Here is a 137,178-nt window from a genome sequence, read left to right as displayed (position 1 = left end):
AGAACAGGGCTGTTAACTCCATTTCTTCCACAGGTATGCTGACTATTACTGATTTCATCAACATACTCCACTGCTATTACAAGTCACCTCTGGTGAGCATGAATATACGGCAACTTTGAATAACTTTTAGTCAGTTTTACTTTTTAATTGATGATTGCTATTTTACATTATTGCATATTGTAAGGACGGATGCAGAGAGTGAAACGGAGAAAGCGTCACTTATTTGTTCTTGTTTCCTCCCAAAGGTCCAAATGTATGGACTGGAGAGCCATAAGATTGAAACGTGGAGAGGTGATTCCCTTCAAAGTAAATAACAACCACTAACAATAACATTATCTTGAAGCTAAAGTCTTGCTGAATATCAAATTCAGCTCTCCCTGTTTTTCAATCCAGACGTGTACTTAAAGTCTCCAACTCAGTTCCTCATCAGTATTTCTCCACAGGCCAGGTGAAAACAAAACAAAAAAAAAAAACTCAGAGTAAATTTTCACTGACTTTTCCAGCAGAGCCTCAATTTCCTCTCTTGCGTCCCCTTTTTCCTGCCCAGCCTCTTCGATGCCATCTATTCCTTACTCAGATACAAGATCCACAGGCTGCCAGTCATCGACCCGGAGTCGGGAAACGTTCTCCACATCCTGACTCACAAGCGAATCCTCAAGTTCCTGCATATATTTGTGAGTTGTGTTATTGCTGCTGTTTTCTGAAATAAAATGACAAAAACCAGAAGGGATTTGTGTGGGACAAAAACGTTTTTTTTTTTCATAGCACTGAACTTTACAGTTTCCGGATTTATTTTCAGGGGAAAAATTTGCCCAAGCCTGCATTTCTGAAGAGGCCGGTCCAGGAGCTGGGCATAGGGACGTTCAGGAACATCGCTACAGTCCACCAAGCATCACCGCTTTATGAAGCCCTGTCCATATTTGTGGAGCGGCGAGTGTCAGCACTTCCTGTGGTGGATGGACAAAGTATGCTTTTCAAAGCCAACATTTTGCATCTCCTTGATATTATTTGGCCTTTAGACGGTTTCAGCATTCAGATGCTTGTTTTCACAGGCAAAGTGGTGGCACTCTACTCGAGATTTGATGTCATCGTGAGTACAGCAGAAAAGATTTGACCTAAATCTCTGATTTCGGCCTTTCTGTTGTTTGCTGATTTCTTTTTTTTTAACAGAATCTGGCAGCCCAGAAGACCTACAACAACCTGGACATAACGATGGAGGAAGCCATTCGCAGACGCACGTGTTGCGTTGAGGGTGTGATGAAGTGCTATCCAGATGAGTCTTTAGAAGCGGTTATAGATCGGATAGTTAAAGCAGAGGTTTGTGTTATTTAGGCTGGTATTTTGCCATGAAGTCAAGAGGTCAGGTGTTAAAAAAAACTAACTTTTTCTTCTTCTTCCAGGTCCACCGGCTGGTTCTGGTGGACAGGCTGGATGTTGTGAAGGGTATTATCTCTCTGTCTGACCTCCTGCAGGCTTTGGTCCTCACACCTGCAGGGATCGATGCTCTTCTGTCTTAGGAGGAAATAGAAGAAGTTCCTCTTTTCTGCTTTTCTGCCTTTGCGGGCTTGACGTCTGGCAACGTGCAAAAGCAGGTACACTCTGAAGTTTCTCCACTCTTAGCAACAACCGTCCACCATCTTATTTAGCTCCCATAACCATGGTGTTTGTTTTCATTCATTTCTAAGATGAAAAATATGAAAGATCATGTTTGGGAAGCACCAGATGTAGGTAGTTTGAAAGGAGAGAAGATGGCCAGGCTGTAAGATGATGAGTGTCTCCAATCCCATCTCTCACCAGGCTCCTCACACTGACTCAGTTTGCACAACGCAATCAATGTTTACTCTCTGTAATCCTGTTTATATTCAGTACATGTGAACAGATCCAGATGTTTTTTTTTTGTGTGTGTGTGTGTGTACTGTCACAAACAGCCAGCAGGAACCCACTCTAGTTTTCTTTAACCCACTCTCTTCCCCCACTTTACACGGTAAACAAGAAGCACGTGACCTTTCTCCTTATCTGTGACGACGCTGATGACGCCGCCGCCCATCTGCGCTCCTCCCGTTGAGGGCGTCAAGCTGAAACGATGAGAAGCGACAGCGGAAGTAGATGTTTTTGAGCAAACGTGAATCAAAAGGCGATGTCAACGATTCGACATATATTTGAGTGTTTGTTTATTCGTTATTTTCAGTGCAATTTAACAATTAATCCCAAATGGGAATTTGATAAAAAATAAATGAATTAATTAATAACCTTCTGGTACCATTGTTGCTTTGTAGTAAGTAATGAGGTGTAATAATAATAATGATACTACTACTAATAATAATAATAGTGTTTTGTGATTATTTAATATAATTTCAATTAAATACATGGCATTAATATCAGCAAGTTATTTGTAATGCATATTTATTTTACCAATTAAAATAATTTAAAAAAAATTCAATTGATGAAAAACTTTTTTTTTTCATAAATTGTTTTGGAATTTATGAAGAAGGAAAAAAAAACATGTTTTAAAATTAATAAGGAAATAAACGCTTCATAAATTGTTTTGGAATTTATGAAGAAGAAAAAAAACATGTTTTAAAATTAATAAGGAAATAAACGCTGTTTCATTAATGGAAGAAATAATTTGTTTCAGTGTCCCTAATGCTCTTCCGTAGATTTACTTTTGAATTTGTGTACGTTTAAAGCATCTCGCCAGTCTTCTAATCTTTGATTGCTTCTGAACTTTTTAAGTTTAGATTCAGTGTCTTTTATTTTGAAGGGAGTCATCCGGAAACTGTAGCTTTCATTGAGCGTGTCGTCTTGACAGACCGTTCCATATACCCCGTGATCTCCAAAACAACACAACAAAAGTGGGGAAAAAACATGGCGAGCGGAGAGGAGGCCACAAAACGCCCCTTGGTAACCTCCTCTTCGGTCGGCCTGGAGGATCTGTTCCCCGCCGGGACCTCGGAGCAGGCGTGCGGGGACGGGAACCCGGAGCTCGATCGCTTGCGGGAGCGTCTCCAAGCCTGGCTGTCGCCGTACGAGCCCCTGCTGCTGTGGGTGCAGAGGCTGCTGGTCTGGGAGAGGCCGCTGTATAGCGTCTCAGCCGCCCTGACTCTTAACACTTTATTCTGGTAACGAACGAGCCTGCGTTTATCCGCGTTTTAGCAATGAAACGGCTTTTAATCGCATTTTAAGCTGATGTCAGCGAAGGTAGCACGAATAAATGTCAAGTGAAGTTAGCTAATCCCACGTCTTTAGCCTAATGCTAACTTAGCTTGTAATTTAAATACAGTCAGCACAGGAAGCTTTATCTGTGTCTGTTGAGTAAATAAATGAGTTGTTTCCCATTGAAACACCTGCTGCTGCTCTAACAGTCGTTTCTTGTCCGGCTGCGTGTCGGAGCTGCGGACCAGCTGTCAGTGTCAGACTCGCTTGGCCCCGACGCCGTGAACGCATCAGCGACTTCTAAAGGTCTGTGTTTGGCTCCACAGGCTCCTGTCCTCCACTTCCCTGCGGCCCCTGTTCCTGCTGAGCGTGTCCCTGCTGGGCCTCATGCTGCTGGAGAGATGGAAGCCCAAGTTACCCATCATTACAAGTGAGCTCAGGTCTAACTGCTGTTATTACTGGGTTGTTTTGGACCTGGTTCTGGGCTGTTTCACTGTCTCCACACTCCACAAGGCAATAATATATCTGGGTAATGGCTTGGAACCTCAGGCAGATGTCAGGGGTCCAGATTTTTCACATTGAGGGAAATTTGTGGTGATGGAGTTTGTTTTTTTAACTTTGGAGAGGCTAAGTAGCTGTAAAGAAAACTATATTTTGTTGCCATGGTTACACATCAGAACTGTCATAAAGTAAATAGTGCAAATGCAAAGACTTGATGGGATCATTGCACAAACTAATTAAAGGGGACTTGTTTTTAAGTTGTTTCCCTTTTCGGTCGTTAGTGCTTGTAATCCACTGTAGTTACGTAATTCCCATATCTAAAAGTGAGAAGTATGTAGCAAATCTCCAGCTTTAATTTGAGTTCTTAAAGTCTCGATAATTGCGATCAGGAAGAAGTTGAGGGTGAAGGGGGGGAATAAATGTGAAAGCTTAGAGACCTAACAAACCGGCACCCTACGGCTGGATTTAAACAGATCCTTTGAAGAGCACTGTGAGTCCACCACTGTGACATTTGTCCTGCATGCTTCAGTGTCATTGTATTTAAGAAGTTTGTTTGTTAAAATAAATTATTTATCTAACAACGAATCACATAAACTGCACCAGATTAAGGTAGCGTTTTACTGAGATAAGAGAATAATTCTTGATTTCTGATTTGAAAATAAGAAATCTGGATGAAACTAACGTCGAAGGCACCGATCTGAAAAATTAAGACATTTTTTATGTTTCTTCTTTATCCCTGCAGTTCAACATGCTGAGGCTGAACCTGCACAAAGGTCTGCTTAAAATCACATTTTCTGTGTGTTTTCAGTTTTTCTTTTAAGAAAACAATTTGTCGTTTTTATCGTCCACTTCTGTATCCGTCAGTGCATGAGGACGATAGCTTAGCACGTTCATATTTCAGGCTGCAGGTTAAGGCAGATTTATTTTCTGCAGAGGTGTTAATTTTCTCTTTCTCTGCACGCCTTCTTTTCTTTTCAATTCAAGCCCAACTTTGAGTTCGGAGCATCATCTGCTCAGCGTCCCGGAGCTCAGCCACCACCTCGCCGAGAGCTACGTGACCTGCTGCCTGTATCTGCAGGAGATGCTGCAGTACAAACACAGAAACCATGGAAGGGTGCGCTCAGACACAAAATCCATTTTAACCAAGGGAATTTGTGCAAATATTTCTAAAACGTTGGTTATAAAATCATTTCTCTGGTTCCCAGTTCTGCGCGATGATGTGCAGCGGCTGCTTTGTTCTCGCTCTGGTTGGTCATTATGTGCCAGGAATCATGATTTCATATATCATAGGTGAGTCATTTTGTGTCTAATTGTCATGCAGAAACACAGTCGAGCTGTCTGGTTGTCGTGATGAACTGCCTGCAGGATAATGAGTAAATGCAGTGTTGATAACAATCCTGTTAGTAGGGAGAAAAAAACAAGTGTACAATGCAGCTTTTAAACTGCTGGTTTCCTTGTAGATCACTTATTATTCATTTCTGTCGACATTTATTTTCATATAGTTATATATGTGACAGAGGTCCTATTTCGTATCTCCTCAAAATGGAAAAACAAGCAAACATGCCTTCAAACTAAAACATACATGTGTCAGTTTTCATAAGCTTTGTGAAAATAGCCACTTGCCTTAATTGCACAGTCAGATCAATAAGAGGCTGCTGACTTGGCTTTATCAGGGGTTGTTATTAATTCCGAAGGCACTGTTGGCTTTTCCCTCCCTTCTCTGCAGCATCTTGCTTTATTAAATGTGTACAGAAAGTCCTTTAAATGAATAAATCTGTGGATGTTTTTTCTTCATGTGTGCATATTCTCAGCCCTAAGCGTGCTGCTGTGGCCCCTGGTGGTGTATCATGAGCTGATCCAGAGGATGTACACCGGCTTGGAGCCGATTCTGATGAAACTGGACTACAGCATGAAGGGCGACACTGAGCACCGGAAGCACGACAAGAGGAGTGAGTGTTTGTTTTGCTCTTTTCTAATAGAGTGTCATGTATTATTTATTGCATTGATGTGTGTAAATACTTTCCACAGAGGTAAAAAAGGAGCTGGAGGAGGGGGATGAGCCCAGAGCAGAAACAGAAAGTGAGAGCGAGGAAGAGGAGGAAGAACTGTCCTGTTTTGCTCCAACGGTATGGACTCGTACTACACAGAAGCTACATATATATGGAAATGTTAAAGGAAGCAGGAGAAAAGTGGAGCTTGGATATATTTTACGCTGAAATCAACTCAGTTGTGAAATCGAGGGGTATAGTCAGTGTCTTCTATTCTGGTGTTTCAAGTCCGACTACATTCCTGCACCTGGAAGGTGTGTGAGGGTGTACTTAGTTTCAGGATTGTTCCTGGATCGAAGTCAGAGTGCTTAGCAGTTACTTAAGCTCCTGGATTAATTTACTTTAAGTCTCACTGATGTTGCAACCCGGCATCACCACAGAAGAAGTATTTTCTTTTTTTTCCGTCAAAAGTTGAAGGCAAAGGCGAGATTCACCTTTAAACTTTCTTTGTTCATTTGCTTGTGTTATTGCAAGGTGGATGTGAAAACGACAGCTCTGGCAATGGCCATCACAGACTCTGAACTGTCAGATGAAGAAGCGTCCATATTGGAGAGCGGAGGCTTCCCCGTCTCTAGGGCCACCACGCCTCAACTGACTGATTTCTCTGAAGGTAAGTCTGACTCTTTCAGTCAGTTCTGCAATTATTTTAGAAATTAATTAATACATCAATTATTCTGACAATGAACGATGAGATGTTTGCTTCGAAGAAGGAACTAAAAATCAGGTTGGTAGAATTCTTCAAGTAGTGAGAGATTTGTGTCACTTCTCTGATCCAGACCTGGACCAGCAGAGTTTCCACAGTGACCCAGAGGAGGCCTTCCTGCGGGATCTTCCTGAGTTCCCCTCCGTTGATGAGTTCCCCTCCATAGAGCACAGTCTGCTTCACTTCCCCCCGCGAGTTCAGGCCGATGGCGGCCAGTCGGAGAAGGAACCGCTGAGTCCCGCCACGCTCCTCATCCAGCATCTGGCGTCGCCTCTGCACTTCGTGAACACGCATTTCAACGGACACGGGCGGCCACCAGGGGGCGAGGAGGGTGCCCTGCCAGCAGCTGGGGTAAGAGAAGAGGTGGAGGAGAAGGCGGCGGTGAGTCAAGGCACGCAGCGCTCCTTGGAGGCTCTGAGCGAGGAGATAGTGAGCACGGCCATCTCCACCGTCGTGCAGAACACTCTGTCTGCGCTGCTGCGCTCCGGCGAGGATCCCTCCCTGGCCGACTTCCTCCCGACCGAAACCCTACCGGGCGCTCTGGAGTCACCCAGCCAGTCCGCCGACACTACAGTGGGAGTCCCGGATCCGGACAGAGACCCAGAGGACGGGGCTACGACGACAGAAAGGGCTGCTGGCGAAGAATACCCGGATGACACTCTAGTAGCAACTGAGGAAGAGGACTTTGAGCTTTTGGACCAAAGCGAACTGGAGCAGGAGGACGAGGGTCTGGACAGACAGGTGGGCGGGGCAGATCCAGGTCCAGACGCACCTCAGCAACAACAGTCATAGCCCCACTGGTCCCCCTTCCATCTGCTTTTGCTTTGATTTGTACATCATATCCATAAAATCCCCAAATGTATAAATATATATGTCTTTCTCTCTGTTTAATAGTGATACTCCATTCAGTGAAACAAAACTCTACTGTACCTTTTAAAGGGGACGTATTATAGGATATTTTATTGAAGAGCTGCCCATTCTAATGCGTTTACAGTCGAACTTCTTCCATTTTCTTTACAAAATTAAAAGCTGGTTCTGATTAACCAGCAGCCAGCACTTTGTAGAAAAGTTCAAATTTCTAACATGTTACGGAAAAATTCCTAAATTATCCTGTTGACATGCAGGGCAAGTCAGAGGTTTACTCATCATGGGAAAGAGTTCTGTCAGTCTTTTTCTTTTTGTTAAGTTAGAATAACAATACTGCTTTTTTTTTCTTTCTTAAAGAGAACAGGAAGAACTTTAAATTTTTAAAAGATTTTCTCTAATCCATGTTTATATTTTTTTAAAGAGATTGTCATGGAGGGAAACAAAATTAAAAGATGCTTCTGCGTAGCCAGTTTCTCAACTGCTGCAGTAAATGAGACACTGTTACGCCAATATCCATGCTGTTACATAAACATAGACGTTACTTTGTTTAGAAACGTATTTAAATTTGCCTTATAGTTGATTCCAGAAGCATTTTCCAATGCAGAACAACTGTCCTGTTGCATGGACACCACTGGATGTTTGTTACTTTTCATTAGTCCTGTCTTCATTCTTTTTGTCCACCAACTCTAGTGGCAATGAGACCACACCATGATGCTGCCACCACCGTGCTTGACCTATGGAACCATGGAGTTTAACGAAACTGCTTCCCATGATGAGTGTGTCTGAACCATAAATGTGTCCCCTGGTTGCGACGGTACAGTAGAGGTTTGTGTCGTTTTCCTCCTGAATGTCTGAGGCAGAACCTGAGTGAAGGATTATCGGTTACGGGTTGTGTTCGCCTGGCAACCAGAATCTGGCTCCTGATGACAGTAGCTAATTCCCTGAGTCCGTCCCCGAGCATAAGTTTGTCAGAAGGTAAAAATGATGGATTTAGATTTATAACTATTAATATATGCTATAAATTATTTAAATTAACAGCCAGCTAGTATAGAAAGACTGAACGTTTATTTTTATCCTTTTGGCTACCATATTAATTGTATATAGGTGTTTTAATGGCACGGTGTACATGCAGATGTAAATTGTAGGAAAATTACATGAATCCTTTACTGAACCTCTGCATTTTCGTTAAAAAAAAAAAAAAAAAGAAAATTTTTTTTAGTGACTCGTTGCCTGAAAATTGCAGCTTTGTCATTATTGGATGTTATGAATATAGAAATGGCACACAAGTGACTTTTATGCGTGGTGAAACAGAAGAAGGATGCAATTTTTTTTTCTATTGTCATCTGTACATAATTGGTCCATTTGTGACTGAAAAAAAAAGTAATATAGGCCCTACATGTGTATAGCTGTCACTGTTTGTTACTGTTCATGCATGCGGTGTATTTCGCATGTAGGATAATTTTATTTTCAGGGGACTTAGCCTAATTTTTTTTGGGTTTTTTCTTCCTTTTCTTGTAACGGCTCGGTAATTATTACAACAATTTGCTCAGAAGTGATCGAGTCCGTACGGAGGGGCCTTCTCTGCTTTCATAAACGACTCAGCATCCGACTCAGGTTGTACAAAAGCGAACAAGACGCAGTGGAATATGTCTCCGTTTCCTGACCGGTCGTAGTGCATCGTATTTCTACTAATCTCTGATCTGTTTTCTCCCAGTTGCTAATAGTGTAGAAATGCAAAAAAAAAAAAAAAAAAAGATGGGAAGTGTATTTTCTGCATGTAAAAACAGCACTCTGTTCAAGTTTTCCTTGTCTTCAGACAAAGTACTGCACAACTTGTGATGGGGAAAAAACCCCCGAAAAAAACAAACAAACCATTGAATGCTTCAGGTGAAAAGAGGTTCAGTTTGATATTTTGTTACTAATGATGGAAATAAAAGTTTAATGTTTAAAGACTTCTATACATGGAGATGGGCTGATAAAGTCATTTTATGTTTAGCGACTATAAAAAGTGACATTCAACAATTATAAGGAAGAAAAAAAAAATATTTTTTTTTTATCTTTCCTTTATCCAAAGTTCTCTGTTTAATCTTTTATGTCTAAATGAACAAATCTGTTGCAGATCGTCTTTGCAAAGCAGAACCGATTTGACGTTGAACGTGGCAAAAGGAAAACTTTAACCTTCACTTTTGTGACGGTAGAAGAAGACAAGGACAAACTGAAACCGAACGAGAAGGAATTGACCAAACATTTTATTTGTTTTCGCATCTTTCATTCAGGATCTTCAAATTGCATTTCCTTTTCCTGGAAAACAGAAAGAAAACACTGTTAAGTTGGGACTGTATGTAAAAACATGTTTCAGATCGTCAAAAAAAACAACATAAAAGAGAGCCTCAATGCAGTTTTAAACAATATTGAGTCAACAGTAGGTCAATTTTTTTTGTGTTTGCCAAACCTTCAGCAGTTCATCTGCACAGAGCTGGAGTTCCTCCAACATCTTTTCATTAATATTCACATCCTCCAGAAGAGACCATTTGCCGTTCGTACATGTAGCTGGAGCTGAGATGATGATGCCTTCTGGGAGATCGTAGAAGTCTAAGTACAGAAAGTTGCAACGGTATTCATATCAACGCACGTTTCACTTTCCTCCTGCTGCGTAAATCTGTGCGCCCGAGTCCTAACCTGAGGAAGCTATACCGAGTGAAAAAAACGCATCTGGACCAGACACTCCGTGCCAAGTCTGCAGCACTTCCAGGATCCCGTTAGTGGCTGATATTGCGGCTCCCCGGCTGGTGTTTGAAAACAAGGCCTCCCGCTGCTGATGGACCAGTGGCTTAAATTCTTTTTCTATCCATTTTCTGGAACAAAAGGAGGCTTTTAGTTATTGTTTTGCTTCGTTGCACATTATGCATGCGATCATTTCGGCCATATTGTAAGGCAGGCGGATTGTGCTGACATTGTTTGCACAGGCTGATTTTCAGCCGATAGCTGGCAGATGCACACTCTTAATGGGGTGGAATCAAAGAAATGTTAATTCATTTCTCTATGATTTCTTATAATTTAGATAATTATTCAGTACAGCTAATACAGGCCTTATTCACTTTTTTCCCAATGGCACATTTGATGGCCAATCAAGGTCAATAAAGCAGCCACTGCACTTTTTCCTTCCACTCAACTTTTCTTTTACACTGTATTTAATGATCCTACATTAAAAAGAAAACGGATTGTTGCAAAACTCGCTGGAATCTTGTCAAACCTGTCGAATAAAACCCCGAGGACTGGCTGGGAAAAGTTTGGCGGTACCCTGACCGCCCCTGGATAGTTGAAAACTTCCGCCCACCGCAGGTCGATGATGAAATTGCCGCTGATGTTCCCCCACACAATGACATCCGCGATATCTAAAGCAGAGGAAGATCAAATTAAGATAATTTGTTTCTTGTTACTTTTCTTTTTTATGCAGAAGAAGTAGAGTCGACACCTGAAGGCATCACGCACAACTTCTTTGCGAGCACGACTCTGACTTCATTCACCAGCTGGGTTGCGATGGCAATAAACTGGTGGCTGTTGATGGAAGGAGCGTTCTCCATGAGCAGCGAGCATCTCATGTTGATGAAAGACACCCCGGCCACCATCACCTTCACCTCTTTGTTGGCGCGTTCGTCAATGAGGCGCCCGTACTCTCTGTAGCGCTCAGATACGTCTTTAACTTTCTGCTTCCTGGCCTTGTCGCTCTGTTCCTCTGAATCTGAATCAACACTGAAATCATTGAAATCGTCCAGCAGGATGATGACGTGTGCTTCATGGAAAGCCTGTCCCAGATCTGTGTGCACCGTCACCTGTGAAGTCACTGTGTCGGATTACATTTTTAAATCTGCGCGACAAAATTGCGTCGAGGCGACGTACCCGGTAGAGCAGACGGAGTGCCAAATCCTCGATGTCCATCTTGAGCATCTGCATTTCTTCCTCGTCTCCGCTCAGGTGCAGCAGATGGATAGCGACCGTTTGAGCGTCCGGGAACGTCTCATTGGACAGAAGGAAGGGGATCAAGATTTGGGATGTTAAGCAGAGAGCGCTGCAAGAAAACAAGACAGAAGAAATATTAAGGCAAACAGATTGAAGGGGTATTTCCATTTGAAACATTCATCCTGACTCACCCTGTGATCCACACGTTACAGGGACGAATTAGACTCAGGCGATGCTGTTCTTCAGCAAGAAGGCTAAGTTGTGTTTCAAGGTTCTCTGCTACAATTCTCTCCAGCTCATCTTCGGGTATTTTTGACGTGACGCCGTAGTAGACCTAAGCAACAACAATCAACAATTGATTTAATCCGAAGATTAATTCTTAACATATCCACGGAGTTTGAAACGACCCTTTAAAACACAGGTGTCAAACTCAAGGCCCAAGGGGTCAAGTCTCGGAAGGAGATTTAATATAGTTAATAAAATAGTAACAGTAGTAGAAAAGTTAATAGGTGATTTGTATGTTTCACCAGAGAACATGTCCGTTTCTACCTTGCAATGGTCCACAAAGTCATTGTAACCACCCAACAGCATCCCTTTGCCCCCTTGTTCCACCAGCTCCCTCCAAATGATGGGACTTTCCTCGTGTTTCCAGCCATTTTTATTGCATGTGATTTCAAGCCATTTCTGTGAGAAGAGTAACAGCGGAAGTGTAGAGACAAATAGGGAAGGATGAGCAAGAGTAAATAAAACACAAGAATGGTGGATTAGATTAGAAATAACATTATTGTCTCTGGAAATCTGGAAATTGACAGTCAAACCGAAGCAGATTCACACCGAGATGAAAGTATAAAAACATAACTGAGATTATGATTACAAATATTTGGCAGAATATGAATGTATATTAAGACTACTTTTAAGAAATGGTGTGGGGGTGGGGGAACAGTATAAATAATAGTTGGGACTGTTTTTGAGTTTTTTGGGGAACAAATCTCCAAAAGTCAAATATGTGCTCCAGAAAATGTCGCCTGTAGGCTTCCGTAATGGATAGCATAGTTCTCTCTTTTCATTTATTACAAGAAAGGCGCTACAGATCACATTAAAACCTTGTAAAATGGTAGAGGCATAACCACCTCCCACTCTGATGGCAGGACGGGGATCTTATGGACCCTGAATCTCGGAAGGGTTCGCTGGAGAGTGTCTGCTAACCGCTCCGCTTCGGCATACAGAGGACAGTCCGCCTTACCTGTAGCAGTTGAACATTTTTGATACGTCCTTCATGTAACTATTATCATGAAAAATGCATTGTAAAACGTAAAATAAAATGAGATGAAGGATTACCAGCGAGCACAAATTTCGCCATTTCACAACGTACTGTCACATCTTAACCATTGAAAACAGAAGGCGTCCGTTGCTCGGCAACCGAGATGAGTTGTTGCGTATATTTGAATCCGTGTAGAAACATTTCTCCTAAATTCTTAAAATATATTTGTAAAAAAGAGTTTCAGATTTCAACACGTGAAAGTAGACATAGTTTCTAATATCAGCATATATTGTTTTTTAGGATTTATTATTTCACGTACTAGATTGACGTACAGAGAAGATTTTTCGTTTTTTTAAAAAGAATTTCAGAAGAAGAAGAAGCGAGGTCGACGTTGCTAGGGGGACACAATACTGCAGCGCACGCGACTTCAACCTACACATGGGAATGAACGCTAACACGAGTTAGGCAATATTTATCTCATTTTGTAGCGTTATTCACCGTCACTAAATGAATATTTCTTTTCGACTCTTTATGGAGTGACACGTGCAACGCCGACAGAACATTGTTTGCTTTGTATGCGGTTGTGTTCCGTTGAAAAGGGGGGAAGCTAACGAGGGCTAGCTTGTCATTTCATAACTGGAGGGAAGCATTTTGACCTTGTTTCCCGAATACTTTGGTCTTTCCTACTAACAGATCATTTCTTGTGCCTGGTTTCTATTTTAGAGTGTTACTGACTAACATAGGAAAATTGTGACGTGTTGCCTCTTTACGTGTCAGCATATCAACCTGTATATTATTTCAAACGAGAAACAAAAAAACTGTCTTATTTAGATGTTTAGGTAATTAAACTCAGTCTAATTACACAATATGACTATATGGGTGACAAGTGACATCATCAAATGGTCACTGCGCCTTTGCTGCCACAGGTTTCCATGGAAACGGTCTAGTTTCCCAGTGCTGGCATCAATTAAAGATTCCTCTTTATCTAGAAATGGATTTACAGGTTTCTGGGGCGGAAGGATGAACCAAAGCCGCCTTTCTGGGAGTCTTAGTACCACGAGGTTCTATTCCTGTGGCGAGAAGGACAGTGAAGATCTAAAAGGCAGCAACAGTATCACTACAGAGAATTCACTTTCGACTGATGAACTCCACAAGACCTCCTCAGAGCAGAGATGGAGGATTTCCCCTTTCCAAGAACTCCTGAATCGCTGCAACTCCCCGTCAGACGTGTTAGACCTCACATCCAAGTACGCGCCCACAAATCGACAAGTCAGCGACTGCCTCAGCCGCATGTGGTTCTCCACAAAGAAGCTGTCGGACGAACAGCGGCGCTACGAGTTGCAGCTGATGTTTGAGCATCCTGAATTTGAAAATCTTCTGCAAAGGGCGACGAGGTCTGCCCAGTACATGAGTAACAAGGACGTTGCCTACTCCCTTTTGAGTATGGTCAACTTGGGGGTGGCTCAGCGCAGCCACGTAATCCAGACCTTCCTTCGAACTTGCCAGGTGAGCAGTTGGAGATTGTCTTCTTCGATTTAAAGACCCTCTTTTGATTCCATGTTGACCCTAATTTGTTTTATTCACAAACAGGAGAGACTGAATGACTTTGACGAGAAAACGCTGTCCATGTTGGCCTCTGTTCTGGAGCGAATGAAGGCTTGTCAGAATGTGGATGCTTTAAAGGAAGGCATGAGGTGACACTTGATATTTTAATTCAAGTATTAGGTAAAGTCAGTTGATTTTTAAGCTTATTTTACAGAGTTTTGTTGTACTTCAGGCTGGTTGTTGAGGCCCGTCTTCCTGAGATTCAAAATGTTTTGGCTCTCCAGACCATGATGCGACTCCTGGGAAGAGATGCTCCAATAGAGCTCAAACAGAAACTAGAGGTAAGTTTGAGTCTTCACCACTTTAGGTTTTATGATTTTTTTCTTAATTCTCTTAATTGTTTATTGAATTGATAAATAAATGAATGTACAGCACCATGCAAATCTATTCTTTCTTGTTGAAATTTTGTTTTTACATTTATCCACTTTACAGCATATTATATTAATTCCAGCATATTAATTTAGATAAATCATCAGTGATTTTCACAGACTGAATTTACAATAGTGATATTAAGTGAATATGTTTGCAGCTTTAATTTCACTATCGTTTTCCAGGCAAAATGTTGAAAAATTTCAAAACCGACTGTTTTGTGAAGCACTGTATGTGTTATTTTCTGCCTGGTCAGATTTTCTGTACCTCATGTGTTTCAGAGAAAGGCTTTGTCAATGACTGACCAGTTCAGCCTCCCCAATGCCCAACACATGATCTTCACCATGGACATTATGGGGTTCCACTCCAAACCACTGCTGAAATTTTGTAGTGATAAAATCAAAGGTGACACCTTAACCACAAGGAAAGACTTGTGAATCACTTGAACTGTTGACAAACTGAAAAGATATGTAGGAGATATATTCACTGATACTTAATGTGTATTTTCTTTCTATTTTTGTGTTTTCTGATAGACAACCTTCATAATATTCCTTTCAACATACTGTACAACATACTGCAGTCCTATAAGGACCTTCTCTACAGAGACACAGACCTGTTTACTAGCATTTCCGATTATGTTGCCTCCACATTTGACATGTGGACCAATAAACAGGTGCTGGAAGAGACATTTACATTCTAATCTTTATTTGTTGACATTTGTGGAAAATATATATATATATATTGCCAATCATATTCAGTTGCATAATAATATACCCTCTTTTTTTCAGCTGGTCTTCTTCCTGTCTGTATTTAAGGACCGTCACTTCTGTCCTGCCTCCTTAATGGAGCTTTACACTGAAAAAGTTATTGCCAACCCTGAAGCGCTCAACCTGAAAGACCTCCTGTCTGTCATAAAGGTTTACTCCTCGCTTAACTACGATCTGCGGCATCAAAGACAGGCGTAAGTCACCAACCGTTCCTTAGCAATGCGAATTGTCTGAGTTTTAAGTTCAGGTGTAGACTAATTACCAGTTTAATGTTCAGAGAGAAGTCCAAGATGTGATGAATTAGGAGAAGGTGCAGATTTGTTCCTCTGGTGTCTTGTACCTGGATCACTACCTGGCCACTACAGTTATTCTGGAAACAAAACCAGGGTTTTAAGAAGTATATTTTAATAGTTTTATTGTTTTGGACATTAACTTCTGTTCATATTGTCAAAACAAAAAAATCCTTGAGGTTAAAATGTCTATAAATGTAATGTACACACTCACAGCAGTCACCAAGCTCTTACCATTGAGGAAAAAGGCTATGCGGCTCTGCATGTTGTAATTAGAATTTTCTCCAATATAATAATTAATATTTTATTAAATTGTGCATGTAGAGCACAGTTCAATAATCCCAGGATGAGCTGCACCCAGTTCAAGCTGCTCTGGCAAAACAGTCGCATAAATTACCTATTTTGTTCCGTTTAGTTTTTCATAAAATGAAGATGGTTGCTGTTTTTCATATCTTTAGGTTTCTTGATAGTCTCAGCCATGCTCTCATCTCCTATCTGCCCAAAATGTCTGGCCTGGAGTTGCTAAAGAGTGCCTACTACCTGTGTGGGATGAATCACTTCCCATCTGCTCTCCTGGAGCAGCTCCTGAGTAGCAGCACGCTGGAGCAGCTAGCATGTAAGGACAATCAACCCATTGTCTGATAAGTGAGGCTGTATTTCATTTGCGTGTTTGATTTTGCATTTCCAAATTAAACTATTTTCTTCTCAGCTTCAAGTTTCACAAAGAGCAAGGAGAAAATGTTTCAGAGAGTGGACATATGTCTCCGTCTGGACTGTCCTCCTCTTCCTCAGCCCTTGATTGTCCCCCTGTCCGTCCTGGGGAATCCCACTCCCTACCAGTTGGTTAACCCGCTCCTCTCAAAGAGCCTGCAGCGTGTGGTGGCAGATCAGGCGAATGCATCTCTGCAGGAAATGTTGGTGGTAGAGAACTTCTACATCATAGGTAAAGATCTGGTCTTGGCGGAAAGACGTTGGTGTGCACGAACTGGTTCAACACACGCGTTTTTATGTTTGCGCTTTCAGATGGTGTTGTAACCAAACCTCTTCCAAGCCAGCCGCGTGTGTCGGAAACGAGTAGCATTTCCCCAGCAGAGAGCAGTCAAAGGTAAGGAAATGGCAGCAGTAGACTGGTTGGTCTCACAATAAGCCCAGCTTTTTTGCAAATCTGCAGTCTGTGATAGGTTTTTCCTTTTTTTTGGTAAATGCTTATGTCATATTTGGTAAGGTTTGCTATGAAAGCAGGTAATGAGGATGTTTCCAGGTAATGATATTCGCTGTGATTTCTCACGCGCAACTGCTGCTCTCATAACGGTTTACGGCAACAAAGTCCAAACATGTGAAGTTAGACGCCTTAGACAATTAAATGTCCAAATAGATTTCCATTTTATGGCAATATGTTGCATATTTCCATAAATACTTGGGTAAACACAGTAGAAGATACAAATGTAGTTTTTTGTCGGATCATATTGGTATGAATATTTGGGTCATAAAGCTTTTTTAGCACTTGTGAACATGAGTTTATTTCAAGCCTTATTTATAATTTAACTTTATATAAGAATACAAGCATTAATAAAATCAACAATAAAATCTCAGGAAAGACTTTCAGATGACTGCTGAAATGTTTTCTGATTCATTAAAAAGCAAAAACTTCAACAAATTAAAAATCCTGCTTGGAACAAGCAAAACTAGACATAAAACTCTAACCAAAATAAAAGAAAAAGGGAATAATCAAAGGAAACACACTAATAGGATTAATCTAGGGAAACTACTTAGAAAGGGTTTTAAAACACCCAAGAATTGTTGCATAAAGATCATGCAAAATGTAAGTAATTGTGCTGAAGAAGTTTCTTGATTTTTTGTTTTCTCCCTCCAAGATAGCCAGACCTCGGTATCCAAATGTAATTATTTTGTTTTTGTTAAAGCTGACATGTCTTTTTGTCATGTTCTAGACTTGCTGTTATATATACTCCAAACTCAAGTTTTTGCTTTGGTACGTTACACCCCCGTGGACCCCTCGCTGTCCAGATCCGTCATCTGAAGATTTTGGGATACACTCCTGTCTTGGTGAGACTTTTGTCTTATTTTACCCATAAATCTTCCCCGGTGTCTCTCAGTAACAGTTTGGTTACTTAATTTCTTTTATACGCAGCCATGCTTTAACAATTTATTAGATGTACTGAATGAACATTGCTTTCAGTATGATGTAAATTCGTACGGTTTAAAAATCTATAGGCAACATCTGTTAACGTCATCCTGGAATGATAACATGCGATCAGGTTGATGTATGTTGAAACAGCGGCTGTTATTAGACGAAGCAAAACTTAAATTTGTGTTCTTCATCTGAAGGTAACAGAGCAACTTCTACAATCTTTATCCGAGGAGGAGATGATAGATGAGATGCGACGACTCATTTTTCCAGAACACGCATCAGAAATACAACCACGAGTAGGACATGCAGAATCCTAAACACACGAAACAGGACTCTCTACATTATTGTACAAATTAATTGTTTATCAAAATTGTTTGTGTATAAATAATATTAATAAAGATTTTAAAAATGAAGGGCTTTGAATGTATTTTCTGTTCTGGTCGGTACGAAAGGACTGAGCTATTCCTTTGAAATGCAGTTTTTGTTATAATAAAAAGCTATTCTATTTTTAAGATTTCAAACAGCTTCATAAGCAAATACCTGAGATGATCTTTGCTTCTGAGAGTTGCTTATTCAGTCATTCTGGAAAAAAAATGGCCAATAATTGGCAAATGACAAATAATGTATGTGTTTTTAGTCATCTTCTTACCTCCCCATTCAGTTTGAAGGCTTCACAGAAACATTATGCTAATTCCGTCAGTTCTTGCGGTGACTGTGAAAAGAAGCTTGCTACTAAGTGAAACCAATAAAACCAGCGTGAGTGCTTGCACAGAAACTGCAAGGTGAGCACGGTAAAGGTGGCGCGCCTTTGAAGCTCCGACGTCTGCAGAAAGTACCAACAACCAAAGAGAAAAAAAAAAAAAAAAACGTAAATGTAGGGAGACAGGAAATGGTGCAGCTTGTTATTTTCAATCTGCAGCTCCTTGTGTTTAAGCGAGTCATCGACCTCAGTTCGGTCTTTGTGTTGATTCTCAGAAAATGAACGAGAGCGTGTTTGCAGAAGAGGCGTTGCAGCTTGTCAAACTGTATTTATTTAAGTTGTGGTCAGTGTTGATCCACAAGGTGTTGCACTGATTTACAAACTCGAGAGAACTCTTTAAATGTGGTTGAGTACCCTCACTGAGGCACCACCTTCTGTTTCGACCACAAAGATAGGGGTTCCCAAGAACGTATCTGTCTTTTACAGTGAGCGAAACAGGAAGTGAGCAAAACCTGACACTGTCTTTAATATACGCATCATTGTTTCAGACGCCCTCATAAAGGAAGTGCTGCTTTTGCCAGAGATGAACACACAGAAAAATTAAACAAAAGAAACTGATTACAGTTATGTTATATTCATTGTAAGTCCTATAGATAAGAAGTATATTAAGGAGTGGTGAGGAAAATGATCCAGAATCATCAGAAGTGTTTCGGTATAGGATGGTGGAGTCCTCTTTTCTTCCTGCGTTTGGCAGGAGGTCTGGGTTTGGTGTTTATGTAGTCGCTCTGGGAATCTGCATCCTTCATCTTGTGCTGCAAGACATTTAAAGCAACAGACTCAGTGAACTTGAAGTTGTAAATCTAGACATAGAGAAGAAGTAGCAGGTATAATCAAGGTTTGAAGTCAAGTTGTGGCATTTTGCGGTTTCAGAAATGTGTAAATCAGTTTTAATCCTTTTTGGTTGGCAGACTTCTAAAACGCAGGAGAACATGAACAAACATTTCCAAACTCTTATTGTCAATGTGACATTCGTCCTGTGCAATTCAGTCGAGAAACATACAAGACCTCATTCGGGGAAAGATTTTTTTTCAGGTGAAGCCATTCTTTTTTCGTTACTGACTGACATCTGGAACAATTCACAGTTTTATTTAACTTGACCCAGTTTTATCTGAGGAAAATAAACCCTTTATATACCTGTCACCATGTTTCACTCTGAGTATGTTTGCCATGAGTGCAAAGCAAAAATACATCTACATTCGTCTGTTTGTAGATCATATTGCTCTTGCGACTTTCACACATATTATTCCATCTTTCCCTAATGTCTTGTAGCCCTATTCAGACAGGATTTATTTATTTTTTAATTTTAGCTTGGCTTTCAGATTATTCCAGCCAGGCCTGAATGCTTTCTTTCATGAAAAATGCTTCTGCTATCACATTTTTATATCACAAATATCTGGCAATTTGACAAATATCTGAGATCCTTGTTTCATAAACCTTTTGTGTTGTTGACACTGTTTTTGGTTACAGCTTTAGAGCTGAGCATCTTAACTTTCAAATATGGTAATGCTACATGATAAAGCCTTTCATTTGTATTTTATTCTCGCAGCCATAAGCACCAGAAATGTGGTTTCATAATAAAATACTCATAAGCACATAAATACCAAGGATTTATGTTCCTCTAAGTTAAATAAATGTCAAGTTTTACAAATTTACCACCAATCAGATAATTCATTAAATAACCAGTGGCATATTTCTTAAGTATTTCTATAACATGGTTTTTAAAAATTATAAATAATTTAAAGTTGCAATTACTTATTTTTAGTCGTCTGTTTCTAAGTAGGATTCTGTTTATAGTGTATTGAGTTGTCATCACTTATTTTCTACCGTCTTTGTGCACAGCCTATTTAGATCCATGCAGTATAGATCTGACATGCTGCTCATCATTTGGTTCAGTCACACAAAAGCCGCTGCCAGCCTCACGTTTTGCAGAAGACAGACGCTGACGTCAAATATTGAAGAAATTATTTTGCCTGAACTCTGGGCTTGTACAGCTTTCACATGTGCAAAAACCAAAGCAGAAACACCTTTATGCTTAGCAGCATTAATTTTAGATGACTGATGTAAGAAAAGAAAAAAAAAACTGCAGTTTAGCATGCCGCCGTCTGGGTGTGAAAATGTCACTCAGTGGGATGTTCAAATTTGGATTCTGGCTGCAAGTTACATTCGCAAACCTCCAGTTTGCCCCAAACATTTCCAACTGTGAATATTCACTTCAGCAACTTTTAAAATCTTCTAAAAGAAGTGAAGAGAAAGCTGAATGTTTTACAGCCGACCAGGAAATCAAATATTCTCTTGATTCTGTCAGTGATCAGTTTTTTGTTGTCACAATCTGTACACTGCAACCAGCATGCTTAAATTACATTTAAAAATGCTTCATTTGTAGGCTTAATGTTTCTAAATTCCTTTTTAATATTTGCTTAAGAAACATTTGATAATGTTAGTTACATAATGCTGAATTACAATAAGTTTATCTAACATTAATATCCAATTAACATTTAGAATGGGTTAGGTAATAATTAATGTATGATTACCATTTACTAACAAATGCATATTTAAGCTGTTCAAAAGATTTGTAATGGATTGTTAGTTGTGGAGAAACTATTTTTTACTTTGTTCTATAGAAAAAGAAAAAAAAAAGAAATATTTTGACTTTGCACTGACAAAAAAAAAAAAATCAAAAATCGATCATTGATTGAGTTTTCTTCTTGGGACGGTGACATTGAGGAATTACTTACCCAGATAATGAAGGCAGTGATAGTAGCTGCTAGGCTGTAGGTGCTAAGAAGTACAACAACCACAATCCAGATCCAGACAGACATGCCTGTTTTTGGCTCTTCTGGTTTGTCTGTTTTACATTCTGGTGTTTTGCGCGGGCATCCTTGTCCTGAAAGAACCATATGTTAAAGTAATTTTTTTCTTTTTGGTTTATTCTACAACATGCACACTTAATCCTGAAATGAGTTTTGATGTCATCTCTGACATATTCACCTTCCTCAAGGATCACGACTGTACTGTTGATGCTGATGATAGGAGGAGGGTAAGTAACTGTACCCTCACATCTGTAGATCGCTTGGTTCAGGTTTGCTTTTTTCGTAAGCCTGAAACCAGTAAGTGTCCCGATCTCGTCTTTTTCTCGGTGGATGTCTGGATCGGTTCGGTTGCACGGTTTTTCTTTTTTGGGGCACACTTGAATCAGGTTTTCGTTCTTGTAGAGCTTATATGCCACCTCAGTGTCATTGGCTTTGGTGTGTCCGACAGTCATGTTTGGGCAAGGCACAAACAATTCGGAGCTTTCTGTTGTGCATTGCACGTCCAACTGTTGCTCTGAAGAGAAAAATGTGAAAGAGATCAAGCGTCGATTCAGTTTCTAGCAGTGGTCGTACATTTCATTCATGCTTGATTGCTAAATGTACATTTGTTATTTTCAAAACATCCTATAAACAAATCAGAAGAGCTTCAGAGACCCATCCCTCTTGATATTTTAGCTTGAATTTTGTCTCACCATGGAAATGGTTGTTTCACAGCAGCCAAACGCCCACAGTGGAATCTGCTTGATATCAGCCGTTCTAGGCACTTTTACCTCTCAGACATGATGAAAATACAAGTTTGCAAAGCGAGTGGCACAGTTGAGTCACCCAGTGTTGCTGCGTCTTTGCCATCGCAAAGTTGTGTGTCAAGTTCAGTTTTCTCCAACATAACTCTGTGTTTGCAGAGACTGCTTTAACTTTGCTGCTTAATAATATTTTGCCGCTTTTCTTGAATTTTCCACTTTGTTGAACACTTCATATAAATATATTAAATAACAATAATTCAAGACATGAAACAAGACTTGTACTTGTACCACACAATATTGCGTTCTTTGGGATAATTGAACTAAAGTTGATAACTGTTCCTATAGTCATTCTAACTCCTACAATGACTTGCAGACTCTTATGTTGTGTTTTTAACTTACCGTTGCATCTGCCAGATGATGTGCAGCTCAGCAGGATTATTAGCAACCAGCAAACTCCCGGCATGGTCCCGACTTCTGCACGGACAGCGACGACTTGCTTCCAGCAGAAGGATCTCCCCTCATCACCGACCAGCTCTAAGCTCCTGCAACGAGCTGCATGAAGCCGTGTGCTTGTAGAGGAATCTGATCTGTCGCTCCAATACAGTCAACCCCGCTTCCACGCACGTGTTCTTGTCATGTAAAACATCATATCCTCACTTTACACCCCAAGTGAAGCTCACCCACAGAGCTGCAGTGACTTAAGCTCAGGCGCCCTCTCGAGAGAAAACATCCTGTGGCAGAAAACGCCTCCTCTTATGAAGTTTCCGCTCTCTCCTGGGGTTTGTGACCTCCTGTGACTTACAGCTCGTGATCTTGAATCATGAATTAAACAAAGAAATCATAAGATATTTGCTTCCCCACAACCCGCCCTGCTTTCTTTTGTGTGTGCTGTTTAACGTCTGAGATTTATTGTCAGGGAGTACATATTGGAGAAATGAGAAAGTCACAGAGGTCACACAAAACACACTGATACGTGTTGTTTTTATTTCCTCTGTGCACCTCAGATGACCCTTATTTATTAGAAATAGAACATATTTGCTGGAAAATGAAGCCATAAGGTCGTATAAGTGTGATTCCTTTAAAATTAACACTAAAATAACATGCGGCACAGATGGGTATGTAAAGAATTTACATACCCAAAATGATGTGAGGTTTTATGTTATTTGATTGAAAGCACACATCCAACAAAAATTATTGCAAAGTCCTGAAGTTGTTTCTGTTTGTCAAAACGTTTCCTTTTGCAGCGCAGATGTTGGATAGCATCTCTAGTTTCCCGTAAATGGTGCAGCATTTGTAAGGAAACTTGCAGACTGATCTGCTTCTGACTCTTGCTGGGTGTTGTTTAGTGAATTTGGATGTTTGAAGTCAGCCTGACACCGTCACGTCATGCTGGCATCATCAGGATGGCATCATTATTCTTCAGCCAGCAGTTTAAGTTCCTAAGAGTGGAAGTAAGGGATTACTAGTTGCTGGAGAATCTCGTTGCTTCGAGATCGCCTCCATTTAAAACGGTCCCTCTACCAAAATTCGTTTGGCAGTGGCAGAGAAAGACTAGCAAATGTTTTTATGAGTGTGGCTGAAGTTGACCAGTGCTGTCACTTCTAAAAGTTCAAATTATGACCCTTCAGCATCCACTTCTCCCTTTTAGTTGGCTTTTCTCTTAATGTAACATTGTGCATTACAGTCCGCTTTGGGCTCGACTGTGAAGTATCTTTCTGCGATTGCACAACTAAATAAAAAAGGGCAGTGACCCAAACCAGGTGGAGTGTTTACCGAACCCTCTGGCTGACAGCAGCAAACTCTCCACTGACATTTATGTGCCTGACATTGTGTGATTTCAGGAAATGCTGACAGGCAGAGAAAGACGTGTTTATGAGAAGTGATTAAGAAACACAAAGTATTATGAGTCATTATCTAAGGAGCATGTACAAGAAAAGCATGTTCAGACCAGGTGAAGGAGACAACTTGTCTGAAACTTGTCAGCATAAAGGTCTTGGTTAAAAAGAGAGAAGTGATCAGAAATATTCACGTAGATCCACTAGATGGCAACAAAGCTCTTTATAATCATTCTGCTGGAGGTTCTCACTCAGGGATGGGCAACTCCAGGCCTGAGGGCCTGTCTCCTGCAACTTTTAGATGTCTCTACTTCAACACACCTGAGTCAATTAATGAGGTCATTAGCAAGAACTTGACTGCACTTATGAAGTGATTCAGCGATTTGATTGAGCTGTGTTGCACCAGGGAGATGTCTCAGTTACAGGACGGCCCTGGATGTTCTAACTCATCCTGTTGGCTTCATTATTGGTACCCGACAAGGTTTACCTCCTTTTAATAGGTAAAAATAAAAACAATACTGCTCACGTTTCCATTTGCATCAGTTTACTTGCATTAATAGGTGTTAGAGACCTGAATTAGTAAGAAAATCTCTATTTTGTTTGTAGGATTGTGAAGCATTGAAATCAGGAAAGAAGGACAGAGATCGATATGGATGGCAATAATCTTTTAATCTGCAACACCAACCTCAGACCTGAGGATGCGTCTTCACGCAACCTGAACTTCAGTGTATTTCACTGGGATTTTATGTAGTGTATGGAAAATTATACAATGTTTACCTCTTACTTTTTTGCAGCTGTGAATATGAATTGTTTTTGTGATTCTTGACTTTAGATCTAGACTTTGACTGGGCTGTTTAATCTTTTAGGAGTTAATTTGTATTTAGTACTCGAATAACTTTTTGCAAGACGCATGCCCCTGTCCAAACGCAATTTCCGACGGTCCCTGAAGGCAGCGTCCCTGTCCGTTCCTGGGCTGGACAGGAAACGACGGAGACGCGCAGCGTGTCTTCCCAGCAGCTGCGGGAGAGAAGAATGGGAATGGGAACAGATTTGTAGCCTGCAGTTCGAGGGAACGCGTGGAAACATGAGGACAGTTTAAAATAGACTCGTATTTTGAAATTGTTAATTAGCCACACCGTAGCAGGAGTTTTTGTTTCCTCCCGTTGAGGACAAGGATATTCATTTATTATCTTGGGCAGCACTGAGGGGGAAACGGGAAGCCTCTTTGTGAATCGCATTTCACAGTAAGTAGATTTAATTCTCAATTCTGAAACATCGGGGACTTTAGTCGCTTTTATTCCGTCTTATTAAAGCTATTTTTACAGATAAAATCCCTTTAATGCTGCACATTGTTAGCCCATCCCAAACTGACCTCGGGGAAAACAAAACAAGAAGTCGCTTTCCGACTTTAAAGACACAAACAAAAACAAAAAAACATATGCTTCCACACCAGCCTGTGTGTGTGTGTTGGCTGTTTTTTTTCCCCCTGCGTTAGGATGTTTGAATGAGGAGAGTCTGATCCTCATCTGCGGCCATTGAACAAGCCTTTCTCAGGGAGAGGGGCTGTGCGGCGTTTGGGTCGGCTGGGAAAAGAGCCGCCGCTCTCCAGGGAGGGACGATTCAACATGAGCTCATTGTTTGGGAGCGTTTTGACTGTTTTCTTTCTTTTCTTTTTTTTTTATTGGCAATGCCCAAAGCTTTGCTGCCCGGGAGTATAATCCAGGGTGAATTGAGTTTCTTCCCGTTGCCTCCATCATCCAGCTGAACAAAAAGAGATGCAGCCTCCACCCTGTCACCGGGAGGAGGCTGGCTCAGCCTCTGGTAATGGCCGAGGAGGATGTCGAGCCAATGTTTGGGCTTTCTCTGCTGAATTTGAGGAATACAGCATGACGGAAATGCTGCAAAATAACCGGGTTGTGTGTGTTATGGTGATGATCAGCCGGCGATGAACCATCTCTCCTCTGCAGCTCATCACCACCAGTTTAATCCTCTTTGTTGGGTGACGCTGGCAGCAGCAGATTGGATAACATTCAGCCAGTTTGACCAATTGTTCTCCTCATTATGTGCTCAGCTCTCATTGGAGCCTGGAGTGTCCGTAAAATGATTCTTTATGACTTTAAAATTCTCTTCCACTGTTTTCCAATGAAGTGTTTGAACAACAAGAAGGTGGTGACCCTGGGGTGACCTTAGTGAGTCATATTTCCAGCTGGCTGCAGGAGTTGTCATGGGTGATACGGCTCTCCATTCAGGGTGCCATGGCGTAAGGGGCGCCACAAGGCAGAGGAAAAGTTTGTTTCACAAAGCACTGCAATGTGGGATTTATGTGGCATTTCAGTTGCCTCTGAAATCATGGCGTCGCCTGTCGTCATTGTTTGTAGTACCTCTTGCAAACATAGTTTTAAGCTTCAGTCTTCAGTCAGAAGCCTCTTCAGATTAGCTGCAAAACTGACAGCTACAGGAATGCCGTGCTGCATCAGTCGGTGCCCTGAATACAGTGTTTCAAGTACAAGTGATATTTTCTCAGATTTTCTTAAATGGTCAATGCAAATGATGGTCAGTGTAATTTTCAAGTCATGAACGATTACAGTATAAATCAAATTTTACTGAACAAAGCTCTGCATGAGAAAAGCATTTTTTAAAAAAGTAAAAAACTCAAAATGCACTGTTCCAAATTATTATGCACAGCAGATTTTCTAAGCATTTTATGGATCATAAAGAACTGCAAACGGTCATTGTTTGAATGTGCAGCATTAAGTGGTACTAAAATTGAAAAGCTATTTCAATCAAAAGCATCTCAGCAAACAGAGTTACATGTCAACGTAGGACCTTCTTTGATATCATCTGCACAATTCTTGAATTCATTGAACTTGTGAGTTTGTGGAAAGTTTCTGCTTGAATTTCTTTGCAGGATGTCAGAAAACCTTCCCAGAGCTGCTGCTTTGATATGAACTGCATGCCACCCTCAGACCTTCTGCTTGAGGAAACTCCAAAGGTTCTCAATAGGGTTGAGGTCAGAGGAGGATGGTGACACACCATGAGTTTCTCCCCTTTCATGCCCGTAGCAGCCAGTAACACAGTGGTATTTCTTGCAGCATGAGTCGGTGCATTGTCATGCATGAAGGTAGGGACTTTGGGCTTGGATATTTTTATCAGAATCATTTGAAAAAGCAACATTAGGTGTTGAACCTTGGACAAACTTTCCAAGGTGACTTGGAGCTGCGGTAGATTGATTTTAAAGCCCTCCTCATCCATCCAGTTCTCCTTCAGTCCTTTCAGAAAACACACAGAGACTTCAAGAGTATTTTTATGTCCAGGAAACTGAACAAAGAAGTTGATCATTTTACAGTTTAGAACTCTATGCTTTTCTAGTCTCATTTAAGTTATTTTCCCCTTCTTTTTGAATGATTATTTTTGGCCATTGTGCGTTCATTTCTTGTTGTTTTTTCCTTCCTCTTTTCCTATATTACTCAGAATTCAAAGTTTTGTTTCTTTTTGGTAGCCACCTCACTTCATTTACATATGTTTTGCCTCTTATTTGGCTTGTTAAACACATGCATTTCTGTATGACTAAAGCTGGCATGACTAGTTTATTTCCTTCTCTGCTGACATTTTATTTCACAATCTATGACTTAATTTATAGCTGAACAACACGAGAAAAAGCCACTTGGCCCGGCCTTTATTCCCCACATTATAATAGACCGTCTGTGGCCTTTTAGCACGCTTGATTTGCATCAAGAAAGCAGTAGACTAGAAGCACATTATTCTGGGCATGGAGACAGTGCTGCAACAATGTAGACCATCCATTCGTTTACAGTGCAGTTAATGGGCTGAAAATAGCCACTCACCCTCTGCACGCTCCCTCTTCAAGTAGCAAGCAGCGAGAGGAAAGTAGCAGCACGTCGGGATCAGATTTCCCTCTTTGTCTTGTCAGAGTTGTGACGTAAAAGATGCCCCACAACACATCTGGAAAACTCGCTGATGTATTCCTTTGGGCGCTGTTGGCGGTGTCTGTTTCCTGCGCTCCATCCCAGTCCAGAAGTGCTCCCGAAGACTTTAACTACAATTGGTTGTGTAAATGGAAAGGTCTGTGGGATGGTTGCTGTGTTTTTTGTTGTTGGAGCCGACGTTTCTGGTCTTATTCAGGCCTGTGAGTTTCACCTCGCAGATGAGGAAATGCATTCAAATGTACTGCAGTAAAAGTCCATTTTGGGAGGTATAGCAAGATAAAAGCTGCTCAAACGCATTTACAAGTTTCACTTCAGTCTGATTTCCTTCCTGAAGTTACAAAAAAAAAAATTTCTTCCTTGTTTTTAGCATTCTTTGATTCCATGGAATGATGTTGATAAGATAAGAACAACCCCTCTTACGCAAGTTTTAAGCTTTAAGAATGATTCTGAGCCACAGGTTGGGTTATCCAAAAAGCTTCTCATGTTATTTTGTGTCTGTCTCTCTAGACCACACCTCACAAAAGCTCAAAAGATGAGGCTGGAGGTGCCGATGGTGGTCAGTGTAATTTACCCGGCTTGTGTTACAGCCAGAGGTGCAGCTATAAGGGGGATGGCACTTCAAACTCAGCTCAACTGGGAACTGTGGTAGGGGTGCAGGAGGGGACCAGAACCTGATACTGGGCCTTGTGAAACTATGCAGACCCTTTGAGGTCTTTCACATGTGTCAACCAAAAACATCAATGTATTTCATTGGGGTGTTATTTGATAGATGGTGCACAATTAGAAATATGTTTTTACAAACCAGAAAAGTGTGTTATGCTTTTGCTTTCAGCCAAATTTACTCAGTCAAGTAACTTTTGTGATTTAATCTTAGTTTGAATCCAGATGTTCTGCAAAGATCTTGTCATTTTGCTAGATAAAATTAGAGAATATAAAGAAAAAGGAGTGAAAGGTTAAAGCTTTGTAGATGAAAATGGGATCTCACGACTGCAGACCTAGCAAAATAAGGCTGTTCAAGTGAGATTTGGGAAAAAAACAGGCTGAAAAGTGGGCGTGTCCTCAGCTTTTCCCAGGGCACGTGGCTCTCGCCTCTGCAGGGCCTTGCTCTGCCAACATTGCACTGACCTTTGGTGGCAGCTGCCCCTAATGTCTGCAAACAAAGACAAATGTCTAACCAGGGCTGCCCGTAGCCTGCAAAATGTCTGCTGCTGCAGATAGCAGGTTGCTCTTCCTGTTGGCCTTTTTCATATTCACATACACAAAGATTAGATCATTCCCGCTTCTGTTGATGGAAATAAATACTTTGACGTCCAGTCACACCCTTCTATGCTTTTGTTTGCACTGTTGCCTGTCCTTTTCCAACGCATTCACTTTCAATAAGGCATTATGCCTAAAAAAAAGAAAAAGAAAAACCCAGCATGGTTTAGGATCCTAATGCATCATCAGGAAGCGAGGTGTGTGACATGACCTGCCTGCGCTGAAGCGGGGAATTGATGAACACTGCAGCCAGTTCTCCGCTGATTAGAGCAGGCAGAACGAGGCCATCATCTCGCTCTGCAGTAATCTGAAAGCTTGAGCGAATATCCTCTCCTAAATATAGAGATTTTTTTAAAATTATTGTTATTATTATTCTGTTTTCTTGTTTTTTGATCTTGTAGATGGTCTAAGCAGCTCAGGCAGCTCAGTTTCTCCAGTGAGAGGCAGGTGGCTGATTCTCTCTGCTCTGTGGTGGCTGACACCCTCCGTCCCCCTCCTCACCCTTTTCCTTTATCCTGTGCTGTACTGCAGATGGCCCGATTCATTCCTGGCTGATTGTCAGTTGGCTAAATGATACAAATGTTTCCTTTTTCAGAGAAAACATGGAAAAGTATAATATTTTTGACAAATCAACACAAACTAGTGTAAATGTTTGAAAAAGAAGCAAAGTAACTTATAGTTTCAACATTTTGTCACTAATAAAAATAGGAAATGTTCTCATTTTTCTTTTATAAATAGCCCAGTGTTTGTCAGATTAAATGTTTTCAAATCTTTTGACTTATTCTTAATTGGATTTAGGTCTGGACTTTGACTAGTCCATTCTGACACATGATATACTTGGATTCTGATGTAGTTTTAATTATGATAAACTACATTTTCAAGTTTCTGGTTGCACCTCACCTCGTGTGTTAAATTTCCCACCTGCAGTCAGCATGATGGACGCCTGAGACAGTAAAGCCTGGCTTTGTGCACCCACTGACAAATGAAGTTGAGCAATTGCCCCAAATCTGACCTCTACATCCAAGATTAATAAAACACAAATCCACTCCCTGTGGGAGTTATCGTCTGAAATTTCAGCGGCTGTATCCAATATCGTTGCGGAGAACACAGAAGATGTGATTTATGGCTTTTGGTTTCTTTCTTCACGGGTTTAGATTATGCTCCACCACAACAGTAGTGAGGTGGGGTGATGGATGATGGCTCTTTGGATCGGAGATGACACGGAATGCTTCAGGCAAGCTGGAGCAATACTAAGAGCACGCCAAAGTGCCAACTCAGAGGAGATACGTTTGTGCTGTCCGGCCCCTAGTTATAGCCCAGGTGATTCATGAGCTGCAGATGGAGAAGCAGGATTTATACCCTACTCACTAGATTGCTTTACATCCTATAGTGAATAAAATAAAATGGCGATTACCCTTCCTATGGAGATAAACAGAAGCAGAACCTGAGGAGAGTTCACATTCGTCTCAGAAAACCACAACAGCTTTTCGTCACTCTATCGTGTTGACTTGTGCAACACGATAGATTGCACAAAACCAGACTGCTTCTGGTTTTGTTTTTGGGGTGATGGAGGAACCACACACAGACGTAAACAAACTGCTGTTTCCTCCCACGCCACTGCAAAATGCCCGCCTCTCGGCCTGAAGCGCTGAGGTGAGCGACCTCCGCTTAGTGTCATGTATGGTTGCTGCGTGAATCGTTGACCTCGGGGTTGAATTCCAGTGAAATCCACAGAGGAGTCAGCTTTATTTATTTGGGGAAAATGTAATCATGGCAGCATTATGAGGCTATCAGATGAAGTTTAATCTGGTGGTATTACTATTCTCAGAGCAGTTTATTGTGTGGGATTTTAGGCACACTGCCCTCCAAACATATTCAAGATTTTTCTGCTATAGAATAATCATAAATAAACAAATTACAGGTGCTGCAGTTATTAGCAACCCTAAAAAACTGAATGTAACTGATCAGGATGTTTTTCATCTTCTAATTGGTGATCTATGACGTTGTATTCCTGTGGTACAGCTAGATATTTGCTATTGACGTCTCAGGAACATTGGATTCTAAAAAGTTTAATTTATTTAAACATAACTCTCCCTTAGACCCATCCATAAATTATAAAACTGTAACATATTCTTCAAGTTATCCTCTTCTTTAACTGCAGCCACAGAAGCTGTTCTGCAGCTTGACACGCTTACTCGGGTACAGCCATACATTATTGAAATCCTCCAACTGTTTCAAGTGTTTCTGTGCTTTAAAGAGAAACACTTGTTTCTGAACTGCTGGCTTGCAGTTCAAGCTTCATCCAAAAACTAGGGCTGAGCACTCTTTAAATATGCACTTCTTGCATCTTCTAACCACATGCAGGAAAGTTACCCCAGCTCATGTCCTCGACAGGCTGCACTTAAGTGGGCAGTGAAACCTCAGGGAAGTGTGGGGAAGCTGGCTGATTGCCCTGCTCATCGGTGGGAACTCGATGTTAGCAGTGACCCCCATCAGAAAGGCTGGAGGAAGCAGAGGCGCACCTGTTAGAAAAATGTGAAACGCTTTGGGTGGAAGAGGTTACATCCGAAAGACAACTTGGAAACGGTGAGATCATCCATCTTTTTCCTCGCATCGACTGCCAAAATCTGGAAGCCTGTCTTTTGCTTACATGCCTCTATGTAGAGCTCTGAATTTACTGTAACGCTGGAAGGCTGCCTTGTTGTTTTATTCATTTTTTTCATGTCAGGGTTTATTGAGGACAGCGAAGGAATCTAGAGTTTCACTGCAGTAACCTACAATGCAGAAAGAATCTGGCCAATAAAGGCTGCGGGGCCGTGCTTGCAGTAGCAGAAATGGATTGGCACAGTTTTTGAAGCAGAATCTCTTGACAGTAACTCAAACTTACAAGCTTAATCTTATAAAGCGATGTGTGTATGTGCGACTGTTTGTATCCAAATCTGTCGGACTAATACCCCAGCAGCTTTGAAAGTGACGACAAGGTTTTGTTGACCGAGTTTCTGGGTTAAGTTGGTGGCTGAGTACCGTTTGTAATCTCTTTTTGTTTGGCTGATCCTCACTCTCCAGTGATTTCTGATTATTTTGGTCCACGTGCATCACAGCCGACTCCTCTTGGTGAGTAAAGTGTAACCTGCCCTTTTGTTTGCCCTTTTATCTGCTTTTGGAGCTCAAGGGAACGGTCACTATTGTGTCTTGACCCCCACGATAGGAGGTGGTGATAGCTGGAATTTGTAAGTGTAAAAGATGTCTGAAATTTATGTATGTAAAATAAAAGCCTTAACATTTCATAAATATATTAGAAAAATAAATTAGGTCTTAAATTTGAGTTGTTGAAACCTGCAGAAACCTTTTTCACTTTTACATTGACTGAATGTTGAAAAGTTGGAAGGGTGTGAACAGTTTTGCAAGACTGTGTAAGTGAGTAGAGATGTGTGATATCAGCTGCTCCAGAGGTTGTAGAGTACACAATATTCCTTTGTCGTTAAGCAAAACCCAGACGCAAATAAATCTCCACCAAGGAGCGTCTCTGATCCAGCACCAAAGCAGCAGGTCCAAAATGTGGGCTAATACAAGAAGTATTTCACTGTGCAACGTTGCATGCGTGTTATTGCTAAACCCAAAATGCTGCCAACCAACCAGTAGGACCTCAATTGGATCCCACTGGCCATCGTGGGAACATTCCTGACACAGCATTATTCCATAATTCCCACCATGTGTGGTTTTTCCAGGGGGCGAATGCTCACTAAGAGCATGGAGAATCCCACTGAGGAGTGGAGATGGGCTCACTGTAATCAGAACCAGACTGCATATAGTATGAGGGGAAACAACTGAAGGTAAATAACAGTAGTTTGTCTCAATAACTTTTTCACGACTGAGTTTCAGCTCTGATCTCGAAAAAGATCTTTCTTTTCATTCTTTCCGGTTCAAATCTACATGGAGCATAATTATGTGGCTCCTTTTTTTAAAACATTGTTTCAATTATTATATTTTGCACCTTTAGTTAAAAAATAGCAAACAACGGTGAAGAAATCTGAAAAATAAACAAAGTTTCTAAAGATGTTGCATAAGTTTTCCACGGCATAATTCACAACAACCGCGGTTCGGTGCAGGTTGGTGCGTTCCGGTGCCAGCTTATGGTTCCACCTCCAGTTTGACTCTCACTCAGTTTTAGCTGTGACATCTAGATGGTAACGTTTAAATTGTCGTGGTCTAATCTGTGAGGGAGGATTTTTCTTTGCACACTTTGAACTTCTCATCCCCACTGATGGCCACTTCCAGCAGGATAATGCTCCGTCACAAAGCTTAAGTCCCTTACACAGTCACCAGATTTCAATTTAACAGAACATTGCAGATGTTCAGGTGACAAATCTATGGGCCAAAATTTCTGAGGAAGGTTTCTGGATGGAAGAATTAAGTAATATCATCCCTGCAGCAAACCAAAGCCAATGAAGGAACCAAGAGGTTTATTGAGATGATTCATCTTTATAATTCTCCTGCTCTTTCTGACACTCCGCCTTCAGGAAGACACCTCAACAGAGCTCCTCTATTAACGCTTTAACAACATTTTTACCAGTGATGCACCGAGAAGCGGTTAATATGAGCTAAGCAGATGCACAGTGCCAGCTAATTGCGGTTGGCTAGTCTGAAGGAGCTGAGTGGGGTGTCGCAGGGGAGGTCAGAAGTTTTAAGCTGCTGCTCTGAGGTGGAGCTGCATGTTGAAGGCCGAGCTGGGTCCACCCAGGCGTTTTGCACAGCTGCTTGCCCAGAGCGATTCAAGGATTTCTCAAACATGCTTCTAAAAAAATCAAGGCGACCCTCCATGTTTGTTTCTGAGGAGGGAGTAACATTATAAAATGTTTTAAAGCCATAAAAAAGTTGATTTTACTAAAATCTGCCCCCTTAAAGCAGAACTTTGGAGAACTGAGGATCATGTTTGATTTGTGTGCCGCTGTGTGAACGTCACTGTCTTAGACATGCATGATCTAAGACAGTGACAATAAACACAAAAGCTTTGATTTTTATGACAGGATGTGTTGTTTCATGTAGTGTAGTGCTCTTTCTCTGGCATCGTCTGTGTGCTGTACTTCCCCCCCCTACACAATCCTGCCTTTATTTCCTGCAGTGACATCATAACCGCCCCTGCTCGCTTGGAGCCCTTCCCTTCTTCCCACTTCCTGCTCCAGACAGGAAATGAGCAGAACTTTTAGACCGGGGAGACAAGGACACACCTGTGTCCACCACACTGAACCCTGTGTGTGACGTTAACTGATGACTCAGGGAAGGTGTGTCTTCTTTGGAGTGGCTTGCCTTCACTTTAAATTGAATAGACACTTTACCTTCTGAGTGTACAAGCAAGCCTGAGCTGCTTTTTTAGCACTCCTGCGTCTTGACGGCAAGCCGATCTTGTTTGTCTGCGCGTGTGCTGCAGCCCTGCCTTTGTCTTCAGCAGCAGAGCAGCGGAGCAGCTGCGAAGCGGCCCCTTCTCTGTTGTGACTGAGGCAACTGTTGTTCCCTGCAGCTGCGCAGACCCATGTGTCACTGCCACACCTGTTCAATAGCCTTGTGTTGACTGAGTGATATCACACGTCGACCGTCTGCAAATTACAAGAGCAGCCTGACCTATAATCTAACGGGGCAATTATGTTTTGTTTTTTTGTTTTTTTTATGGCACGTGTGGAAGGATGACTCAAGTTGTCATACTATCTCTTTACAGCTCTCTGTCTGCGTTGTTGCAGGGAGTCTGTTTGCTGTGAAAACACACGCTCGGTTTTCTTTCGCCCATAAGGCCACATGCTGTGTCCGAACAACAGTTGGCATGCAGGAAAGCAAAAGAAACAGCTGAGGCCAGCAGGAACAGCTTCTCTGTAGTTAGCCGCAACGTCAGCTGCCCACCTCTCACACACTCCTTAACTAAATCACAGTTACAGTATGACTGAGCATGTTGAGTAAGGTTGAGTTTTATATTATTAGGATCTATGATACTTGGGGTTCCTCTTCCCCACTTTTAAGTATGGTTGAGTATCTGTGATGCTGTGGGCTTGTTTCTGCTCAAAATGACCTCAGAACTGCTGTAGTGTGTAGAAATGCTTGTTTAAAATGCTTATTTATCCTGAACATGTAGTTTTTTTTTTATTATCTGTAACAACCTCCTAATGTATGACTCAGCACTGTAGTGACTTAATGACCCACTGAAGTGTTAAAACTTGCAGACTCATGAGTCACGTTGACACACACCTAATAGTTTGAGCAAGGCTTCTGCTTTGACTCATTAGAAATTACTGGGTAAGGCATGGTACCGGTTTCATCCAGCTGTGCGCGTTTTTCAGGGTAGTTTTTTCTTCCTATAAGTTGTGTTAATTTAGAAATGTTAGCAGGAACACTGGCTGATTGCTTTAAGAACTTCACAGAGCACTTTTCTCTGACTGTGCGAGTCATTTTGTCTGAGCACAGTTAAGTCTCTCGCTCAAGCACCCCTTCCCAGTTAATCCTCGGCATTCTTGTGACGGAGAACTCGCTGCGATCCGTTCCAGCTGTCGAGTGTCTCTGTTCTTCTGCAGCGCAAATAGAAACACAAATGTCCGTCTGTAGCGTTTGACTAAAGATGACGTCAACTTTAGCGAGTCGACATCAGGCTCAGTCAGAAACTTGCTCATGTCTGATCATGGTTTCCGTCTTGTTTCTTGTTTTTTTCTAGGGGATAAAAGCCCAGCCGCAGAGTGGAGTGGTGGTCTGACCTTTGCCCTCAGTAGGAAGAAAGGAAAAGCCACTTCAGAGGTAAGAGTTCTTGTAAATTGTAGTTGGTAAATGCTGGCATTGCTGTTTTTTCTTGTGGTGAAAGAAAAGGCAGGTTTCTGGAAAGCATCAAGTCCAGAGTTCCTATGCAGTTTTTCAAAGTACGGAATGGGATCCAAGTATTTTCCAGCTCTGAGTGAGTATGCATAGAGAAAATAGGAGTGAGGGAAAAATACTTCCTCACCTTGGAAAGTGTGGGAACGGGCACAACATTCTTCATTCATGTCCTTGTTTCTTTCCTTCCTTTCTTCCTTGTGTTTTTTTGGGTCCTCCTTCCTCACTACTGCTTATTGGTTCACCCTTTTTGTGTCCCATCCTTCTTTCCTTCCTTGTGTCCTTTTTCCTCCTTCCAACTTTCCTTCCATCCATCCTTCCTTTCATGGGTCTTGCCTCCTTTTCATTCCTCTTTCCTCCCCCATGTCATACTTTATTACTTTCATCTCTTTCCTTCCTGATGTCCCCTCCATCATATTTTCTTCTTCCTCCTCCCTTTTTTCTTTTTCTTGTCTTTTCTTTACTTTTCTTCTTCCTTTTGCTTCGTTGCTGTCTTCAGTCCTTCCTTGCTTACTTGAGTTTCTTTCCTTTATTCCTTACTTGTCATTCCTTCCTGCTATCCTCCTTTCTTGTATTCCTCCTTCTTTCCCTTCATTTTTTGTTTTTTTCCACATTCCTGTCCTCTCTAGAAATATGCCATAATTTACAAGTGAACTTTGGTGTCTACTATTGCAAATAAACAGAAATGATGGAGTATCGACTAGATGAATGTGTAGGAATCCTGCAGACAGCTTCTAGTGAAGCACTGCTTCTCGTGGTCTAATGTCCCTGCTACATTGCAGTCTCTTCAACATGCGTGTCTGGGGCTCCACACTCTCAAACCAGCACCATCAGTCATCTGACTGAAATACATTTTGAACTAAGTGGCATTCCCTGTTGACAATAGAGATCTGTGTTTGCTTGTTGTTGTGAGTTCAGAGTTTGAGGAGCATTCACGTTACGCCCCAAAAAGCCTCCAGAAGGTTGTGTAAATCAAAGCAAAATGAGAGGGAAGGGGAGAGACCTCCTCACCGAAGGAGATAATTCTTGACTTAAGTGGAAGCATGTGAGGTTGAATCGTTGCTGCGGTTTGCAGAAAGCTTTATAGCATGTAGAAGTTTCCTCTTCGCTGCCTGTATCTTCAAACTGAAGCTATTTCTCTACTAAAGATTCTCATAGCATAACATGGAGGTCTGAAGGTTAACGCAGGACTTGTTTTCTATTTTTGATACAGAATAGCCCCAAATATTTCTACTTATTGACAAAGTCAAAGTAAAATGAAGCCTTCTTTCAACCAGCTGACCAGCAGTATGCAGCGATCCTGTGAGGTCCATTCAGCCAGAGCAAAAGATAAAACTGCTGTTTTTCTTCGTCGTTCAGACAGATGAATCTGTGTTTAGACTGCTGACTTAACATTGTGTGACTGTGATGAGCCGACGACTCACATATCACAAGACCTTTTGATAGGAGAAGCTCAACGAAACAAAACAAAATTGTAGCTGCTTGCTGGCGATTCACACTGCTTCTGTTATTCACAGACTCCCACAAACTCCTCCACTCAGCTGTCCGTATCGCTCGGCGCGCCCGTCGGCACAGCCGTGCACATCACGCACAGCTGATCACAGTTATCATGGCAACTGTTTTCTTCAGGCGCTTTTAAAACGCCACCCTGGAGCCGATCTCTCCTGCTGGTTCTGAGATGCAGCCATGAAGGCCTTTGGGGGGATGTGGTATGCGATTGTGCGCTCTTGGCACAGCGAGGAATGCTGGAGGAGGTACGGCTGGAAACGAGTACGGCAAATTTTTCGAGTCTGCCCGATGAGACGGATAAAAACAAACAGCAGCTGCAGGAGGGATATGGACACATTAGCAGACAGTACTTTTTAATAGATACAATTGGTCAAACTTACACTCAAGGAGTGCCTATAGATATGCCATTTTTCAAAATAAAATTAGTTTTCCTACTTAAAAAAATGACTTTGTTATTTGCATCTTTTATTGTATTTCTAATATTGTGTAAAAAAAAAAAAAAGACCTTTGTGGTTAAATGAAATATCTGCAGAATTAGAAAATTTTATCCAATTTATCATCAGAATTACTAAATTGATAACTAAAATAATTGTTAGTTGCAGCCCTAAACTGAAAACATAATGGCACCAACTATATAATGCAACTCAAACGTTGTTAATCCTTCCAAGAAGCTCACAAAAATAACCAAGCTTCCTGTGATTAATGTAATTGTTTCATCAATAAATTTCTATCCGCTTAATCAAACTGACCGCCTTTGCGGGGAAACGCTGACAGAAATATGAAGTGTCGATAAATAACTGTCACGTTCTCTAAAAGCTTCCCAGAATATAACATTGTCAGGCATGGCACTGTTTAATACCTGTTTGCAGAAACCATTGATTCGAAGCAGCAGTGATGCTGATTAATTCACCCTGCAGGTCCAGCCTGGTTTATTTAAACCCTCCACTGACCAAACGCTGAATAATCTCTGTGTTCCTCGCCTCTCCTGCTGCAGCAGCAGTGCTGCATCATGTTTAAAAGTTGGTGTCGATGTGTGAACATATTTCAGCAGACCACCTGAGCCCCCGTGTGTGTATGGGAAGTATGCATCTGGATGGAACCTGATCTCTTTAGGGAAAAGACAGGAACATTGATTTCACATTTGGGCTCCTGCCCTACAGGGAAGCTGACGCATTCTCTGAAATGTTTGTTCATGAGTGAGCAGAGTTGACGTTGTGGGAGCTCTCGCCTTGCACAGATCACCTTTGTGTTTCTTGTTTAATTTATTGCTGATGTTTCCATGCAGACAGACAGTGGAGCCCAGCACATGATCGTTCTGTTTGTAGTTGAAGGAACTAGCGTAGCATAGCGAGTGATTAGCCTCGTGTGGCAGAGATCTGTGCGTGTGCACGTGTGTTGCCATGACAATTGCTGCTGAATTTGGCCTCGCCGTGATGCTGGTGAGCTCGCTGCGCCCTCACACTTCCCACCCACCAGTGTGACCGTGCACTTCCACTGTGCCCCTCCTCTCCAGGTTGGGTTTGTGCAGCTCTTGCTCTCCATCTGTCTGCCTCTCCTCTCTCCCGTCAGCTCTTTATTCACCCCTCCTTCTTAATTGGCTGTATAAACCGTCCGGGATCGCTGTGTCATGCCACGCTCGGCTGATCCTGACTCCGTGTGTGTGCGTCTGATTGGTGGCTGTTGCTCGTGCTTGACTGATGTCGCCAGAGCCGCTGCTTTGGCGATCAGCCCCCGACTCTATTCACAGCCTAATGGTAGCTCTTCCCCTGTTATTGTGTCCATCCATCAACCTCCTTCTTCCTTTGCTGCACTTAACCAGCTCCTCACAATAGTCCCTCCTTTCTATGTGATCTGTCTCTTTTTTTTACTACCGCAGTCCTGATATGAAACCACAGTGACATTAATATTCAGTGGAAAACAAGAGCGTTATTGCTTCTGAGATATTTATAGTATTTTCCACATTTCAGAAATTATGCCAAAACAGAAAAAAAGAAGCACTAATCAGATAATTTGTGGCTGATTACAGTTTTTTTTTTTTTTACATTTCAGGACAATAAATTGTCGCAGAAGTTACAATTATAAATATAAAATTGTTGCTTTGAAACCATTTTCAAATAACAAAGGCAAGAACAAATTCTCAAAGATTAATAAAGTTAAAATTATAACGAACTTCTCACACTGAAACTGGAAGAAACTAAATATCCAAAGCAAACAAACAAAAAAAAAAAACATACTGTAACCTAAATTAATTGCACAGTCTATGTAAACAAAACTCCCCTTTTAAAAAACAATAGTAGTTTAGACCAATGCATCAGACTGAAGACTTTTGTCATCCAGCTTTTGGTATTAAATTGTCATGCAATTAATTCATTTATTGCTTATTGCAACGTGTCTGCTTCAAAAGACTGATTTCTTCTCACATCTTATATTTAGATTGAATTGTGCACAATTACTGGTAGGATTGGCATTTTTAACTTTCCTGTATTGGCAATTTATATTTAGCTCGCTTCGGATTGCTTACTGTAAACTCCATCTGGGTTTCCTTCAGAGTAGCTTGACCATGACTTGAAGTTACAAAAGACTGTTATTCATAAAGAGTTTGGCTGCTCGTAACCAGAAGTCGTCATTTCTCACGTCCGTCAAATGAAACGCAGACAAACCGGCTAACAATGAACTGAGTTTATATTTTTATTTAGAGTGGAATATCACATTCACTAAAGGTCAAAGGTTTAGGTCAATCACAGCTAGTTAGAAACTGGAGTTGAAACAAAAAGCGACTCCTTTTATATGTAGAGGGTTTCTTCAGTTGTACTCCCTTTATATATTTTCTGTGTTCTTGTGGTTTGGATTTAGTAATGAACAAGAAGAAAAGGATAAATAGCAGCGGATATGAGGGAGTGACTATCATCTGTGTTGCAAACATAAGCCTGGAAGTAATTAGATGTTCTCACGTTTTGCGGAGATCGAATCTGTTTTGTATCTTGGTGGCAATGAGACCAAGCTTTCAAGACTGGGAGGCTTTGTTCTTTGACGAAGGCCTCGATCTGACAGGCTCATCACACGCGATGTCACAAGATGGTCTTTCCAGGCTTGTAAGCAGGTTCATTGTGATGCAGAATGTAATTTATGATATCTTAGGATTTCAGTGTCTGTTTTATGACTTCAGTTTATCCCATGCAGGCTATTTTGACAACTAGACGCATGTATGTGTTAAGTCATGAGTCATAATCCATCTGCAAGCACATTTCATACTGATGACATGAGCAGGAGGATGAAATTTATCCTATTGAGGATAAAAACCTTCAAAATGGACCATATTGTATATAAAAGCCATGCATATATAAATATATATATGTGCTTATTAGTTTAATTGATTAAACTGTGAGAGATATTCATCAGAAACACACTCAAATCTCCTGAGTTCTTAAAACAGCTTTATGTCATGTCTTAAATGGTTGACTTTTTAAGGGAGGAAGCGTAGCACGGGCCACGAAAAAAATCAAAAAACAGCAGGATTGCAATAATACAAAAGGGCAATGTGACCAGCAACCAATGAGGGGCCTGTTAAACTAGCTGCTAGGTTGACAAAAATGTAATAAACTTGATTAAGAAACTCTCAAGTTTTAATGGTAATATTCTCCACACCAACTTAAAAATAGACCCATTAATGTGGGTGATTTCGCCAGCATTGTTTTTTGTGTATGTTTTTCCATAAGGAGGGTTAATTGCACCTCTTTGTCCCCAAATTATTCTCCTCTAACTTTGTACTGGGGAACATCTTAACGGGCCTATTAGCTGTAATACTCAGACCTGGCAGATTTAAAGCCACTCAAAGCAGTGGTGAAACTCCTGCATCTGCTGCCAGCAACTTTAAGAGCTTTAAATGTTTGTATCCCACTAAACTCAGAAGAATTCCCAATCTGTGTTTACAGCCAAGCGCCGCAGCAGCTATTCATGCTTTCTTAGAGTTCAATGAGTTTCTGTTAACGACCTCTTGTTCCCTACTCTCTTATTTTCCATAGTGCTTCCCTTTAATTTTGGCTCACTTTGCTAGTATTATATGATTCGTTAAGGCTTTTCAGTTGGGAAGTGGCATTGCGAGGTAATATGGGGGATATAAGAACGCATGTTTGATTCAGTTTTCAGTTCATGGAGACAACATGTAATCTAGAAATAGCCTGTTTAGAAATAGTTGATGGAAAAATCAGCTCAAGCGGAAGTATCTGGCTACCAAACTGTTTATGTAGTTATGTCAATTTTCCACATCTCAGCCCTCGTGTTTCCTGTCTGTTTGAAATATAAAAAGATTTATTTATAACCCACGTTTATTGAGCTTTTGGTATTTGAATGTTAACTGGAAACACTGTGTATGAATCAGGCAAGATAGGACTTGCACGGTTGCATGTTCCAAAGTTGTTTTGAACATGTAACCATGTTTTTTTTTTTAAATCAGGAATCCTCATGGTTATTGTTCAGTGCTTACAAAAACCTCCAGTGATCCATGCCTGTTGCTAAATGACACATCTGCAACTTTCCGTTCTTGTAAACTCCTCAAACCTAAGACTACTACTTGTCTGGCCTGAAAGCTGAGTCATAAAACTTGTTAGTCGATCTCAAATGACGTTTTAATGGGAACCAAATGGTCAGGGATACTCTGTCGGCGTTACATGAACTGAATTTAGCGAGGATTCAGCCAAGAAGACCCAGCCTGACCTGTGATGTAATTTCATGCATTTTTCTCCAACTAATGGAAAGAAACAGGGAGATCTGGGGCCTCCTGGTGTAGGTCTCTTGTTTTTTTTAAATGCACCATAAACTCGGTGCAAAAGTAAGAAAAGTTGTTCAATCAATTGCATCGAATAAGCTTGACTGACATAAAGGGACTTTTTTCTTCTTATACAACGCACACAAATGTATAATCCATATAGATTTAATTGAAAGATTTTCTAATGGCGAGCGATTTATTTCCAAGAAGTATTGTTATGACAAAGAAATAATCAACCAAATCCTTTGATCTGACATGATGTCAGTGGTTTGGCGCCTCACGTGTGTCGAGTTTGGTGTGAAATTATCCTGCAGGCAGGATCAGTCATTCCACGTCATGTGACTAGAAGTCAGGGAGTTAGTCACTTATTAACCTACTTTCTCTGGTGACAAAAATACACAGTGCACAAAGGGAGTGGTTGGATTTTGACCAAAAAACCAACACTTTTAAGCATTTCTTCAGCAGTATTCAAAATTTACATACACTATCTGTTCCTTTTGTTACAGTCTTTACTCTGCGCTCTTCTAATCTTCTTGACACTCTTTGAACTGAACGGCTAAAGATAGGTATTTCTTTTCCTTCACTTTTCCTCCGATCTCTTTGCTGTTATCTGGGCTAAGTGCAATAGTTTCTCTAGTTTCATGGGAAGAGTTTTTCAGTGTAATTAGTTGGTCTGATTTTGGTCGGTTTCCCCTTGATCAGCTGTGACCAAGCAGTGACTAGCTGATACAATTCAAATAGTAAAAAATGTATTTAATGTGTTCAAAATATTTTGATTTCCTAACTTTTAGAAACTGTTCACATCAGATTCTGCAGGCTAGACCTCAAAGAAAACCAATAATTGGTATGGGCTGGAAGATTGGTGCATCTTATTCAGACAAAAACACACTATACTTTCTTCTCTTTATTCCTTTTTTGTTGATTCATCAGTTACAACACCAATCGTTCACAAAAAGACCTAGGAAAAGAGACTCCTCTGGGAAGTCCTTTGACCTCTGCTCACTCAGTTTCGACCCCCGACCAATCCAGATCAATGTCGGTCACGCTCAGACAAGAAAGAATCGCGTAGCTCTGTATCAGGAGGGAAAAGGCCAAGGCTGGCATTCAATGGTGATAATGCTCTTGCACATACACACTCTCAGACACACAGCAGCTTTCTCCCAGCCCTGCATCTCGGCCAGGTCATGGTCCATAAGCTTAAAAGCTGGGCCGCAGGTGGTAATTCACTTAAACCTGCAGCAGGATCTCTGGTTGAGGTTGTGATTCCATTAGGATGACATAACTGGAGTCATTCTCGAAGAGCGCTTTGTTTTAGGTTATGCATTGATTGTTACTCTGGGTTTTTTGGGGTTTTTTACCTTATTTTTGTCTAGCTTTAATCAAGACTGACACTTCATCTGCTGTAAATTAAATCAGGCTTCTATTCAGGCTGGAAAGGTCTTGACGATATGGAACCTAAGTAATTTCTGGTTCAATGTAGACGAAATGAATCGATGGATACAGTTTTTCCTATTGTTGAAAAGCTGTGTCCATCTTTTATCCGACCATCAATACATCTGTTGATTTGTTTATCCATCCCTCCACTTGTCATCCACTTGGCCATCTATCAATCCATTGTTGCATTGATTCATTTCATCCATTCATCCAGCTGTTGGTCTGTAATTTATGCATTTTTGTTTTCCTTTCAAACAATCCAAACCAACTGAGCAGAAATATCTCCCACGAATTTCGAGTAAACTACTAGATTCATATTTTTTATTTAAAAGTCTAGAAATTTGAGTCTCGGAAGTATTGTGTTGTTAAATGTGGAGGGACCGTAAAACAAGTGTCGGTGAGTGTCGCTGGAGCCACATGTACTCAAATCAAGAAATGAGAATGACTGAATGGTAAACTGGCAAACCACAAGGCCTCAGTAAATGGTCCATTTGATGGCTGTAAGGGCGGAGGAGTCTGGACCTTATTTTCAACTTGTCTTCCCACACCCTGAAATCCCTCCCCTTCCCAGTAAGTGGTGCAGAAAACAGAAGGACAGCTGGAGTTTCCTGACACGGAGCAGGTCATAAGGGAAATGAGGAATTCTGCACATCCAGGCCATTTCCTGTTCCGCCTCGCTTGCGAGAGGATGGATGCAATTTCTTTTTTTTTAGGTTGCACATCCATATCTCACCTTCTGATTCAAGCTGATGGGCCAAGTCCTAATGCCAAGGCAGGAAGCTATCCATCATCAACACTGTAATGTGACACTGTAACAAGTGTCTCCCAACTGCTGTGGGGTTTCAGTCCGTGTTGCCGTCCAGTACTGCTTTGCTTTTCAGCTCCAACTGAAGCACATGCACTTCAAGCTTTTACCTCTCCTGTAGCACAACATGGATTTCAAACAGCTTTCTTGTAGAAACTGAAGAATTCCCATAAAAGCATAAAACATCGGATCAAATGAATGAGGGTTAATCCTGGTTTGGTACAGACCCAACTGGTGACTGACACTACATGGGCTGGACAACTGGAGGCAGTGACACCATCTTAAAACATCAATGGGATTACTGGGGAATATTCCATCAGGCGGCTCCGGAGGGAGATTACTGGACTGTACCAAAGGATGGACTCACGTTTACTGTCCACAGAAATTCATATTGTGATTGATAGTATCTCCTCCTCATGTTCTGGTTAAAATATTCATGTGTTGCTTTTCAGATTTTTAGGTCTTCTCGCTGTCAAATGTAGGTTTATGTACAATGTGAAATTCTAAACTCCTCGGTTTTAAACTAATTCATTAAATAACCTTTTTATATCCACTGAGGTGTAATGGCACAGATATGCTGTGGATTTTGTTTTGTATTTGATTTTTGAACTCCTATTTTTGCTTTACAATGAAATGACTTCATTTCTATTCAGTTGAGCTACTCTTTCTGTCCACTTGGGGGCGCTGTATCACTAAAAACATCTGTGAAGTCCCTCAGTTTAACACCTTTCAGTCCTTATTATGGCCTTAAATGTTGCGTGTGGCCTTTGCTTTCTCCTGCATCACTTTCACCGGCTGTCCAGGCAAAAACTGGCATCTCCTCATCCCATCCCTATTATCTATTATATAGTAATTTCACATTTTTGTGTGCAGATGGATCAGGTGTCGGACGACGAGCTGGACCACGGGGCGGAGGAGGACAGTGACAAGGAGGACCAGGACCTGGACAAGATGTTTGGGGCCTGGCTGGGTGAGCTGGACAAGCTCACACAGGTAGGCAGACGGGCGGGAGGAAATGAGGAAGAGGCTGTATCCATGGCAACCGTAACACTGCTAATCCCGTCTCTGTTTCCTAGCAACTCTCCCCTTCACTTTACATTGTGCAGACATGCAGCGCTGTGTGTGAGACACTGAGGAGCGTTGCAGTCAGACGTGGTTGTTATGATCCTCTGCCTTGGTTGAGTTTCAGTGTTTGCTGATGGTTTTTTTTTTTGTTTGCTTGTTGTTTCCGTTCATCATAGAGTCTGGATGACGGTCGGCCACAAAAAGCACTGCAGAAGCCGCCTCTCAGGCAGGAGACGAACATCGCCAACTTCTCCTACCGCTTCTCCATGTACAACATAAATGGTGAGACATAAATGGTGTCAAAAAAACAGCACAACAAAAATAATTTCCTAATTGATTGAGCTCCCTCCATAATGAACCTACTTCCTCCTCCATCCCCTGTGAATCTTTTCACAGAGGCTCTGAATCAGGGAGACTCCGTCGACTTGGATGCCCTCATGGCCGACCTTTGCTCCATCGAGCAAGAGCTCACCACCATCTCCAAACCAAACTCAGCATCTCGCAGCCAGAACAAGGGACAACAGAGGGGCCCCGGGGGCCGCAGTGCCAGCACCAAGCACCCTGGCACCACTGGAGGGGGAAACAGCGGAGGTAGTTCAGGCTCTTTTCAGCGTGCTGCATTTTAAGGAGATTGTGTCATGAGTTACTCCCCTGCTTTGTGTGCAAATCAAAGGTCAGCAGAATTACAAAGACTTGAGTTTGACTCTCTCGGGATAAATAGGTGCTTTTAAATGAGTCACTTCGAGGGGAAAATGAGCGCCGGCTTTGTTCTCCACTGGTTCAGAAGAGAAAAGGCCGACCAAATGAGCAGCGGCTCACAGGAAGCAGGAGTCGGTCACACTCTGTCCAGTCAGAAAATAGACAAAAGGGTTTTTATGAAAGGATCTCTTCCTCTTTCATCAGGTTTTGTGTTTTTTGTAGAATATTAAAAATTGTTTTTCAATTTGCAATTTCAAAAATATTCCTCCACGTCCTTCATCCTTCATCCTTAATGGATGAAGGATCCTTAATGGCTTCATTAAGGATGAAGTGGTTGAGTTGATAAAGAAGAAGTTGTGATCATGTTTTTTATTTCTAGAGATTAACTATGAGAGCAGCCTGTTTTTATTTGTCTATTCTTTTGTCCATTTATTTAATCTATCTATCCTGGCATCTGTAGCTATATCTGCCACAAATGTCTTTAAGTTTTGTGTTTTTCTACTTGAAATGAGCAAGTATAGAGTCTAAAAACCCTAAGGAACTTTTTTCACTTGTAAAAAATCCAAAGAAAGGGATTTCTTATTTTTGTGTTAGATCTCTTCTGTGTTCTCAGTATTTTCTTTTATAAATATTTCCTTCAGGAAGCACGAGCAGCAGTGCCAGAGCGTCGCCAGCCAGCACGGTTCGGGGCGGCAGCGCCAGCTCTCGACCCGCGGCCTCCAACATCTCCCTGGACGACATCACCTCCCAGCTGGAGAAGGCCTCCCTCAGCATGGATGAAGCAGCGCGTCAGACTTCCTCTTCTTCGTCTTCCTCGTCTTCAGTGTCCTCCACAGCTCTGCGGCGCCCCTCCTCCGGCTCGTCCGGCAGCGGGCAGCACCGCAGAACCGGCTCGGTGGGCACGGCCTGTGAGCAGGAGGCTCGGTCGCAGCGCTCCAGCATGAATTCGGCGTGCGCCTCGGCTTCCAGCATGGACTCCCTGGATGTGGATAAAGGCATGACGGGCGGAGAGGCAGATGAGCAGGGCAGTCCGAGCTCACAGGGGCAGAACCAGACCAGCACAGAGGTATGATGTTTGCATGGAAACCAAAAACAGAGCACACAGCAAAATAACCAAGGGCGATAGTTTCAGTTGCATGTTTTTGGTGTGTGTTGTGCATTCTCTTGCGTAATGAAACCCACTGCAATCTACAAAGTTTTGGATTGCAATGTTAACAACTTTTTCTGGGCTCCTGGAACTCACCACCGGCTCTCTGACTAAACCAGATGAACCTCTAAAGAAAGTCTTTCTCAAACTGTGGTCATCGAGGTGCTGCATGTAAATAACCGTTTATTTGCTGTGATGTGAGCTCAAAGTGCGACATGTGCAATTAGTTTACCAAAGGATTGTGTTTAAAAATAATAATAATGGATAAGTGGCTAGGTCACTCAAAAGAAAAGCTGACGAAAACACCAGGACTGCTTATGTAGTCAGAGAAAGTCACGTCTGGATGAGTAGCTTTCAGTTTCTCGGGGTGAGTTTACAAAACTGTTTTAAGACACTGTCACGATGCGTAGCGTGGTGAGCTGCGCTGCGACCCACATTGACTAACTGCATCTAAACACCTAAAATAAAATAATAGTCAGGCTTTCCTCCTGAAAGAAAATGTTTGTTTCTACCAACTCAATTCAATTTTTTCTTTTGTCCTGTTCTAAAATATAATTAATGCACACAAAAAAAATCCTTTTTTGATGTTTTGTTATTGCGGCGATACTTTAAAGCTCGGTGGTCCGTGAGTGTTTAATCCTCGTGAGTGTTTAAAGTTTAGGAAACGCTGGTCTAAAGTGTTGGTAAGATTAATTTAATCTGCTTTTAGGCGCAGCAAATCTCAGCTTTATTCCAAGCCTGTAGAAGCTTGAAGAAAAATAAGCGTCAAAAAAGAAAAATAAGTCAGGTCACAACAACCATGTTATTCTGCATGTCTCCCTCTCTCTCCGGCATGTGTTCACTTTGTTTCTGTTTGCATCCTTTGATTTTACCGTTGGCCTCTTTCCACAAACACACACGCACCCGCTCGTCTGCCTGCCTGCCTGCCTGCCTGCACCTTCCGACTTTTCCAGCATGTCAAACTGCGACGGGCCTGTAGCGGGCCGGCCAGACGCCAGCTTGACTTCACCTCCCGTGAGGGTGAAGTGGACCAGGCCACTGTAAGTTTGCATGTGAGGAGTACAGTCAGCTATAATAGTGGAAAATGGCTTTTATGGTATTGAAAATGCAGAACATTGTTGTGTGTTCAAATTGGGTTTTTGGGAATGTTTTACACCTGTTTAAAAAACTTTTAGCAGTTCTTATAAAAAAAAAATCATTTAATGGTTATTTGTGTGTGGATGTTTTAAGATTTTTAGTTCATTTGAAACCCTGTTTTGCAGCACTATGATTGTAATATTTCAGTTTTGTTCATAAAACAAAGATAAACATGAGATATAAAAACGGCTGTGAAATGACGTGTGACTGCAGCTGAATTGTAAGTCAAACTACATCTGAATTTGCCTCTCACTTCACACAGCCTTTCCTTCAGCTCCCACAGCTACAGCTAACGACAACCACAACTGCTGAGTGCCTTATTTAGAGTCTTCTCTCTTTTCCACGCTGCTTTATTGATTTTTTTTATTTTTATTTTTAAAAGAATCACAACACCTGCAATTAATAAGCCTCAGATAATCATCTGGCACTGACTTCCTTGTATTTTGTCTCTTCTTCTGCTCTTTCTTTTTATCTCCTGTTCCTCACCCAAGCATTCCTATCTGGACCGAGAAACCTCACTCATTCTGAAAAGCATAGCTGGGAAGCCTTCTCACCTCCTGACCAAGGTGACTTCCTTTTACACTCCATGATCGGTCTGGGTGTCTGTGGAGTTTCTGCATGCCTGCTGGAAGAAAAAAAATCCATCTTTCAGGGTTCAGATCCCTGATCTTTACTATTGGGGAAAACCAAGATCGCCATATTCGGCGATCTGTGTGAAGGCTTTGATTGATGAGTAGTATTGAATTAATTTTTCCTCATTAACTTCACCATGAGTTGGTCTTTATTAAACATTATTCAGATGCATGGGGGCTTTTGTCTTTGGATCTGTGTTGGTTTTCCTTTCTGTGTTTTTCTGCATGCAGCTTACTGTTGATTTACTTTCTGTTTTATGAGGAAATCTTGTCAAGCTAATGTATCAACCTTTTTGAGATTTAATGTTCCTTGTATCTGTCAACGTAATGCAGTAGTTTTTCATTATTTAAGTTGAAAAAGTCTCTACCTCAAAGGTTTTAACAATTGCATAGATTCATCATAAATCAGCTCGTGCAGTCCTGATCGGTTTCTGTCGTATTTCTAATCTAAATGTAATTAATACAAAACAATTCGATTAGGCCTTTTTTTTCTCCTCAGAAAGCATGTGGTGACAGAAGAAAAGTTTTATTTTGGGACATTTTGAAATCCCCGGGAATAGTCGTCAAGTTTTAAATCTTGATATTTTTTTTTTATTTACATTTTTTTGAGCAGCCGTTTAATCATGAGCTGAAATTTGGAGAGAAGTGGATATAGACTTAAAGCTTTATCTCCTTTTTTGTGTGGCACATTGTGATAACGCCCTAAAAAATAACCATCTTATTTTGTAGATAACTGTATGGCTGCCGCAGCTTTTGGCTCCCAGTTTGAAATTGACTTCCTCAGGATACCACTAATATCACTGAACTGCACACAGTAATTTCATTTCCTAATATTTATTGATGCTCTGATGGAATGAGCTGTGAAGAAAATGGAATTACATTGTTTTGTTCTTTTATTTACTGTCAGTAACTTAAATTTATCTCAACGGCAATAAATCCAATTTCTTATCATCGCGATAAATGATATGATAAGTGCTCACCCCAGAAGGGAAATCCTGCAAAGCACAAGCAGCGAGAACGAACTCGCGACTGTGGAATACTGATATCTGAGAGCGAGCAAGGCGGGGAAAGACTGGAAAGACATCAAAGTGTCAGGATGCCAAAGTACAAATAAAAAAGAAATGCCCCAACTATGCAGAAGAGCTCTTGAAAACTGGCTTGGTGTGAACGTGTCGGTAGAGTAGGATCAGAAACCAGAATTGTGCAGGTGTCAGAGGGATAAATCTGAGGTTAAACCCACCCTGACCCCCTCACTCTGAACGCCGGCCGCTTCGAGTCGGGCCACTCCGACTCTGACTCCATTAATTTTTGCTTGCTTTGAAACTACTCATGTGAAAAAGACAGTCTGGGTCAAAGGGAGGAGGGGGCGGTTCTTGTTTTTACCCCTCACCCTCTTTCTGCAAACACATTTGTAGACGTCGTCAAATATTCAGCACCTCATTCACCCAAATTCCACCGCCGCACATCCCTGCCACTGTGGCTTAGCCTCAGGACCGGATGGCTGCCATCGTCTCCTGCCGATTGGCGGGAGGATCCTGAGAAAGCAGCTCTCTGGTTGGCTGACCCCTTCGGCTCCTACTATATTTGTGGGGATTATGCTCCATCGATTGGGCACGCTCCCAAAGCCTGGCTGCTGTTCTGAAGAGAGGAAGGGAAGAGGCAAGGGGGAGGGGCGTCTTCCTTCCTACTATCTCGTTCTTTTTTTCTTTTTTTTTTTTTTTTTTGGTTTGTCAAATTGTGCACATTGGGTGCACATGTGAATGTCAGTGAACCCCCACCCCGCCGCAGACTTTTACCCAGGTTCATCCCCTCCGACGATCATTGTGGAACAACTTTACAGTGTTTCCCACTTCTTCTGAGGATTTTATATTTTTTCGGGATTCATAGATGCTCTTTGAAGTGTTCCTGCATCAATCTGCAGCCTCGCGTCCTTTAGGAGTCTTCTGGCATTGTTTAAGAGGATCAGAGGAAGCTGCAGCAGCTTCCTTTGAATCCAGAATGATGGCGTGCCACGTTTGAGGGGATGCCATAGCTGCAGCCGCAACGATTCACATCAGTTATATAACATTAATTACACAAGTGTAAGCATTGCTAACCTGTAGAATGGAGATGATGGCATCTTGCTGGAGAGGGCAGGTAAGCTATGAAAATGGAGGGAAAAATCCTCATGTGGTTTGTGGCATTTCAACTTTTAAAAAGACTTGAATTGGAATAAACCGCGTGTGTGCCATGATGGATTAAACATGTTCCTGTGTGTCCATCCAGGAGGAGCAAGCCGCCAAGATCAAGGCAGAGAAGATCCGTGTCGCTCTGGAGAAAATCAAGGAGGCGCAGGTCAAAAAGGTAAATGCGTTTTTTTTTTTGTCGTTTTTTTCTGAACACCTTCAGACTCGAGCTGATACTCCTTCGATCTTTCGAAACACTCATCATCTCGTAAGATACGCTTTTGAACTTCATCCATGGCGAGACAACGAAGCGCAGGGAAAATAGGTCAATGCAGCGTTTGATTGTGGAAGCAAGAAGTCAGTCTGTGCATTGAAAGACAATGCAGCGATTTTTGTTTTTTTTGTTTTTCCAATTCCACCGTAACCTGCTCTGATGTTTGGACGACCGCAGCCTCTGTCTCCGTTTATGCATCCATACTGGACTCAACATGAATGAGCCGACTGTGTGAGTGAGGACAAATGCATTTTGCAGAACGGTGTTCCTTTTTTTATATGTGATCAATGGGTGAAGCCCTGCAGTGTTCCAACTCACTGGGCTCTTCTCTGACATGACCAGATAAAGGGAAGCTGGGTGCAGCTGCAACATGAGCTGCAGTGATTTGTCGAATGCATGCAATTCCATCAGCTTCGTTGTATTTGAATTAAAAATTCAACATTTCTCATCAACTTTTATGCAGTAGACATTCAGAAGGGGGTGGGTGGTTTGTATTCTGAGAAATGTAGGTCAGGCTCCCCATGTCTGAGGCTCCGTCATCGTGCCTTCACTGGTTTGAGTTTCAGCTCAATCATCCTGGTGAAGGGATCGGCAAAACAAAAATTGGAGGAGTGGGGAAGCAGTTATTGGCTTTATCATTCAGGGATTCAGCGATAGGAATTAAAACTTGCCTCCAGCTAAGTTCAGTCATACGCTGACCTTTCGGTGCATAATCTGTTTCTCTGTGTATAACAACAAACTGCTCGGTCAGACATGAGGATAAAATGGTAATTCTTTGGGAAAAGAGGGGTTTTATTCATCTCAGTAACTGTAAAATATACATATATTATAATGCCTGGCCTTTGAAAGAGATTAGAGCCAAAACGGCTACCATACAAACTCAGGTACAAATGTTTCTTGCTGCTCGTTTACCATATTTTCCCTCCACCAAACTTTCCATCAGTATGCTTGGAACAGCCATATTTTATAGCATTGGAATTTACTATCTAAGTGTAAGCTGTCAGTGAACTGTCTGTTGAACTTTTTTTTTAACAGTTTTTAGCATTTGTTTCAGACATGAGAAAAACACAAACAAACATAAAGAAGTGAATAAAATAGGGGAAAAGCATATGCTTTTTTAATTCTTGTTTTGAAGGGAAAAAAAAGACACAAACACCAATTACTGGTTTATTTCAGTTTCCTATCTCATTAACAAATAAAAAAAAAGCCCTGTAAAAATGCGTGTTATATACAATTTATGGATATTTAAAGACAAAAGAAAACAAATAAACAAATAAGTGAACAAATTATCTGTGAAAATGTCTTAAGTAAGAATTTTCATCACGATTATTTAGGTTGCAACATAACATTTCTGCTTACTGGGTTTATACATCAACATTTTGCTAATATTCAGATGTATTTAGTTGAATATATGTGGTAAATACAGATATCTGTCTTTTATTGGTCACAAAGGGCAATAAGTACCTTTACTAATTATGTCTAACGCTCCTGTTCTTTCTCAGCTGGTGATTCGGGTCCATATGTCGGACGAGAGCTCCAAGACCATGATGGTGGATGAGCGGCAGTCGGTCAGACAGGTGCTGGACAGCCTGCTGGATAAGTCTCACTGTGGCTACAGTCCAGACTGGTCTCTGGTGGAAACCATTACGGAGCTGCAGATGGGTAAGCCAGCAGTCCATCCTGACTCAACCAGGCACACTTAATGAAGTTGACGACAGGCCTTTCATTGCGCCATGATCTTTCCCAGAGCGTATATTTGAGGACCATGAGAACTTGGTGGAGAACCTGTTAAACTGGACCCGGGACAGCCACAACAAGCTCATGTTCATCGAGCGCATCGAGAAGTATGCTCTCTTCAAGAACCCCCAGGTGAGTGCCCATTAATCTGCTCGTGCCGCACATGCTAACACATAGTTTATGCATGCTGAGTGCTTACACAGCTGCCAGTCAGGGAGGGAACTTGAAAGTAGGTCAAAACTCTAAAGTAAGTCGAGGTGAATAATTTATTTAACGTAAGATGATGTGTGTTTCCAGCTTCACTCCCTCTCCTCTGTCATCAACTCACTTTTCTGTTCCCTTCAATCCCTTTCAGAACTATTTGTTGGGGCGGAAGGAGACGTCAGAGATGGCTGACCGGAATAAAGAAGCTCTACTAGAGGTGAAGCCATGCAAAACGACCTTTGGTTTTGTTTCTACTGCTGGTAGAAGGAAATGAAAACAGAGAATCACACAATTTTATTTTATTCTTTTTTTCATTGTTGCCTTTCAGGAATGCTTCTGCGGTGGATCGGTGTCGGTGCCGGAGATTGAGGGGATTTTGTGGCTCAAAGAGGATGGAAAGAAGTCGTGGAAAAAGCGTTACTTCCTCCTTAGGGCTTCAGGGATCTATTATGTCCCAAAAGGCAAAGCAAAGGTCAGCTTAGACTTGTGTTTATGAATAATCCTATAACACAACATATTTTTGAGACCTCTACCTTTCTAATAAAGTTAGCACTTTCATGACTATAAAAGTGACACTTGAAGATAACTACAGAAATCTACAGATCATTTTTGAAGCAAGTATTTGCATCATAATTTGATATAACCATAGTTGTCATGTGTAAATATTTTTTATAAAGATAAGAGTACTACAAATATTTGTAAAATGTTACAAGTAAAAATGTTAACGATATATATATTTTCAAAAATAAACTATTATAAAATGTATTGTTTTGGATACAAGCCCTTCTGAGATATCATGCTGTATTTACATGTATTGTTTTTGCATTATTTGTGTGAGTATTGTGTAATTTATTACATCAAATACCTGTTATTAAAAATGTGAAAGATTGAGAAATAGCTGTATTAAAAGTGATACAATGGGAATTAGGTGCTAACGATACAGTTTTGGTGTTTTATTAAGTTGCTGTAATGGCTTGACTTCTTTCAAAGGCCCAGGGTTAGTTTTTGCATACTTTAGCAAATTAGAGATGCACAAAAAAAAAACTATCTGTCCTCAAAACTTTGTTAAAGTGAGATTTCATAAAATACTGAGACCTCTACTTCTTTTACACCTTGTTACATTGTCCAGAAACCTGCTGTACTCAGTGAAAATGTTGCTAAGTATTTTTGGACATTTTGTATAAAAAAAGAACAATTAATGGGAGGACATTTTTTTGTTTTATGATAATTGCATAATTGCAAAAGCCTTATGTATCAGTTAAAAAAAAGTCAAGCCATGTTTCTAATTTTGAACAGGTACATTTATAAAAATCTGCATTTTATATGCCAGACTTTTAAGGGTGAAACGGAAATGTGAGTTGGGATCATGAGAACCAGATCCACAGTCTGCTCTGAGGTATTTCCTCTTGTGTGCTGAATCACTGTGAAGAACATTTGAAACAAACAACTCAAGTCATTTATCATGTATGGTGTCAGATCTGAAGTGCACATGTGCTTTTATTTTTGTAAGCAAATGTGCAACGTGCATAATTCCTTAAATTATCTTCCTTTTCTAACCTTTTTCTCCATCAAAAACTATCTTCTTAATATCTGAAAATTTAGAAACATGCTCTATGTTCAGAAGCTCCCATGTAATCATCATTTAAATAGTATTTTGTGGAATTCTTTCTCAATTAGTTGTAATCTAGATTATAATGTTGTAATGTTCACATTTGGATATGTATTTTTCAAAGTGATAGGAATAGGAATTATTTTACTAATTCATCACGTAAAAGTTTTTTGTTCTTATATTTATAATTAGTGAAATATTCATAATAATGTTGTGTCTTGTGTCTCTAAAGGCGTCCAGAGATCTTGTGTGCTTCCTGCAGTTGGATCATGTTAATGTGTATTATGGACAGGACTACCGCAGCAAATACAAGGCTCCTACTGACTACTGCCTGGCCCTGAAAGTAAGAAAACCACTGACTAATACTGTTATAGAGAGTTAACATGTGCAGAAAACCTCTTAATAATCAACACTTGTGTTTTTCTATCTATCATTCTGATGAAAACTGCAAAACAGTTGGGAAAGGAGAAAGTCACTTTTGTTTGTTGGCATGCTAAGCAAGTGGCAGTTACAAGCTACAAAAAAATCAGCGCTTTATTTGATATAGTGTGCAAGTGGGCTTTGTTAACAATCAAAAATATATGTGCACACCTTTACAAATGTTCAAAAATGAAGAATTAATTATTGCTACCCGGACGTAAACTGGAACTGAGAGCGCTGGTGAAATGAAATCTTTTTTACCATCAAACGCTCTGGTTAAGAGTTAAAATTTGATGTATAAGTAAATCAAACTTTATCTGTAAATGTAAAAGAAGTTTTTACAGATGTTTAAAAAGAAAGACAACAAACTAATTAAAAATTACTAGAGAGACACATTGGAAATATTCAAACTATGTAAACAACCTAGAAAATTGCATTATTATTATTATGGAGAAGCTAATAAATAAAGAGGATGAAGAGGCGTGAAAATGTAGTCATGTGGCTTAGTAAGGAAAACATAAAAAAAAAAACTTGGTTTTCTAACCATATGACCAGAGAGAGATTGATCCAAATCAATGTACCTCATTTGAAACGTGGATTAAAATGGATCAACATTAGGTCTTTCAACAGGATATCAAATCCTGATTCCTTTTGATTTTTACTGAGCAAAATTTAGATTATTGATGGGAAATATTGTGTCCTTTTGTAATGTCTTATACAAGCTGTAGCCACTAGATGGGTCTGTTTAGTTATTTTTATTTGCTTTATCAGCATCCCCAAATCCAGAAGAAGTCACAGTACATCAAATACCTTTGCTGTGACGATGTTAGGACCCTGCACCAGTGGGTGAATGGCATCCGCATCGCCAAGGTGAGTCCAAATCAGTTCATTCTGGCCAATCAGCAATGTTTTTATATGTATTTTCATAAATGACTTGAAGTATGTATTTATCTATAGTATGGCAAGCAGTTATATGTGAACTACCAGGAAGCAATGAAGAGGACAGAGGCAGCCTATGATTGGTCATCTCTCTCTACCTCCAGCATTCGGTCAGGCTCCAGTTCTGCCAGTATACCTGGTGAGTTTATTTTCCAATCACAGACTCCACTGATAGTGCAGCATGAAGTAAAAACCAAGATTCTTGTGCTTGCATCCTGTCAGAATCCCAGTCCAATCATTCAGGTCATTCAGACAGTGGAGTAGACACAGCCTCCTCTCATGGCCGGTCTCAGAGTGTGGTGAGCTCCATTTTCTCTGAAGCCTGGAAGAGAGGAACTCAGATGGAGGAGAATTCTAAAGTATGATTTTCTGTCCACAGACATTAAGATGTATGTTAAATCAGAGATTGTGAATTATTTATTGCTTATATTTGCTCAGCAGATCAGGATGGAGGCGTCGCGTGGATCAACGCATTCCTCCCACAGCCACCGGCATCACAGCCAGCATTCAGTGGACCACCCCATCCTTACTCCCCCTCCACAGCTGCAGCAGCAGCACCCATCTCAGCCATCTTTAACACAAGAACCGACAGTGACCCAACCACTTCAGCCTCCGTCACCTCCCCAGATGCTACCACCACCACCCCCAGAGATGGTACAACCTCCACAACCGCCACCCAAGTCTCCAGAGCCGCAGCCCAGCATTAGTTCCGATCAGCAGGAACCAGCTGCTGCTCCCAGTCCACCTCCACCCCCTCCTCCACCATCCCCGCCGCCACCTCCTCCACTGCCTCCACTGCAAATGGTGTCACACCACTCGCCGGCCCCCACCATGTACAAGTACAGCACCATCACCCGGCTGCAGAACCAGAAGACTTCTCACAAGCTACCGGCGACGGCGAAGCAGGTCTTGCCTCCACCTCCGACACCACCTGCGCAGGTCATCAAGCCCAACGTAAATCACATTGCTGCAAGGACCAACGTCCCACCTCCTCCTCCGCCTCCTCCTCCACCTCCGCCATCAATGCCAACCCCAGGGTCCGCAATGGCGGTTTTGCGATGTGGCCCTTCCAGTCCGGCTGCTCCTCCTTCCTTCATCCCACCGCCTCCTGCGCTGCACACCAGCAACATGATGTTTCCTCCTCCTCCGCCTCTGCCTCCACCTGTTGCACCAACCCCCATGATACAAACTGTTCACGCCAACGGGCTGAAGCAGGCGCTAAAGGAGAGGTTTCCCAGTCCGCCACGAGAACTGCTGTCTCACAACGGCGATCTTGAGGACTCCCCACTGCCTGCTCCAGCACCACCACCTCCGCCACCTCCACCGCCGCCCCCACCTCCTCCTCCGCCACCCCAGCAGTGCTCCATACCAGCACAGTTTCCGCCTCCTCCCGGACCCCCCCGAGCCCCACCCAAAACCTTTACTCCTGGTTTTATGCCTCACACTGCACCCAAGCCCATGTCCCCAGTATCACCATTCCCTCCTGCTCCAACTCCACCACCGCCACCCCCACCTCCACCTCCCCCTCCTGCACCTTTTCAGCTAAAGAAACAGCTCAGCCTCCAGCAGGGTCACACCCATCCTCCGCCTACCCTCCCCAAGCAACACAGCCTGACTAAAACAGTGAGCGTCTCCACGGGAGCTGTACCTACCATGTCTTTGGTGAAGCAGTTGGCAAGTCAGTTTCCAGGAGCTTCATCCCAAGTCAACCATGCAGAGTACCCTAAAGCACCACTCTCCCCTCCTGCTGTGAAAACGAAACCAAAATGGCAGCCTGGCGGTAACCAACAGCTGCCATCTCCAGAGTTCCCCCCTCCTCCAGCAGAGAGCAACAACAGTTTCCCTGCACCACCTCCACCACCCCCACCGCCACCTCCTCCTCCAGCACCCATCACTGGCCCAACCCCACCGCCCCCCCCACTTCCCTCTGGAAGCATGGGCTCTCCACTGAGGAGATCACCCTCTGGCTCCTCCAGTTTCGGTGGTAAGAAGCCCCCTCCAGCCCCTCAGAGGAACTCCAGCATTAAAGCCAACTCATCAGCCTCTTACGAGGAATCCAGGAGGAATTTGCTCAGCAAGTTTGCTCCCCAGGGCAATAGCACCCCTTCTTCCACATGTCCCGTCTCTTCCTCCATTGGATCTCCTTCAAAGGACCCTTCAAATGGGCCTCCTGCACCTCCTAAACCAGGAAAGCTCAACCTGTCTAACCTACCTTTGGCGCTTCAAGCTAAAGTAAGCCAGGCCAAACAGGCAGGTGGTGACTTTCCATCTCCTCCACCTGAGTCCACCTACTTTCCACCTCCTCCCCCTGTCTCTGAGCTTTTCCCTCCTCCACCGCCTCCAGGCAATGATGTCCCAAGGGTAGCCGTGGTAAACCCTCAACCCCAAGCTCCCCCTCCTCCGCCGCCAGTCTCCCTTGTTAGCAACTCAATATGGGCAAAAAACTCCCTAAAAAAGACTCCTCCACCCACCCTAGGGCGGCGAAGCAACACTACCCCGGAACCGCCTGGCATATCTCCACCTCCACCCACATCTCCAAAGGGTAGCTCAGGTCAGCCCAACTTCCTGGCGGATCTCAGCCAGACTTTGAAACGCAAGTCAGTGGGTCGCCAGGGTCCAGGCTTCCCCGGCAAACTGGACCCAGTGGGGACCATGGATGACATGGCGCTGCCTCCGCCGCCCCCGGAGCTGCTACTGGACCAGGGGAAGCAGAGCAATGGAGGAAATGACAGCTATATGTCCGGAAACATCTCAGGCTATGCAACACTGCGAAGAGGACCACCACCCGCACCTCCCAAACGTGGGGATGCAACCAAACTTACCGGATAACATTGAACTCTGAGATCAGGACATAGCGCAGCTGGCTGAACAGACGTTATTAGCTAAATGGATATGAAATCCTGAACTTCTTAAATTCTCTTGTGAGAGACCTGATGAAGCCAATAGGACTTTGTCAGGCCCATTACTGATGAATTGGTGATCTTGTATATACAAAAAGCCAAATCCGACCACCGAATCCAAACAGTGCATTTTGTAAAACAACACCAAGACTGTTAAGACTGGACCAGGTAGGTATGAAGGATCCAGGTCTGAGCCAAATCATGTTTGTTTTTCCTCTTTTTTTATTCCTATAAAGCTATGCCACGTACTGGATACAAAACGAGAAACGGATCGGAACCACATGTTTCAGCTTTGATCACTACATGAACCACATGTGATAACAGGCTGGAGTTGTCCTGGGTTGAGTGTCTGTCTCTGTGTGTGTATGAATGAGAGGGAAACATGCATTGTGGTTAGAAAGCTCCTCGGTGGCAGGGCCCCAGGGGTGGATGAAATTCGCCCGGAAATTCCTTAAAGCTCTGGATGTTGTAGGGTTGTGTTGGTTGACGCGACTCTGCAATATTGCATGGAGATCGGAGGCAGTACCCCTGGATTGGCAGACTGGGGTGGTGGTCCCACTGTTCAAAAGGGTGTGTTCCAATAATAAGGGGGTCACACTCTTAAGCCTCCCTGGCAAGGTCTTTTCAGGGGTCCTGGAGAGGAGGGTCCGTTGGATAGTTGAACCTCAGATTCAGGAAGAGCTGTGTGGTTTTTGTCCTGGTCGTGGAACACTGGACCAGCTCTACACCCTCAGCAGGGCCCTGGAGGGTGTATGGGAGTTCTCCGGTCTACATGTGTTTTGTTCGAACGTGTCCCTTGGGGAGTCCTGTGGGGAGTTCTCCGGGAATATGTGGTACCGGGCCCTTTAATATGGGCTGCCAGGTCCCTGTATGTCTGTGTATCTGGGCTCTCCCTTAGGGATAGTGTGAGAAGTTCGTTATCCGGGAGGGACTCAGAGCAGAGCCGCTGCTCCTTCGCTTCGAGAAGAGCCAGTAGAGGTTGGTCGGGCATCTGGTCAGGATGCCTCCTGAACGCCTCCCTGGTGAGGAGTTCCGGGCACATTCCACCGGGAGGAAGTCCCGGGGAAGACCCAGGACATGTTGGAGGGACTATGTTTCTCGGCTGGCCTGGCAACGCCTTGGGATTCCCCTGGAAGAGCTGGAACAAGTGGCTGGGGAAAGGGAAGTGTGGGCCTCCCTTCTGAAGCTGCGAGCCCCGCAACCCTACTCTGGATAAAGCAGAAGAAAAGGGATGGATGGATGCATGCATGATTACATATATTGGTGAAGTAGTTGATAATTAAGGAATGCTGCCATGTTTTCTTTTGTATGAAATAATTTAAAGTCTGATGAATTTCACATTTTTTTGTTTTTGGTTTTTTAATTCTGGCCGTCAAATTTTGTCTAAACCGGATAAAGGTTTGGTCACAATGGCAAGTAGGATTGAGGCAAACATACATAAGAACAAAGGGATACTGCTACACTAATGAATCTAAAAAAATTCAGTTTCTCTGAAAATGAAAATGTTGCATAAGACAAATATGAGAAGGGTTTTAATACAGAAATATTATGCTACATGCAGAGCATCTCCACACAGGTAATCCACAAATCTAAAATCAGCAGATTAAGGTACTTCAAGTGTCTCTAAATTGGTTGTAATTTCAATTAGGCACCACATGAACCTACTTGATATAAAACCCAATGGAGGTTCTGTGGAGTTCTATCAAAAGCAAGATGAGACAACAAAGACAACAATGCAGATGAGTTGGTGATCATTGTCAAAACAATCTTAACTTCCTTAACACAGATTGAAGCCTTACTTAGCAGTATGCTCACATTTCTGAATTAAAAATTCTTTTTATTGCTTTTATGTAACATTATGAAACCTAAATTTTGGGTTTTAAGCCATAAGCAAAATGAACATAAGTAGATTTTGTATGTTTGTGTAATTTCACTTTCTGAACTTACTGAAGTAGGGTTTTGGATGTTATTCTAATGCACTGAGATGCACCTGTAGTATCTATCTGCAGAACTTTCTCAAAATTCATCAATTTTTACAAAAATGCAAATGTAAAGGAAGCCTCGTCACGAACACCTTGGGAAATAAAACTTTTTATTATTATTTAATGCAAAATTAGGAGGAACTGTGTTTAAATGGAGGTGGAGGCCTGTGTTTGTTTATTTCTTTGAGTTCTTTGTGTGTTGGCTTGATTTTTGGACCTCATCCCACATCACTACTGGTTCCCAGCGCCTTTTGAAATCAGGAATACAAACTGGAATCTCATCTTAGTACACACTGAAGGAGACGTATTCGCCTGGTTAATGTACAGAGCATTACACCATGTATTTAATAACCCACCATCAGACTTTGCATTAGACCGAATGTGCTTTGAATCCCGTCTTGTTTGTTCATGGTGCCATTGCTGCTTAAGCCGACAGCGCACAAGGACAGCAGTGCCTAGAAAGCGGAGCATGAAGGGGTTTCCCTGCCTTGCAGCAGTACTTTTATTTTCCGGGTTCTTGTGCAGTCCATGAAGTATCCCATTCCCCACTTGTCCTTTTGTGCCATGATGACATATCAGTAATATTTCCACATAATTTAACTGGTGTTGAAAGCAGAGGGAGGTCCCTGCTGGTTGCCTCGCTGAAGGACTTCTTCAACATGCTTCTCATTTGTCTGAGTGGGCATATCTTAAACCACCTTGACGGGACGTTTGCTAGAGTGCAGTTTGTAAGCTATTTATGTGGTAAAGTGTGAAGTAAATGCAAAGAAGGTTGAAGTTAATGTTTCCTCTTGCATATAAACTGAAAATCCCAATATACATGTTCAAACCAGATCTCAACCCCTGTCTCAGAGTCCTTATTTGTTCACATCTCTTGGAGTTTGGTGTTGGCTGGAAATACAGGCCTACTCTGCCCTCTTGTGGTCACATTTTACTTTGCAAGCTGTGGATCAGATGGCTTGTTACTGTAATCCAGCTACGCACTCCTGAAAGTTGAATTCAACATTATTTAAAAGTTGCATGATGTGTGTGGAGTTCATAAGTTAATAATATGTGGTTATAAATGTCCCCAAAATTTTTTGCATTAACAGAGGAGCTAATTGTAATTCTTGTTTTCTTTCAGTATGTCATGAATATTAGTTTTAATTTATTCTTGCTCAATACTTGGAATGTTATCAGCTGTACATGTTTTTAACTATTTGCTTCTGTCTCATTATCGCTGAAAGATAATTTAAATAGTCTTGAAATTAATCTAAATTAACTTGCAGGATTATCATATTTATGTTTAGTAATTATATTATCTATCCATCCATTTTCTGTACACCCTCCTCTTTAAGTCTGTGTCTGGGTTGTATGATTAGAAAGAGAATTCAGAGTTCCAACAAAGGTTGGAGAATGTAAAAAGAATATAATCCTGTGAAAGAGTAACCTCTTTCCAGAAAGAACAAACCATTCAGAGAGTCAACTACTTTATAATCAACAAAACTGTGTACATTGCTTTATTGTTTTACAGAAACCTTGGATTTTTGTTTCTACAATGTACTCAATTTAAAATAAACAGGGCACAAAAAGACAAAATTAAACATACTAAAGCTAACTCCAGTGCATTTATTACACTTCAAGATCTTTTAAACTGATACATGAATATAAAATCCTAATGCACACTGTATCTTTGTTTTATTCACATTTCATGTTAATAGACAGAAATTTTTTGTAAACAATTACTTGAACCCTCTTTTTCCAGGTTTTAAATTGAGGGTCATTTGTTCCCGCTGACAATTTTACAAAATGTACACTACAGACGAAAACGTCCAACATCACCCTGCAGCTCCTCATGCAGCGAAACATCTCACTGCAACAAAACTGTTTCAATTCAAGACGTGTTTTCTACATGAGACAAGTGATTTAATCGTGTTTAACGCCAGTCCTGCATGAAGCCACGAATGCATTGAGGTGAAGATGCCTCAGCTGCGACATTAAAAAAAAAACACGAAAACTGTTCATCGCTCCAGTGTTCCCATCAGAGGCTCCATGGCTGCCAGGAAGCAGGCTTCAAACTCCTGATCCGAGAAGCGTGCCACCGACTGGCGTGCGTTGCGTCTAATCTGCAGGCGGCTGTCAGGCGGCAGAGCCAGGATCTTCTCTATGGCTTCTGCGTAACTGTCCTCATCTTCTGCCAGGAATCCGGTTTGACCTCCGTCGACAGGTCTGACGATGTCCAGCTTCGGACCCCCCGACTTGTGAGCCAGGATGACCTTTCCTGCTGCCATGCACTGCACAACACCTAGAAGAGAAAACAGTAAGCACACGTTTACAAGAGGGTCCTGCAGGTTAGACTCATTACTTTTAATTATTTGAATACTTTTAAGGCATTCATTTTAGATACACAAATTTGAGGTCTTTTAAGGACTTGCTAACATTTTGCATGATCCCTTTGAAGACAGTCTTCAGATATATATATTTTTTACCTATTCCGAAGTGTTCGTTCCACATGGTGTGCAGGCCGATGGTGGCTTCGCTCATCTGCCTCTTCAGCTCCTCAAAAGATACGTTTAGTTTAAATTCCACCCTGTCTGCGATGCCCAGCTCCTGGCAAAGTCCCCGAAGCATGAGAACCCTGTCTTCATCTTCCTGGTTCCTGCAGCCGCCTATCAAAACGAGCTTCAGCCCCTCCCTGACGCCCGACCTCTCCCTCCTATCCAAAACCTTCTTGAAGGCCCTGATCTGCAGCCGGTGATCCTTCTCTGGCCTGAACTGGCCGACGGAAACGATGGAGTGGCTCTTCCTGTCCCCATCCTCCTCCAGCGGGACGTCCAGGAATGCGCTGACGTCGCAGGGTGGGTACACCACGCTGGTGCGGTTGGGGGAGCGCCACAGAGACAGGATGTGGTCAAGGGTCCAGGAGGAGTTGACCATGATGACGTCGCTGCAGGAGCCGGCCATCCCGTAGAGAACGGCGAAGAGGCAGTAGTAGACCAACTTAAAGGCACTCAGGAACAGACTGTTTGAGATGAAGTCTGGGTTGTTGAACCTGAGACAATCGCACTTTGTTAGCTTAGTACATAGAAAGCAGCATGAGTTTGGTCAAAGCAGGTAGGCATTACCTTGGGTTCCTCTCCCTCACCACAGACAGCATGTCAGTGCTGATGGTGGGATAGTGAACGTAGCTCCCAACGCTGCAGCCTCCCAGGTAGCGAAACAGCGGCAGGGTGAAGGCGTAACCCATGGAGTCGACGTAAAGGTCCGGGACCAGTTCGGTCAAGGCCTCCCATCCCAAGAAGATGGACCCCACGCTCTGTCCCAGCAGGGTGAAGTGTGGAAACAGACCGGGCTCCACCAGGACCCGGTGCTGCAGGAAGACGAACCGGACCGGCCGCGGCAGCACGATGTTGAAGTGCTGACGGGCTCCCTCCAGGATCTGCTGGCCGGTCACGCCCAGGTCCCCGGTGTACACCACAAAGTTGATGTCCGCGTACCTGCAAACAGCCTGGCTGCGTTAACTGGTAAGGGCAACTTTCATGAAATAAAAATCCCAAACTCAGCACTATTATCTTTACATTTTATCCCGCTGAACAACAATTTCTTTAAAATGTTATTGCTACCTGTTTTGTAGAGCCCTGATGGCACACCAGAGCACCCTCTCTCCCCCGCCACCAGCGTTGCAGTAAGGGTGGAAAAACGCCACTGTGGGACGACCTTCCCGTGCCCGGCGAGCATTCCTGCTGCTCTGCAGCCAGAGACGGACGGCCAGCACCAGCAGGACCAGGACAGCGACCAGCAGCATGCACAGAAGCAGCAGCGGGAGCAGCAACTTCCACAGTAACCTGAAACAGAGACATGCACTTTGTGTTTGGCTCATCTTCGCTTGTGCTGCATTGGGTGCAGAGTGGTTTACAGGAAGAGAGGAATCTGCAAAATTGGTGCAAAAATATCCACCCGGTTCAAAGTTTCATAAATAAAAAATAGAAATATGTTTTGCATCTGAACGTTGTCATCATCAGCTAACACTGAGCAAGCTCTGCACTGGTGGCAACAAGATTCTGTTCAGCTCAACATTTATTCATCTTTTAAGGCTATTCTTTCACCATTTAAATCAAGCTGTCAGAGTTTTTGGGCACAACTTTACAGCGAGGATATAAAACTAAAATTTGAAAGAATAGATTTCATGAATGGATTAACAAAAGCTTGCATATGTTTACAATTAGAATGGATCAAATAGACTAATGATGCGTAGAAATACAGTTACTCTTTTCCCCGTTATATCTATATTTTTTGCACAAAGTGAAACAGGAACCAGTATAATTTATATTAAAACTCCTCATTATTTTTTTTATCCGCTGGTTTTAGCCTTTTCTTTGCATCTTACCTCGTTATTTCGCACAAATACATCACCAGCTGATCGTGAGCCGACATCTTGGCGTCAGCCCGCTCCGTGCGTCACAACCTCTTCGGCTCTGCTCCCTGCATTGAGTTAGCTCTCCGGCGCCCCCAACAGGTGAGGCGGTATCACTGCGCCAGCGCCTCACTGAACTGAGTTGAAAACTCAAAAGTGTTTGGGTAATTTTTTATATATTCATATTACACAGCTTTATATGACACGAGTTAATAACTAATTAAGTAATACTGTTTTCTTTGATCTCTGCCCTGCTCGTTGTTTTCTCAAAGGTAAAGTTTACTTGAACAAACACGGCTTCAATCAATAATTTTGTACCTACCCCCACGGTTTGGACAGAGCTTGGACATTCATCATGACGACTCTTTGGGTGTTGTTTTTCTTTTTAAATTCTGACCTGCTTCTACAGACAGGGCAATGCACAAAAACGAGGTAAATGGCTTTAGTTGATCTCAGTTTTGAAAATGTTTGCATTTTATTGCTGTAAGTTATAGAAAATAACACTGTGTCAGACAGAAACAAACTTATGTAAACATAAAGAGCAATGGTGAGTTATATATAGATTTCGGTCAAAGTATTACAATTTAATTCTGCTTTTGCATTTTTGTCTTACATTGTCAAACAAATGTTTTTATCATACAAGTATAACTCGATTAAATGTGAAATCTATTTTTTGAAGTTGATGTTTTTTCTACATTTATTTCAGTGGCCAGGTTTTATCAATAACCCCTAACACTCAAGAACAAGTGGAGATTTTGAAGAATGTGTCCACCCAGCACCAGGTAGAACTGTTCTCATCTTTACTGCCGTTTTCTTGTCTCATTGGGTTATTTTCTTTCAGCAGACGGTAACGTTGGACGTTTTCTCTCAGACAGGTTTATGGCAGCCCGCTTCACCTCACAATATCAAAGAGCTAACACAAGTCCATCTCTACGTTCCTGGGAACAGCTCCGAGACGGTCAGGAACCTGCTGCAGAGACACGACATTGCATATGAGTATGTCGCTCCTATTGTAAATTACAGCTGCTTGTGTGTGTTGCATTTGAGCATGTTTGAAATCTTCACCGCAGAGTGATGCTACCCAATGCTGACGAGATCATTGAAATGCAGATGAGGAACGACTCCGGCGACCCAAGAAGTGGCTCAACGTTTTACTACAGATACCACACTTTAGAGGATGTGAGACTTCGTGGGAGATCCTAACTCAATTTTTAAAAATATTTTTCTTTTAATAGCTGTGCTATTCTCTTGCAGATCTATGACTGGATTAACAGAACAGTCCATGACAATCCAGACAAAGTTAAAGCTATTCTTGTTGGCTCCTCATATGAGAAAAGGCCGTTGTACGCTCTAAAGGTAAACCTTTACTTGTGTTAAAAACCCTAGGTTTAATTTGAGAATAAAAACTGTTTTGTTTAAGTTTACTAAGTGTTTCTTCTTTTATATTTTGCATGACACATGCAGAGAGAGTTTTAGGGATGGAAGTAACCATTTCTATGGAGTTTTAGATAAAAGCTTCTTATTAAATGTGCTTATTTGTCCAGTTAAATAAAAAATGTCATTATGAGATGATGCTACTGCTGTAGAAGTTAAACCTTTTTTTTTTTCTATAATTCTTACATCTTTACAAAGGGGTGCAATTAAGAGCAGAGGGTTCAATTTCTGTCATTTGGAACACTTCTGCATTTCTTTTCAGCTGTCTTTAAATAACAGACCAAACAAGAAAGCCATGTGGATCGACTGTGGAATCCATGCCAGAGAGTGGATCTCTCCTGCTTTCTGCTTGTATTTCATCCACTATGTGAGCACGCTTTATTTCGGACCCCCCACACCCACCCTGAAAACCATGTCAGTGTTTTTGATCCAGGGATGTAAAAGCCAGCTGCTCTTTTCCTTCACAGGCGCTGTCATTTTACAACGTGAACGCTGAAATGACTCAGATCCTGGACAACATGGACTTCTACGTTCTGCCTGTTATGAACCCAGACGGATACAAATACACCTGGACGAAAGTAGGGACATCTGGAAAACGCACTGTTTGCTTAGTTTCCTACACGGCTTGTAGTAAACTCTGTTTGTTTGGGTTTTTTGTTTTTATTCTTGCCACACTTCAATAAAGCTCAGATTTTTTTGTGTGACCGATTCACCCACCCTAACACTAGGTCATTGCAGCCCCTCCAGAGTTTTACAACTCATGCTTTCAGTTTGTACTTTTGAGTCTTTTGTTACAGCAAATTAGATCTCTTTAGCAATGTTTTTTTATCTTTAATAATGTCTATTGCTTTACCCTTTTTAAATTGTATTATGTGTATTTAAACTTCTTTTTGAACCTTTGGTGAACATTTTGATGAACTTCATTCATTTTTATGGAATGTTTTCTTTTACCTTGAACCATTCGGTTAAAAAGCCATTTTGCTTTCCTGATTTTTTGACTTTATTTATTGTGATTTAGGATCTAGTTGCATCATGTGTGTCTGAGGTAATTTTGTGCTGAAGAATGCCTGAGAATTTGTGCAAACATTTTTTTTCCTCTTTACCTCAGAGCAGAATGTGGAGGAAGAACCGTTCCCCCCAAAAGGGTACGTCCTGCATCGGAGTTGACCTGAACAGAAACTTCGATGCCAACTGGTGCAGTAAGTTCAGAAAAATAAAAATCCCTCCAATGTTTTACAAACGTGAAAGAAAAAGAAAAGAAGAGCACGTTATTTATGCAGTTTATTCATCTGTTTCACTTAGCGACAGGAGCTTCTCCTGATCCCTGCGAGGAAATCTACTGCGGCCCCTTCCCTGAATCGGAGCCAGAGTCTCACGCCGTCGCCAACTTCCTGCGCAGCCACAAGGAGTCCATTCAGATCTATCTGAGCATCCACTCCTACTCTCAGATGCTCATCATGCCATATTCCTGCACCACGGATGAAGCCGAGAATCACAGTGAACTGGTCTGGTTGATTTATTTCAGCTGAAACATAAAGGTTCCAAAATCCTGAAACCATATGGATTTTTTTTTTTTATATATATAGTATGATATCGTCAAAACTGCCGCAGATAACATCAAGCGATATTACAGGAACATCTACACATATGGAGCAGGAGCCCAGATAATTTGTAAGGAATATTCATTTGTTGACCTTTGACTTCTTAAAGGCATACATTACCTTCACCTTTTCTGCCTGCAGACCTGTCTCCCGGTGGCTCTGACGACTGGGCGTATAATCTCGGCATTAAATACTCCTTCACCTTCGAGCTGCAGGACCGTGGCAGATATGGCTTCCTGCTGCCGCCGTCCCACATTCAGGGCGCTTGCAATGAAGCCCTGCTCGCGGCGAAGACCATTGCTCTGAAGGTCATGGAGAAACCCCAAGCTGCAACGAGTTCCCGTCAAGCTGGACCTGCAGCTTGAGCTGTGAATATAAATGTTTTCAGCAGCTTTTGAATTACACCTTCTGACTTTCAATACGCTGAAGCATCACATCAGCCAAAATGTACAAAAGTGCTGGAAAATGTTTATATCTGTAGAAAGAAGTATTGTCAGATGTGAGGAATTCAAACCTATTTCACAATAATGGACGTTAAAAATATGACACAAATAAATAAATAAATGAAACTCATTGAAGTTTGTTTTCTCCTCTTTTTAATGGAATTGTATGATTTTTTACATGCATACACGACTTTGTGGTGGATGGGTCTGCCAATACCACTTCAGTGGTGCCAGTGTTGATCAGCAGCTTGTTTTTCATGAGAAATGTAAAGAAAAATATTTGTAAATTTTCTGAGGGATTTTTAATAAGCATGTTATGTTTTCTGCCTTGTCAGTTGCTCAACACTCATTCATACAAAGGGTCGTTTTAGAGAAAACTGTCTGAAATGCTGCAGCAAAAAATAAATGGTAAATTGAGTGGAAGGTGAAATGGTTGTTGAAAAAGGTGCACAAATTATAGGGATTGCTGCAGTCACTCTGAGATTAAAATCAGGATTTTTAGATGAAAGTGGAAATTTCTATATTTTTTTAAGAGTTCAGACTTAAATCTTAGAAAAAAATATTTTCTTCTTTTGTCTGAATTCTTAGATTAAGACTGTTTTTCTCTCATCAGCAGAATAGTGAACGCTTTAGGACGTCGGTAGAGGCGGTATTGATTCAACCACTTGCAGAGTTCCTCTGACAATACCATAGAAGAAGAACGTTGAGCGACTCTCCGCCAACATGTCGCCTGTCAGGGCAGCCTCCGCCTTTGATTTGAGAGATTAAGCCTTGTTATCTTAACAAGCGCTCACTCCGCTGACTAGTCTAAAGTAGATGCGACACCGAAACAATATCCTGGGTGAGACCTAGTTTCTACATCCTCATTATTAGCCTGTATTCTGCTGCAAATTGCTCCAGGGCCCATGCTAATGTTAGCATTAGCCTTAATTTGCTAGGATCTTCCCGGATGAACCAGTCAAAAGCTATGGCTTTGAAACCGCTTAATAGTTCCAATAAATTCTCATACAGTTTAAATGAGAATATTGTGCAGTATTATGACTAAATGTTTAGATACAAGCTGACTCGAAAACCTTAGGCTTTGCAGCATTAATTCTAACTTGTTTGAGCTGCGTTGATGCATCTGTTGCTTATTCATTGCTGTTTTCCTCACCGCCTCCATCTGCATGACTTATGGAAATATTAAAACCAGGTCTACTGGAATGTCTTTTGTTGTGTCACAAAATCAACAGCAGTAAGACAAAAAACTCGGCCACCGTTCAGAAAAATTGGAATTTGACGTGATATAATGTGAATGTGACAGAATGCAGTGACAGTTCATTTTTTCCTTTGCTTGTTTGTGAAAACACAAAACTAATAAAACAGTTTATATATATATATATTTATTTCCTTCCTTCCATGTACTGCTGAGTTTTTGATAATTCATCAAAGCATCTTGTCCTTTAATCTATATGATATTTAAATTTTTTTGCAAAGTGCACCATGTTGACAGTTGATTCATTTTGGGACTAAAAATGCGAGTCCGACATAAAAATTGGCTCAAACCAACAGTCTTATTCGTACTGCAATCTTTCCCAGTCCTGCAGAATGTCCAAGATCAGGCGGAAGGTGACAGTGGAGAATTCAAAAACCATTTCGGACAGCGGGAGCAGCAGCAGCGCCACAACCAGCAGCACCAACAACCCCGCCGCCCCCTCTCGCCGGCCCAGCGTGTTTGAGAGACTCGGTCCCAGCACCGGGAGTAATGCTGCTGATGTATGTGTCATCCATAAATCCGGTTATCCATATGTGGTTTTATATTTAATGTATCACCAAATAGTATGCCTTTGAATGGGACCTTTTCTCATTTTAGTCTGGAAAAATTAAAGTCCTCAGGTTAACACGTGCGTTCTTTTCAGAGTCACTGCAGAAATTGGCTGAAAACCGGTACCTGCAGTTACGGCAACACTTGCCGCTACACACATGGAACTCAGCCACGGAGCAAAGGATTCACCTTCAGCCGGTAAGACCTGCAGGCAGATTAGATTAGAGCCTCTTTCTGCCCGCATCAAACCAAACGCTCAGCACATCTGTTTGTGCGAGCAGGACAACCGAGAGGCCAACAGGTGACCTGCGGGAGAGGATGAAGAATAAAAGACAGGATGTTGACCCAGAAAACCTAAAGCGAGACCTAGACGAGCCTACATCCCCCACAGTGAGAGTAAGTTCTGCTGCAGAGTGTTTTTCTAGCAATAATGAACCATAAGATGTTGTTTTAAGCCCAGATTAATCAAAAACAATCAATAGAACGGTTTATAAACGTACTTTGAGTGATTTGTAAGTTTTGCTTTTAATAGCAGAGAGATCCCTCTAGAGGGCGACACAGAGAGAAGGAGGACATAAAGATCACAAAGGAGCGTACCCCGGCTAGTGAAGAAGAACCTGCAGAGTGGGAAACTAATCGTGAAGGTGCATTATCTCAACAATAATAATACAGAATGTTGTTATGGCTCATAAATGCTATACCTGGTGTGTTTCTGTGCACTAAACATTTATCTCCTCTCATTTGACGTTCAGATTCTGATATCGGTGACTACGACTACGAGTTGTCCCTCGAGATGAAGCGGCAGAAAATTCAGCGAGAACTGATGCAGCTGGAGCAGGAGAACCTGGACAAGAGAGAAGATATCGTCATCAAGAAAGACGAGACCCCCGCCAAAACCAGAAGCACGGGTTTACCGAAGGTAAGAGGCGGCAGATTTCTCAAAGACTCAGACGCAGCGTGGTTGTTACCGTGGTTCTTGATTTGATCCTTTCCGTCCATCAGGTCTCTGATGAGCTGCTGAGCTCCAAAGAGTCGCCCGTGTCCAGAAAGTCCAGCAGCTCTCCGAAACACAAGAGTGGAGTCAAAGGAGTGGGGTCTGGGAAGAAGGAGAAGAAGTTAGCACTGGCGTTAGCTGTTTCAGAAACGGCCAGGTACGGAGGAATCTTTGAGAAGACGGTTTTGTCCTCCTTGCAGGAACTAAACTTCAGTTGAAATCGCAGAAAGCTATGTTTTTTATGTAAATATGGAGTTTATGTCTTGTTAGGCCAACAAAAGCAAGCCACAGCAAGAAAAAAGGCCCCCGCACGCCAAGTCCTCCTCCTCCTGTCCCGCTGGACATTCCTGTGATCGGGAAGAAGCATAAAGGCAAACACAAAAACAAGGAGAAGACCGAGGAGAAGCAGAAGGAAGGGAAAGATCGGGGCAGAGATACGGAAAAACACAAAGAGAAGAAGGAGAAACGCAGGTCAGCTGTGGCAACCAAAGTCTTCTTATTCTCTCCTTTGCCCATAATTTATGAAAACATATATTAATTTTTTTGTTTTATGTTAAATACCAACTTAAATTGGTGCAGAAAGGTGACATGGAAGAAAAATGGGACTTCGTTAAAGTTTTTTTCTACTAAACTTTCCAAACATGATGCTGCCTCCACTGAATACTTTGTACATTTGCCAAGCTGTTTGATTTTGTTCCAATTTTCCAGAACAACCCAAATTTTTTGTGTTTTAAATGCCGAGCAATCCAAGATGATGCAAAAAAAATTGGGCCACATGTTTGTAAACCCACATTTAATTTACCAGATTTGTTAAACAAAATAGATTTTATCATCATTTTTAATTACTTTCCTTCTTTTGTTTTTTTAGGGATCGTTCAGAGAGTTCCCACAAGGCCAAGCGTGCGCTGACGTCAGAGGAGCATTCGGGCAGCGTGTCGTCTCCCTCCAGAGACGCTTCGCCTCCACCTAGGAAGAAGTCAGCTTCTCCCAAAGCTTCCCATAAAGCCTCGTCTCTAGCCTTCCCCCCTCAAAGGTTTGTCCAGGTCCTCTTTTTATCATCCCTTTAAATTGGTTTTACCTCCAAAGTGGAGAAGTTTGAAATTGTATCTTAAAGTGCTGAAAGTGCTCTTCCTACTTTCCCCGATCTATTATTGAAACACAGTAGTGATGAAGGATTGGTTTTGTCGCTGCAGGTCTCCTTCCCCGCTGCGCCACCAACGCAGCCCCACTTCCCCTCGCCACCACTCCCCCTCATCCCAGTCGGGCTCCTCCGCCCATCGCCTCTCCCCCTCCCCTCGGCGCCGCCGCTCCTCCTCCCCCTCCTACCACCGGAAGTCCGCGGTGCAGGTTACTGCTTCTTCGCCTCTCCACTCTCGTCGCTCCCGATCGCCTCCCGCCTCTCACGACGCCTCCTCCCCACACCGGCGGTCCGACAGGTCCAGCCCCGCCCGCCACCACTCCAGGGGCAGAGAGCGAAGTCGCGGCGACCGAGAACGGACCCCGCCCATCCAGGAGCGCAGACACGACCACAGAGATGGTATCTTTTGCTTTTTCTGGCATATCTCAAGACTCCACTGATGAATTCAGCTGCAGTTAGAATTTCCTCTTAAACTTCTGTGTTTTGTCTGTAAACAGAGAGCCGCAGCAAACGGGAGAAGGATCGCGACGATCGTGACTACGACTCTGAAGTTCGAGATGATCGAGAGACTCGAGAGCGACGTGACGCTCGTGAGCGAGCGAGAGAAGCAACCCGAGATTCCCGTGACAACCGAGACGGCAGGGATTTGAAGGACTCCAGAGAGATCAAGGCGGAGACTCGCTCCAGTCGGGAGTCGCTGGAACGCCGCGACCGCGAACGAGAGAAGGAGCGTGGGAGGGAAAAGGAGCGGAGCGACGCCTACAGGAAGGAGGAGCCGCCTCCGGACGACAGGGCTTACGGGCGAGGTCACGGACGGGATGATGGCGGGAGGACAGAGAGCAAGCTGGACAGAGCTGAGAGGAACGGCAGAGGAAGGGGGCGTGCCAACGAAGCCTCTGATAAAGGTCTCACAAAATGCAAACCTCATCATATGGTTCACTTCCTTCATTTCCAGGATGTCCACAAAATTATGCCTTTAAAATATCTTAAACTCATTTTAAAAAGTGAGTTGGTCTTAAATACATTAATCACTGGTCTTAAATTTCATTTTGGCAGCAATATTAGAGTTTATTTTTGACTTTTCTGTCAGTCAAATGTTTGAGACACTCCGACATCTTCACTCACTGCATTTTAACTGGAGACGACTGAGGCTATCGCTAAATAGCTGCTAATATATCTTTGCTAAGTAGAAAGCCTGGGCAACAAATCAGTAACAGTAACTGATCCACAATCATACAGCATTTTGGGAGATGTAAGCAGAGGAAAGTCTTTGGTAGTATTCAGATATTTAAAACAAGAAATTGATAATTATTGACATCGACTGATATGAATGATCTGAAAAAGTCTTAAATTTGAGTTGGCGAAACCTCCAAAAACCCTGAATTACATTGTTTTTTTTTTTCTTGCACCAGGCTCCAACAGAAACTCCCGCAGCTCCCAGCTGGACAGCGGCTATGACAACTGGGAGTCGCGGAGCAGCACGGCCCGGGACCGGAGCGCGGAGCGGAGCGGCAACGAGAGAGGCTCGGACAGGGCCTCGGATCGGGACCGCTACGAGAGCGACCGGAGAGACCACGCCAGAGACTCGTCCTACGACCGGAGGGGGGGGCACGGAGAGAGGGATCATCGTGACAACCGAGACAGAGGTGGGCGACGCTGTGAAAGGATGTCTGGAAATAATCGTCTGCTATTCATACTCAGCCTACGCTTATTATTGATAGGAATTTAATTTTAAAAACTTCATCTATTTAAGTAATTCAGATCAAGAAATAAATCTGATGTGTTTCAAGTGTTTCTTTCTTAATTTCTCTTTTCCTATCTGCAATAACTTTTCAATAGCTGCAGTTTATCTCTTTCTTTCCTTCTACCTTCTTTTTCTTCATGACCTTTTGCATAGGTGGGAGAAAATATTGATTTGTCCTTCTTTTTTTCAGGTTCTCCAAACAGATATCAGAGGAGATCTGAGGAGTCAGAAAGGGATGAGCGGAGGACGGACCGAGGGGAGGACAGACGGGACGACAGGGCCCGCGAGAGGGAGCGAGAGAGAGAGCGGGAGAGAGACAGGGAGCGAGAGAGGGAGAAAGAGAAGGAGCGAGAGAAGGAGAGAGAGAAAGAAAGAGAGGCAGAGAGGGAGCGGGCCAGGGAGAGAGAGCGAGAGAGGGAGCGAGAACGGGAAAGAGAGAGAGAGCGGGAGAGAGAGGAACGAGAGCGAGAGAGGGAGCGAGAGAGGGAGCGAGAAGAGAGGGAACGAGAGAGAGAGAGGGAGGAGCGCGAGAGAGAGAGGGAAAGGAAAGAGAGGGAAAGAGAGAGAGAACAGAGGGAGCGGGAGAGGCAGCGAGAATGGGAGGAGCGAGAGAGAGGGAGGGAAGAGAGGCGGGACAGGAGAGAGGACAGCAGGGACGAGCGGAAGATGAGGCACGTCTTCATCTGTCTCCTTTACTCTGCTTAATCTGATGAATACAATAAATAAATATAATTACATTTTAATGGTCTAATAACACAAAAACTTGCCAAGTATTTTTATCTACACTTGGAATATGACAAAACTTACTGAAAAGTAACTTTTGAGCAACATCTTAAATTAAATATATTAAAATTGATCAAAAGTGTTTGTTCCACTGGCAGATTGTTTACTTGAAACCTGGAAAAATGCCTTGTTAAAAGTGAACAATCTGCCAGTGGAACTGGTACTTTTAATAATGAATATTGAATAATTTTTTACTTAAAACAAGTTTTGCATTTAAAATGAGACCAAACAGACTTGGTAAGATTTTGTGCTTTTGCATTGTATATATCTACAAAGTACAAGAATGTTAATTTTGATTATGACGTGTAATCTAAAAAGCACAATGGGATAAATACCTAAAAAATTATTTGGAAATTCAAATTTTGTAATTTTACATTAGCAAATTTTATAGGTGAAATGATAAAAATGATATTTCCTGGGCTTCAGCATTCGTTATGCTGCAGCATGGCACTTTAAAATTATGTTCTGAAATAAAAATTCATGCCTACGCCTCACAATTGTTCTGTTCTCATTGCCTCTCTGCAGTCGTAAAAGACTGCGGGTGGAGAGCAGCCCCAGCCCCCAGCCTTTGCCCAAGCGAACGGCGCGGGACTTCAGCCCGGCGGACAGCGACGGCTACAATAGTGGCGAGGACAAAAGTGAGCGCCTGACCGGCCGCGGGCAGGCCAAGCTCCACCCGCAGCCCCTCCTCCCCAGCCCTGTGTGTCTGCCTCCATCTGACAGTAGGGAAAATCTTTTTGACAAGGACACACTCCTGTTTGATTTGCTTGTGTAAGGCAAATACGCCCTTCTGTTTATCAGCCAATCAGACGCGACCATTTGCTGGCGTTCTTGGTAAAAAATCCCTGAAAAGCCTTGAAATGAATGCAGCTTTTACTGCAGCGGTACAAACCGCTCTGAAAAATGTCATAGTTAATTTATGTGTTAATTTATTCAGTTAAGGAAAAAGAAGCTGAAATCCCAGCAGAACTTAAGAAACAGAATAAATGTTTTATTTGTCCCCCCGATATGTCTTTATCGGGGGGCCAAGACGTTTCTACCCGTCTGTAAATATGTAGTTTACACCCCTAAAATAAGGTGTTTAATTTCTAGCATTTCTCCCCGTCTACATGTTTTGTGTGCAGGCGGGGATAAGCACCGTCTGCTGAGCCAGGTGGTGAGGCCTCAGGACCGCTTGTCTCGATCGCCGCCACGAAGCGTCGCGTCGAGCGAAAAGGCCGCTTACTGGAAAGACGAGGAGCGCCGAGGAGCCAGGGACAAGCGGGACGCGCGCGGCTGCCACGACGAGCTGGAGACGCGTGCAGATCGAGGCCGAGGAGGCGAGAGGCGGGGGGAGTACCTCCCTGACGCTACGTCAGACTCACGCGGCCGAGTCCGAGACCAAAGAGAATCCACTCCACCGCCTCCACCTGCAGCGACTCCCGTGGGCAGCGAAGACGCCACCGCACAGTCTCACGAGGAAGGCAAAAAGAAGACGAAGACGCAGAAGAAGGGCGTGAAAAAAGGACGTAAGGAAGAGGATATTCCTGTAGGGGGCGCTCTTGCTCCCACAGAGCCTCCAGCTAACCTGTCTGCAGACGTTCCTCCACCTTTACATTCGCCGAGAAAAGGAGCCAAGAAGAAGGGACATGAGAGGAAGAGGAAACGGTCGCCAGGCGGGGAGTCTGACGTGTCAGAGGAGGAGACGGCCGTCCAGGCGGCGTCCAGCAAAAGGAAGAGAGGCCCCCGGACGCCACCGCTGTCCATGAGGCCAGATCGTCACGGAGTCGCCACCACAAACACGGAGCGCTCCCCACATTCCAAAACAAACAACTTCAGCGATTGGTCCGATGAGGAGGAGTCAGACAGAGGTGGAGCTGTGGATACACAAGCTCCGCCCCAACCTGCTGAGAGGACTCCCTCCGAACCTCTGAGGAGGGTGGCCGGGCACAGGATGGGCCGAGACCGGGACAGGGTGGGCGCGACACCCATCGCTCCGCTGCTCTCCCCGGACCCGCCCATGCTGCTGCAGACTCTGACGCCGCAGCCGCTCATGTCCCAGCCGCTGCTGCGGAAACCTCCGCCAGAGCCGGCGCGTAGCAGCAGCATGGGCAGCAACCAGAGCCGGGCGTCGTCTCGCCGCCCGCGCTCGCCTTCCAGCGAGTCAGCCCACCTGGACGACCCTCAGGGTCCCCGCCTGCGCCGCGGCCGGCTGCAGGGCTCCAACTCCAGAGACCGGGACAGAGAGCGGGAGAGAGAGAGAGAGCGGCCGATGGTGGGCGATCCTCCTGGGGGCGAGAGGAAATCCAGAATCGATCAGCTGCGGAGAGGGGAGCCCAGCCGGAGCACCTCTTCAGGTCAGGATTCATAACCTGCCTGAAGCCATTAATCAGATTAATTGTGATGAATTAATTGTTGAAATATTGCCAGCTAATTTAGTAAATAATTAATTCTTAGCTGGACTAACAATTTATTGAAAGACTAGCAGTAATTAAGACGAAACAACCCTAATTTTCTCCAATCTGACTTGTTTTGCAGACCGTCAGGATTCCCGCAGCCACAGCTCCAGGCGCAGCTCTCCGGACTCTGAGCGGCAGGGCAGGTCAAGGTCGCGAGCCGGCTCCTACGACAGTCGAGAACGGGAGCCTTTCGAGCGAGAGCGAGATCGTAAGGACTTCCGGCCCCAGCAGAACCAGCAGCAACCTCCGCCGCTGCACCTCCAGCAGCCTGTCCAGCCCCAGAGAGACTGGGAACAGGAACCCAGGGACTGGCCGAGCAGGGGTCGCGACCCCTTGCTGATGCGTCCCGGCCGGGAACCGCTGCCAAGGGGCGAGAGGGACATCCGGGAGCGCGAGCGGCTGCTCCCGGAGGGCCTCATCCAGCAGCACGAGCGCGAGAGGGAACGTGACCGGGGTGACCGAGGTGCCGACCGAGAACGGGAGAGAGTGATGATGGACCTGCCGCCGCACGCCGACCTGAGAGCTGCAGCGAGAGGAGATGCGAGAGGTGACCTGATGAGGAGCGACTTTGAGCCTCTGCTCCCACGAGAAGCCTTCAACTCTCCAGAGCCAGAGAAATCCAGCAACAGTCACCATCCAGCTGGAGATCAGCGTGAGCCGGAGAAGACAGAAAGCATCGACGGTGAGAAGACGAGACAAAAAACCCGGATCTCCTGCATTTCTTCATGTGAATTAAAATGGATTATTTTTCTAGGAGAGGATGATGGTAAAGAAGATGAGCAGTCCATCGCTTCTGTTGGAGAGGAGTATGAACCCATCAGCGACGATGAGCTGGATGAAATTCTGGCCGACAGCCAGAAAAAGGAGGATCAACAGGAGGAGGAGAAAATCACAGGTATGGTGATGGTACTTTTTCTCCCTTCTGCGGTCATTTTTGAAGTAATCTCACACAACTATTTTACCTCGCACATGTGCACAGGTCCTCTGGACGTGATCGATGTGGACTGGTCCAGCTTGATGCCCAAACAGAAGCAGGAGCCGCGCGCTGCGGGTGCAGCTTTGCTGCGCTTCACTCCGGGCGCCGTCCTGCTGAGGGCAGGAATTTCCAAACGCCTCGCAGGCCCAGAACTCTTGGAACAAGTCAAAGAGGTTTGCAAGTCGGAGCTGGACGATCCCAAAGGTGTGTTTAGATTTTCTGAAAATCATTGATTGATGGTGCTGCTCTTTTGCTTTTTTTTCTATATGCATCCAATTCCATACAGAGTTTGGAAAATGTTTATTCATTTTTAAGTTTAAAGTTTTGAATTCAGAAATAATAGTTCTAAGATTTATTTGATATTGGGGGAAAAAGCTCATAAATTAGGTAAATATAAATTATGTAGTAACAAAGCAATGAAACAAACAGTTTGTAAGCAAGGCAATGTGACTCCATAATGGCATAATCAATTTTTCCAGATGAAATATATTGGTGAATAAAGTAAAGATTTTCTTGATGGTCATTATTTAGCTCAATCTACTTAAAACTGGGAAAACAAAGTGGGGAAAGGAGATGTTTTTGTTCTATTATTTTACTATTTTATTCTTTCAAATTATTTTATATTGATTTGCTCCTGATTTTAAATGATTTTGTCATTGATTACGTTCTTGTTTGTCTCATATCAGATGCTGACAAGCTCTTTGAGCACGACCTGGGAGCGCTGAACATGGCCGCCCTGAACAGGCGGGTGGAGCGGGCCGGTCTGCTGAGCAACCTGGGGCCCTGCTGCAAGGCGCTATGCGCTCGCAGGGACTTTGCCATTCGCCGGCAGCTGTTGAAAAACGAAAAGGTAACTAAATGCTCCTTCACTATTAACTAATAAAATGTTATGCGTGTGGAAAAAAATATATATATATCTTCCTTTCAATAGGGTCAAACGAAGCAGTACCCGACTACACCTGTGGTGGACAATGAGCTGCTCCAGATGAGCATCCGTCTCTTCAGAAGGACCATGGCGGGTCAGACCTCCGCCCCGGAGAGGTCAGAGGGCGGGTCGGCTCCGGCAGGTGAGGCTGCAGAAACGGGCAGCAGCAAGCTGAGCGCAGCTCAACCAGAGGTTTGCGTGTCCTGAGAGTAAAACACATTATCAGTCTTTATCTGAACTCTACTCACTTTTCTTTACATAAGAGCCCTCTTTAGTAATAAGAGGGCATGACCATGTGAAAATACTCTAGGACCCCCTGCTGGTGAGCCCAAGACGTGTACTCTGTATTAAATATGTCTAATTCATTTTTTTGTGCTGTTTGAAAAGTGATTTTTAATTTACAGATCTTCCCCCGACTAACAAGCTGAAGTTACTCGTTTGTTTTTGTATGTTCTGCATTGGTTGCTATAAATATGCATTAAAATGGTTAGATCTTCGGGGATTATTTTTTCTTCCAGCTTCTTTGCTTTGTACAAAACTGACTGTCCAGTCGTGAAAATACGGAACATTTCATGGTCGTAACAAATGAGCAGATTTGATGAGGGTAAAAATCCACATCCTGCAGAGACTTGAATGAACTTACTAAAAAGCACTGCCAAACTATTCTGTTAGTCTGTATAAACAGTATAATGTGCTTAAAATAGCTGAAATGAATGGCTTGGCAGTGACTCCATGACTTGAACTGAAGAGTGTGGAAAGCACTAGCAGGCAAACACTGCCATGTCCAGTTTCCTTGTCAACCCACAGAAAAGGAAATCCCCTCTAGGAAAAAGCCTGATGCTTAGCGAATAATCAGTGAGGATGTGAATGGGGCAGGCCGTGTCGGCTCGGTGGATCGCCTTGGATTCAGTGCGACTTCACCCTTGCACCACCTTTGTTTCAGGATTGCCGTTAAATCCGACATCATGAAGATGAGGACAGATCCGGTTGTAGTGTTGAGACTGCACACGTGAACGCGAGCAAACACTTTTTCTGTGTGATGTACAAGTAATGACATTTGGTGTGATGCTGACTTGTTTTTTATTGTAAAATAAATGTAGAATTACGTCCTTTTGCTGTGGTTAAATCGGGACAAAGTCTGAAGAGCTGAAAATGCGTGTCTTGTACTTTTCCTCATGCCTTGAGGCCAACCTTCCAATTTTCTCCTGCCATATGTAGGAGCTATTTCTTTATATTCTGATGAGTATTTCTTGGTTTGTATTTCACTCATGGTGAAATAACCTCCTGCTGGGGAAAAAAAAAAAACTATTGTTGAGAATCTTCCAATCCTTCCTTTCCTTCCTGCCTTTTCTTGTGCCCTTTCTCAAGTTTTCCTTTCGGGTCCTTCATTTAACCAATCATTATTTTCTGCTCACCTCTCCTCCTCCCATTCTGATGGCATAAAAAATAAAATTATGAAAATATCAGTAGCGTAAAACATTTTTCAGCTTTTGGTTTTCTCGGAAATAGAAAAGTTCTGGAAAAAAAGAAGTGCCTTGTTTGTTTTCGAGTTGTTAAATTTGACAATTACAATTGATATATTTCCTTAACTTTAAGTAGTTGTTTTTTATATGTATTGATCAATGTCATTATTGGCCAAAACATGCTTCTAGTTGACTCGAAAGCATTCAGAACCAATATACGTCTATTTGTTTGTCATGTGTTTTATTTTCCTTTTTTTGTTTTTTGTTTTTTAATTAATATCATAGAACAAACATGGTGTTGCTATGAGATATACTCAAACCTGAAAAATAGGTCCCAGATTGCTTCCAAACATATAGAAGCGACGGAAGAAGAAAACAAAGAGAACACATTATTGTTTATCATATGATAAAGATCTGCATCTTGTTGTTTGTCCATGAATTTTAGGGATCAGAAGAGGCAGCAGAGTTTCTTCTGAAAAATGGGTAAGGATGGTTTTGTTTTAAGAAAACCACATTTGTGATTGAAAAACTTGCCCAAGATAATCGTCAATAGCAAATTGAAGTTTCCATATAAAGTAAAAATCCATCCTGTTGATAGATTTAATTGCTGAATTGGCTTATTGATGTATATGTAGGATAGATAAGCCTGAAAATACTTAATATTTTTGTTGGGAAATATTCCCAGAATACATAAAAATCTGTGTGTCCATTTATTTAAATAAGATTTAATTTTTTTTAAGTTTCTCTCAAATATTCAGACGTTCTAAATCGGATTAATTTTTATATGCAGATGGATTAAATAGGAATGTTAAAAGCAGCAGCTTTAGGATAGTCTTTTAGAGGCAACATTTCAAATTTGTTTAAATTTAATTTAAGACCTGAAGCCTTTGAAAATGTTTCAGTCAATTTTGGGAATTTCATTCAGGTTATTTAAGAGGATGGTTGTGTCAGCAGCTGGCTGACCAAAATCACTTGCTACAGGATTCAGTTACGTTTGTAGTTACCTTCTATGTCCACCAGATGGCAGCTCTGCGCTCTTCGGCTTTTAGAACAACGTGTTAATATCATTTTTGTTTCAAGTTACTTTACATGTTATGATTTCTGTCCTCTACGATGTACATTATATATATATTTTTTAAATATTTACGACTGCTCTATGTCCAGGAATATCCTGTTAATACAAAGATGGACAGTAAAAATATTCAAATAATTAATAAATAGGATCGGAATTAAAAAGGCACCCCTTCCCTGACATAAAAAAACTGTCCAGCTTATGGTCCTGCTTTATGAAAAGAGTAATTTATAAATGTGTAGTGATGTAAAGAGCAGCAGTTATATTAATATATGCTAGTGAAACAAGTTCGCTCCAGAATCTAGATTAGAGTTTATTTAATCTGAACAAAAATATTTGAGGCACTATAGTTCTCTTTTCAGTCAAAAGAAACAAGTTAGAATGTTATTCAGACAGTAAATAAAGCAAATGGTTATATTTAATTTATAAGAACACTGTTCGTCCTTCCACAAAGGGGAAATGGGTTAGTTCCAGTTGCAAAAGTCCTTGATTGTCTTCTGGTTATTAAATTAGTAAATTATAATTGATTTATTTCCTTAACTTTAAGTTGTTGTTTCACATGTTTGTATATGTATTTATCGATGTCATTATTTGCCATTAAAAGCTTGCGGGTTGACTCTAAATCATTAGGAACCTCTATTCATCTATTTGTTTCTAGTGTATTTTATTTCCAACGGACCCATTTCCTTCAACTGCTCCGCTCTCATTTTGGTCCGTCCTTCCGACTTCCGCCTCAGCTACGAGCCGAGGTGAGTATGTTTATCGGGATCAAAACCATCTACAATCCATCACCATCCTGTGTTTTATAAGCAAAAATATTACGCTTTAGCGTCATAAGTACGTATATAAGGAATAATATAAACGGCTACATTGTGTTTTAAATCGTTGAACGTATGATTTAGTAGTTATAACGATGAGATGTAGCAGGGGGTCGGGAGATGTAGCTTCAGCTAGCGTGGCTAATCTAAGTACGGTAACTATTTTAGAAACAGAATTTGTCCTCCATCAAAATCTTACGTTTTCAGTTTAGTTAAACTAATTTATATATTATTTGAAATAATGTTATAGTTTGCCAAATCTATGCTGACGCGGCGGTTTTCTGTGTAAGATCGATGCTAGTTGAGGCTGAAGCTGCTTTGCAGTTATAGCATTTGTTTCAGAAATCAACTAAATCGGTACTGTAAAGTATTATTAATGTTCTCCAGATGGCCCCAACCAAGAAAGGAGAGAAAAAGAAGGGTCGTTCAGCCATTAACGAGGTGGTGACCAGAGAGTACACCATCAATATCCACAAGCGCATTCATGGAGTGTGAGTACTGCGGAAAAACACAACATTTTAAGTGGAACTTCTGTTTAATTTGTGAAATCTTTCTCATCAAGCCAGGTGAATGAAACTTCATATTTGGCATATGTTTTTAACATTAGGATAAGTCAAAATACTTCAGTGTATTGATTCCTTCTAAATAAGGGCTGAAACGTGTTTTTCTGTCTGTTTACACAGAGGTCCATCACTGATTAATATTCTTGGTTGTGCACAGAGAACAAAAGCTATATTATAAGTTATATTTAGTAATTTCTGATAAACTGTAAATGTTCATGTAAACAATTCAATGATGTGAATTTAATTTTGTCCTCCTTTCCGCTGTCAATGTGGCTGGAATGTCTCATGCAGGGGTTTCAAGAAGAGGGCTCCCCGGGCCATCAACGAGATCCGCAAGTTCGCCATGAAGGAGATGGGAACTCCCGATGTCCGCATCGACACTCGCCTCAACAAAGCAGTGTGGAGCAAGGGGATCAGGTCAGTCAGCCAGTGTGATTTCCACTAATAAACAAAAAGGAAATTAATATGCTTAACATCAAGAAAAACATGTGAATTTTCCACTGTTGTTTTGTTTTTTAAATACATTCTTGGAGGCTCTGGCCTTATGTAATATAATGTAATTGGGCTTTTGCTTCTGATAAGAAAATCAAGATGTTCACAAAACTGAACTTGGACGTAGTGCAAACAGATGACACCTGTGAGCTTTTATTCTAGCTAGTTTGGCACTTGAAGCAGCTGTTGAGTCGCCTTCTCCTGATGTGTTGTGCAGGAACGTGCCGTACAGGATGCGCGTACGGCTTTCCAGGAAGCGTAATGAGGATGAGGACTCTCCCAACAAACTCTACACCCTGGTCACATACGTTCCTGTCACCACATGCAAAGGTAAAATCCCCAGGCCTCTGACTCTGAAGCGTCGGTACAAACAATACAGATGTTCAATAATAATTTGTTTCTTCTTCATTTTTCAACAGGTCTGCAGACTGTCAACGTTGATGAAAATTAAATTTGTGGAATAAATGGAAAAATAAAAAAAAAAGCTTGTCTTTGTCTTTTTGTTGAGCTCATTCTTGTCACTTATTTGTTCTAATAATAAGGAACATGGTGAAAAGTCCAAATGCATTTCTTTATAAAAATGACCTGAAACTTTATTGACTGAATTTTCTCAAATCTCACAATAAAAACATAAAATTTTAAATCTGTCTTACTAGAGTTTTGTCAGACCCATAAAAACAAGAGCATGAGGGACAATAAGACATTTTCTTCTATTGGTTGTTTATTTGTAGGAAAAATTGTTTGCAACTTAAGATTAGAAAACTGATCTAAAGAATGTTTTAATAGTCATTTCTTGTGGAAATTTCATCACAGTCCAGTGGGGAAAAAAGCTAAAAATATAGACATAAAAATATTTAAATAGAAAAATTCAAATGTGAAAATATAAATATATTAAAAAGTTACAATTTTCAAGTGAGAAACTGATCCTGTTTTGCATCAGTTTGGGAATCAAGGGTCATCAGGCCGCAAAACGAAAATGTTTTTAAGCCTTCTCAAAATTAATTTAAGTTCACTGAGTGTTTATCCATCTATCGACTTCATCTCTGCAGCTTCTCACATGAACACGTTCATGCGAGTCTCGAGCATCTGGAACGAAAAACAGACGGCAAGTATAGGGTGCAGTGACGCGATCCCGTCGCTGGGAGGAGCTGTTCATTTAGCCTGCGCTTGGATCGGATGGAGTGAAAAACACATTAGCTTCGATAGCAATGGCTAATGTTTACTGCTCATTTAAGTTAGCTGTGCGCTCTCTATAAGTCAACATAAAGGTAAGAGGAAATGCTTTCCTGGCTCACTAGCTGCTTTGTCACATTTTATGAACCCCACAGAGATGAACTAAGATTTGCGGGATGTCAGGGACGAGCAGGCGTGGCTTGCTAACTGGCTAGACACCTAGCTAGCCAATTAAAGCATTTATGTATAAACTACTGGAGCTACAAATGCTAATATTCTATAGAAATTTGTACCGCTTAGTGATTTTCGCGTTGACACCTCGTTGAATCATCTTTCACATGATGGCGTCATGTTTCAGGCGTCTCATTTTGCGTGTTGTCAATCTGTCCAGGTGCGAACTTCTGCTTTCCACGGCCGTGGGCTGATGTGCGCATCATGCGGCACCACTGGCTGCTCCTCGGGGCTTGTGGCTGGGTCCTGCTCGTCCTCATGTTTGTCAGTAAATTCATCAGCTTTAAAACTATTGAAGGTAAGATACCGATCATCGGTACTGTATCTTGGTGGAAAAAACAAATCAGGTAACACCGGATGGAAAACAATCAGGAGACATTGCAGAAGCTCATAAGGCACAGAGAATGGTTACTATGATTAAGGCTAAAGATTGTCAAATTAAATATTAGATGTGCAACATTTTGTTCATTCTACCTGTTTGTCAAACAAATTTTTTAAACTCAAAACTTTTGGATATATATTTTTGTTCTTATTGTACTTTTTAATTTTCTCTTTGCTACTTTGTAAATTTCAAGGCTACTTGCATCTTAATCCACCTTTCTTTCAATATATGAACATTTTTAAATCTATTTTCCTCTTTTGTTCAGCTTAACATTTGTTTGTGCTTTCCTAGGTTATAAGAAGCGACCTGCTCAGAGTTGGAGTGTGGGAGTCACAAAGGAGGTGAAACCGGCATCTGTGCCGAGCGCATTAAAGCAAAATCAAACACCATCACATCAGGTGAGCAATTTATTTCAGATATTTATTTATTTATTTTGCCTCTTTCCTAGTTGCAAGAAAAGTGGTTATGAAATTCAGTCCATCAGTGATGGCAGTTCTTGTGTGACTCTCTCAGCCCTCAGTCGCGGCCACTGTGTCAGATTGGCAGGCGATCTCCGAGAGCCGAATCGAGCATCTTTCAGCCGTGTGTAAGAACAGCAGCCTGAGGAATTTAACTCACGTCTCGATCAGCAAGTTCGTTCTGGACCGCATCTTTGTCTGCGACAAGCGCCAGATCTTGTTCTGCCAGACGCCTAAAGTGGGGAACACACAGTGGAAGAAGGTGCTTATTGTGCTCAATGGTGAGTACGGCATGGACTGACATTTACTGGAGTTACAGTAAATTTAAATGCATAAAGCTGAACTTTAAAGTAGCTTGAAGCTTGGGAAGTTTCTGCTTTGTCTTACCGCCGCAGGAGGTTTTCCCAGCGTGGAGGAAATCCCAGAAAACCTCGTTCATGACCACGACAAAAACGGCCTGCCCCGCCTATCGTCATTCTCCCCGCAGGAAATAACTCAAAGGTTGGTTCTGTTTTTTGTGTGTAAATAGCGTAGAGCAGACAATCTTTTTTCCTGCAAGTGCAATTTTACATGCCTCTATTAAACTTCCTGAAATCAGGGCTGCAACTAACGATTGTTTATTAAAACGATCAGTTGTTTTAATAAATTGTCACATTTTATAGATTTTTCAATTAACTACTTATGCCTTTTTATATGATATTAGAAATGCATTAAAATAAAAAAGATGACTAAATTCACTTTAAATAGCAAAAATAAACATTTTCTTACCTTCAACGTTTTTGAAGGTAAGAACATATATGAAGCTCAAACTATGTAAATGTTTTGGGTAAAACCTTTACAAATGAAGGTGATTTTATCTTGAATCCAAAATGTTTAGTTTGGGTCTAATTACTGCTCTGATAATGTTGGGGGTCTTTCAGAAAATGACCTTTCTCTTTTAGTCTGTATTCTGCAGTCAATGATCGATTGATTACTGAATTAGTTGATGATTATTTCAAGAATCCATTAATCTGATTAATCAATTGATCATTCCTAGCTGGAATACTCTCATTTGCGTCTTTCAGTGAAAGTCAGTTTGTGGAGAGATTAGAACAAGAGGATTTAATTTCACAAAGGTATCAGTCAGAAAAAGGATATACATATAAAATTCATGCAAGGCAGGTGAAGACGTTATAAATAGTTGGAGAATTTATGACACAACAGTGATTGAACCTGGATTGTCCTCTGAATGATTTCCTGCATTTTACGTTTCGTTTTTGTGCACGTTTTATCTCTCGTGGGAGTTTTTCAAATTTACTTCTTAATCCTTGCTGTCTGCTTCACCAGATTAAACTCTTACTTTAAGTTCTTCATCGTGAGAGATCCCTTCGAACGCCTCATTTCTGCGTTCAAGGACAAATTTGTGAAGAACCCGCGCTTCGAACCCTGGTACAAGCACGACATTGCGCCAGCCATCATACGCAAATACCGCAAGATCCACCGCGAGAGCGACCTGGCCGCCTCCGGCCTGCACTTTGAGGACTTTGTCCGTTATCTGGGAGACGCCGAGGGCCGCCGGCGGATGGACCGGCAGTTTGGGGAGCACATCATCCACTGGGTGACGTACGCTGAGCTGTGCGCGCCGTGCGAGATAAACTACAGCGTGGTCGGGCACCACGAGACCCTGGAGCACGACGCGGCGTTCATCCTGAGAGCGGCCGGCATCCACCAGCTGGTGGCGTACCCGGCCATCCCTCCGGGCATCACGCGCTACAACAGGACCAAGGTGGAGCACTACTTCTCAGGGATCAGCAAGCGGGACATCAGGCGTCTTTATGCACGATACCACGGCGACTTCCAGCTGTTTGGTTACCCGACGCCAGATTTTTTACTAAACTGAACGGAAAAACTTAACTAGGGTGCTGGAGTTTAGCATCCTTGCTGCCATAAGAAGAGCAAACTTTAAAATATATTGCCTACTTTTATTTGAATGGTTTTGTTGGAATAATTGGGATGAGCTGTCCTGAGAATTATCATTTTACTGAAGGAAAGTAGTCGATATAATAATTAATTAACGAGAGGTGTAAATCAAACAAAGAACACAGGTAACGGTTTTGTATTTAATAATTATGTTTCATTTTTTTATCATCTGTTATACAGGCATATAGTCCTGTAAATGTAGCTATATTATTGCACTGTTTGGATCTCCTGATTCAGGGATTCGTTATGGATGATGCTGCAGGTGCATCTCAGTAAATTAGAATACCATTGAAGGGGCGGTATTATCTCAAATTGACTTTTAATTTTTTTGGGGGGCTTTACATTATGTTAGAATGTTATTCCCTCATCAAAAACATACCAGGAGTGTTGCCTTCATTATTTGATTTGTGTTTGAGGAAAACCTTCAATCTCACCAAAAACCCCCACAAAACTGCCCCTTTAAAAGTTTATTTCAGTATTTCAGTTGAACCATGTTTACTATGTAGATTAATTAGACAAGTTTAGTCATTTTTGGTTAACTATTTAAACTCCTGGGTGATGTTTTCAGATGCACCTGTGCAGCTGTAGATCCTGTTCTGTTACAATTGAAGGTCCTCTTTGAAGAACAAACTGAGCACTTGTGGTTTTTCATTAAGGTTTTTATGACTTAACTTTTTTACATTTTTATATTAATGAAATTTGCTTCAACCGAGGCAAACAAATGTCTTGTCAAGGGAAAAAAAAAAACCCGTGGAAGATTAATATGGGTGTAATAATAAACTGAAAAACTGACTCTTTGTGCCGACACTGGATTTTGAAAGCTACTTTTTTTCTTTTGTACAAGAAGTGTAACACTTAAATGTTCTTAACACGACTTGCAATGAAAACTTTTTTATTAAATGTTCATATTTATATTAGGAATTTGGTGATGAGTTGCTGCAAGTTTAAAAGCATTATTGGCTCCCTGTGGGTAGTTGTGTTTCAGGGACTGGGTTTAAAATAAAGATGTAAAATACCTATGTGGTGGGTTTTCATTTTTTTCTTTGCTGCCTTTTTGAAGTTTGTGCAAACAATTTAAAGGGACACAAGACAAACCTTGTATATCTGTTTCAGATTCACTTTTGACATTTGACGTTATCCCAACAACCTCCTGTAACAATTCACAAAAAAAAAAAAAAAAAGCTAAGTGGACAACTTTAAGATGCAATTTCTACCTAATAAATATTGCAAACTAGCATCTTAGATATGAATCTTTAAAAAAAAAGATAATTAATTCAGTGGATGCAGTGATGTCAAACATCCACCAGGTGGCGGTAAATACTTGAATGATCAGTGAGACCAGCTTTGAACTCCAATGAACCCTGGATCTCACTGCCACCACTCGAGGCTGTTGCTGTGAAATATTGGATTGATAAATGTCACCTGTTCTGTGGGCAAAACTAACATCCCAGACATAAGATGACACTAATCACAAAAAACACAAGGAGCAGAGTTTACATTTGTTATCTGCTGAATGCTCGCGTTTGATTTCTGGTGTCTTCATTTTGAGACTAATTTACTAAGCGTTTGTCATGTTTTACACTGTTATAGTCATAAATATTGAACTTTTCCCCATTTTGTCATGTTGCAACCAAAAACTGCATTGTGTTTGAATTGGATTTAATGATATAGACAACACAAAAAGTGCTTAATTGTGAAGCAGGAGGAAATTATGCAAACTTTAGCTCATTTTTTGAGTGCAAAAATCAGCCAGACTGTATGTAGAACATCTGTGAACATCTAAAAGAAGCAGAATAATGGTTTTTGAGGACTGAAGTTGCAGTTCTCTGTCTCCAAATCATTAATTATGACAGTGATTAAATGTTTTGTATCTCTGATCTTACGGAAACCTCCACCCCAGACTCGAGTGGGGTAGAGGGGGTTAAGGTTGTAGTGTTTGGTGTCCATAACACAGAGTGTATATTGTATTATACTCTTTCCATGTTCAGATGATGGATTGGACAATGCTTGGCAAGTCATTGAAAGCTTGGGTTGTTAATTCTAAATATATAAATGCATGTTTTCAGATTTTCTTTGACTTTTCATTTACAGACTACTTTGTGTTTGCCTGCTAAGTAAAATACATTGAATGAAAAGTTCTCTGCATTTTCTCCCTCAGCTTTGTTGCTCCCCTCTAGCCTGCCCTACTGGTTCCTCCTGTCTTTTTATTTGCATGTCTTGGTAAAGTTTGTTCAAGCTGCAGATTGTCTTTCTCTGTTTGGACCTTTCACTGTACTATGGTGGCAATTAACTGACATCCTGCCTTTTGCTTTTGCTTTGTTAGACAGCATTCAGAGCATGACGGCATGTAGCGCTCTTAAAGGATTTATGACTATTGGTGCAGCTGCAGAATGGCTTGAGATAAAGACGCAGAGCCGTGATTGAACGACATCAACAAACTGAGTAAGGTTTGCAGAAATTAGAGTTTTTAGTACAACCTGCAAGACTGCACTGAGTTTTAACTTGTCTATTAGTAAGATAGTAATCACCTCTGGAAATTATTGTAGCAAAAAAATCCTTCATATTTCTCCTAAAGCGTCAACTGTCCAGACACAGCAACCCTCATCTGCCACACCCATGCTTGCCAGTGTGAACATTGTAGGTCAATGTGCACACATTCATGTGGATCCAGGCTGGCGTCTGCCCTCGTTTCACCTGTCTGCCCACCGAGGTGCTTTGTGTAAACACCAGCCGTGCAGGCTGATGTCGGTCGGACAGTTCAGTCAGGAATTGTGTGTTATCATCACTGTATCCTCGCTCACTGAGGAGAGACCCAGCCCTAATCTCTCTGTGTGCAGCCAACCGGCTTCCTGTGTTTGAGGGATTCTCTTCGAAATCAGCATGAAGCCAGAGGAAAGCAGACAGAAGAGAAGCTCTGCTGGGGTGGCTTCACCTTCAACATAAAAGAAAGACAATTTCTGATGTTACCATGAAACAGTAAAAGAGGGAAAATACATTGCTAAATAGAAAAATAACAATAGATTGGTTGAAAATGAATCCAATATTATTGTAGATTTAACCTAGACACATCCTTATAATATTTTATTAATTATTATTTTTACATGCATTGCTAATAAAATTGCAGAGGATCCAAAACTGGAGATAGATGAGCCTGTGAAATGAGAGGCAAAAAATGATTCATATTAGACATCTCATATCTTAAAATAATAAAGCACCCAAACACAAGAAGGAAAAAGATAAAATCATGTGCAAAGTGTGGTTTAATATAAAGAATAGACTTTTTTAAAAATGGCGATATTATGAACAGATGAACATAAAGCGAACAAGACCTACACAAGAAAAAACATTCAAGCAGCTACACAAGAATAGCCCAAAAACAATATCATAACACTCACAAAAGTACATTTGAGGTCTTGTGGATAATGGTAAAATACCAATATGATTAAAGTAATAAATTGTTTTAAAGAGGCAGGAAGCTGAGAAAATTGCGCAAAAATATACAAGCAGCTTGCAAACTGCAAAACGCATGAGCAAATAGATTTTTAAAAATTATTGTATTTTGATTCTTAACGTGGTTACTAGCTCTTTGATACACTAATATACTAATAATACATCAACTGAATTATTATTATGAATTATGCTTGAAAAAAGCAACAAATAACGGGCATAAATGATTACTTGAGTTATTTGTATATGTTTAACCTGTTTGTGTTTTTTTGATTGCAGTAAAAGCAACAAAATACCCAGATATAGAAGATATATGCTTGTCTATACAATTTCAATAACATATCTAACAATATATTACATGTCATAAAGGTTATCTTTCATGAACATTACTATTGGGGAGGACAGATTAGACGCTTTTATTTTGAAACGGCCCAGCGGAAGTCAGACATTGACCGTTAGCTTGACCCCAGCGGCGAGGCAGCAGCAGCAGCACACAGGCAGCCTGCTGCCACCTCAACATGGAGTAGCTGGAGCCGAGCGCCTGCTGCCGAAGAGCGGATTCCTTTGACGGGAATACCCGGCGCCGTATGTTTAATTTATCTGCCAAGAAAAAAAAAAACCCTCGCAAATGATACAGCAGCCACATTTAGCAGAGTCACAGGGAAGCCCGGCTTTTATTTGAAAAGATGGCGAACGACTCTCCAGCTAAAAGTCTGGTAGACATAGACTTGGCTTCATTGCGGGTGAGTGCTGGGGGATCCGAGACGGTGTTTTTCCTGCTCTTTTTTGCGTCTTCTTTACTTCATATTTCTCCGCAAAGCGTCCTGGTCTAAGCGCTTGACGCGAGCAGGTTTCAGGCTGGGTTTCAGCGGGTTTTGTGCGCTAAAGACGCTTTAAAACGAGCGCCGAGGCTCGTCGAGGTGTTGCCAGTGTCTGATTTTCCTTTGTTCGAGATGCGTTTGGCATGTCGGGGAGACCAGGGCGCAACAGCTGGCGGACACCGGACAATGTTATCAGTTTTAAGATGCAGCAGTTTTTGTTACTGAACCATCCTGTCCTTTTTCTCTACTGCAGGATCCGGCTGGGATATTTGAGCTGGTGGAGGTAGTTGGAAATGGCACCTATGGACAAGTATACAAGGTTGGTTGGAAGCATGGCCTGTCCTGTTTTCATCTAATCTGTTGTTTTGTTCTGTTTTAAACTCTAAGAACAAAGGAAGGGACAATAGGCTGGATGATTAGGTTGGACCACATGGAGGGAGAAGGAGCAGCGCTTTCCCCTCTGGTGTTATTGTTCAGAGTTGGCCTGGGAGGTGAGGGTTAATGGCTGAATCAGACCATGTAAACTCTGATGCATCACCCATCTTGCATCAACAAAAGAGTAGGTAAGAAGCCCTCGCCTTAATGTAGGCGAAACCTCCAAGAGTCGGATGTCACAAACCAACAGAGCATTAAAAGGACTTAAAATCATGCAACATTTCCTGGGGTGAAACACGATTTAAACTTTAACAGGAGATTGCTCAGATTATGAAATTTGAACTTAACTTATTGTTCAGTGTTCCCTCAGGTAACTGACAAAGGATTTAGTGCACATTTAGTATAGCAACAAGTCCCCTAAATGGGAAATAAATTTTAAAAATATGTATCCGATGTTACAAAAAAGTATTGGTATCATATTTTGAAATTGCTGTTACATATTCAGAAGTTCATACCCATATACACAATGTTGTGGCTTTTTGATCTTAGTCATAACATGTATCAATAGTTTGCATATAAGACAGTAAAATTTCAATTTATATATTTCATTTTAAAACACATTTATTGTCACTACAATAGTTTACTATTAATATTCCATATTGGCTCATCATTCATGTGCATCCAAAGACTGTTTCTAGAACATTTAGGTGTTTTGGGAAATTCAGCGATAAATGCTGGTGGGACAGAAATGATGAATTCAGTTTTTTCCTGCATCTGGTTTAATTGCATGCCATATTGTCATGGCAACTTCCTCCTACATTATTGCATATTTGATCTTTTCCTGAAGTTCTTGATCCAGAAGTGGACTGGGATATGAAGTAGTTATCAATGAGAGTTGTGACTCTGCAGCCTTCAAAGCTGTTTTTAAAAACCATGTAATTGTGGATTTTTTTTGTGTGTGTGTTCCAAATAAATGTACACAGGTTAATAATGCACAGCGTTGCAATGAAAAATGGATTTCCACTTCAGGATTTCAGAAAACACAAGGTTTCTTAGAAAGTGCACTGAAACAAAACAGCAGATTTTTCTTTATATGTTTCGTGTTGATGGCATAAGAGGCACAAAAATCTAGCTGATCAGCCGGGATTGGAAAAACAATATGGCGGCGTGACATTTGACTGATTTTTGATCTAGATGCTGAAGTTGAATTTGACCAGAATAACTTTTCGTCCTCACTATATGGTTTTAAATCTAACAAAATGGAGGGATACATTAGCCCTGCTTATGTAGGTTTCTAACCCTTTTCCAGATTTATTTCAAACTCAAAAAGTGCATTTTAGCACCTGCTGTTTAGTGAATCTCTGGGTTTTTACCTTGCAGGTTTAAACCAGAGTTTGACTCAAACAATCTCCTTACTGGGATTGTCTTTCAAACTGTTCATTACCAGTTTGAATGCTCCCATCTGATTTTCTTTCTGAACAAATTCATCCCAAAATGGCGCCTCTGCATGTAGTCTTAACTTGTAGCTTCCTCTGTTGTGTTGGCATGCAAGGTGAGGTCATTACAAGTGCCTGTATCACTTCTGGCAGCGGCAGCATGTCATTCAGCAATGCATGAACGTCATCTCAATGGACAGTTGCTCAAGATCTTTAAGAATGAAAATTAGTCTGCGTTGGTCATGAACTGTTTTAATGTTTAAATCCATTCTGTGTTCCATCATACGGCTCAAACACACTGATGCAACGATACAGAATAAAAGTGAAGAACTTTGACAGAGAAATTTGATTTAAAAACTTGCAGATAAGGAGAATATGCTATTAAGAATGGTAAACAATGGGACCTGCCTTTTGTGATGTCATCAGAAAAGTGTAGGTTTTCGTGGTTGTCTTTTGGATGCCAGTTTTTCTCTCAATTCAGTAATTAAAAAAATGGGGAATAAATTGAAAACATGTCAGTAGGTGAAAAACTATATATAGTCAGGTTTATTTTTTCTCAACTACAGTCTGGTCATTATCTTTATGTTTTCGGTTTATTTACAACAAAAACAAGAAACGTTTTCCTGATTTGGTGACTAATTCTGTTTCTCTTGTCCAACTGCACTCTGTGTTGCATTTTCATGCCTTATACTGACATTGCTTGCTGGAAGACATCGCCAAGCAGGAATGGATTCATCTTTCTGTGCATGTTGTTTTTTTTGTTTTTTTCTCTTCTTCTTGCAGCCGGATTACTAAATGGCATTACCCAGCAGATATGTCCAGTTCAAAGTGTGGCATTGAGGGTTAATGCTGTTTTGTGTAGGCTTTCGGTGCTCCAGTGACCTCCATTCAGTCTCTCCAGCATAATAAACTCCCAGTCTGTCCCCTCCTTGAAACTGCGCTCATGTGACTACTTGAAGTCAACTCTTTCAATGTGGATCCTTCCGTGTTATCTTCCCACCACATGTTTTTAAACTCAACATATCATGGAGAAGGGAATTAGAGCCTCTCCCTCTTTATTTTTATTTTTTTTGGACCATTTAATCTCTTTCCACATTCAGCGTTCGGCGCTAATTCTATTTGCGAACGGAGCTCACAGTTGTCAGATTAGCTCGCAGTTGACACAAAAGATGTAGTAGTTTCAGGCAGCCTGCATGAGATAAGCCCAAACTGTCTCCAGTGAAGTCGCTGCCAAGTGCTGGAGCTCTGCTGCAGCGGCTTCCTGTCGATCGGCTGTCGATTAGCGAACTGGCCAGAGGGATGTGGCGTTAGCGACTGAGAGAGGAGCAGCTGTCCGGCTCCAGACAGAACCCACAAAGCTCGGCTTGTCTCTGCGGCCGTTCTGGGTCTCTCGCTCCGTCAGTCGCTGGGGTCTGTAGAAAGGAGGCGTTTGTCTGCAGCGTTTCAAAGTCCAACCGACTGAATAATCACAACAGGCTCCCCTCTAACTGAAAACTGGGAGGAGTTTTGTCCTCCCTCTGAGGACTTTTCTGCTTTGTCCACTGCTTGGTCACACTTTGCAAACCCTCTTTCTCCCCCAGGTTTTTTTTCTTTCCTGTTGTCACAATGTGTTGGAGCTTGTTCTTTTTGAGACATTTTCACAAAAGGTTTCTGAATTTGTCAGACATTTATCATAGTAAAGTTCTTGTAATAATTTTGATTCATTGTTGTGACAAACTCCCATTAATGATGTCTAAGATGCTCAAAACTAATGAATTATCTATAACAACTGCCACACTTTCAGCTACCTACTTTAGTCCTTCAGAATAAAATCACTAGAACAGAACCTGACTGACAACCTGAAGTAGGCTTGATCTCCAGTAGCAACACATAATACTTTAGACTAATGAAATTAAAGAGCAGTTTGGTTATAAGGTCAAATCTAAAGGGCAGCACATATCTGCTGACCCTGTTTTAAATTTTGTCTTAATGGCCAACGCTTAATGCGATCCTTTTCAAACATGTACGATTCAAGAAGATGAAAGCTACTGAATAAAACATGAATGCTGCTCCAACCCTACTCCCATAGCTGCTACTTTTCTGCACTGCTTCCGCTGTTCTTCTGTTGTTGTTTTATGGCACCAATTGCAGTGGAAGAAAATAATTTAAAGTGGTGGTGAGAAATCTGGTTTCAGTGGAAATATGAAGAAGGAATACAAAGATGTGTAAAAGACTTGCATCGTAAAAATTAAGTAATTTATGTTCCATATGGAAGACTGACATAAATTGATAAATATATTTTAAAAATTCACTGATCTGACTTGGGTCAAGATCCAGAAGTGAAAAAAGATATTGAGAAGATTTCATAGCCACTTCAAAGTCTAAAATGTGCAAACTCTGTTTGTATTTCTGCAAAACTGTCTATAAACAAGAATACAGAAATCTGTGAATATATCATGACTTTACACTGTAAAAACGAAGGAAGAAGCTGAGTTCCTGGTCTTAAAATGCCATGCAAATGTTTTCGTGGCCATGCTGTGCTCCTGTCTCTAAACCTGCTCGGTCTGTCAGGATAACGGCCATCGCCCCTGGAAAGGTGCCAGATTACAGTCAGCTTCTGAAAACACAGCAAAGCAGTTTTTCCCCCCTCTGTTTTTTGACAGACAGCCTTAATGAAAATTGCTTTAGGGTTAAAAAGCTCACTTTAAATCACTTATGTTGGTTTGGACAGTTAGCTGATTGGTATGTAAGCTGATGGAGATTAATTTCAGTTCAAATTTTGCATTAATAAGCTTACAAACTGATATTTAAGTTGTTTTCTAATGAAATTGTGATCTGCTCCCTTGGTTACACAAGATTTTCTGATGTCCTCCTGACTACAGATATCTGTCAACACTTCTATCATGTGTGAACTATCCAGTTGTCGAGAAGTTACATTTTATACTCTCTTCTATTAGTCATCGTATTTCCAAATATTTGACCTCAGTGTTTTTACATGCTCATGTGTTAGACAAAGAGCTTCTTTCTAAGCTCTCCTTGCTTATCAGTGGCACTGACTGACTGAGTGTACCAAGTCTGGGGCCTCTCTTTAGATATCATGACTCAAAAGAAGGAAAAAATGACCCAAGATAAGCCTGAGAGAAACATGAATCCTTGAATTGCAAGTGGTATGCAGAGAAGATTCTCCCTGCAGTACAGAATCACCATATATAGTCACGCCGGAGCCCACAGCGCCCATGTCGACCTGTCTGCTATGGGTGTGCCAACTTCTGTGCCCTGTTATTTTCACACTTCTCCTGCATTTAGAAAATTAACATCAGAATGCCCAGTTTCAGAAGAATAGAAACATTGTTTCCTGCAGATTTCTGGTTAAATCTGAAGAAACTTGTTCTGAATCTCTACAGCTTTGTAGCTTGTGTGGTCCATCTTTTCCCTTTGTTTACTCTGCCAATCGGAGCGGCAGCCTCGCCCCTGCCCTCAGAATCAGACAGTTGTCCTTGGGGGGATGAGCTCTGCCTGATGGGCACAATCTGAGCTGCTGCTGAACCTCTCCTTCAACCTGTTTAAAGGCCCACCTACCACATGAGTTGTGTGGTACTTGTTTTGTACCACAGGGCAGTGGTTGGAGCAAATTTTGTATTTATTTCCAATTTTAGCAAGCTTACAATGCAGTTTGCATAATGAGCATGGGGAAAAATTTTATTTCCTGCCCCTTAGTGTAAATGTCGGTTCATCCATCTGACCACATATCCTTCTGATTGTTTATCCATCAAACGCCAAATAGATTATAATATGCACAGTGTAAACTTTCTTGTCATTACAGCAGATGCTAACAATCACAGTCATTGTTATTTCTGTAGTTAAGGTTACTGCCAATCCACACCAAGGAAATGAATGGTTCTCCCTGCTTTTAAAACCCTAACTAATATCTACATAAAAATCTGTGACTGGGAAGCAGAGAGTAACCTACCAAATTTGGTGCCCAAGCAGTCTACTGTGATCACACTAAAACTGCAATCTGACATATAGAGCAAACATGTTTGGGCTTTCTAGTGCTTGAAGCATTCAGTAAAGTTGCATTAGTGCTGGGGGTGGTAGATGTCACCAGACTGGAGGTTAATCCTCATCGACCCCTCTGCAGCTGCATGCAGGATTTCCACACACAGCCCTCATGCTTTCTTCAGCAGTTTGTAGAAATGTCCGACAGATGCAAGAACTTTGCCGATGGGGAAGTATTGATCCACCAGTTGTCAATAAGCAGTCAAGTTCAGGTTATGGGACATTCTAGTATTTTAAATAACTATGATTCAATAGGATACAAAAGATTTGCTGTATTTTACAATGCAAACACAAATTATATGTTGAATTGATCTTTATTACTCACTATTGATATTGGTGACCGTTGTGCTGCAAAGCAGTGGTCTAGCGGCCTTTGCTGAACCCAGCAGCTCGTCTTGCTTGCTTGCCTAATTAATTTTTGCTGAATAGAGCTCAGTTGTAAAGATCCTGGTTGCTGATTGGCTGCGGAGGCTTTAGGTCAGAATACGGGGGTGTTGGCTGGCAACCAGTCCTGGTATCTTGTGTTAGAGCTACTTTACTCTTTCTGCTGTCCACATTCCTCATTATTGAAGGATTGGATCTGATCTCATTCTCTTTCTTCTTGTGACATGTGTGAAACATTGTGAGAAACTTCTCTCGTTTTCACCCTGCACAGTGTGTATCTCTTTTGTCCTCGTCGCCCCCATAGTGACCCTTCTCCCTAATTGGTGTCACAAGACGTAGCGTGTCACCTGACGGGTCACACTGCCCGAACAGAACTCTCTGTGTTTGTCTGTGTGTACATGCTACTGTCCCACTGAGATGCCTCATTACCAAAGTGAACTCGCGAGGTGGTGGGAGGGGAGATGCTCTTCTTCTGCCCAGAGAGGAAACTGTTCTGTCAGCAAAGTTGGATGTTGTGAGAGGAGTAAAACTTTTGTAAAATGTCAAAAGAATAAGGAATCTTATTCTTTATCCAGTTGTTTGCATATTTTATCCGTCCATCCATCCATTTATTTTTGACCAGGTCCACATTTTAAGGCTTAGCCATTGCAAAAACATTTGCATTGATTATTTAATAAATGGCTGCCAGACAACTAGGAACTCTGAAACCTTGATTTGGTGAAGTGTAAGTTTGACATGGTCTCATGGCGCTGTCATCCTTCCCCTCTCTGCCTTCTTATCGCTGGCTCTGTGTCTTCAGGGAGGCAGTCTGTGAGAACTGGGTCAGTGTGATGTATGAGGCAGCAGAGAGAAAAAAAACCCAAACCCTGTCAGATCCAGCGACAAGCACGGACTCGTGTGTTTCTACCTGCTGTGGCCTGATCATTTCTCTAGTCCGGATTTATTTGATGCATGTTGGAAAAGCCGTAGGCAGAGGTGTTAGTGTGGGTGAACGGTCTGAAAATAGATATGTTAAATTCCCAAAGGCAGATAGATGCTGCGAGTTGAATCCCACCTACTGGCTCTCAAAGTTCAGAATGTCACCTTAGATGTTAATACTTTTAGCAGTAACCTTCTGGACAATTCATATTAAATTACAACATAAAGAAAAATTAAATATTGTTGTAAATGGCAACCAAGTATCTTCAAAGAGGTGTGAATGATGATGCTGTGGACAAGAGGATTCTCCAAGAGCAGTTAGTCTTGCAACGGAAATGAAAAAGCTTCTGACTGAAGACTGTCATGACTGTCCTGACATGCAAACTACTAAATTTCTGAAGCAGCAGAGAGCATATTCCTCTGCTGGATGACAGCATCAATTGTTGACAAACACTGCTAATCAACCTCATTTGCTTTTTCTGCCTCATATTAAATCTCTAGTAATATTATTGGCGAGACATGAGAGAAGGTAATATGATCCTTTCCCATTAGGATCGATGGCTTGAACTTCCTCCTCACTCCTCTCATCCGACAGTTCTGTCCTCAAATAACACCTTTTTCACCGTCTTGAAAATTATTTAGCTAAAATTTTGAAGTCTTGAAGCAAATATTAGCCCAAGGGCCAAGAAAACTGACGAGAATGAAAGATTCTGCATGGTTAAAACAAACTAGTTGTTTCCCAGCATGGATTTTCAAGGGCTACATTTTACGCTTCTACCTTACAAATTTGCCATTAGTACTCTCATGGTGAAACAATCCAGACACGGTGTCTGTTTTCTTCTAAAATAACTTGAAATTTCATATTCTCCAAGCCATTCATGTCAGCAGCTTTATTTTAGAGCAGCCGTCTTATCGCCGTCCCACTGCTGAGTGAGATTTCTCCCCAAATTTAATGACTGAGCTCTCATAGAAGAGGGTAGATTACTTTTTTCTTTTTTTTCTGTCTTTTTAGCTAATATCTTTGGCTCTTAAGACTCTAAGCCATTCAGTGGCCTAATGCTGAGCTGGAGAGAGGCCAGCAGCACATCTGGCCATGGTTAAGAGGAGCTGTGATTGAGGGAGTAGAGATGGAGGCCGGGGAGGGCTGAGTGATAACTTAGTGCCTCAGATAACCCTCTCCACTGCCACGCCTTGCTTTCTGCTTCAAGAGGCCCTTCAGTGCCTCATAGCAGGGCTCTGATGAATCTCTGGGTATTCTAAAAGCTACAGCATGGTGAAATAGCATTAGCCCCCTTTCAGATTTCTTGTTTACCTTTTCTGTGCAAATATTAATCTAAAAAAATACCCTGAATGCGTAAACTCAAATGAGAAAATGCAAAAGCAGTTTATTACTGTGCCACTTCTAAAATCACAAAATATTGCTGGATTGATTTAGCCACAATGTTTAGAAAAATGAGTTTTATTTTAATCGGCACAACCAAGACTGATTAATCAGAATGTTGCATCATCAGAAATATATTTTAAATAGTTCTTGATAATCTGAAGTAGGTTAAATCGCATGGCAAACTAGGGTTGAAATGATTAATTGTGATTAATCAATTACTGACATAATTTAGTAATTGATTTGTCATTAGCTAGAGTATGAAGACTTGAAAAAGTAAATTTTCTGAGAAATAACCAACATATTCAGAGAAATACTTGAACCAAAGCTGGGGGAAAAAACAACCCAAAATACATGCCTTTTGAATTTAAGATAAAAAAAACAACCTGTTTTAGCCAAAACTTAAATTCTAACTTCACCCAGTTCAGATCTACTATTTAATTTATTTTTCATATGTAAAAATAAATTTTCATTTGTATCTTTTAAGATAGTTCTATTTTATAAAAAAAAGAAGTGGTTCAATAAAAAAAATCTGAAGATTTTTTTCTTTTTTTAATCGATTAATCATGAGAACAATCAATTGATCAATTTCTAATAGAAACATGAATTTACTTAAAAGTAAAAAGAAAAGGCAATTTCTTTGGCTTCAGGACTCCAGTGAGCCATTAGTGGTGAACGTCCCCAGGGCCTGGATGATTTGTTTCTTCAGTATATTCCCACAGATTACCATTGCAACACTGAGTAGCCGGCCGCTACTCAGTGTCTTATCATTTGTGTACTCCCACTCCCAAATAAGTTTTCCTTGCAGACATTCCTCCATGAAAGTGATTTCACAACACATGCTTTAATTTTTGACCTACTTATCATTTAAGCCTGTCTGAGTTCCCATGTCCCGTCTTTGATGGCAGACGGTGGTACAGTGTAAAATACGTTTTTAGGGCTAATTTTGCCATATTCGGACTAGAACCAGGCTGATATTCATGCAGACGCTCTTACTTAAAGCTAAAACGTATAATTAACTTTAGTTACTCAATAGTTTGGATTTGGGTTGCAGCAGAGGGAATGATTAATGAAATTAGTCAGCTTTTTTGACCAACACTATTAAAGGAGGTTGCAGCTGCATGACTCATAGATTCATGATATTTCAAATATTCAAGCCAGCTGCTAGAAATCTGTCTAAATCTTGAAGCGTGTGGCAAGTTTGCTCTCTGTTTTGATGGGACCTGTTGATATTTTATGTCTACCACTTTCACTTTAAGCTTCATTAATCTGGGAGAAATTTCTCTTAAAATAGTTTGGAGCCAAGAGTCGTTTGATGCAGCAAATATGTTGCATAAACTTCTAAAAGATTTTTCAAAACTTTCCACAAAAAATAGCCTGAGTTTTAAGAAATAGCTGCACAAACAAAACAAACTTGAACAAGATAATTGAAGTAAAAAATTTTAGTGAGTTAAACAATCTATAAACCATATCTGCCAAATCTGGTCTGGCTATTTCTACAGGTTATTTAGGTTTTATGATTAGCTCGCTGATGGTGTATTTAAACTGATAAGCAACCAAGACAACCTCAATTTATTCAAGCTCATTTACTGTTGTCTTGTGCACTATGGCTCTAACTTCAAAGCATCCAGATGGTTTAATATATTATAGGGACAATATATAAATGAGGGTCAAAAAGGACTTCTTTTCTAACATTGAGCATGACTGAAGTGGACTATTTCGTCATTTGTTGCACTAATGAAGTATAACCACCCCGTTGCTTTGTGGCATCAGAGCAATAACCTTGAGGATCGGATAACCGTCCCAGACACTAGAAAACATTTGGAAACATTGTGTGACCATAAATACTTCAGTTTCAAGGAGGCGGGATTGTTGGGAGGGAGAAAGGCAGATGAACATCCTGACATCCATGTCAAGGCACAGATTTGAACTATTAGGAATGAACCCACTTGAACAGACATTTTTGCAAACTTGTCACAGCTTTGCACAGTAAGATATTTGAAATTGTACTATTTTAACATTGTGTATGATAGTTCTAGACTAGAAGATTTAAAATGGCAAGCATCAGAGGTTGCATTCAAATGTATCAGATTTGAGGGATTTGGCCTTCAGCAGACACCATGTGTTGGAATTTGACTTTTGATCAGCTCTTCAAAAGAATTTTTTTCTTATGTGAGATTGTTGATGAACCTCCTTTTTATTTGTTATGTTTTTATACCTAAACAGACAACAGTAATGCATATTGAATTATTGATAATTAAATATTTTCCACATATTCAAACTAAATCACAACTTGCTGAAAGTTTTGAATTTGAAGAGCATTTTTAATTTTTATTCATCTGAAAGGCACATTACTTTTTTCTTTGTTTGCTTCTCACAACAATGGTGTTACTGGGCTTGGTTTCTCTCTCCAGTATGTGTGTGGAGTGTCCGACAGTGATGCAGTATCACTCCAGCGTTGTCTCTAAGATGAGGGGAATACCGATGTGGCCAGCTCCCAGAAATGTCCCACGTTTTATCTCCTCCCAGCGTTCGGTAAAGGAGGGGGCTGATGTAAAGAGGCCTCTATTTCTGTCCTTTGTTTATGTAAGGAGTGGCAGCAGGGTGCTGGGAGAACAGAAAAGTCTGGGAATGTTGGATACATACGCTCATATCTAGGGCACTGGAGATTTGATACCAGTATGGATTGCCATATAAAACAACTGATTGCAGCTCTTAAATAAATACACACCTAAAGTCTGAGTCTTATTTTTGGTGGAACAGCAGCAAATGTTTCTGCTAATCGTATTATCCTTTTTTTTTTGTAATTCTTTGAAAATGTTTGACCAAAATGCATCTCTTTTAAATTCTTTTCAACATTTTTTGTTATAAATATACGACTCGGTGGTATAAAGACAAATTAAGACGCATATTTTTTATTTTAAGTTCCCTTGATGCCATACTGAGCTGGGGGTATCAAAACCTAACAGAAAATTATTTCTAAGCAATGTTTTAATGTGCAAAGCTTTGCAGAATTAAGGGGAAAAAATTATTGCAAATTTTGTGTCTTGGAATAATGCATTTTTAAAATAAACTTGTAGCATAAAAAATGAGGGGGCATAGATTTATTAATTTACATGCCTGTGCAGAGTGGAGCATTAGGACCTCTTTAGATTCAGGAAATTTGTTGTTTTTTGTATGTCTTGCTAAAAATTTCACATATTTTCAAGAAAAAATATGTAAAATGTTGTGAATTTGCAATAATTTATTTTCTAATTCCACAACAGAAGGGACATTTTTAGCATTGTAAACTCAAATGCAAATTACCATCATCCTTGGCCAGTTTATTTATTTTTTACTTCAATATCGACATTGGCTCTAATGCCCCATCTTAATCCAAGGACTCCGAGTGAAAGATGAACAATGAAGCTGTTTTTGCAAAACAAAGTGTTCAGTTTATTTGACAGAAATCTCTCATTTTTACTTTTGTTTTTTCACTCTCTTCAGGGACGACATGTCAAGACTGGACAGCTGGCTGCCATCAAAGTCATGGACGTCACAGAGGTAAGGCTCACCACGACCCATTGAGTCTTCCTCATTTTCATCCTGAGTCCCACAGCCACAATGATCCCTGCTGTGATCAGCACTACTCTTTCAAAAGTTAGGATCCGACTCCGTGAGGCCCTGACTTTCCACCTGCCACGCCTTGCTTGAGTCGGCAGAGCGATGAATCAGAAATCTGCTCGACTGATAATCGTATCCTGTTAACGAAAATGTTACCCAACCTCCACCTGGACTTTCTGACAACACTAGGAGTGTCTTTCATGGTGTGTTGTAACCTAAGGCCAACAATGCTGCTTTTAAAATGAAGCTCACCTGTCGTGCAATGCAGAAAGCATGACTCTCACATCTCTTTAAACCATCTGATAACCAGTTGTGTAGGCTTAGAACAAGTATGAACAGGTAAGTGTTCCCAGATGATTGTAAAAATTACATGCATTGATTATTTTTCTGTACAGCGAATAATTTATTGATTCATCATGTTCTGACATGGTGTTTTTATTAACTATAGTCCTTTTTTACAACTTTATTTTTCAAAATATTACACTATGTATGTGTGATATGTTTAGAAATGTGGAGTTTTAAAGATTTAAAACTGTTGATGTATTTTTAGTTGGTCCATCTCCAAGTCTGGGGTCAAGCTGACCCAATTTCTCATCGCTGCTCCACATTCTTAAATCCAGCCAAACAGCCCGACAGCTAAAAACAGAGACTCTGAGATGATCATGTGTTTGTAAAGATTTGTACAAGTTTCAATAACCAATAAATCAATTAATGGCACGATGAATGAGCGCAATAATTTCTATTTACACACTCGTTTGAGTAATCGTTCAAGTGTTGCTGTTTAATAATTTCAGCAATTTCAATGAAAAAAGTTAAATTAATATGTTGAATAACTGGAATAATGTATCAGACGCATTAATTTCGATTCATTTTAATATTTATGGCCAGGGTCTGATTGAAACCCAAAATTAGAATAGAGAATAACAACAATAAAAAGGAAAATATGTGCTTTTTAGTGAGCTGAAACAAGAGGTGGATGATTGATTTGTTTTTTTAGCTTTTCCTTTTGCCTACATCTCCCAGAAGGCTGTGGAGTTCAGTGAATATTCTACAAATGGAAAACCCTATCAGATATATTTTCTGTTGATATTGATCACGTGTCTATTGTGATTGTGTCTTGTTACTGACTTGTCCAGCCCTCGCCTGAAATGATGCCAGTTCTTGGTTGGTGCACCTTTTTAAATGAGTTATTGCATCAATGCAGCTTGGCGTGGAGGTGATTGCATGCCAATTAATTAGCTGTGAGTTTGCACAAGAAAGATGCTTTTAATTCTAATGCTGACAAGAAAGATCAAATCACTCCTGAGTGTTTAGAAGGCAGTGAAGTTGAAGGATTTTTGCTGCTTTTATTTAGCTCCAATTATCTTAGCTGGTACCAGATAAATGGCATCTTCAGAGAGCGTTGATCTATTGTTCCTCGTCGTTCGACCACAGCCCGTCTGCCTGCGTTTTCCTTCTGTAGACATATCGCCATGCGAGTTTCTTTCTTCCCCCTCACCATGTGACTTGTGGCAGCGGGGCTTTCACAGCCGGGGGTGTGATAATTCAACAGCTGCGCGGCAGCACAGAGAGAAGGGATGGGGAGCGGAGAGGGGGAGCAGTTTCGCTCGGCAGAAACGCTTACGTCAACTCAAACGACTCATGCAGCAGCAGTATGGCTGCCTGCATAGATGCTCATCTGCCATTTTGCTACAGCTGACAAAGACTTGCGGGAAGAAGTCGTGTCTGCACAGATCATTGCTTTTATTTTGCTTTTATTCAGATTTCAAATATTAAAACCATCATCGTTCAGCCCCCCTCCACTCTTCGCGTTGTGCTTTTTAAGAGAGGTCATGTACACATACAGCAAAGCACTCACAGGCTGCTCTCTGCATGCGTTCAATTAGAGTGTCATCATTAATCAGTGTCAAGTTGCTGTTTGGTGAAAGCAAAGAGTTTGCACTGTTTTTATGACGAGTTGGTAGTGGAGGTTATTAGTATGAAAGGTCATTTCCTGCGGAGATTAACTGTCGTGTTAATATGCAATTAGCTTCCTCGCTGCTAAAAACAACAAACTTCGACGCTGCATTCTTGATATGATGCATCATTCTTCTTCTTTGTTCCATTTCCTGCCGATTTATCACTCCCCCATTCTTGTAATCCTTCGCCCGTCACGTTTCAGGTAGATTTTCACATCACTATTCTCAGCTTTCTGCTCTGTGCAGCCTCTGATCAGGATAAAAGCAGCTAAAAAGCTGTTGTACACATTTCACAGATGTAACCATCAATCTGTTTAACTTGCTACATGAGTCACTCATGCGTCATTAATCCCCAAACAAAGGAATCATTTGCCCGGTGACAAAAACGTCTGCCTTGTTTTCAGAGCAACGTGGTTCCCCTGGACATAGACTGCGATAAAAAAAACGCTCATCCATGGGGAGAAGTTTAACCTTGCTGTTTTCACAGAGCTTAACATTTTGATAAGGATTTCTTGGGCTCTGGTCTGAAATTTGATTTGAGTGTTTCCAGATCTGGTTAAATGAGGAAGTACTAAGAAAATATTTGTATTTTAAGACGTTATCCTTCGTTCCACTGCCTAAGAGTTGCCCTTCCTTTCTTTACTTCCTTTTTCCTTTATGTTTCTGAACATAAGGCTCTTCCTTTCTTTCCTTTATCCCCTTTATTCTTACTGCTTCCTTACTTCTTTTATCCCATACCGTAATTCCTATTTTCTACCCTTCCTTCCTTCTTTTCTTCCCTTCCTCATTTCCTTTTTTTTCTCTTTATTCCCTTCCTTATTTCTTTCCTCCCTTTCTTCCTTCCTCCATTCCTTCCATTCTTACTTTGTCCCTCCCTTCCTACCTCTTTCCTTTTTTCCTTCCTTTGTTTCTTTCTTTCTTGCTTCCTTCCTTCATTTTTTCCCTTCCAATCCTTTTCTTCCCGGTCTCTTCCCTTCAGTCTTTCCACTTTGTTTTTCCAAGTTTCATATTTAAATTCCTGTCGACTGCAGCAACGTCTGCCATATTATTCTGTATTTTAGATGAACATCTACAAAATCTGATGCATTTTCACCCATTAGATCATTTAAGACCGCCTCCTCTTTAGTGATTACAACAAATACTTGTTTTTTTTCTAACCAGGATGTTTCTGTTTGCCTTAATCTTGCATGTACAGGATGAAGAGGAGGAAATTAAACTGGAGATCAATATGCTTAAGAAGTACTCCCACCACAGAAACATAGCCACCTACTACGGTGCTTTCATTAAGAAGAGTCCCCCGGGACATGATGACCAGCTCTGGGTAAGCCCTGCTGCCTTCCTGGATTACAAAGTTCATGTTGTTGTCTAGTGTCCACTGATGACGTGTGTTTTTGCAGCTGGTGATGGAGTTTTGTGGTGCTGGTTCGATCACAGACCTGGTGAAGAACACCAAGGGAAACCAGCTGAAGGAAGACTGGATTGCCTATATTTCCAGAGAGATTCTCAGAGTAAGCTTCTTCTATATCAACTGGTTGCACTATCACATTCAGGAAACTTATTTCTATTTCAAAACTGTGTTTTGTGCAGTTTTGGCTTGATCACTGCTCTGAACATGTTTTTTTTTTTCAGCAAATTGCCTTTTTCTTTTTTGTCTGACGACTTGATGATTATTTCAGTAGTCGATTAATTCGATGAAACGTTTCAGCTCCAAATGCATGTTGCGCTTTTCAGATTGCCTGTTTATTTTTTTTTCCATCAATGTAATCTGTCTACCTTCCTCAGGGTTTGGCCCACTTACACGCCCACCATGTGATCCACCGTGACATCAAAGGCCAGAACGTCCTGCTGACTGAGAACGCTGAAGTAAAGCTGGGTGAGTTCCTAAATTGACATCTGTGCACTTCAACAACCCTAAGAAGTCGTATTCTATTAGTTTTCACACCGTTTTCTTGCCAGTGGATTTCGGTGTGAGTGCTCAGCTGGATCGGACAGTCGGGAGGAGAAACACATTCATCGGGACTCCATACTGGATGGCCCCGGAGGTCATCGCTTGTGATGAGAACCCAGATGCCACGTATGATTACCGAGTAAGGGTTGAGCGCTCAGAATGTGTCCTTGTTGATATGTTCCTGCATCCGTCCGGTTTGCTTAATGGGAATGTTTGCTGTGTTGCAGAGCGATCTGTGGTCCTGTGGCATCACTGCAATCGAGATGGCAGAGGGCGCGCCGCGTGAGTTTTTGTTTTGCAGCTTTATTTCTTTAGCCTGTTGATTTCTTTGATCCCTAACGAGTTTCTGACTCGCCTCGCAGCTCTTTGCGACATGCACCCCATGCGTGCGCTCTTCCTCATCCCAAGAAACCCTCCTCCGAGGCTCAAATCCAAAAAATGGTAAGTTTCATGTAAACTTTCATGCTGCCATCTTAAGTTGGCTTGTTTCAACTTACGGTGAAGCTTTCGTGGCTTTCTCTTCTTCTGTGCAGTCAGATTTTTATCTCAGGCAGCTACAGAGGCTTAGATCCAAACATTTTGGAGCTGAGCTGAACATCTGTGCTGCACCTGTCCTGGCAGCCTCTCTTGGCAGGAGAAAGAACCCAGATTTCTTCTTCTCTCGACTCTAGATCTTACATTTTTTTGGTTACCTACCACAAAGTGATTGCTCCATGGTGTGATTTAAGTTTCAAGTAATTTAAGGAAACTGTAGGGGTGATGAGGATGTTCTCATTGTACTGATGCTGACACAGAGCGTGGCTACGAAAGGAAAACTTCATCAGTAACGACCTTACTTCTCCTCAAGCTGATTGAGAGTGAGATATTTCCAGCAGGACGATGACAATAAGAGCTTGAGTTGTCAAAGGGCGAGCCGATGAGCTCATCAATCAGGTTTTAATCTAGATACCTGGACTATTTCATCAATTAAGAAATAATCATTTATTAACCTTTTTTGTTTTGCCCTTGGAGCACATGCTATTCATCCAGCTCCTCCTGTCTGGTTTTCACTTTCCCATGATGCTCCTCTGCATTTTCGGCAGGTCCAAGAAGTTTTTCAGCTTCATAGAGAGCTGTCTGGTGAAGAACTACACGCAGCGGCCTCCGACCGAGCAGCTGCTGAAGCATCCCTTCATCCGGGACCAGCCCAATGAGCGGCAGGTCAGGATCCAGCTCAAAGACCACATCGACCGCACCAAGAAGAAGAGAGGAGAGAAGGGTGAGTCTTGGTTTGTTCATTTTAGAGCTCAGTGACGGGGTTCATGCAATTTGGGGAACTTGGGTATCCTGAAGTAGTGCTTCAATTTAGACATGTTAAAGCAAAATGTTGTTTTACGTACAGATGAAACCGAATATGAGTACAGCGGCAGTGAGGATGAGGAAGAGGATCCTCCGGAGCAGGAAGGAGAGCCGAGGTACAGTCTACTAACTTCATCATCTCCTGACATCGTTCTCTTGTAACTTTAAGAGTTTTCTCCTCTTCTCCGTCGCATGCAGCTCGATCGTCAACGTGCCGGGAGAGTCGACTCTGCGCCGCGACTTCATCCGCCTGCAGCAGGAGAACAAGGAGCGGTCAGAGGCGCTCCGCCACCAGCAGCTCCTCCAGGAGCAGCAGCTCCGTGAGCAGGAGGAGTACAAGCGCCAACTACTGGCCGAAAGACAGAAACGCATCGAACAACAGAAGGAGCAGAGACGGCGGCTAGAAGAGGTTGGATGTTTTTTACATTTTTTTAATGCAGAGCGGCGGGGGTCGGGTCGCTTTTCAGAAACGTTGACATGTTGTTTTTAAATCTGCAGCAACAGAGACGGGAGCGGGAGATGAGGAGGCAACAGGAGCGTGAGCAGCGCCGGCGGGAGCACGAGGAGAAGAGGCGAATGGAGGAAATGGATCGCCGGCGTAAAGAGGAGGAGGAGCGCCGGCGAGCCGAGGAGGAGAAGAGGAGGAATGACCGCGAACAGGTCAACTTATTCGCATTCGGGGAACTTAATCTAAAATATCAGATGATGTGAAGTCGGGTCATGAAGTTCTTGTCTTGATTTCTGTCCTGGTTCTTCGTTTGGCTAACAGGAGTACATCCGGCGTCAGCTGGAGGAGGAGCAGCGGCACCTAGAGAAACTGCAGGAGCAGCTGCTCCGAGAACAGGCCATGTTGCTGGTGAGTTTGTCAGTCGCACACGCAGTCAAGACTCGCTTTCATTTATTTCTTCATGGTAAAACTGTGTGTCTGCTGGAGTCTAGACTTAAGTACATTTGACTTAGTTCTGTCAAATGTACTGAGATATTTGCACTAGAAACTAGACAACAAAATTAGTTTTGCAGTGCTCTACAACTTTCAGAAAACGTAAAGAGCTTTTTTGTTCTGTTTCACAATCATATCACTTTTGTTTTTCCCATAAGTTTCATTGAAATGCATAAAAGTTTGCATTCATAGGGCAAAAAGTGGCAAAGTTCAAGGAGTGCGGATGCATTAAGAAGCACTACATTTTATACTGACGGCCTAATTTCAGGTTTCCATGGAAGACACCTTGTGATTTTGTATTTCTTTTAGTTTGTGTCATGTATCTGTTCTGCAATAAAGGCTGAATCAAACAAAATGGCAGTAGCTCATGTGTTTCCACCACCGCGCTCTGCAACAGGAGTTCAAGTGGCGCGAGCTGGAGGAGCAGCGCAAGGCAGAGCGCCTTCATAAGCGCTTGCAGCAGGAGCAGGCCTACCTGCTGTCGCTGCAGCATGAATCCAAACCGCAGCCTGGTGACAAGACAAATCCCCCACTAGACCTTAGCAAACCCCCACAGACCTCCACTCTGCCCCCCGACGGAGCCCACACCCCGTCCCCTAAAGCCGAGGGCCTTGACGCCGCTGCTTCTGAGTCCACTAATGCCTCTCTGGTTGTCCCCGGAGACGGCACTGAGTCCCACCAAGCAGAGCAAGATGGGAGTGATGAGAGCAGCCCCCCTGACACTGAAACCCCCACTGACTCTAAAGCTCCCCAGGCAGAAAGTTTGGAGGCTGCCGCTCATCCCCCTCAGCCAATCAGAGAGGTGAACCTCCTCCCTGGCTCTCTCTGCCCTGCTGCCTGCTCTTTTCAGCTTCCACTTGCTTGCCTTACACTATAATTATAGAGGCACTATCTGACACACACAAATAGTTTCCTTAATATTTTTTATTTTTTTTTATTGTATGTGGAAGTGGTAAAGAAATGTGTAGGTTTGGATGAAAGTTTCTACCTCTGAACTTTGCCTGAAAGGCTGTCAGTGTGTAACCAAAGTGCCAGATGCATGCAGACGACTGAGGCCTGAACTAACATGCAGAGCCTGTCCCGTCTGCAAGGAGCCCCTCGTCTGTCTTTAACCGTCGACTTTCTTCATGCTGGCCTTTTGTATTTACAGATGTGTATCTGTTTGCACGCTGCAAAAACACAAAATCTTACAACGTATTTATGGTTTGCAAATATCTTGGTACACTTGAAATAAGATAAATCAAATATACAAGTAAATCTTCAGCAAGTTTATTTTAAGTAAATACTTTCTTAATGTTGATTAAAACAAGACATTTTTCCCATATTAAAAGGAAAACAATCTTCCAGTGATTTTGTGTTTTTGCGGTTCAAATGCGTCGACTTCTGAGTTTCCAGCATGTTTATCTTTCTCACCAGTTGCCTTTATTACAAATGAAGACAAGGAGATGGGAACTACATTTTATGTAAATATACAACTTTGGTGGCAATTGTTGTCACTTTCAGCTGTAGTTCGTTTCTACTAGTTATTTTTTTCTTTTTCTGTCAAGATTTGGTTCATCCATTAAAATATCCCCAAGCCTTCATCCCATGTTTGTCGTCTTCAGGCTGATGAGCGTTTCCGTAAAAACATTCAGGGCTCCCCTCAGTCCGCCCCTCCTTCCAAGCAGCCCCCTCTGCCCCCCCGCTCCTCTGAACCTTACTCCAACGGCGGCTCGGCTTTGGAGGCCTCCGCCATGCACCGACCCATGGAGCCTCAGGTATCTCCCTCCTCCTCTTCCTCCTCTCCTCCACGCTCTTGTAATTGAGGTTTAATTGGAATAATTAGAGTTTTTCTGCTTGGAAATCTTTTGAGAAGTGTTGACAACTTAATGATGTTGTATGCAACTGAACCAAACTTGAAGGTTTATTAATGGGACTGGACGGAAACAAGAATAAATTTGAGCAAAAGAAATGCAACAATGAAATGTTATTTAAATGAGGGACGCATTGTTTTGTGTTGTTCTGTGTCTGCTGTCTGCATGTCTATCAAAGCACATGTAGGTGCTAAACCTCACGCATCTTCCCCTCGTGTCTCACTGTGTTGTCTGCTTGTTTCGCTTCCCCTCCTCTTCCTCATTCCCTAAAAGGTCCAGTGGTCCCACCTGGCCGCTCTAAAGAGCAGCAACAGTGCGGCCCCCTCTCCTCCGCCCGTGGTCTCTCGTTCCCAGTCCTTCAGCGAGTCTGGCGGCGTGAGCTCTAGCTTTGCACAGCTTCACCTGCGCTCCCAGGACCCTCACCATCACCACCACCCATTGCCTGTACGCCCCGACCCCCAACCCCAACCTCCCCTCCACCACCCCCAGGCCCAGACCCGGCTCGAACGCCAGACCAGCGGCGAGGAGGTTCCTCCAAAGGTAAGGAGCTGGCGAGGGCCACTCTTGTCCCACTCCCCTCCTGCCCTCACTGTCAGCCTCCTCCTCTCACATCGTCCTTCACTCTTTCCGTCTGCCTTTGTTTGTTTAATCCTGTTTTAGTCACAGCAGAGGAAACTCATAAAATGCATTAGAATTGACGTAACAAAACCCAGTCACTACAAAGGACTTTATGATTCAGATGTCTTAAAGGGCTCATGTGTTGCTCGTTACGTCATAGTGAACGGGTTGGTTTTCTTCTCATTTTATTTTTATTTTCATACTCTCAAGTCTTTTTCTGGTTCAGATGTGCAATGCTGTTGGAAAAGTGTCTTCAACGTAAAATCCAGAGTAGGGGAGTAACTACTTACATTTCCTCGAGTAACTTTTTTGAATAGGTATACTTTTAAGAGTAGTTTTATTGCAATGTAATTTCTACACAAATACACTGCTGCTGATTTTGTTAATATTTCCTAAGTTTTATACTGAAAGAAACTAATTTTAATTTTCTTTGGCGATTTTATTTTGTTGTTGTTTAAATTAATTATTCTCGTTTTGGTCCTTAAAACAACCAAAACCTTTTTCCAAATACTTTTTTACTCCAGTAATTTCCTGGGCATCTATTTTTTGACTTTTACTTCCTATGTTTGGATTCTCTACCCACCTCTGGTAAAATCAAATCTGAATAAATGTAAAAAAAGGTACTTTCAAATTGTGACTAATTTGTGACAACAGAAGCAAAATAAAATATTTATCGGAAAACCCTTTGGCTGTCTCTGACAGGTACCAGTGAGGACAACATCCAGGTCTCCTGTGCTGTCTCGCAGAGAGTCCCCGCTGCCGTCTCAGCCCAACCAGCGGAGCGTTGGCAGGTCAGTGACAGACAAATTTAATTTATCCAACTGTGACCAATTATCAAAAAATTTCAGACTGATTTAAAATGTACAAAAAATGCAGAAGTTATTTATTTTCCACATTGAAGGTTTTATTTTTCCTCCGTGACCTGAGCTAATACAATCAGACTAAGAAAAATGTTTCTGTCTAAATCTACTGTTAACGCCTCAGAAAAGAAGCAAACAAAGAAGCAGGAACTTGTGGTGTTTTTCTGAGGTTTGAACAGTTAAAAAATCTGGCAGCCATATTGGATTTTGAAGTCTGGGTTTCTTTTTATTTCTTTTGCTTTTATGGCTAAACTCAGAAAACAGAAAAAGTCAGACCTTTTCTACTACTTTTTAAAGTGCTTGGAAGTATTATATGTTCATGTTAAAAAATGTCTGTTTATGACTTAAAATCTCAAAATACAATAAAGTTTATTGTATTTGTGAAGTTATTGTTAACTGATAAGCTGAAAAGTTTCAAAGGTTAATAGTTTTGCAAGGTGCTGTGAGCCATTCGTAATAACCAGAGGGTGACTAATAATGAGTCATCATGTCATGTCACCATAACTCACCTGATTTGTCAAACAGAACTGTACCATGACACAGAATTACACTGCACAGCAACAGGAACACATAAATTTATTCTAGACGGTTTGCTTCAGGTTGTGCCTTTGAATTTTTGTGTGGCAGTAATGTGGAGCAGCGCCCCCTGTGGGACAGAGTGGAGAAGCTGCAGTCTCGGCCCAGCAGCGGCAGCTCCTCGGGGTCCAACGCCAGCTCCCAGGCCAGTCCGGGTGACCGTTTCAGGCCACGTTGTGAGTCACCTGGTACTGTACACATGTCACATACTTTACTAGCAAACTGTGATTGCTAGAAGATTAAAAACAGCCTCTGTCCATGTTGCGTTTCTTCTCACTGATGCTGTTTTGTTTTTATGAAGCTTCGTCTAAATCTGAAGGCTCGCCTTTGCAGCGTCCGGAAAATATCCCAAAAAAACAAGAAGAGAAGAACTCCTCCAGGCCGACTCGACCAGCCGTAAGTTCTCAATCTCAATAAAAATAAAAAACGTGTCAATTTTCCAACTTTATTCCTCATGTGAAAGATAAAAAGGTGAAAAATTAAGCAATATTTATATTTAGATAGATCAAAAAACTGTTTTTTTTTATCCTATTGATTGTCTTTTTCCAATAAAAAGAAATATCAGATAACATAGTGCTTTCGAAAATGGAGTCTAATCTGTAAGAAAAACTCTGGAAAGTGTAGAATTAATATAATTTTCCAGGTCTAGATATGCAGATTTTACAAGTCAGTGTTTCCTCAGCCTGGTTTTTACTGCATAGACGTCCAGAAGTTGATCAAAACTGACAGGAAAATCAAAACCCTGATTGCATTCTTGATGGGGAGCAGCTGGAACCTGTTTTTATTTTTCTCTTGCCCTCCTTTGTTTTCTGCCACTCTTAATTTTCTAACCCAGGGTGACATGGTAAGCGTCGCTCATGCTTTTGCGTTGTCACATCCTTGTTATGCGTGGGGTTCCTACACACTTTGGAAAAGCTTAGATCTTCTACCTGGGTTTTTGAGTTTGGGGTAAATATGGAAAAAATCAAAACATGTGGTTTTACAGACTTTATTTCTTTTCCCATTTTGTTAGATGCCATTGTTCCTTCTCCTTTCCTTCTGTATGTCCTTCCTCTTGCCGTTTCCTTCCTTGTGTCCTACATCCTTCCTTCTGTTTTCTTGTCCTTTGTTCTCTTTCCTTCCCTTCTTTTTTAATTCTTCCTTCCTTCCTTTGTTAAGACCTTATTTCCCTCCAGTCTTTGTTTTGTCGGATTCTGTCGAGTGTAGAAATGTTGGCCGTATTTCACAGTGAGCTTATTTTAAATTTTAAAATGATCTCAAAGAACTGGGAGCTCCGGAAATCAAAGTTTGGGAAAGTTCAACATATTTCCATGAACAATGTGTAGGAACCCATTATGACTGCACCTTCACTCCTCTCCCTGCATGGCACTAGTAAATGTGAATGATGATGATGAGGATGCAGCAGCGTCTCTCATGCTTGCCTCCTGTTCACCGCTCACCATCAACACAAATCGGCTTAACCCTCAGCTGCAGCTTCCTGAATCTGCATTTGAATGCAGACACACTCCTGCGGCTCCTAATCTCACCTGGGCTTGTTGGCGGATCAGATTGCAGTTTGTTCTGTCGAGCATGTTGGGGAAATGTTCCCTCCCTTTTCCTGCTTGTGGCTGACCTTATAAAAACGCATCATGAGATTCCTGATTAAATGGTCCTAAGACAGTCTGAATGCATCCTGGTGACATTTTTACTGACTCCAGGTACGAGTTTGTCTCTAAACAGCCTGTTTGAACTTAGAAATGCAGTAAACTCACCTGATTAGATCTCTGCCAACTTGTAGAAATTGTTGTGGCTTTAGCTTCAGATGTTTTAATGCTGTTCAAATGAGGAGTCTTCAATCTGTCCTGGTAGGACCTGACTGCTTTGGCCAAGGAGCTGCGTGCGGTGGACGACGTGCGGCCTCCTCACAAAGTGACCGACTACTCCTCATCAAGCGACGACTCTGGCACCACGGATGAGGAGGATGAGGAGGTGGACCAGGAGGCGGGAGAGGAGTCCACCTCAGGACCGGAGGACTCCAGGACGGGGTGAGTCAAAGTGTTTCAATAAAAGGAAATGTTAGCGTCCGAAAAATAAATACATGGAAGATTTTTATATCTAGGTTTGAACTGGCATCTTCCTTCTTTGAGCCCTTTCTTATGTCCTTCAATCTTTTCTTCCTTCCTAACTGGTGCCTTTTTTTCCTTTCCTCTGTACTTCCATCCCTGAGTCCTTCCTTCATTCTTCCTTATGCTTTTGTCTCTCTTCTAGTCCTTCCTTTATTCCCTCGCTTTCTTCCTTTGTTCCTTCATTGCGACTTTTCTTTGTCAATTCTTCACTCTTCTCTCCCTAATTTACTTCCTTTTTATTGCATGTCTTGTTCCAATGTCCTTCTGTCCTTCTAACCTTCCTTCCTCATCTGTGCCCTTGCATTCTTTACTTGTCTCCTGCCTTCTTGACTCTTTCCTTTCTTGTTTTTCCTTTCTTCTTTCATCACTCAAGCCTTCATTATTTTCTCTGGTGGTGTCCTTACTTCCTTCTTTTTTCCTTCCATATTTCTTTTCCTTGTCTGCTTTCATTCATTCTTTCTTGCTTGCTTTCTGGTTGATTTTCTGGTTTGCTTTCTTGTATACTTGCCAGTTTTCTCCAGGTTGCATATTGAAAAACTGCAGATATCCATCACAAATTCAAAGCAAACTTTAGTATTTCAGATATTTAAAATGAACATGAAGGACTGAAAACTGGAAAGTTGAGTCTGGAGAAAGTCAGGAAGCTCGGAAAACCCTAACTGAGCTAACTGGTCCAAACCCTCCTTTGACCCCCTGCAGGAGGCTGAGCAATGGAGAGACAGATTCAGCTAAGACCATGCTGGTGGAAGACCTGGAGAGCGAACAAGCCTCCACTCCCTCCAAAGACGGCACCCTGGTCATCAGACAGGTAGAAAACCTTCCTTACTGTAGCAAAAAATGTTTTCATTTGAGAGAAATCCAGTTTTCATTTCCTCTGCCCAGGCTCCATATTGTTCATTCTCCTCTCTGCTTTGTTTTGCTGCATGTTGATTGTGTTGTGAGGTTCCACCTTCACTGATCTTGTTGTTAAAATGCAGCTTGCGTTTACACCCGGTGGTGTTGCTCTTCAAAGATAAATGACTGGATTAAGCAATAATTTGCTCAAGTATTCACACCCTTGGAACTTTTTCATGTTTTGCCACATTTCATCCAAAAAAAAAAAAAACTAACTAATTTGAGCTGAATAGAGATTATGAAGCTGGAATTTTCAGCATCTCAATTGGTTACACATATGTGTAATATTACCATCAACTTGGTTCGGCTTAACGCTTCAGAAAATGTGCCAGAATTATCCAAAACACTGTTTTTCATCTGTTGTCTTGCTAAAAACAAAGGTTAAACAAAAGAACGACACAAATTTAGTCAATAAATACAATCACTGCAAATAATAAATGCAAAACTGCAACACAATTCAGTACATTTTACTAATCAATCACAGAGTGATTTTTAATGTATAGTTTTATTCCTATTGTAAATTATTACAAAAAACATCTTTCGTTCTTCTTTACAATGATGCTCAACTTTTTGCTCATCTGATATAAACTATGTAAAAACTCTGAGGGGGTGTGAATACTTTTGCGTCTGGACAAAAAGCTGCAAAGCCCTGAAACCCGCAGCTCCTCTTCCTCTCCACCTGCTTGCTCGAGCCCAAGTGTGCCTGTTCTTGCTTCCAGAGCACAGCTGACACAAAGCGGTCGGTCAGTCTCTCATCTTCCTCCTCTTCCTCGCCCGGCTCTGGCCCCAGTCAGGGCGCCCCGGAGAAAAACGGCTTTCCGGGCCGCATTCACCACCTGCCAGACCTTATCCAGCAGAGCCATCACTCCCCTTCCTCTTCTACAGCCATCCTTTCCTCCATCTCCATGTCCATGTTTCCCTCCTCCTCCTCTTCCTCCTTCCAGTCATCCTCTAGCCAGGCCAGTCCTGGAACGTGCTCCCAGATTCCCCTGGACGAGCTCACTGCCATAGAGGTATGTCGCCCTCACACCACAGAGGCAAACAAACAAGGAAGGGACGGTTTGGGAATAAACAGGCTCAGATGTGGACAGGTTGTGTTCAGCTAGGACTGGGGGATGGATCAGTTTTTCATCAGTTAATTAAATTATTTGTTTTTCAAGATTTAATTTTTGGGTTTCAATAGTTGAGTGATGTCAGCACACTTGGGGCAGCCATCTTATTTGAGAGGAGTTTCTGTTTGAACTTTGAATTCAGGTCAACTCTATGACAAAACATTTTTTTATAGAGAACATAGTTATAATGTTACAAGAATAGAGTCTTAATATTTACAGAATAAAGTCGAGTGAAGTAGTAATTTTAATTATTCAAGCTTTTTACTCATTAAAACAACTTTTATGACATTCTTCTGGTAAAATTGTGTCTGAATTTTGCTAATGTTATGATCATATTCTCACAATTAAACCAAAGTTCTCCTAGAGTCGCCCTTAAACTCTTGTGTACAGCTCACAGAAAGGCTGGTTGAAATATAAGTCACTTTCTGCTATTTGTCATATCTTTTTTAGAAATAAAGCAAGAAAAAAAAAATTAAAATCAAATCTGGTAAGAAAAAAAGTTTTGTTTTCAACGTTATCGCCCAGGCCTGGTAAAACGAAATAATTCCCAGCTACCATGAACACATCTGGTCCTGTCTATACCGACTGTTCAGTCCTTGGCTGTTGGTTCGGTTCCCATCTGCATCCTCCTGGCTTCACTTTTGCCTCCGTCTGACTCGACTGACACCTGGTTTTAATCCCTGAGCGCCTGCGTTTTTCTTCTTTCCTGCTCCACAAATCCACTGCACCAAACTGGCCGCTAACATCGGCGCCTCCAGCTAGCGGAATGTGGCGGAAACTAAACCGGATCTTTGGATTAACGACGGCGAGATGATTCTGACTGCAATGACTTGCATCTCTTGTGATTAAAGAAATCTTTGTTTTTCCTCTAACAAATCACAGCGGCCTGCGCCTGGAAAGACTTTCATTTCCTTAAGCTCAGTTCTTATTGTTCATTTAAAATGTTTCTTCTCTTGCCTGTCTCTGAAAAACTAACATTTTGCACGTGTTTCAACATGTTTTACTGCCCGTTTGTGTCGATAAAGTTCAGCTTGAAGTGGTTTTGTAAGAATTTATTGATGGTGTGTAAAAAGAAAAAACAACTTTGTTGTTCTTGCCATCTGACTTTAAATCTGACTAAACTTTTCCTGTTTTAGGTAGAATCAACAGAATTATTTCAGTTTGCTAAATGTCAAACGTAATGACACAATTTAGCCGCTTTCATCTGCTTCTAGAAAACCCACACAAAAACACAACATCAATGGAACATGGTAGACTTTTCTTTTGTGTGCAAAATGTATAAATCAGCATAAATAGTAAGATTAAAATTGACAAATTCACCCAGATATTTTTCCTGCTGCAATTTTAAGTTTGATGAAATTTTAATGTTAAAAAATGTCACTATTCCGACGCTCAGTATTTAAGATTTGCTAAATGTAATGACTGACTAAAAACAGGAAAAGTTTAGTGCGATTTCATTTCAGACAAGGTTTTCAAATCTCTTCTTCAAGCTTCGTCTAACCAGTTCAGAGCTGCTCTCCTATTTATAACTCTTGTTTCTTTCTTAATGTCAAATCTCTTCCAGTCCCAGTCGGAGAACAACTCCATGTCCAAACACAAGTCCTCTTCATCGTTCACACCCTTCATTGACCCTCGTCTTCTTCAGATATCTCCATCCAGCGGCAGCTCCCTTAACAACATGGGTAAGGCGGCCATGTTGTGAAATATTGAAACAGACTGTGTATAATTATTTGGATTTGACTCTATTATTCTAAATATTGGATGAATATTTGGAAAATGTCCTCCATATTGTTATGTACAGTTCAAGACATCTAGAAGTCTTAAAATGGCAAGAAATGTTTGATAAAATATTTTAATGTCAGATTAAGCATCTCCAAAGTCTGGGTTTTTAAAAAAAATAAAAATTTAAGCCTTTTGCACATATTAGCCCCTAATCACAGGAAGTTTGTTTAGATTGAGAGTGTTGTATATTTAAAAACAAAAGTCCAACCAGAACTGCTTCTGTCTGCCTCCTCCAGCTGGATTTGGTCAAGAAGGTCGGCTCGCTGACCCGCTGAGGTCCGACCCGTCCCGTAAAGGATCGGTGGTCAACGTCAACCCTGTCAACACGCGCCCACCAAGCGACACTCCAGAGATCCGCAAGTACAAGAAGAGGTTCAACTCTGAGATCCTGTGTGCAGCACTCTGGGGTAGGCGTTAAAATTCAATAAAAAATCCCGAAATGGGAGGCGGTTGACTTTGACCTGGACAGGTTGGTTGATTTGTTGTCTGTTTCAGGAGTGAACCTGCTGGTCGGGACAGAAAGTGGGCTGATGCTACTGGACCGAAGTGGTCAGGGGAAAGTCTACCCACTGATTAACCGGCGTCGCATCCAACAGATGGACGTCTTGGAGGGACTCAACGTTCTGGTCACCATATCAGGTGAGGACTGCACAAATCTCTGATGGATTTCCAAATCCAGAATCGGTGTGCTTTCTTTGCGAACCCGGTTCTATGGTTCTGCTTTGGGTCGTTGCAGGTAAAAAGAACAAGCTGCGAGTGTACTACCTGTCGTGGCTCAGGAACAAGATTTTGCACAATGACCCTGAAGTGGAGAAGAAACAGGGCTGGGTGAATGTGGGCGACCTTGAGGGCTGCGTCCACTACAAAGTCGGTATGTTTTGTCATTTGTTTAAATTTGATTAATAAATGATATTGATTGAAATCTTAAGATCTTAAAGGCTATCTTAAAAATTTCTGAACCAGAAATTCTTTGAAAAGTTTGATATTAGACAATTACCTGAAATTTGTTCTTTTTTTTCTGAACATTGTAGTGAAATATGAGAGGATTAAGTTCTTGGTGTTGGCCTTGAAGAACTCTGTGGAAGTGTACGCCTGGGCTCCCAAACCCTACCATAAATTCATGGCATTCAAAGTAAGGAGGATGACGGATTCAATTTTCTAGCCGAAACTTTCACATTTTGTCACATCACAACCTGATTCTGAAAACATCCATTTCCTCTCTGAATCTAACCCACGCCTGGCTGGTCTTTAGTCTTTCGGCGACCTCGTGCACAAGCCTCTGCTGGTCGACTTGACTGTGGAGGAGGGCCAGAGGTTAAAGGTCATCTACGGCTCCTGCTCAGGCTTCCACGCCGTCGATGTGGATTCCGGCGCCGTCTACGACATCTACCTGCCCACGCATGTAAGCGTTCAGGCCCAGACCGTGAAGCCACGGCGTCGTTTTCTGCTCTTTACCGCCTCATTTCCTGTTTCTCCAGATCCAGACCAACATTCAGTGCCACGCCATCATCATCCTCCCCAACACGGATGGCATCGAGCTGCTGGTGTGCTACGAGGACGAGGGCGTCTATGTCAACACCTACGGACGCATCACCAAGGACGTGGTGCTGCAGTGGGGAGAAATGCCAACATCAGTGGGTGAGGAGGCGTTCCCAAACAGAAACTAACAAATTTATCATCAGCTCATGAAGGTGACATGCTCCTTGTTCTGCTGCAGCCTACATTAGGTCAAACCAGATAATGGGCTGGGGGAGAAGGCTATCGAGATCCGCTCGGTGGAGACGGGACACCTGGATGGCGTCTTTATGCACAAAAGAGCCCAGAGACTTAAATTTCTTTGCGAGAGGAACGACAAGGTCAGAATAAAATAGGAGCACTTCTTTCGTGATGGTTTTACTTTTTGGCATCTATATCTTTTGTTCATTTATTTTTTGTTGTTGTTTCTTTAGGTCTTTTTCGCCTCCGTGCGTCAAGGCGGCGCCAGCCAGGTGTATTTTATGACCCTGGGACGCTCCTCCCTCATGAGCTGGTAGCCAACGAGACGACCTCGCCCACGCAGCGACGAGCCGACGACAAACCGTCCTGAGCCTGACCCAGAGGAGCGCCCTCTCACCCGTCAGGCAAAACCAACCGCAGTTTGGACTGCAGGAACGAATGGAGGCGTTAGGTTGTCACCTTTAGGTCTGTAGTCGCCTCGCTGCCCTGCGCTTTCCTCCATCTCCACTGAGGGAACAATGGTAATCGATTTCTTTTGTGTCACGGTAAAACTTGTATGTAATTAACAAATTGTCCAGAGGGGTCGACAAAAGGCAGCTTTGGCTGTTTGGAAAAACAAAACTTGATGTGCCAGAACTTGTGTAGCTGTTGACCTCCCTGTCAAGCATGTTTCTGAACAACTCCAGTCCTCCCCTCTGACCGGTGCTTCACTTTGTTCGCCTTAAAGTGAAAACTCCTAATAGGGACCTTTGATTTATCTGTTAAACACAGGGTACAGGATCAGCAGATTGTACATACCAACTACAGACTCGTGCAGGTTTTCCAGTCACTTTTACCACTTTGCCTAATTGTGCTGTAAGTTATGTTTGACAGTATCCCTGTTGGTGACGTCATGACGCAAAATTACACCCAGTTTTTATTGTTTTTTTTTAAATACACTGTATATTTTCTATGTGACTTGCTGCATATAAATAAACGGCAACAAAGCAGGACACATCAGATGAGCTGTAAAGGAAAAATCCACACTATTTATCCTCAATCTGTAATATTTTTAGGGCTCTAACTTTCTCACGAAGTGTTTGGTTTGACTCTGCTGTCGTCAGGTTTTGGTTTGTTTTCTACTGGAAATATAAAAACACAAAGTAAACACATCCAGAAATGTGACATTGATCCTATTTTTTATTTCTGTTTATATTAGTTCCAAGTAGGGCTAGGGTTAAACTGTGAATTAGCATGCAGGATTAGCAGGAGGACGGGCTGGAAAAAGGGAATAAGAATCGGCTCGTCGTCTCTCTGCACAATCGGGACATTTACCCGTTCTGGCTTCGTCTGTAGCTTTACGGTTGCCTTGGAAGGGTTCCCGTCGATTTTTAAATTGGAGCTAAACCCTGGAGACATTTGGATGTTGTGTACTGCTGGATCTCGTAAAACCAGCCACGTCACCTAATCTTGGACCTCTTTTTAATGACGCTTGGTTGTTTACATAATCATGTCCAGATCAAAAGGCATCCAAACCAAACAAACGTTTTACTTTTCATATCTGAAGCCCATTTTTCATTTCACCTCGCTGCCCTTTCCACAGTTAAAATGCGTCTGTGCTTTCATTCAGACAACACGACTTCCTAGCAGTCTTTGCTGTCAGACGGTGCCTTCAGGTGCGTCTGAGGGTGATGGGATCAATATTAGGTGCTTTTTTTTTCTTCTTTTTTTTGTAGGCTTGGGTTGATAAAATCACTTGTTCTTACAGCAGTGTTACAGAACCACTTCAGATCTTTTTTTTTACTTAGTCTTTGTTTCTGACATCTCTGCAGTGGTTTTTAAATTGTAATGCACACCTTACGTTCAAAATGTTTACAGAAGAAGAAGTTTTTCCTTTTGTTTTGCTTTTTTTTTTTTTTTGCTTTTAAACCAGTGTGTGTCAGTATGAATATTTATGGTTTATTTTTAGGCTAGACACCCCACCCCATGTTTTGTATTTTGTAACCCTCTTTGTATTATCATTTAGACGTTTCTGTGCAGGGATAATCAACTTCTGCTCAATAAGTCCACAGTGTCATTTCACTTGATTCCTCTGCATCCTTCGCAGTGCACAGTAGGCTGCTGGCTGTGTGGCAGAAGATGTTTTCCACTACCCAGGTGACACGTTTTCCCTTAAACGTCACTCAGCCGTGCCTCTAATTTATGTCCTCTCTGTGTGTGCTATGGGGATTACTGTGTTTTACTGAAAGTCTTTTTTTTTTCCTCCATTGAATAAAATCAGAAGTGATTTACAGAGTTGTCATTGTTTTGTAAAAAATCTGTAAATGTCTAGGTTGGTGCAAAAATTGCTAATTTGTAGAGAATTTTTTTTATGTAGTTTTTATTGCAATTAACTTTAGGAAGATATAGGAGCTTGTTTTAAATAAGTACTTCTTGAATATTGATCAAAAGTACTTGTAGATTACTTCAGTTACAAGAAAAATCTCTTGATTAAAAATTAAATAATCTGGTGGAACTATTACTCTTTTAAATCACTATTAAGGGTTTGCTGACTTAAAATCGGTTTCTATATTGTGCTGAAGATAAAATTCCTTTCTGTGAAGGATGAATAACTAATAAAGTCTTGAGTGGACCTGTTTAATCTGCCTGATGAGTGGCTTTAGGGCTGGTACGTTATGAAACTATTTTTAGATTGAAGGCTCGCCATAATAAAAATATCACTTGTAGTTTTTCAGTGTAGCCACTAGAGGAGGCTATTGCACCTCTCAAGAAGGCCTTTTTACACTAGCTGTCATAGCTTCCCGTTTAGTTTTTTATCTGAAAATTGAGACCTAAGTGTTTAATCTTAGTAAACGTATTTCAGATATTTAAACTGATGTATGATAAAGAAACAATCAAAAAAAGCTTAATGTCAGCTTTTGCCTCGTTTTTGTAACAAAACGAAGCGGTTGGATTTTATTGTGAAACTCCAAACCGGAAATTACTTTGTCGCTGCGTCAGCTCGACGGAGGTTGGTTGGGTCACGCTGCAGCCCCGGCCGGATGTTTTGTTGCGTCCGTCTCCGGCCCAGGATGGAAGGCGTTGCTCGTTTTCGCCCCGAGCTGGTGTAGCGGCGTCCCTGACGGGTAAGTGGCCGAGTCTGGCGGCGAGCTGAGCGGACTCACGAGCCGGAGGAGCTGCGTGTTGGTGCGGGTGGAGGCCGGGAGGGAGGTCGTGACGGCGTTGGGTTTCTGCGGTGGACGCGCACGCCTCTCCTCCCCTACGTCTTAAGCATGGATAGTGGAGCAGATTGTTGAGGAGGAGGACAGGGTGTTGTCATTCCCTTTAAAAGAAATGCACGTATTTTAATTACACCTTAGTGTGGTGATTATGCTCTCAGTAAGCTACCTTCTGTCTTGTTTGCTCGTTTTGTCCATGCGGTTTCTGCAGAAGTGGATATTTAAGCTGCACATCTGTGACTGTTTACGTCAACAATGCATGTGGAAACTTCAGCTCTGCTCCGTTTTCATAAGGAAAAGTGAAGAAGTTGGGGTAAATTTCCTGGTCCAACAGTTTCTGCATATGACCCTCAGAGCAGAACATCCAATCGATAATCGATAATCTGTGGTTGCATCATTTCACTCATCAATCCTTCCTTAAATTCTCTCTGTTGAAATCAAAAGCTTAGATCTAGAAATTTGATGCAAAGGGGATATAAAGTTAGGCTGAAGTAATTATTCGTGATGAATTGATTATTGAAACAATCAACTAATTTAGTCATTGATTAATTATGGACTATACAGATTCAACAGAAGGGGTTTTGGTGAAAAATACAACTTATTCAGAGCAGTCCTTAAGCCCAAACTGAACAAAAGGTATATGCATGTTGCATTTAAGATAAATGCAACATTTATCTGTTGCATTTATTTACAGACAAAACCATTGTCAACATTGTCAGGACAATGGGACAATATTGCCCTAAATATTGTCAGTTTTGGCCTCAGTTGGTTCAAATTCACAAAAAGGAATGCTGCCATTATATCTTGGACAATAATATGCTTGTTTTCTATTTCTAATACTGTATGAAAAAAATGTGGTTACATAAAAAATCTGCAGAATGTGTCAATGTTTTGTCCAGCTTATTGTCAGAATAATCAATAGAATAATCAATTACTAAATTAAACATTATTTCAGTGTGTTGGCTTCTATTCGAACTGCGTTTTCTTGCTTTTGCTCCATGATGCTGCCATGTTTACGATGAGCCAGAGGCTCGCTGGGCGTCATGGAGACAAAGGAGGAAAGATTTGCGTTTCCCAGTCATCATCTGGCTGAAGTGTGCCACGACAATGCAGAAGAGGGACATAAACTTCTTGAACTCCCCAACTTCGACTTTCTCTCTTGCTTAAGCTCAGCCGGCCCATCCTTAAAGGCCGGGCCGGGCGGTTCAGCCTGTCTCTCTGCCCCCCAGCAGCAGCACCACCCCCAGCCTGAAACAAAAGAGAGAAGAGTGACTGTGGCGCTCCGTAGCCAGGTGTTCCCCACGCTGCAGCTGCCCTCCCAGCCTCCCTTTGTGTGGCTCTATTGTTGGCCGGCCCTCCCCTCCTTGATTCATCGGCCACACAGGGGAAACCCCCCTTTCAGGCTTGGGCCAGGAGTGTGTGTGTTGGAGAGTACGCGTGCCTTAGGGAAGCAGGCATCTGCCCAGCCCCACTCCCCTCCCCCTCCTCATGTCTCGGCGTAAACCTGCAGCTCTCTGATTGGTGAAGAAGCTCCCACTTCAAACCAGGCGACGGCGGGCATTGTTGCTCCATCTGTCCGGCCGCTCATTGTCCAACCGGCACTGCTGGAGGACGCCGTTCGTCTCGCTCCAGAAGGTGCTTGGATGGAGCAACTTTGGCTCCCGATTTGTGTCCGCTTCACCTGCAGCGTTTGCCCTCATCATCTGCTCAGCGAGGATTTAAATATGTGGGAATGAGACCGCCCAGGTCTGTCTGGCTCTGGTGAGTGATCTGAACCCTCCACCTTTCTGCTGACAATCACACAATTATTCTCCTCAACCGAACAGACCGCTGACATCGGAGACGTTTGCAACACAGTCAAGATATGTGCATGAGAGATTCAACCTTTTCTGATCTAATAGACCGGTCAGGAAAACAAATTTAAACCCGGATGATAACTTGTCCCAGAAGTTATTTCGATAAATAATGCTATTATGAGACCTTTTTCAGGTAATATTATGCAAGAACACAAAGGTGAAGACAGGTCAAGAAAGGCAGCACACAAAGAAATTAAAAAATTAAACATTTAAAATGATAAAATACAAACAATTTGACAATAATAGAAAAACTGTGGCATTTAAGATTTGTTGACAGGATGTGCACTGAAGCCTCTGACCGCCTGGCTTTAGGGTGAACCTGCTGGAAGATGTTTTCAAGTTTCCTCCAGTTTGTAGACTATTTTCCAGACAGAGAAAACGCCTGATTCATGTTTTTCCTCTCATAAGCTCAACGTCCGAGGTTCAAACATGAGAAACATCCTTCAAAATGCTGAGTCATCATATCCTAACCTAATCCTAATGCTGCTGTGTGACTTTAGCTATTTCAATTAGAAGTGTGTCCTGATTATTCCACTCAGGATTATTATTACTATTAACTCAGGATTGATGAAATGTGTTTGGGTGCAGATTATAATAGGTGTCTTGTATGTTTCACATGACAGAAAGCTGCAATGTTTTATCAAACGAGACAAGATCTAATAAGAGATCTAAACTTTAAGCTGCAAGTTTTCTGGTAGACTCAGATTGACCCCTCCCCCACATGTTGCTAAATTCCAAAGATCAGAAGCTGAAACAAGTACCTGCAGCTCAATTTGTATTTCTCAAGATTTCTTTTAATGAATTAGACTGAATAAAGTACACACACGCTCTGCTCCCCCCGTCCGATTTTTTCTACGCTAACTTTTGCACGGTGGCGGCTGGCCATGCAGCCATGCGCCGTCAAACGAAAAACCGCCTTTTTAAGCCATCCCTCCCCTCCCCTGCAGGCTCTCGCTGTAAGGAGTTTGTTACATATTCATCAGCGGCTCCATCACAGCCTGCAACGTTTGAAATTCGCCCGCCGGTTAAGAGAGGGGGCCTCGTTTCACGCTTCATGTTGCACTGAAAGCTGGACGACTTGAAAATCCGACACTGAAAAAATCCAAATAAGAAGCGTTATTGATGAATGTTGATGTTTTGGATTTTCTGGAACTGAGATTCATCAGTCTTTATTGTCCATTTTGCACCTTCAGTAGTTTGGATTTGATTTGTTGTGTGTGTGTGTGTGTGTCTTCATCCATGAACTCTGCTGATACAAAATTAGCAGCTCTCCTGTTTTGCGGCATATTTACTCAGTTTGCTTATCAGCAGCAGGATTGTTGATTCAACTGCTCGTATCCTCGGGTTCAGCTGATGTGATGCTTGTTGTTGGACCTGAGAGAAGAGCATCCTTCAAAATAAAATGTGGCCTCACTCTTTGTATGAGCATGAGTCACCTTGTGAGGTAGATCTTGTTCGTTTGCTCTGGGGCATCATCGCGCCCACACTGGTAAATGCCAAGGCCTCGATCCTAATCGCCGCTGCAGCTCTATTGTTGTCAGTGAGGCACACTTAAGCCCAGCTCGTCCCCCATATAGACTTTTTTTTTTTTTTTCTGCTCGGGTAGCCGGTGAACGCTGCTATCTTGGCATGCTTTCAGCAGCTGTAGCTTAGCAACAGTGCTCGGCAGCTCCTGTTTCATAAATGCTCTCCACCCCACCCTGCGCCCCCTCCTTCCCCGCAGCTCCGAGTCGCCTCCCCTCCCCTCGTCTGCTTTGTCCATATCATGTTTGACTCAGGAAAAATCCAGACTTCCGCCTCATCTGCACAAAACACTGGCATATTTTTTATTTTAGTTTAATTGCAAATATTTCCTTTGTAAGGTTTCTCCTAATCAGCCGTCTCTTTGTGCTCGTCGCTGGACATTCATACGTTTTCAGGCTTAAATGGACGTCAAGGAGAAAAATCGACTGTCTTTCATTCATTCTCAAACTTGTTTCCACTTGACTTCATTCTGTTGCGGCAGAATATCACCTCTGAGTGCTTTTCATCGAGTCAAAACTCTTAAATTACAACTTTAATGCTTATGAATATGCCAAAATATTACAATGTTCAGAAACAGGATTTTATCATGCAAGTTTCTTTAGAGTTGTTTTAGATGCTATTTGCTGCTCCGTAGCACTCTGTGTCACAGCGACTCTGATCCAAACACTGGTTTTGTATGACAGTTTGCATAATTATATGCAGGTAATTCAAATTATCTGCTGGAATCTTAAGTTATTCTCTTACTAATTATACACAGCAGTCTTTGCACATTTTGAGGAAAACCCAACATGTTTTCACACAATAGAAAAATTAAGTTGAGCCTCTTAAAATGTGTCAGCCTGACATGAAAGCAGATGAAAAATAATTTCCTCTTTCAGGAGGAACTTTTTCAGCAGCAGTTGCTGGAAAAGGTGAGACTTTTGAGCTAAAATGGCCAAATTGTTGCTTCTCTGAATAGCTTTGCCATTAAAGATAAATACAGTCAGGGAGTTTATTTTGAGGTGTTAATATGCAGGTTTTGCTAGATATTTGTAGCACCTCGGGGTGGGAGGGAACATATGGACCTTAATTATAAGGTGACTGAATGGGGTGGGGGGTTTAACGGCTGGATGTCTTGTTTTCAGATAAAGTGGTTCATCCCGCGTTGCTCTGTAGATTAATATGCTGTGGCACAGCGCTGTTTAAAACATACTGAGGTCAGCTTCTTGGGGGTTTGGGGGAGTCCATTAATTCATTAATTACAGTGAGGGGGCCCCTTTGCTTCTTTGTGTGCGGCACGCAGCCAGAACCAAAGATTAGATTACATTGTAAACGTACAGAAACATAAAGAGAATTTAGTAAGATTATTTTTCAAAAGCAGTTTCTGGCAGCTATATGTTGCAGGATAATATCATATGATAAGTAAAAGAATACTCCTTTAGCCTTCCAGCATTGTGCACATGTGGATGTAAACGATAGCATGCAGTATGTCTATGAATGCTAGAAAAATATTGCTTAAAATGATTAACTCCTCTTCGTCTCCCCCGTCAGGCTCAGATGAGTGGAGCTTTGTGAAGGAGCGCTGCTCGGCCCGGTGTGCTGGATGTCTGTGACGGATCCATGGGCCAGAAGGACCATGTGGAGGCGGGAGCAGTCCTCGACCTGGCGCCGGACCTGGAGTATCTCCACGTAGCAGGGGCCGACCGGCAGGCTGGCGGCCTTTACGGACCCCTTGCTATGGAGGAGCAGGCGGAGAGCTTCACCACCACCGCCGCTGCTGGTTCCCCTCCGGAGGAGAGCGGTGGGTCTGATGGCGAGTGCAAGGCGGCGCCGACAGCCACGGCAGACTCAGACGGAGGAGAAGTCAGCTACACTTCCAGTAAAAACACCCACCAGCCGCTGTGCCGCACACCATGTGTAGATCTGGGCACAGAGGGGCCTCCGGAGCCTCCGTCGGATCCCTCAGGAGAACCGGAGCAGGAACCGGCCGAGCCTCCAACCGAATCCCCCACACCGGCACCAGAGCCCAAGCTGGCGGGGAAGAACTATCAGGCGAAGCTGGAGTTCGCCTTGAAGCTGGGTTACTCTGAAGAGACTGTGCACCAGGTGCTGTCCAAGCTCGGACCCGACACCCTCATCAACGACATACTGGGCGAATTGGTCAAACTGGGCACCAAACCTGACAGCGAGCAGCCAGCGGGAATATTGACCTCTACCTCATCGTCTTCATCATCCTCTTCTTGCGGCTGCCCTGACGTGCTAGACGGGCAAAGATCGGACTCTCCACTGCCCCCGGAGTCTGTCTGTGACCAGGACAACCTGCGACCGATCGTGGTGGACGGCAGCAACGTGGCCATGAGGTGAGAAGGAACGCTGTGGCCAGGTGTGCCCAGTTAAATGTGGCCCAACAGACGTATAATACACTGGGAAAAACCCTGATTATTGTGAAGTTTGACTGAATGGAATCAGGATCAGGAAGCTTAAGTGAAACAGGCCACTATAGTCTAAGAACGCAAATGTAACATTTATAATACATATAAATACATATCTTTGTTATGCTCCCCAGTCATGGAAACAAGGAGGTTTTCTCCTGTCAGGGCATCCAGCTGGCTGTAGAGTGGTTTGTGGAGCGCGGCCATCAGGAAATCACGGTTTTTGTGCCTGCTTGGAGGAAAGAGCAGTCCCGCCCTGATGCTCCCATAACAGGTAAGTGAAAACAAAAATATTTTCTTAAAGCAGTGCAGTTCCTTCTCTCTGTTACGTCCGTCACCTGAATCTTTCCACTTTCTCAGATCAGGAGATCCTGCGGCGCCTCGAGAAAGAAAAAATCCTGGTCTTCACCCCCTCACGGCGTGTCCAAGGCCGGCGCGTGGTCTGTTATGACGATCGCTTCATCGTCAAGCTAGCTTATGAGTCAGATGGCATCATCGTCTCCAATGACAACTACAGAGACCTGGCTAATGAAAAGCCTGAGTGGAAGAAGTTCATAGACGAGCGGCTCCTCATGTATTCCTTTGTCAATGACAAGTAAGGATTTTTCTGCAAAAAATAGCGACATGTAGGTCTTTAGTTTCAGTTTAGAAAGTCATGAGCAAAGAGGAGGCGTGTCTTGCGCCTTAAATAAGAACCTCAGGTAGAAGAAGGACTACCAGCCTTTAAATGAATCCTTTGTTTCAGATTTATGCCTCCAGATGACCCTCTGGGACGTCACGGTCCCAGCCTGGACAACTTCTTGAGGAAAAGGCCAATCCTGCCTGAGCAGAAGAAACAACCCTGTCCATATGGTGAGAAAACAACAGGAAAAAGTATTTACTGTGTCCAAATACAATCCGCTTACAGCAGTGGTGTCTAAAGTTGGTCTTGAAGGACTGCTGTCCTCCATATTTAAGGTGTTTACCTGAACCAAATGAATGAGTTATTGGTTTGTTATTGTAGATTTATCTGCTGAAAACACACTGCTCCTCATTCCCTCTCTCCCCGACTCTTTGTTTTAGGAAAAAAGTGCACGTATGGTCAAGTGCAAGTACTACCACCCTGAGAGAGGAGCTCAGCCTCAGCGCGCCGTGGCCGATGAGTTGCGTGCCAGTGCCAAGAGCTGCGTCCCCTCCAAGAACCAGGGGATGCTGGACTGGTGAAGAGCCACAGTGTGCCAGCTGGCACCATCGAGGCAAAAAACGGTGCCCCAAAAAGGCAATCGGATCCCAGCATCCGAGCTCTGTCGTACAGTGACGCTGAGGAGAAGCTACTGGTGAAAAGCAGACTAGAAAGCCAGAAGAGCAACATAGGTGGGAGCAGCAGTAGCAGTTCTACTAGCAGCATCAGCTGTAGCGGAGGTTTAGCTGTGTCCTCAGCCCTGGCAGGACTGTCACCTGGCTTTAGTCTGTTGCAAGACCAACAGCCCAGATCAGGGACACATCTACCGGCCCCCAGCCATGATCTCTACCCTCACTGTGACTCCAGACTTAAGCTACTACTCTGTAAACGGGCCTACTCTGGCCTGAGCCTCTCCTCCCGGCGAAGCCCGGACTGCCGCTACCCCAACGATCCGGAGCTGCGGCACGGCTCCATGGGCTCCGCGGGTTCTGAATGTGGGAGTGAAAGCAGCATCAGTTGTGGTAGCAGTGACTCGTACAGTGACCGTTCCTGTCCTGGATGCCCCCCAGAATCTTTATTAGAAGAAAGCGTTCATTTCCCCAACCCCGCTGGCCGCCTGTACCCTCATCACATCACTTCTAACCACGAGCTGTGCAGTCTGCATGCGGCAGATTACCCAGCAATCCAACACAACCACACCTCTAATCCAGCTGTTCATCCCTACCATCTGAATGCTGCGTGTGGGCAGAGCTGTGTTCATGAGCAGCCTCCACCAGAGGGACCCCCTAAGCGACCCCTTTACCCTCTGCCTCCTCACCTCCAACACCAGCCGCTAGCTGCCCGCTCCAGCTGCCCTGGCGATTACCACTCTCTGCCTCAGTCCAACCGTCAAGCCCCTGGATCTCCCATTGGCCGCTGCCTGGCCCCCACTCGCAGCGAAAGCGTATCCGACTCGCATCTGTACGAGCATCTCTCTGCGTCTCACCACCACCATCGACCGAAAACGCTGCCCAGCTGGGAGACTTATTACAGACAGCCGTCACTCCCACCGTCGCGGTTCGAGCCGTCAGCCTACCAGAGTCTGCCAGATACGCATCAGTCATCCTGGCACCCTGCACCGTGGCCTCAAGAGGGCTACAGCTCGTCTCTCACCCAGCTCTGCACCCATCCCCGACACGTTACCTAGGCCACCCGCCGCCACCAGCCCTCTCTTCCCACCCTCCTTACCCCCGTCACAGCGCTCATCTCGCTCTTCCCTCACACCCTCCTCCTCCGTACGGGCCGCAGCACCCGGAGTCCCCCGTGCACAGCCGCTACGAAGACATGAGGGAGAAGGTGTACATTGACCTTTGCAACATCTTCCCTTCGGAGCTGGTGAGGCGTGTGATGGCGAGGAGCCTCCATGTCACAGACCCCCAGCAGCTGGCTGCTGCCATCTTGGCAGAGAAAGCTCAAAGTGGCTACTAAAGAATCCCCTCCCTAAGCAATGTAGGTGCAGTCTTAAAGGGGCAGTATTATATAATTTCAGGCATCTAGTAATTATAAAAATGCTCTATATGGGTGTCACAAATGACTTTAAAAAGTTTTAATTTAATCAAACATGCATGAAAGAATCAAATCAGCTCTCCAGGAATGTTTTTGATGAGGGAATAACATCATAACTTGACGTAAAGCTCCAAAGAGCATATTTTACAATAAGAAATACCTGGAAGATGCTGACATCAATTATTAAACAATACACAGATGTATTGTACTCTTGCGAACACAAAATACTGTTTTAATGTTTTTCTAGGATGCTAAAACACATTTCCAGCTTTATATCCAAAACTGCTGGCCTTTCCTACAGAGTATTCAGACTTTTCTTTTGTCTGTATTTAATTATGATGAAGTTAAGCTACAGGACACTTGGCTAACATTTGATAATTCAGTTACTTAACACTTTGTACTTCAAAGAACTTTTATATCATATACGCCTCATGTTGTCAATAAGAGTTAGCTTTGACTGGATAAGGCCGTTTAGAGAAACCTGCAGAAATGCAGTTATTTGGGTTAAAGTTCACATGTGCGGTGTGCTTGGAAATTAGTTTAAAAACACTTAAAAACGATGTATTTACAGATTAATGATCTTTATGCTACAGTTCATTCTCTGGTACTTTGTCTGTTTCCTGAATCAATCTTTTTGTGTGTGTGTGTTGTGTTGTTTGCTGGGGGTTTTATTCCATGATTGTTTAAAACAAAAAAAAGGGGTGTTCAAAATGTCGTCTTATTGAGACGGCAGTCTTTTTGGTCAGAGTTGTAAGCCGTAGAGATGGGTGACCCTGTCCTGTGTACCTTAGTTTTAGTAAGGACATCTCTCTCATTCTCTCTCTCTCTGTAAGACTTCTGGGTCAACTCTGGTTATCTGCTTCAGTTCAGGCTCATCGTCGACAGCAAGTGTAAATATATTTAACCGTTTCCTTCACTTTGCTTTCGGGGACAGTAAAGTCTGCTGTCGCCTGGAGCAGATCCCAGCTGAATTCACGCTAGATGGAGAAAAACCCTGTTTGATACAAATTGTATCATGAACTAAGTCGCTGACATTATATACAGTACAAGGACTTGTTGATGTAATGCGAAATGACAACCGTTCTGTTTTAATCGCAATTTTCCTACTTTTATTCTTAAAAATAGCTCTGCGACAATTCATTTCAATATATTTTTTTGAAACATAGTTGCAGACCTACTATGTCAAGGTATCAACTCCATTACTTGTTTTCTTTGGGTTTTGTTATTGGCTACGTTGGTAAAGATGTGTAAGTAGAAACCAATTTTACATTTACACAATCGCAATAAATGAGGAAAAAGTAAATTTTCACATATCTATTTGACATAGTGGGTCTTTATACACATCAATAGCAGGGTGGGCAATAACAGTGGAAGCTGCTGTAAATAACCATTAAAGGAACATTTAGTGAATGACAGCCTGATTTTACTGTAAGGTTGGGATCACTACGTTTTTAAATCTCCATTCTCCGTTTATTTGCGTTTTTATTTAAGTAACACAAGTTGTAATGGAAGAATGTAAAACAATTTCTCCCAAGTCATGAATTCAGTAGAGTTCATTCATGACTAACGTACAATTTAGATGCTATCCCTGTGGCCATTTTGAATTTCTCTAACGCCCAAATAGCATTATTTTCATCACACATACATACCCTATATTTATTTACAAACTTTATTTGGTTTGACCATTTATTTGGGGCATACAAGTTAATGATGTCGTTTTCTTAATCCCAATGGGACGCATGGTATTTATATATAGTCAAAATGATTTAAGTAAATTAATGAGCAGTTTTTAATATATTTGTGAAAATTGCTTATGAAAATACTATAAAGCATTGAGCATGGTTTTGATAAAATTTTATTCAGATTTGTTTCCACTCTGACAATGTTTTGCCATGTAATTGCAAAAAAGCACTTAGAAAAAAAAATACAGGAGATTATATGACTTGAAAACGCAAATCTTTTAAATTAGAAAAAATTCAAACCCCCATTTGAAGTTCAAAATGGCTACCAAGGAGGGTAGCTTGAGTGAGCCTTGTTATGAGCTTGCTTCATAGACCACGGTGACACATTGTACAAATATCTGTTTAACTGTACAATAATACTGAGAGAGAATTATTTGTGTTTATTGAAGAAGCGCCTTCCCTCCAGCTTCCTGGCACTGTGTGTCAGTGTGGCGACTGAGCGTGGGCCCAAAGTAATGCCTCTTCGTGGCATTGTGCTTATGACACATCCGATAATCTGAACTATGTTCAGCTAACTATTATGCATGAAGTTTTTTTTAATTCTTAGTTTTCTGCATGAGTTGTTTTTGTCTTGCCATGATGTTACTTAAATGTTTGTTTACTGGTAGATTTTCTGAGCAGCCACAACAAACCAGGATGCTTTAATTATGAAGGGGGCGTCACCTCCTCTCCTCTTCACTGCATCCTGTGGTAACATCTGACTTGTAAGTATTTTAAAATTGACTCGAAGGCTAAAAATCCAGTTTCACATTTGTTACATTTTCTCAATAAACTAACAGTGTAAAAACTTCAACTGTAATTGTGTTTGTTGAATAAAGGCAACATGTCTCAGAAAATGTTTTCTGTCATTTACACCGTAAAACCTGCAGATGCCACTAGAGAGCCATAAACAAACTATCGGCTTGATTTTTCCACAATTCTGAGAATAAAAGTGTCATACTTAAAGTTTGACAACTAATATTTTCGACCATTTTAAAAGATAAAAATACAATTTAACCATATAAAAAAAACAACAGAAATGTTTTATAGTTATTAGAATAGAAATATGAGGATTAAGTCC

General features: G+C 42.1%; 12 protein-coding genes and 1 pseudogene across 24 annotated transcripts in view; 10 read left to right on the top strand and 3 right to left on the bottom strand.

Annotated features, from left to right (window-relative positions):
• prkag3a (protein kinase, AMP-activated, gamma 3a non-catalytic subunit) overlaps positions 1-2,327 on the top strand; it is a 3,276-nt gene extending 949 nt beyond the window's left edge. Inside the window, exons 5-13 of one of the 4 annotated variants that reach the window (XR_008608130.1) lie at positions 34-92; positions 246-306; positions 394-448; positions 548-674; positions 800-965; positions 1,053-1,090; positions 1,171-1,317; positions 1,401-1,592; positions 1,997-2,326. Coding sequence is in view for 2 of the 4 variants with exons in the window: in XM_055059584.1 (XP_054915559.1) it covers positions 34-92; positions 246-306; positions 394-448; positions 548-674; positions 800-965; positions 1,053-1,090; positions 1,171-1,317; positions 1,401-1,517 (770 nt within the window). In the remaining 2 variants the exon portion in view is untranslated. Of the gene's footprint in view, positions 1-33; positions 93-245; positions 307-393; positions 449-547; positions 675-799; positions 966-1,052; positions 1,091-1,170; positions 1,318-1,400 lie in introns of all 4 variants that reach the window. The other 3 variants (XR_008608129.1, XM_055059585.1, XM_055059584.1) reach the window with 3 other exon arrangements.
• A 388-nt stretch (positions 2,328-2,715) lies between these two features.
• On the top strand, positions 2,716-9,230 carry retreg2 (reticulophagy regulator family member 2). The gene is made up of 9 exons (XM_055059625.1): positions 2,716-3,119; positions 3,480-3,583; positions 4,397-4,427; positions 4,639-4,768; positions 4,860-4,944; positions 5,466-5,603; positions 5,683-5,780; positions 6,177-6,312; positions 6,479-9,230. Exons 1-9 carry the CDS (start codon positions 2,866-2,868, stop codon positions 7,195-7,197), a joined length of 1,695 nt encoding a protein of 564 aa, XP_054915600.1. The 5' UTR covers positions 2,716-2,865; the 3' UTR covers positions 7,198-9,230.
• A 275-nt stretch (positions 9,231-9,505) lies between these two features.
• On the bottom strand, positions 9,506-12,655 carry mdh1b (malate dehydrogenase 1B, NAD (soluble)). Of its 3 annotated transcripts, XM_055059627.1 has the most exons (10): positions 12,571-12,655; positions 12,363-12,475; positions 11,782-11,916; positions 11,424-11,566; positions 11,173-11,341; positions 10,748-11,105; positions 10,526-10,667; positions 9,952-10,127; positions 9,725-9,864; positions 9,506-9,573 (listed from the first exon to the last, which is right to left on the bottom strand). In XM_055059627.1, exons 1-10 carry the CDS (start codon positions 12,590-12,592, stop codon positions 9,541-9,543), a joined length of 1,431 nt encoding a protein of 476 aa, XP_054915602.1. In that variant the 5' UTR covers positions 12,593-12,655; the 3' UTR covers positions 9,506-9,540. The 3 variants fall into 3 exon arrangements, with proteins under 3 accessions (XP_054915602.1, XP_054915603.1, XP_054915604.1); XM_055059628.1 differs by lacking the exon at positions 12,363-12,475 and having other exon boundaries at positions 12,571-12,652; XM_055059629.1 differs by lacking the exons at positions 12,363-12,475; positions 12,571-12,655 and adding an exon at positions 12,476-12,565.
• A 249-nt stretch (positions 12,656-12,904) lies between these two features.
• On the top strand, positions 12,905-18,052 carry fastkd2 (FAST kinase domains 2). Of its 2 annotated transcripts, XM_055059504.1 has the most exons (12): positions 12,938-12,953; positions 13,483-13,999; positions 14,084-14,187; positions 14,271-14,379; positions 14,749-14,872; positions 15,001-15,140; positions 15,256-15,428; positions 15,983-16,140; positions 16,234-16,467; positions 16,548-16,629; positions 17,474-17,588; positions 17,871-18,052. In XM_055059504.1, exons 2-12 carry the CDS (start codon positions 13,514-13,516, stop codon positions 17,988-17,990), a joined length of 1,845 nt encoding a protein of 614 aa, XP_054915479.1. In that variant the 5' UTR covers positions 12,938-12,953; positions 13,483-13,513; the 3' UTR covers positions 17,991-18,052. The 2 variants fall into 2 exon arrangements, with proteins under 2 accessions (XP_054915478.1, XP_054915479.1); XM_055059503.1 differs by having other exon boundaries at positions 12,905-13,999.
• Positions 18,053-18,623: 571 nt separating this feature from the next.
• Positions 18,624-22,688, bottom strand: LOC129379067 (uncharacterized). The gene is made up of 4 exons (XM_055059639.1): positions 22,386-22,688; positions 21,422-21,757; positions 21,169-21,317; positions 18,624-19,185 (listed from the first exon to the last, which is right to left on the bottom strand). Exons 1-4 carry the CDS (start codon positions 22,447-22,449, stop codon positions 19,072-19,074), a joined length of 663 nt encoding a protein of 220 aa, XP_054915614.1. The 5' UTR covers positions 22,450-22,688; the 3' UTR covers positions 18,624-19,071.
• A 2,117-nt stretch (positions 22,689-24,805) lies between these two features.
• Positions 24,806-62,134, top strand: raph1b (Ras association (RalGDS/AF-6) and pleckstrin homology domains 1b). 6 transcript variants are annotated; one of them, XM_055059681.1, is made up of 19 exons: positions 31,297-31,611; positions 32,754-32,858; positions 35,720-35,799; positions 45,258-45,377; positions 45,626-45,731; positions 45,846-46,040; positions 46,790-47,214; positions 48,249-48,335; positions 48,924-48,998; positions 51,330-51,407; positions 53,006-53,165; positions 53,251-53,372; positions 53,596-53,661; positions 53,773-53,916; positions 55,286-55,396; positions 56,245-56,343; positions 56,431-56,551; positions 56,635-56,771; positions 56,854-62,134. In XM_055059681.1, the coding sequence occupies exons 4-19, from the start codon at positions 45,258-45,260 to the stop codon at positions 59,239-59,241; spliced, it is 4,434 nt and encodes a 1,477-aa protein (XP_054915656.1). In that variant the 5' UTR covers positions 31,297-31,611; positions 32,754-32,858; positions 35,720-35,799; the 3' UTR covers positions 59,242-62,134. The 6 variants fall into 6 exon arrangements, with proteins under 6 accessions (XP_054915654.1, XP_054915657.1, XP_054915658.1 ...); XM_055059679.1 differs by lacking the exons at positions 31,297-31,611; positions 32,754-32,858 and adding an exon at positions 24,806-25,065; XM_055059680.1 differs by lacking the exon at positions 31,297-31,611 and having other exon boundaries at positions 32,415-32,858.
• A 616-nt stretch (positions 62,135-62,750) lies between these two features.
• Positions 62,751-65,781, bottom strand: LOC129379097 (GDP-Man:Man(3)GlcNAc(2)-PP-Dol alpha-1,2-mannosyltransferase-like). The gene is made up of 5 exons (XM_055059686.1): positions 65,661-65,781; positions 64,897-65,118; positions 64,399-64,770; positions 63,763-64,325; positions 62,751-63,578 (listed from the first exon to the last, which is right to left on the bottom strand). Exons 1-5 carry the CDS (start codon positions 65,705-65,707, stop codon positions 63,295-63,297), a joined length of 1,488 nt encoding a protein of 495 aa, XP_054915661.1. The 5' UTR covers positions 65,708-65,781; the 3' UTR covers positions 62,751-63,294.
• cpb2 (carboxypeptidase B2 (plasma)) lies at positions 65,741-69,295 on the top strand. The gene is made up of 12 exons (XM_055059687.1): positions 65,741-65,851; positions 65,960-66,119; positions 66,394-66,469; positions 66,559-66,683; positions 66,758-66,866; positions 66,942-67,043; positions 67,384-67,488; positions 67,589-67,699; positions 68,230-68,320; positions 68,424-68,626; positions 68,708-68,792; positions 68,864-69,295. Exons 2-12 carry the CDS (start codon positions 66,043-66,045, stop codon positions 69,085-69,087), a joined length of 1,308 nt encoding a protein of 435 aa, XP_054915662.1. The 5' UTR covers positions 65,741-65,851; positions 65,960-66,042; the 3' UTR covers positions 69,088-69,295.
• A 577-nt stretch (positions 69,296-69,872) lies between these two features.
• zc3h13 (zinc finger CCCH-type containing 13) lies at positions 69,873-81,076 on the top strand. 2 transcript variants are annotated; one of them, XM_055059678.1, is made up of 20 exons: positions 69,873-70,006; positions 70,744-70,920; positions 71,064-71,167; positions 71,251-71,365; positions 71,502-71,613; positions 71,722-71,888; positions 71,972-72,120; positions 72,234-72,434; positions 72,832-72,996; positions 73,157-73,500; positions 73,599-74,006; positions 74,514-74,747; positions 75,036-75,516; positions 76,154-76,266; positions 76,753-77,964; positions 78,146-78,748; positions 78,821-78,961; positions 79,046-79,246; positions 79,729-79,892; positions 79,974-81,076. In XM_055059678.1, the coding sequence occupies exons 2-20, from the start codon at positions 70,753-70,755 to the stop codon at positions 80,172-80,174; spliced, it is 5,283 nt and encodes a 1,760-aa protein (XP_054915653.1). In that variant the 5' UTR covers positions 69,873-70,006; positions 70,744-70,752; the 3' UTR covers positions 80,175-81,076. The 2 variants fall into 2 exon arrangements, with proteins under 2 accessions (XP_054915653.1, XP_054915652.1); XM_055059677.1 differs by having other exon boundaries at positions 76,154-76,350.
• Positions 81,077-83,171: 2,095 nt separating this feature from the next.
• Positions 83,172-84,857, top strand: rpl31 (ribosomal protein L31). Its single transcript, XM_055059674.1, has 5 exons — positions 83,172-83,251; positions 83,708-83,811; positions 84,175-84,300; positions 84,593-84,705; positions 84,795-84,857. The coding sequence occupies exons 2-5, from the start codon at positions 83,708-83,710 to the stop codon at positions 84,824-84,826; spliced, it is 375 nt and encodes a 124-aa protein (XP_054915649.1). The 5' UTR covers positions 83,172-83,251; the 3' UTR covers positions 84,827-84,857.
• Positions 84,858-85,542: 685 nt separating this feature from the next.
• chst10 (carbohydrate sulfotransferase 10) lies at positions 85,543-89,597 on the top strand. Its single transcript, XM_055059673.1, has 6 exons — positions 85,543-85,643; positions 85,940-86,077; positions 86,453-86,559; positions 86,675-86,900; positions 87,015-87,120; positions 87,946-89,597. Exons 2-6 carry the CDS (start codon positions 85,984-85,986, stop codon positions 88,496-88,498), a joined length of 1,086 nt encoding a protein of 361 aa, XP_054915648.1. The 5' UTR covers positions 85,543-85,643; positions 85,940-85,983; the 3' UTR covers positions 88,499-89,597.
• Positions 89,598-92,501: 2,904 nt separating this feature from the next.
• LOC129379028 (mitogen-activated protein kinase kinase kinase kinase 4-like) lies at positions 92,502-124,951 on the top strand (annotated as a pseudogene).
• Positions 124,952-125,624: 673 nt separating this feature from the next.
• Positions 125,625-136,911, top strand: LOC129379078 (probable ribonuclease ZC3H12C). Its single transcript, XM_055059657.1, is given in 9 exon segments — positions 125,625-125,785; positions 130,789-131,597; positions 131,804-131,943; positions 132,030-132,264; positions 132,415-132,521; positions 132,732-132,750; positions 132,752-132,849; positions 132,852-133,975; positions 133,978-136,911. Coding segments are annotated over 8 exon segments (2,784 nt in total). The 5' UTR covers positions 125,625-125,785; positions 130,789-130,857; the 3' UTR covers positions 134,299-136,911.
• The last annotated feature ends 267 nt before the right edge of the window (positions 136,912-137,178 follow it).

This window comes from Poeciliopsis prolifica, unplaced genomic scaffold (assembly GCF_027474105.1).
Source record: "Poeciliopsis prolifica strain line A6 unplaced genomic scaffold, Auburn_PproV2 SCAFFOLD055, whole genome shotgun sequence".
Taxonomy (NCBI): Eukaryota; Metazoa; Chordata; class Actinopteri; order Cyprinodontiformes; family Poeciliidae; genus Poeciliopsis; species Poeciliopsis prolifica.
Note: the sequence above shows the minus strand (reverse complement) of the source record. Positions and strands in the feature narration are given on the sequence as shown.

Bases quoted from the DNA above. Each gene is read 5' to 3' on its own strand.
- retreg2 (XM_055059625.1), top strand. From the start codon at position 2,866: ATGGCGAGCGGAGAGGAGGCCACAAAACGCCCCTTGGTAACCTCCTCT. The intron at 5,604-5,682 runs GTGAGTGTTTGT...TACTTTCCACAG, and splicing joins CCGGAAGCACGACAAGAGGA to AGGTAAAAAAGGAGCTGGAG. The intron at 6,313-6,478 runs GTAAGTCTGACT...TCTCTGATCCAG, and splicing joins ACTGACTGATTTCTCTGAAG to ACCTGGACCAGCAGAGTTTC.
- mdh1b (XM_055059627.1), bottom strand. From the start codon at position 12,592: ATGGCGAAATTTGTGCTCGCTG. The intron at 12,476-12,570 runs GTAATCCTTCAT...CAACTGCTACAG, and splicing joins GGCGAAATTTGTGCTCGCTG to GTAAGGCGGACTGTCCTCTG. The intron at 9,574-9,724 runs GTTTGGCAAACA...TCTGTTTTCCAG, and splicing joins GTGCAGATGAACTGCTGAAG to GAAAAGGAAATGCAATTTGA.
- fastkd2 (XM_055059503.1), top strand. From the start codon at position 13,361: ATGACTATATGGGTGACAAGTGACATCATCAAATGGTCACTGCGCCTT. The intron at 14,873-15,000 runs GTGACACCTTAA...GTTTTCTGATAG, and splicing joins TTGTAGTGATAAAATCAAAG to ACAACCTTCATAATATTCCT. The intron at 16,141-16,233 runs GTAAGGACAATC...TTTTCTTCTCAG, and splicing joins CACGCTGGAGCAGCTAGCAT to CTTCAAGTTTCACAAAGAGC.
- LOC129379067 (XM_055059639.1), bottom strand. From the start codon at position 22,449: ATGCCGGGAGTTTGCTGGTTGCTAATAATCCTGCTGAGCTGCACATCA. The intron at 21,318-21,421 runs GTGAATATGTCA...TGGTTCTTTCAG, and splicing joins AGTCGTGATCCTTGAGGAAG to GACAAGGATGCCCGCGCAAA. The intron at 19,186-21,168 runs GTAAGTAATTCC...AATGTCTTGCAG, and splicing joins TCACTGCCTTCATTATCTGG to CACAAGATGAAGGATGCAGA.
- raph1b (XM_055059679.1), top strand. From the start codon at position 45,258: ATGGATCAGGTGTCGGACGACGAGCTGGACCACGGGGCGGAGGAGGAC. The intron at 48,999-51,329 runs GTGACTTCCTTT...GTGTCCATCCAG, and splicing joins CTTCTCACCTCCTGACCAAG to GAGGAGCAAGCCGCCAAGAT. The intron at 53,166-53,250 runs GTAAGCCAGCAG...GATCTTTCCCAG, and splicing joins CATTACGGAGCTGCAGATGG to AGCGTATATTTGAGGACCAT.
- LOC129379097 (XM_055059686.1), bottom strand. From the start codon at position 65,707: ATGTCGGCTCACGATCAGCTGGTGATGTATTTGTGCGAAATAACGAG. The intron at 64,771-64,896 runs GTAGCAATAACA...GGCTGTTTGCAG, and splicing joins ATCAGGGCTCTACAAAACAG to GTACGCGGACATCAACTTTG. The intron at 63,579-63,762 runs GTAAAAAATATA...TTTCTCTTCTAG, and splicing joins GAACGAACACTTCGGAATAG to GTGTTGTGCAGTGCATGGCA.
- cpb2 (XM_055059687.1), top strand. From the start codon at position 66,043: ATGACGACTCTTTGGGTGTTGTTTTTCTTTTTAAATTCTGACCTGCTT. The intron at 66,684-66,757 runs GTATGTCGCTCC...TCTTCACCGCAG, and splicing joins AGACACGACATTGCATATGA to AGTGATGCTACCCAATGCTG. The intron at 66,867-66,941 runs GTGAGACTTCGT...ATTCTCTTGCAG, and splicing joins GATACCACACTTTAGAGGAT to ATCTATGACTGGATTAACAG.
- zc3h13 (XM_055059677.1), top strand. From the start codon at position 70,753: ATGTCCAAGATCAGGCGGAAGGTGACAGTGGAGAATTCAAAAACCATT. The intron at 71,614-71,721 runs GTGCATTATCTC...TTTGACGTTCAG, and splicing joins GTGGGAAACTAATCGTGAAG to ATTCTGATATCGGTGACTAC. The intron at 72,121-72,233 runs GTACGGAGGAAT...ATGTCTTGTTAG, and splicing joins GCTGTTTCAGAAACGGCCAG to GCCAACAAAAGCAAGCCACA.
- rpl31 (XM_055059674.1), top strand. From the start codon at position 83,708: ATGGCCCCAACCAAGAAAGGAGAGAAAAAGAAGGGTCGTTCAGCCATT. The intron at 83,812-84,174 runs GTGAGTACTGCG...TGTCTCATGCAG, and splicing joins CACAAGCGCATTCATGGAGT to GGGTTTCAAGAAGAGGGCTC. The intron at 84,706-84,794 runs GTAAAATCCCCA...ATTTTTCAACAG, and splicing joins TCCTGTCACCACATGCAAAG to GTCTGCAGACTGTCAACGTT.
- chst10 (XM_055059673.1), top strand. From the start codon at position 85,984: ATGCGGCACCACTGGCTGCTCCTCGGGGCTTGTGGCTGGGTCCTGCTC. The intron at 86,560-86,674 runs GTGAGCAATTTA...TGACTCTCTCAG, and splicing joins ATCAAACACCATCACATCAG to CCCTCAGTCGCGGCCACTGT. The intron at 86,901-87,014 runs GTGAGTACGGCA...TTACCGCCGCAG, and splicing joins GGTGCTTATTGTGCTCAATG to GAGGTTTTCCCAGCGTGGAG.